A 138,837-nucleotide genomic window follows, 5' to 3' on the forward strand; every position below is an offset into this window, starting at 1 on the left:
GCCTGGGGGCGTGGTCAAGGTCTCTGGACCAGCCCCCGGGTCGGGTGATGGTGCGCCAGCAGCCTGCTGGCGCGCGCAGATTTACGCCTGCTTTTGGCAGGCGTAAATCTGCCAACAAAGGTAGGGGGGTGTTTAGATAGGGCCAGGGGGGTGGGTTAGGTAGGGGAAGGGAGGGGAAGGTGCGGGGGTGTGGAAAGAAAGTTCCCTCCGAGGCCGCTCCAATTTCGGAGCGGCCTTGGAGGGAACAGGCAGCGCGCGCCGAGCCCGGCACGCGCAAGTTGCACAAATGTGCACCCCCTTGCACGCACCGACCCCGGTTTTTATAAGATACGCGCAGCTACGCGCGTATCTTATAAAATCCAGCGTACTTTTGTTCGCGCCTGGTGCGCAAACAAAAGTACGTGCTTGCATAAATTTATAAAATCTACCTCATTGTGTTATCCCCCTCACAGACTGTTACAGCCATTATTTTGCATTTTCTAGTACCCTGTCATCTTTCAGATAGATCCACACCGAAAATGAGTGCTAAGATAAAGTTTGTACAGTCCCAAAAACTCAGAACAATTTAAATGTCCAAAAGTAATATTTATTCAAAACGGCAACTCCACTGTATAAATCATGCTTTAAGCAAGGAGGTCCCCCGACACGGACCCGTGTTTCGCCAGGGGCTGCATCGGGGGGGACGCACACAATATTTTAGAATAATCTGTAATTAAAAGAATAGAACAGGACTGTAACAACATGTAGCTACCAATGTCACAAAATTCCAACAATCTGTTCACTTACCAAGTTGCAGGTTATATACACGTAACAGGGAGCGCGTTTGATAGCCATTCAACATGGAGTTTTAAACATGCAAAAGGCGCCAAAATCATTCACAGACCAAACAGCTGTGGTGAACCACCCACCAATCGGAGCCAGGTATTACTGTCCAATGAGCTGTCAGATAAAGTGTACCCATTCGATCTCCTTATTGAGACCTGCGGGGGAAACAGTATTAAGTCGATAAATCCAACGTTGTTCACATCGAATCAAGTGGGCATCAAAATCTCCCCCTCTAGGAAGGGGAGATAGCACTTCTAAGACAAAAAAGAAAATATCAGAAATTGAATGAGACAGAGCTACCCAGTGATCGACCAAGGGAGCTAAGAGCCGCGAATGTTTAATATTAGAACGGTGTTCTATGATGCGAGTGCGGATTTGTCTGTTGGTCTTACCGATGTAAAGTTTATTACAGGGACAACGGATAACATAGATTACACCAGTGGAACTACAGTCAGTACAGTCAAACAGAGTAAACACTCTACCAGAGGTGGGATCAATGAAATCAGACATATTGGCAGTGTGTCTACAGACTGAGCAATTTCCACATGGAGCATGTACGCCCCGTGTGTGTGTCGGTCTGTTGTAAGAAAAATCAGAGTGAGTTAAAATATCTCTTAAATTTCTGCCCCTCCGGTACGTAAACCGCAATGAGCTCTGAAAGAGTTGTGAAAACGACAAGGCTAACCAATGTTTCCGAACAATTGAAGCAATATTGTAACTGGCTGGTGAGAAAGGTAAAATGCAATTTATAGATGTTTCTGAATCAGTATGTGAGGGTAAAAATAACAGATCCCTGTTGACAAATAATGCTCTCTTATATGCTCTTTTCAAAATCTTCAAAGGGTACCCCCCTCTGTTGAAACCGGAGCACCATCTCCTTAGCTTTATTCATGTATTCAACTTTTGAAGAGCACAGCCTACACAGCCGAAGGAACTGACCTGTCGGGATGTTAGTCTTAAGAAGTCTCGGGTGACAGCTGTCAAATTTCAAAATCGTATTGCGATCGGTTTCTTTTCTATATATTGAAGTCGTGAAAGTGCCATTGTGAATTTTGATGAGCATGTCTAAGAAAGGAATTTGGGAATGATGTAGATTAAAACTAAACTGAAGATGTGGGTTACAATTGTTCAACCAATCAAAAAACATGAAGAATTGAATCTCAGTTCCTAACCAGATCAACAGCACGTCGTCAATGTAGCGAAACCATGCATGTATACACTTCTGCCAAGTAGATGGATAGACATAGAAATCTTCAAATTGTGCCACGTATAGGCATGCCATGGGTACACTTTATCTGACAGCTCATTGGACAGTAATACCTGGCTCCGATTGGTGGGTGGTTCACCACAGCTGTTTGGTCTGTGAATGATTTTGGCGCCTTTTGCATGTTTAAAACTCCATGTTGAATGGCTATCAAACGCGCTCCCTGTTACGTGTATATAACCTGCAACTTGGTAAGTGAACAGATTGTTGGAATTTTGTGACATTGGTAGCTACATGTTGTTACAGTCCTGTTCTATTCTTTTAATTACAGATTATTCTAAAATATTGTGTGCGTCCCCCCCGATGCAGCCCCTGGCGAAACACGGGTCCGTGTCGGGGGACCTCCTTGCTTAAAGCATGATTTATACAGTGGAGTTGCCGTTTTGAATAAATATTACTTTTGGACATTTAAATTGTTCTGAGTTTTTGGGACTGTACAAACTTTATCTTAGCACTCATTTTCGGTGTGGAACTACATATAGAGTGCTTTGGTGTGCTTGGTGATTTATGATCTTTCAGATAGAAACATGATGCCTCAGGTCAGGTATCATATTCGCTGTACGTAGACGTCAGACTTCCCTGTGATCATCATTATCACTTCTTTTCTTTCACAGAATCTTGTTCTGGTTCTAATTCTTAATCAATAGGGGTCAGTATGGTGAAGTTCAGAAGTGTGACACATTGCTAATTTGAGAGGTCTTGTGTCAGGAATTCGTGGCGCTATGATCGATCCTTGTTTAAGAAGAAAAAGGAAGTGAACTTCTACTGGTGCCCTTGAATAACAGTAGACAAGAAGGATCTGAGAACCAGCCTCACCCACTGGCAGCTACCTTATGAGCTAAGGCCAAAGCTGTTCCCTATTCCTCTGTCAACTAGAGCTGAGGGAACTGCCTTGGAGCCTAGTTGTGCCCACGTTTGTCAGAGAAGGAAGACCCAGGCATGGTTCACGTGGGCACCTGTGTGCCGGCCTCTGATGCTCTGAGTCATTTTGCTAGGAAGTTGCTTCTGCTAAAATGTAACTGCCATGAACATGGCAGTAAGCAAAGCTGTAAGGCTCAAGAGCTGAAGGACTGGTTGGATGAAATGGAAAGACAGAAGAAGCCACAAGCTGAAGGGTACTTGGGGCAAGGTAAAGTCAAAGCTAAGTTCAGCTCCTACTATCTTGACTGCTATGCAGGGAGCTTATACCTGGACAGAGGTCCAGTCATAAAAGGTCAGATGTAGTAAGCATTTTCCCATAGAAACAAAATTAAAAAAAAAAAAAATCCTTTTAGCACCTCTGATCCAAAATGGGTTAAAGAAGAAAAAGCAGAAAATACACCACCTCAGTATAATGAAAAGGTTTTATCTCTGTTTTCTGTATATGTGTGTTGAGGGGAGGAGAAAAGTAGGAGGATATAAATGCTATAAACAATTTCCAGAATTACACCTTTGCTTCCAGAAAATCTAAAACCTGGCTTAGCACAAATAAATAAGAAATTGTTGTACTTAGGAAGCAATCACATGAATGCTATAGGTAAGTCCAGTTATACAAGGGACACAGTCAAGCGTTCAGTTTCGGTGCCTCTCTGCTCAGCGGAAGTGTCACTTGATAGGGGATTAGTAATGAAGAGGTTAAGATTCTCAAGCTGCTACAAAAGGAGAGCAAAGTCAGCGTTGGGTAGGTCTTAGCATCCACCGAAAGGAACCAGAAATAAAATTGTTAGGTTGGTGCTGTCGGTCTGTTTAGTTACTGGGGAAATGAGGAAAGGAACGAAAGAAAAACAGACTGATAGATCTAGAATTGTCTTCAGTTTTTCCATCCTCAGTTACCGGCACGATTGCTGAATATCACACCGGGTTGCCAAATGTCCAATTGCTAAAGTTTTTATAGGAGAAATGCATGGGATGGAAAGGTTAAGCTGATGAAATCAGGGTTCAGACATAATATTCTTTTTATAATGTTTTCTAGAACTGGCACAAAATTGCTTTGTTGTTCTCAAGAGAGTGAAGAGAGAATGAAATGTAAAATATAATAGGAAAGGCAACATGGAAAACTGAATGAGGTTCATATTGAATACAGTCAGCTATCTTAAAGTTAGCCAGCTAACTTTAGGACATCATTTTGGCTCAACTAGACTTAGCCGACTACATTAGCTGCTAACTCAGGTCCTCCCAGTTACGCCACTGGATCCCCCCTAATTTAGCAGGCTAAATTCTAACCTCCTTAGCTGGCTAAAATATAGCTGGCTAAGTGCTTAAATATTCATTTAGCCAGATAACTTCTGAATTATCCATCTAAATGCTTCTGAATATGGACCTCAAAGAGAAAAAAGCTTTGTGTGGGATACTGTTTTTTTAAATTTTGTTTGGGTTATAGCATTAGTTCTCATTACTCAGAGGAAGATCACCCTAGAGCACTGAAAGGGTTATCATGATTGTCTTCACAGATGCACACACTGAAGAACAGAAGAATTATTGAGCTTTCTCATTAAGTTTGAGACCAGGAATAATGGAATTCAGCACATGGTATATACAACTCCACATTCTAGGACAAAGTCTCATCAGGTGATTTCACACCATAGAAAATTCCAAAAGCCTCAAATTGGAGCAGAAGACCTGTTACCTGACTGATCATTCGTATTCAATGAGAATTTTACTATTCATATATTCCAGGACGATTTTCCTGCCAGGACTGAAAATTCATGAAATGCGGTGGCTTTCTTTTTTTTTTTTTTTTTTTTTTTTTAAGTACACAATAAAACACTGAAACCACATTAGGACCCTCTCTCAATGAAAAAAAGCTTCCTATACATTACAGAAGATGAAGGTCAGTGAAATCAACCTTCCAAGAAGAGAGGGTGAGGAAGCATTGTTCCATGTAGCGCAGGGATATTTTAGTCTCTAGGGTACACAACATGAAAGTGTGCTATGATTGTTAAACATTATTACCCAAATGGATTTTGAGGCTAAAAGGAAAAGAGTCATCCCTCCATCTCTACAGCTGTGAAAGACATCTCTGTCAGGGCCGGACTTCAGAAAAGCAAGCTAGGGCAGCCTAAATATAAATCCCGATGTGGAAGCAAAAGTAATGATGTAAACAGAGAGGATAAAAAGGACATTGACCCAGCATTCAAGAACAAATGAGAATCGGTTCATTTGACGGTGTGATAGCTTTCCTCACAGGTTGGCAGCTCATATGGTTACAGCAGAACAACAGATCCGGGCATCCACTCAGCTCATTCTATCCTCGATGGAAAACTTTGGCAAGGGCTCAGCAGATGCAAGTGTGTCTAGCGAACCCCTGAGTTCTTCTTCTAAGGCATTGCATCTCCTTCTTAATGCATACGGGGATGCGGACTCCATCACGGCCCATGCTCTTCCATGACATGCATAAAAGGAAGCTCTTGCCCCAGGGCCTTCAGCCGGAGGGTTCCGTCATCCAGATCGATACAGCACTAATGGAAGAAACAGAGAACAGGGTCATGTAGCAGAGGGTTAGGACAGGCATCAATCAGAAAAGATGCAGTTGAGGCTGACATCCTACGGCTCACACCCACAAGTGGCATTAGTGATGACATGTACTATCTACAAGCCTGCAATGCAAGAAGCAGAGTTCACTGATAAAAACCGTGCATGCGATCTCACAAAGCACTTGAGGTGGATTGCAATGTCATGGTGGTGAAAGAAAACCTATTGCTTCTTATTGGTTTCATAGAGATAACAAGTAAATCAGTATGCCACGGTGCATCCAAAATCTTTTCTGGTACCATCTCTGCATGCTCTATGTAAAACAGAGCTGAAAGCAAAGAGCTGATCACAGTGACGATAATAAGAGAGACACATTTTAACTTGAAAACATGTAAAATACAAAAAACACTGTAAATATGCGAACATCAAAGACGTTAGGAGTAAAGCTAGGGAACTGGGTAAAGCACAGAAACAGGCAAGCAATACATTGGGAAATGCAGGTATCTCTACTACTTTTCAATAAATATATTGTTTAAATACAAAAATGAGGTAAATACATTCTGTTTTGGCGTGTTTGGCTGTATAATGACAAATGACATAGCAGGCGCTCATGCTTGGGAGGGAGAGATCTGGAAGTTTCTTACTCTGAGAGACAGCAGAGTCTGAAGTCCAAAGCAAAAATCCAGCATTTCATCCTCTGTCAAAACAAAGAAGCCGGTCAGGGAGTCTGAGATTTGTGCCTCGGCATATTAACAAGTTTCTGCTGTGAGCGTCTGTCTGCCTTTCGGTACCTGTGATCCTGCAGTACGAGGAGGATAGGAAATCTTTCCCACAGAAATGTTTATACATAGCAAACACAGGGCAGGATTCTAACTGTGGCTTAACTAAACACAAGAGCCTATTCTACAGGTAGCAGCTGCTTTCCAGGAGAACAGAAGTCAGTTAATTGCAGAGGGTTTTCAAAGTCACTGGGGGCCGGATATAATAAAATGTGAATTAAAAAAATGCGAGCGTTAAGGCTGATGCAATAAGGCGCGTTCAGCAGACCACACAGTTTTACCTACAGTTGTGTGCACGTTTTTGGTGCACGCATATTCCTCCAGATGCAACAAGAGAGTTTTGCACACAAAAAAATGTGTATGTAAAACTGTGTGTCCTACTTAGCACCCTCGCATGGAAACCCTATGCAAATGAAGCCATTAATGATTAACACTAACACACACACACACACACACACACACACATTGTTTTCTAACTCAGGTTTTCCTAGCATTGGAAATGTTTCTCCTGGTCAGAGGTAAGTAAAATTTTCAGCACTTGTGTCAGTCTATGGGCAAAAGCTGAAGTTCTAGGACTTGTAATCGGGATTTATGTGCAGAATACATGCTTTGCACACAAAAGGCATGTTTTCTGTTTATAAAAATGACTTCTGTGCGCAGAAAAAAATGTTTTCTGCACCGAAAGCATTTTTGTGTGCATAGATCATATTCTGAGGGTAACTTTCAAACAGCTAAGCGTGGCCACATATATGGTTGCGCTGAGATCTACGATAGTATTTTACAACCCACGTGCATCAAATACATTCATATTATAAAAACCGTGTGTCTACCATGCCACGGTCACATGCATTACACTGGGAGTATTTCAATGCATTGAATGCATGTACTTTTCCTATCAGTTTGAAAAACAGATGTGTATATTGGGACGGATTTTAAAACCCCTGTGCGCGCCGGCGCACCTATTTTGCATAGGCCACCGGCGCGCGCAGAGCCCTGGGATGCGCGGAAGTCCCGGGGCTTGCTGAAAGAGGCGTGTCGGGGGCGTGTCGGGGGCGTGGCCGAATGACGCGGCGTTTGGGGGGCGTGATGCGGCGTTTGGGGGGCAGGCCAGGGGGCGTGGTGCCGGCCCGGGGGCGTTCCGGGGCGTGGCCGCGCCCTCCGGAACAGCCCCCGGGTCAGGTCTTGGCACGCCAGCAGCCTGCTGGCGCGCGCGGATTTACGTCTGCCTCCGGCAGGCGTAAATCCATGGATAAAGGTAGGGGGGAGTTTAGATAGGGCCGGGGGGGGGGGGGGGGTTAGGTAGGGGAAGGGAGGGGAAGGTGAGGGGATGGCGAAAGAAAGTTCCCTCTGAGAGCGCTCCGATTTCGGAGCGCCCTCAGAGGGAATGGAGGCAGGCTGCGTGGCTCGGCGCGCGCAGGATGCCCAAAATCGGCATCCTTGTCCTGGATTTTATAAGATACGCATGGCTACGCGCGTATCTTATAAAATCCAGCGTACTTTTGTTTGCACCTGGTGCGCCAACAAAAGTACGCGATCGCGTTATTTTTTAAAATCTACCCGATTACGCGCAACAATAAAGTAGGACTTGCTCTTGTAACCCCTGATTTCCATGCGTAAGTTGGCTTATTTTAAAACATGCACACAGAATTGAAATGACCAGTTTTCCTATTCCTCCACCAGTTTGCCCAGTCCTTCTTCAGGTCAGGGGCACCTTCCTGGTTCTTCAGCCTGAATTTCCCCCAATAGGTTCAGACCTCCCACCCAGGGTATCTGTACACAAACAAATCTGATACTAATTATGCAAGCAGGTGTAAAATTCCACAAGTAAACAGACAAATGTATGCACGCAAGTCTCTTCTAAAATAGCAACTTACACACAGAACTGTTGGCCCACCCTGGAATGCCCCTAAACTGCCACGTTTTTCAAGCATATATGTGCACATGAAATCTAACACATTCAGGGGCGGATTTTCAGAGCCCTGCTCACGTAAATCCGCCCAAAACCGGGCAGATTTACGCGAGCAGGGCCCTGCGCGCCGGGAAGCCTATTTTACATAGGCCTTCCGGCGCGCGCAGAGCCCCGGGACTCGCGTAAGTCCCGGGGTTCTCCGAGGGGGGCGTGTCGGGGGCGGGCCCGGTCGTCGTGGCGTTTCGGGGCGTGTCGGCAGCGTTTTAGGGGTGGGTACGGGGGCGTGGCTACGGCCCGGGGCGGTCTGGGGGCGTGGCCGTGCCCTCCGTACCCGCCCCCAGGTCGCAGCCCGGCGCGCAGGAGGCCCGCTGGCGCGCGGGGATAGGGAGGCGTAAATCCCCCGACAAAGGTAAGGGGGGGGTTTAGACAGGGCCGGGCGGGTGGGTTAGGTAGGGGAAGGGAGGGGAAGGTGAGGGGAGGGCAAAGGAAAGTTCCCTCCGAGGCCGCTCCGATTTCGGAGCGGCCTTGGAGGGAACGGGGGTAGGCTGCGCAGCTCGGCGCGCGCCGGCTAAACAAAATCCATAGCCTTGCGCGCGCCGATCCAGGTTTTTAGCAGATACGCGCGGCTCCGCGCAAATCTGCTAAAATCCAGCGTACTTTTGTTTGCGCCTGGAGCGCAAACAAAAGTAGGCTATTCGCGCGCCTTTTAAAATCCGCCCCTCAGTGTTTATAAAATAGTGATTATGTAAGTTCAGGCTACTTACGTGTGTATATGTACATTTTTACACCTGTGACTCTTTGACAATTTACCTCTTTATGCGCACAAATCATGTCTGAGAGTCCCTTGCTCCCCCCGAGCTTAAAATGTGCATTCCGGCTGTGCTGAGCACACATTTTTAACTCGGGTTTGGGCTCACATTTTCCAGTCAGTGTTTTTGGGTTTTTTTTAAATTTCTGATGCATTTGCATAATATTAGCTTACTACATTAGGAGTTTAAAAAAAATGTTCACCTGTGCATTAAGAAACTGAATTTCAGCACACAGTTTTATCCCGCATGTTATTGCATCGGCCCCATTTTTTTTTTTTAACTCATGCGGTAAATATTGAGTTAATTTCTAATGCAGTAAGCTAATGGTATGTAAATGCATTTGGAGTTTAACAAAGTGTGAGCACAAAAGTGTGTGTAGCCCAAAATGATTTATGCACAGAAAACATGTTTTCTAAGAATAAAATATGACCAGAGTGCATGTGAGTCTTTTCATTCCATGCTGGAATAATTTAACAGCAACATAGGCCTGAAGGGTAAGAGAGTCCAATCCTCTGGGTCCATACATAGTCTAAGAGTTTGTGCTGTTCAGATTCTCAACCTAGAGAAGCTGAGCCGGATTTGATCTCCCTATCACCTAAGCCAATGCAATAATCTGTGTGTTAAAACTGCATGCTGAAATCCAGTACACAGTTTCTCAATTTTTTTAAATCTCCCAATGCAGTAAGATAATTATATGCTAATACATCAGGAGTTAAAATGTGCGTTGATGAGTTACAACAGGTTGAATGCACAGGCTGAATGCACATTTTAACTGGGGGGGGTGAAGGAGCCACCACCGGAAGAGTCGGGCCAATGATGGCCGCCGCTACTTAGCTGGATAAGAATGGATTTACCCAGGTAAATGGCAGCAGCTAATCTCTGCCTCTTACCTAGACAAATCCGTACTTATCTGCCTATCTGGCAGGCCTCAGGAAAATCTTTTTTTTTATTGCCTATCTATCACCAGATAACAATGCTGGACACTTTTCTCCACCAGGCATAAAGTTTCCAATGTTAAAAAAAATGTGTGTTCAGCTAGTGCACCTCTGTGTATTGGGAGGGCATACTTAATGTCCTCATTAGCATGGGATTTCCCTGTGAGGGTGCTAAGCTGACCCTACATTTTTGAATGCTGAGCGTAAAACTCATTGCTGCATTGGAAGTAAGGTTTTTGCTCACAAATGATCATTCAAAAGCAGGTAAATCTGTGCGTTTGGCTGAATGCACCTCTCTATATTGGCCTGACAGAATCTTCCACCAGCTTCTTCTAACAAGTATAATACTAGAATATGGATTGACCTGCTTCTCTGTTAAGCAGTCATGAAGGAGCCCTGAGCAACAGCGCATAATACTTTTTTGGAAGGCCTACAAAATCCAATTCATTCTATTTACCCTCCATGCACTCTACTTTAAAACAGAGGTTTGCATTATATATGGCCCTCAGAATTTTACCTTTAGCCTAATTCCTCTCCTCTCCAGAATGCCTACCTCCCACCCCAGGAACGCCCCCCACTTACCTGACTAAATTCTAGCCAGATAATTCGTTATTCAGCTAGAATTTAGCTGGATAAGCCTTTTAAATATGTGGCTAAGCCATTTAGATGGATAACTTTCCTGTTATCCATTTAAATGGCTTTTGAATATGTACCCCTTAGCTTCTACAATAGAAGTGAATCCATTATTTCTTACAAACACTGAATTCCCACCCTTCATCTTGACAGGTCTTCTTAACCCCTCCTCCTCCTCCTCCAAAACCTGACATTCACAGGAGAGGGTTCATAAAAGGGACTGCATTCCTTGAAAGTTTGCACATGAGTGTCAGGCTGAAGATACACAGCCAGCCATTGTTGTACTGGACAAGCAGAGGACCAATAAATCAGAATTGTCCTATCCCAGAATTTCTCCATTTCCTTTTAGATTAGATTAGATTTTGATTTCTTAATTTTTTTTTGTAAATTTTATTTTTTGATTTTTCATTCTTACAACAGAACTGCAAAAACACATTATAAAATATTACAATTTAACCCCTCCCCATCCCTGCCCCTCCCCCAGCGCTCCCTCCCTGTAATTTAATTAAGCAACCTAAGTAGCAGACACTGGTCCTATAGAGCAACCTACCACTCAAAACTCTCCCAGGGTATAGAAAGGACATTATAAGGCACAATTTGCTCAATCATCATAAGGCAAACAGTACACTACGCGCTTTTGCACTTAAAGACAGAATATACACTTGCCATATTTCAAAAAATGAGCCATATTTAGTTTGAGACGAACTGCGGGCCAAAAGGTGTTCAAAAACTACCATTTTATGAAGTCTGAATCTCCAAGTTGTTGCACTTTAACCCAAAAGTCCAAAATTGTTTTGTTTTTTTTGCCAACAAAATTGCTATCTGTAAAAACAATCCCTGAGCTTTGGTTGTGATATGATGTAACTGGTCCATACAATCAAATAAGAAAAGATGGGAAGACAATGGCAAAGAAAAACCTAATAATTTCCCCAAACAAACCAGCAACAATGTCCAAAAGGCCCATCCCACAGCACAATCCCAAAAGCAATGAAAAAGATTGCCAATGGCACTTGAACATTTTAAACATTTGTCTGTAGATACCAATTTGGCTTTAAAGGCCCAAACAGAAGAGATAAACAAGTGGTGTCGAAATTTGAAGTGTGTCTCCCGAAGTAAAATATTTTCCAAAACTTTACTGATATTCTCAAAACAAGATTTTAATGCTTTATAGGAAATAGGGGCATCTAACTCCCGATTCCAATGAGTAGCTACTTCTTGCATAGGATCTGGCTATTTTATGGCTTTAAGGGCTTTTATCAAGGAGGCACAAGACATCTTTTGCCATGGGGAGACATAAAAAAAACTAGCTGGCGAGCAAACTCTGGTGAATACCGTTTGAATAAGTCATGTTCAATAAAATGTCTAACTTGCAAATAAACATAAAATTCCCTATGAGACAGATCATAATCCAAACACAACTCCGTGAATGCACGAACAGTGGCAGAGTCCACATATATGGATTGTCTCAAGGTAGTTAATCCATTAGCTGTCCATTTAAAAAAAAAAAAAAAAAAGCATATTCTCCAAGCCCGGTAAAAATCCCAGATAGCCCACAATAGAGAGAAATGGTGACACTTCCCAAGGGATCTCTAGTCGGCTACACAACATCCTCCAAGCACAGTGACATGCATCTACAATGGGATTACTCTTAAAATAATCAGGTAACACTTGACCAGAGACATGCAGTAAATTTCCCAGAATCGGTGGTTTACACCATGCCTGTAAAAAGCCAGTGGGTGAAAAAACCTCTGAACCAGACAACCAATCTTTCACATGACGTAATAAACATGCTAAGTTGTAATTCTGTAGGTTTGGACACTCCACCCGGCTTCTCTCCATGTTAGCTGCATCTTGGAAAGCATTAACCTGGCCCTTTTATTTCCCTACAAGAATTTCCCTAAAACTCTGTCTAATTTTATTAAGTGTCTTCGTTTAAGCTACACCGGTAGCATTTGTAGTACATAGAGCCAACGGGGTAACGCCATCATCTTAAACAAATGGATCCAGCCACAAATAGAAAAGGGGTGCGATTGCCAGGCAGCCAATTTCCTTTTAGTCTTTGAAAGGAGAGGTAGAATATTACAGTCATAGATCTGGAGGATATTAACCAGAATTTTAACCCCCATGTACTTCATCTTACTCCCTACCCAGCGCAAAGGAAAAGGGCCCGGCCAGTCAGCCTTCAAGGATCCGGAAATATCCAAGGCTTCAGACCTGTCTAAATTAATTTTAAGGCCCGACAACACCCTAAACTGCCGCTGCAGATCCATCACTTGCTGCACCGAGTGGACAGGATCCGTTAGGAAAACTAAAACCTCGTCTGCAAATGCTGCTATTTTAAAGTGCTTCCCACCCATTGCGAAGCCCAATTGTTCTGTCCCCAGTAAAGGGTACATGTTTGTGTCTGTATACATTGCATCCCACCTGTGTTTACTACAGCCCCTCCCCCCTGAGAACTCGTGACACTTTCTGTAACCCAGGACAAAAGTCTGAGAGCCTTGCCTTTAAAGGGAGTTTGCCTTTAACAGAAGCCCCCTCCCCTCTGTTCCTCCCATTGGGAAAGGGTCTGCATGCCTTCTCAATCTAAATTGGGTCTTCTCAGGTGCCTTATTGGCTGAAGGGACTGCTCTTCATGTCCCCTCCTGTGTCACATGGAGACTAGGCTCGCCACCATTGGATTTCCCACCTAGCCCCAGCCTGTGGGGACTTTTCCTGTAATCACTCTCCAAGACTGTGAGTCAGTCTCAGCCACGCCATGTAGAAGACACACGTGCCTGTAACCTCTGTTACAGAACAGCTTTTTTACATTCCTCCTACCGCTTTAATCCTAAAAGACTAATCAGCTTCAAACCCTCGTCTTCTTACCCTGCATCTCAAGAAACTCCTGTTCCTCCCTCGCCTACCTATTTCCAGCCACAAAGATCTTCATCTGAGGCTACATTGAATCCAACAATTGTGAGTAATAGAAAAATTATCTATGCAATAAATGATTCATACTTAAAAGATCTTTGTTTTGGAGACTGATTTGGAGGAAAGTTAGCTGTCTGGATGAGGAAACTTGGGAAGTTTTTATTGAGCCAGAACAGTAAAAAAGCTGATCTCTCTACAGAAAGTTACAAGCAAAGGGCTAGTCTGCTTCAGTAAAGCACCTTACTGAGAGCTGCAAGAAAAGTCAGCCAGTGATCTGAAAGTAAAAGCTCAGATCACACAGAAGATAATAACAGCAAAAAGCTGCTTAGATAAGAGCAAGTGAGAAACCAGCAAGTAGAAACTCAGGAAAATTCGTTTGCACAGGCTGTGAAACTTGTTGAACTGAAAGCCTTTCAAGGAACTGTATGCAGTATATTGAAAGAGGGATTTCAGCCTGTTACAGAAGGTTTGCATTGAACAAGAATCGTTAAAGACTGTCTTGCATTTGAATAAGCCTCTCCTGCCCGCAGTGTGAGAAGAAACAAGCATAAAAATCCCAAGTGTAAAGATTTACAATTCAGGACTAACTTTGGATCTGAAGGGCATTTGAGAAGCAAATACAGATTTAAAAGTCAGCCCAAACTGTAAGCAAGGAATACTTGGAGCTCCAAAGATGCCTTGGCTTTGTGTAATCTGAGACGAGGCGGGAAAAAGAAGCCCAGCTCCAGACAAAAGGACTTAACGACGGTACTTAAGTCTATTCAAGTCTTCTAAACTGAGAAACTCACCCCTCCCCTCTACCACTGCTACAGGCAGAGAGCAATCAGTTGCTATAGAGACCAAGATACGAGGCCTCCGCCTATTCCAGGGACTAGAGGTAATAGAAGCTACGGCGGGGAGGGGAAGATAGAAGCTACTCCACCCTCCTCTAGGTGCTCCATCCCTCCGCACATCCCCTTGTTATACCTTGCTGCTAAAGCTCCCTCCCTCTCTTCGCTACGCTCTGGCAGGCTAAGAGCAGAGAGCCAAAAAGACAAACCTTTGAAGTGTTGATTACAAGAAACTCAGCCTGAGCAACCTAATCACAGAGAGAATCATGGCTGAAACTTCAGAACAGCCGGCAAAGGCCATCACATTAAAAGACAACACAGAAGGAGGAGGGGAGAACGGGGAAGAGAGAGATGAAAACAGGGGATCAAAGAGATTGTGCGCACTTACAGAAAGAGCCGCACAGAGATATGAGGAGAGGAAACTGAAGCATGAGGACAAGATAGAGAGAGAATGGCATGAGATTGCAAAGAAAAAAGAGAAGATTTTAGACAGCCCCACCAATCTTAAGTACCACACAGAGCAGCTGAGGCTTCATTTCCAAATCTATCAGCTCAACACAGAAGAGTATCTCGGGTTCTTAACACGGACTAACACTGCAGAAAGCCTCGAAGAAAAGGGCCGCCAACAGAATTTACACCAAAAATGGCAGAGAATGGTGATGGACACTATTGACAGTGCAGAAGCAGGTGACATAATAAGCGAGACCAACTCTCAGCACTCTCGCACCTCTAAGTGTACATCAAGGTCTGCAAGGTCACAAGGGTCAAGACACTCGAGCCACTCTCAACTCAGCTCTATCATCCTCCGAAAGAGAGCAGAGTCCCAAGCAGCTATGGCGCGCGTACAGTATGCTGAACAAGCAGCAGCCCTCAAGATAGAAGGGCTCAGAATAGAAGAACAACAGAAAGCTGCCGCCACAGCTGCCGCCACAGCTGCCGCTACAGCCGCCGCCAAGGAGCGCAGAAAGGCTGAGCTAGAGATCGCCTTAGACCTGTTGCAGCAAAAGGGAGAAGCAGCAGCCCTTGAAGCCCAAATTAAAGTACTCGATGCGCCCCCGGACCGGGACAATGGGGAAGACCTACTCAGCTACATGGCCCAACAAGAACCAGTCTGGCAGACACTAGAGTACGTCATGGCTCACCCTCTAATTCACGCCAGCGCCAGAACATCACCTCCCCCAGAGCAACCTCCGCACCGGGAAGGAACACACCTCCCTCCACAAATAGAGACCTCAAATAGAGAAATCAAACCTGAAACACAAATTGCCATGAGTACCAGACCTCATGGCAGCAATCCACTGACTCTAAATCATACGAATGTAAGAGAGCCACACACAGGAAGCGTCCCAGCCGAACACCCCGAGCCAACGCACAACAGGAGAGATGTGCATAGTCAACCACAGGACATCAATCCAGCGAGGCCCGCCACCTTTCAGGATGAGCCTTCAGAAAGAGAAGACTTAACAAGGTATATGTCTCGCCGAGAACTTATAACCGCAGGACTCTACGCGTTCAACGACCAACCCAAGGATTACAGGACATGGAAAGCTGGCTTCCAAAATGCTGTGAAGGATATGAAGTTGAACTTGTCAGAAGAGATGAACTTGATGATGAAATGGTTAGGATGTGAATCGGCCAAACATGTGAGCAGATTGAGAACCGTCCACCTAAGGGATCCCTCTGCAGCATTAAAGGAAGTGTGGGAGAGACTCAAGCAATACTATGGAAACCCAGTCACCATAGAGAATGCATGGTTCGAGAAACTGGAAAACTTTCCAGAAATATCCAGAAAAGACAACCGAAAGCTATTAGAATTGGGAGATCTCCTCCGAGAGGTGGAGACTGCGAAAGCCGAACTAATTTACCCGAGTCTCAACATCCTAGAAACACCACGAGGCATGAACGCCATCATAAATAAGCTGCCAAGCGATATACAAGACAAATGGGCATCTCACGGTGCACAGTACAAAGAGGACAACGACAGGCACCCATCTTTCCATGTCCTCACAAAGTTCATACATGACTTGGCAAAGCACAGGAACGACCCTAGCTTCCAGTTCAGCGCACATGAGACACACAGAATCAGCTTCCGAGTGGGCGAAAGGCCAGCCAAAGAGTATGGCAACAACAGGAAACCCATTTCCGTGCACAAAATGGAAGTGTCACCCAAGACACCCACATCAGATGAACTTCCCGATATGAGTAGGGTGGCGGATCCAGACCGGCAGTGCCCCATACACAAAAAACCTCACCCACTCAGAAAGTGCCGAGGATTCAAGGGGAAACCCTTGAAAGAACGCAAAGAACTGTTGAAAAAGTACAGAATTTGCTACCGGTGCTGTTCTTCATCTAGCCACATGGCTAAAGACTGTAACACAACCATCAAGTGTTCAGAGTGTGGGAGCAACCGACATAATAGCGCTCTGCACCCTGATAAAGCAAACCTCATCCTTCAAGAACTTCACACCCCAGTTCAAACCACGGCGGGGAGGAGAAGGATGAACAAACACCAGAACCTGAAGTGGTCCCAAAATGTACACAGGTGTGCGGGAGAAATAGCAAAGGGAAATCCTGCACAAAAATATGCCTGACTAGAGTGTACCCCAAGGGGCGGCCTGAACAGGCAATCAAAATGTACGCCATCATAGATGAACAGAGCAACAGATCCCTGGCAAAGCCGGAATTCTTTGACTTGTTCGATATCCATGAACACTACTCACCGTACAGCCTCAAAACTTGTTCAGGAGTCGTCCAAATGACGGGGAGGAGAGCAAGTGGATATGTAATAGAAGCAATAGATGGCAACAACAAGTCGAACTTACCCATGCTCATTGAGTGCGACCAGATAACCTGACAACAGAGACGAAATTCCTACGCCAGAAGCTGCCCAACACCACCCCCATCTGAGATCTATAATGCATCGGCTTCCACCACTAGATCCGGAAGCAGAAATCCTACTGTTACTGGGCAGGGACGTACCGGAGTTGGTCAAGTCCCTGGAGATGCGCGATGATCCACCAGCCACACCCTAGCCTACTGACTCGCCTTAGGATGGGTAATAGTCGGCGATGTCTGCTTGGATCGGACAAGGAAACCAAGTGTTCAGACATATGCCACGAATATCTCAGAGAATAGAAATCCTACCCTATTTGAACCATGTCCTAACCATCTAAGCACCAAGGAGATCCTAAGCTGCAAAGGACCACATCTCAATTCAGCTACCAGCCGGATCACCCCCCCATCAGATGCAGAGGAACATCTAGGGGACCCAGTGCTTCAAGTCGCCATGGATGACGACAAACCTACCCTTTCGGTAGAGAATAGCCCGCTGCCTGCAGTGGCCACGCCCGGGCTCAGAAGGACAGCCCACGAAGGAGATAAAGAGTACGACGCAGATGCCAAACGCCTCATGGAAAAGGACTTCCATGTAGATGACGAGCCGAAGTCCTTACCCATTGCAGAGGAGGCAATACTGGCAAGCACCAGTCTATGGCTCCACGAAATAGCCTCTGACAAACCTGAAGTAATGAGAGCATCTCCTCCAGATGATCATGCCAGAGACTCAGAAAACTCGGTCCTGAGAGTGGACACACCTCCTCTCCAATGAAACCTTGGGTTAAATTGGGATCCAAAGAGTGACGTCTTCATGTCCCAAATCTCGACCCAAGGTGAACCACACACTCACCGAGGTGTCCCGTCCACAGTCAACAGCCTGCATGATCCACTGGAGTTTGTGACTCCAGCCACGATACAAGGAAGAGCCTTGTTAAGAGAGCCTTCATCAAGCGCCACAGAGTGGGACACCCCACTACCTCCAGCAAGGAAGCCAGAATGGGAAAAGTGGAAGAGCCCCCGAAGAGCGCTTCAACAGTTCCACACACTACGCACCCACGTTCCAACACCACTCAATACAAACAGCCACAAGGAGAACTGCAACTTCTCGGACACAGCGGTGAAGGCCATAGCTGCGGTAGGCCTTTTGAGAGCGACAGGTGCAGAAGGAACAGTGCGTGGAGACTTCATCTTCGGCAAAGTCAAGCCAGCACCACAACCTAACCACAGCATACCACGCCTAGAATCATGTGGAGCGGCGCTGGCTGAGGAAACAATGGAATTAACAACGGCCGAAATAGACATTCGAATTGATACCGTCCGTCCTCACATGGACAGCCAAGTAGTGCGGAGCTACATCTACAACCAGACAAGAAGGATCCATGTATATGCTCAGCTCTGGGGTTCAGCCACCCGGATCCGTTCCGACTGTGGAACCGACTTCGCAGGAACCTGTAAACAGTTGGGCATTGTATCCATCACGCCTTTGAGGCAAAAGACTATAAACATTCCGGTACCTCGCGGAAACTTGATGGCGGGGAGCTCCACAAGCATCAATGGAAACAAGTCCAACAGCTTGCCAACTCCCTTGGGACCCGTCGGAAGAAATAGTACTCGCCGGCTCTCCAGCACCGGAGCAAGTGGCGATCCAAGATCTTCTACAGGCCTGTCAGTGAAGTGGTACTCCTCTTGCCACGTGAAGAAACTTGAACTTCGTGGACTGTTGTCCACACCAAAGACTCTCTCTTTGTGTTGTCTGTCTTTCGTTTCAGCTTAGCGAAACTCCTTGAGGAAGACACCATCCACCGCCTAGATGACTGGATGACCGAGATGACCGCGAACTTCCCTGAGCGTCGAAAGATCCAGTTATAATGAACTTTACACTGTTGCATGACATGAGAACTGATATTGTGGTATCTTGTGATACCAGACAGGGAGTGTTCTGTCCCCAGTAAAGGGTACATGTTTGTGTCTGTATACATTGCATCCCACCTGTGTTTACTACAGCCCCTCCCCCCTGAGAACTCGTGACACTTTCTGTAACCCAGGACAAAAGTCTGGGAGCCTTGCCTTTAAAGGGAGTTTGCCTTTAACAAAAGCCCCCTCCCCTCTGTTCCTCCCATTGGGAAAGGGCCTGCATGCCTTCTCAATCTAACTTGGGTCTTCTCAGGTGCCTTATTGGCTGAAGGGACTGCTCTTCATGTCCCCTCCTGTGTCACATGGATCCTAGGCTCGCCACCATTGGATCTCGCCCCTAGCCCCAGCCTGTGGGGACTTTTCCTGTAATCACTCTCCAAGACTGTGAGTCAGTCTCAGCCACGCCATGTAGAAGACACACGTGCCTGTAACCTCTGTTACACGAACAGCTTTTTTACATTCCTCCTACCGCTTTAATCCTAAAAGACTAATCAGCTTCAAACCCTCGTCTTCTTACCCTGCATCTCAAGAAACTCCTGTTCCTCCCTCGCCTACCTATTTCCAGCCACAAAGATCTTCGTCTGAGGCTACATTGAATCCAACAATTGTGAGTAATAGAAAAATTATCTATGCAATAAATGATTCATACTTAAAAGATCTTTGTTTTGGAGACTGATTTGGAGGAAAGTTAGCTGTCTGGATGAGGAAACCTGGGAAGTTTTTATTGAGCCAGAACACCAATATATTTGAACATTCATCAATTTTCCTCAATAGGGGATCCAAGGAAAGAATATATAGCAGCGGGGAGAGAGGGCAGCCTTGCCTTCTACCCCTTTGTAATTCAAACTCTTGCGACATACAACCATTTGCCAAGATGATGGAGCAAGGTTCCTGATAAAGGGGAGAAATATTCTGCACTATATCTCCCTCAAACCCAAATTGATGCAGGACTAAAAACAAATACTGCTAAGCCACCCAGTCAAATGCTTTTTCAGCATCAAATCCTACTATCAATGCCTTTGTCAAAGAATGTTTGCTCTGTGTCATATCCATAACCTCAGGATATGCTTGCTCGCTGTTCTACCCTCCACAAAACCAGCTTGATTCTGTGAAAGCAAGGAGGGCAGCACCAAATTCAGCCTATTTGCAATGATTTTGGCAAAAAGTTTCAGATCAAAATTCAACAAAGATATGGGTCTGTACAAAGCTGGCTGACCCAGATCCTTAGGGAGAACCGTAATATAGGTTTGTTTACTATCTCTGGGAAAGGGACCTTTTGATAAGGCCTCAGTGAAAAATTCTTTAAGTGTATCCCCTGGATCCTCATTTAAAATCTTATAAAAATCCATGTTGAGCCAATCTGGACCCGGGGCTTTATGTAAAGGACTGGTCTGTATACTATCCGATATTTCCCGGCGGGTGAACGGTCTATTCAACCAGGACAACTGTTGGGCAGTTGCTCTTGGCAGAGTTAAATTATGAAAAACCGATCTTCCACCGCACTAGCCTCCTCTACTCTATCGCTCTTATAGAGCTATTCATAGAAGGACCGAAATATCCGACAGATCTCTGCAGTGGTGGTCTGTCAAACTCCATTGGAATTCCGCTGCGCCTTAATATAATTATGCCCCTTTTAAATTTTTACTAAATTAGCCAGCAGTTTTCCAGCCCTATTCCCAAAACGGTACAACTTATGTGTACAACATAACCCTCGTTGCTTTCTGATGTAAATGACAATTCAAGGAGTACAAAGCCTCCCTGTAGCGTTGCTTATTAGCCACAAATGGATATTCCGTTAATCTCACTTTAGCCTTCTGAAACTCTCTTTGTAAATTCCCTTCTGCTTATTAAGCAGTTTAGTTTTCCAAATCAGATATGCAGTAACCTCCCCCTGCATTACCGCCTTCCCCGTTTCCCAAAACAGAAGAGGATGGGATTGATGTTGAGAGTTATGAGCCACATATTCTTTCCATTTAACTCTAAGGTATTCCTGAAAAGCAATATCCTCTGTAAGATGAGCAGGGAAACACCACCGGCGGTGTTCCATCCTAGGGCCCCCAACCTGATATCTATCTATATCATGGAATGATCAGAAAATTCAGTGGGCCTTTGATTTCTTAATTTGATATACCGTATTTTCCGGCGTATAAGACAAGTTTTTAACTTCTGAAAATCTTCTCAAAAGTCGGGGGTCATCTTATACGCCGGATGTCGTCTTATAGGGCGAATAATTACCGTTTTTTTCGCTCCATAAGACGCACTTTTTTTCCCTCAAAAGTGGGGGGGAAATGTCTGTGCGTCTTATGGAGCGAATATAAAAAAAAAATAAAAATTTAACAAACCCCCCCCACCCTCCTGACCCCCCCTCAGACCTGCCAAATTAACTTACTACAACCCTCCACCCTCCTGACCCCCCCAAGACCTGCCAAAAGTCCCTGGTGGTCCAGCGGGGGTCCAGGAACGGTTCGGGAGCGATCTTCTGGACTTGGGCCATCGGCTGCCAGCAATCAAAATGGCACCGACGGCCCTTTGCCCTTACTATGTCACTGGGATCGACCAATGGCAGCGGTAGCCCCTGTGACATAGTAAGGGCAAAGGGCCATCGGCACCATTTTGATTACTGGCAGCAGACGGCCCTTTGCCCTTACTATGTCACAGGGCTACCGCTGCCATTGGTCGAGCCCAGTGACATAGTAAGGGCAAAGGGCCATCGGCGCCATTTTGATTGCTGGCAGCCGACGGCCCTTTGCCCTTACTATGTCACAGGAGCTACCGCTGCCATTGGTCGAGCCCAGTGATATAGTAAGGGCAAAGGGCCGTAGGCGCCATTTTGATTGCTGGCAGCCGACAGCCCAAGTCCAGGAGATCGCTCCCGGACCGCTCCTGGACCCCGCTGGACCACCAGGGACTTTTGGCAGGTCTTGGAGGGGTCAGGAGGGTGGGGGGTTGTAGAAAACTAATTTGGCAGATCTTGTGGAGGGGTCAGGAGGGTGGGGGGTTGTATTTAATTTGGCAGGTTTTGGAGGGGTCAGGAGGGTGGGGGGTTGTATTTAATTAATTTGGCAGGTCTTGTGGGGGTCAGGAGGGTGGGGGAAGCTGAGGGATTAGTTTTAAAGGGTCGGGGTGGGTTTTTTTGTTTATCGGCTCGGGCGCAGCCGATAAAAAAAAAACCCGATCAGGCCGGATGAAAAAAAAAACACGATGTGAATCGGAACCGGATTCAGAACCGATTCCGGTTCCGATTCACTTCTCTATTACCGGTACCTCCTTCTCTGCCTCTCAGATCTCGCACATGCACGTCTGCGCCGTTTCACTGCAGTCCTCAGGAGCGAGATCTGAGAGGCAGAGAAGGAGGTACTGGTAATAGGATACAAGGGCGGGCCAGAGGGATGCGTTACCGCTCTGATAGTCTTGGAGACAGGGAGGGCTGGGCAGGCAGGGAGAGCTGACCAATCCAAGCAGGATTTGTATACAACAACCAGCCAATGGCCGGTAAGGTACATCGCTTGCCGTGATTGGCTGGTTGTTGTATACTGGGTACCACATACAGTATGGTTATGTAGTGACACAGAAGGGAAGTCTTATACGGCGAGTATATCCCAAACTCTATATTTTAACTGGAAAAGTTGGGGGTCGTCTTATACGCCGGAAAATACGGTACTTTCCTTCATCAAGGATATCAGGGTGAATTACAATACTACCATAGTAAAATAAAATAAATATATTAAAATTAAAGCATAAATTATAGTACATACAATTACACGTTTAATAAAAAAGCAGTACATATCATAAAATAACAGATCTTAACACCTAAAATATGCATCCTGAGCTAGTTTATAGATTGCAGGCAGTTGTCCAATAATGCTCATAGGTTTGTGCATTTCTTGGGTGGAGAAAAAAGGAAAATGTAATCTTGAGGCCAATGTTACACCGAAGAGGATACTAGCTTGCTTTCTCCAGCAGGGGCCATCGACCTAAAAAAAAGAAAATGTCTCTCTCTTAAGAAGGCTGAACTATTTACCTCGAATTAAGGGCCTGATTTACAATGGTTTTTTTCCCCAGACACACAGAATGGGAGAAAAGCTTTAGTGAATCAGACCTTTTATGTACTGTAATTACCAAAATGTTGGAAGGCATTCATATTAATTATTTGATTACATCTCTTTGTTTAGGAATGATTAGTACCCGGATGGACAGAACACTATATTTCATGCTGATACTGTTGCCTGTACCAAGCTGGAAAAATGGATGAATAATCTATTTAGAAAACCAAAAGGAGGTTTAATGGAAGGAAATAAAGCAGTGTATCGTGAATAATCTAGAGGACATACAAGATAGTTAGTATATAATCTGGAGATGCTTAGGATATGATAAGGATAGGAAGGTTGCCTCCCAGTCCGCACCTTAATTGATGCGGACTGGGAGGGAACTGGGGGAGGCCTGATTGCATCGCCGCACGTACTTTTCTAATATCCCCTTGTGGGCAGAGCAGGCCACCCACCCACACATGTGCACGTGGACATGAAAATCCGGCGCGCATGTGCGCACGGGACCCATGTTTTTATAACATGTGCGCGCTGACGTGTGTACTCCTTTTAAAATCAAACCCTAAGTAAATAAATAATCTGGAGTTCAGTGCACCCTTCTTTGTTATCTAACTTGTTGTCGTTGCATTATAACAGCAGGCACATAGAACAGGGTGATGATTCTCTTTAATTTAACCTTTAGCAACCTTAGTACTTCTTGATTCGAATCACCCCAAAGTTCTGTCAGCGCATCACAGTGCCAAACAGCCTCAGTCCCAAATGTTAGTACTGTGCACCCTATTCTAGTCCTAATCCTTTACAATAATGGTGACCTGCCTCCAACCAGAATTTATTGCATCACATTCATAAACATTGAAAGGCAAATCATTAAACAAGAGTTTGAAAAGCTTTGTCTGTGTCGTGCAGGCTTTTTACTGATATATTTCAGGTGATACAAAGGAACAGTGGAACAGCAACAGGAAGAAACTAATGGAATGATTCTGGTAGACTCCTCTACTCACCTACAACAAGCGCCGAGCATTGCACCCTTTCTTCACCAAGCTGGATATTCAATTGTTCCACTTGACCAACGATGCTATAACTGTATGGGAAGCAGAGACGTGAATCCTCACTTCCAACCTCTGGCATCTCCTCCAGCCTGCGAGGCATTAACAAGAATATTCTTTTCAGTTCTTCATTTGTAAGCAGAGGACAAGACAGACACAATTTTGGGAAGCAACTGATCAGCAGCTCGCTGGTAGGAAGTAGTTGATCAGCAATGTCCTATTTTAATCACGATTTTGCAGAAATTGTGGATCCCACAATATTAGACTTCTACTTCAATTTGAGAAGGGCCTTAATTATAGATTTTCCTAGCATGTAGACACGGACTCAGGACCAGTGGATTTATGTTCTCCCGCCAGCAAATGAAACGAAGCAAGCTGACATCACAGTATATATAACCCTGCAGTTACCCCAGCCTGCCAGTACTTTCCATCTCCAGCAGATGGTGGACATGCATCTCCCTATAGGGATTGCTTTGAGGTTTTTGAAAGGAGAAATTGAAATTCTAAATTCAGGAAAAGAAAGCTTGGCTCTTCTGTGGTAATACCTAAAGGTCCCTCCCCCAGTTGAGAATTCCTGAGGCGATTTCCGTGGTCCCTCAGAGGTGAGCCTTGGTCCTGTAGCTGGGTTTCCCAGCATGGATTTAGCTGCTAGTTCAGCTGAAAGGCAGCAGATGCAGGAGGCCAAGCGTGGTGGTGACGGCAGATGCCCTCTCCCCCCGCAACCGGAGACTGTCTCTGTACTCAGCCGGTAAGCGCTGAGCTCAGGTAAAGTTTTAAAAAAAGGAGAAAGTTTTACTTGAATCACAGACAGAGGAGTTTTCAGGACTTCCTCTGGTCTCTGTTCTCAGTGCGCCGTGCCGACGTTCATTCCCGCTCCTGTTGGAGTTGGGGAACTCGGTAGCCTGGCGGGTTTGAGCAGCACCAGGTGGAATAGGCCCCGCACTTGGGCTTTTTTCTTGCATTCTGCTTGGTAGGCCGTGGCGGCCATTTTCGCGTGCTCTTGGGTATGATCTACTGCCCTCTAAAGGCCGTCAGTGTGCACATTGTGTTGGCTATGTTGCACGCATTGTGCGCTCGGTTTTTGGGAGCGCTTTTTACGTGTACAAAGGTTTTTTACGTGCTTAACTTGGCACACAGGTTGTGCATGCGTCTTGCTGCACTTTCTTCTAGGTGCTTATTTTTTGCGCACATTTCATTTTAGAGCGCAAGCTGTTCCAACGCACGTTTACTGCAGCAATGGTGTCAGTAAGCAAGAAAACTAAGTGTCTTCCTATTTGTGTTGCCTGTCATATTAGGGCTTCTAACCTGTGTCAGTGCTGCTCAGACGCTCAGGGAGAGTTGTCTTCCTTGGATTTTGCTAAGCCTGGCTCTTCCCATTCTAATGATGGGTTGGTCATGGCCTTGATTGGGGGTACGCCAGATCTTGGTTGTCCCTTGTCTGGCTCCTCCACTGGCAAGGGCAGTACTGTGGGACCAGCTCCAGTTCCTTCTGGGCTTGATCTGGACCCAGCTGCTTTTTCTTGGGTGGAATTTTTTCAAGGCTCACAAGCCTTTCCTCAGGCGCAGTCCTCCGCTTCCCCCATTTCTGTCCAGTCAGACCCTCATCCAGTGGCTCCTCCCTCATCCAGTCGCTCCCCCCCTCATCCAGTCGTGTGCTTAAGCGCCAGGGCTCGCCTTGGCTCCCTGCGGATGTTCTGACAGGAATCCGGATGGCACTGATGATGAGGTTGATCCTGATTTCCTGGAAGATGGGGAAATTCCTCTAGGGCTAGAACCATATCGAACCATGTTGTGATTCTTTCATAAAGATGAACTGCCGGCCCTGATTTCCCAGAACTTGAAACAGCCAGGTGTTCCTGGTTCAGATGCTATGTCAAAGACGAGGAAGAATCCCATTTTGGTTTCCTTACGTAAAGCCTCTTGTTTTTTCCCCGGTGAAGAATGCCATCCAGAAATTGATTGATCTGGAATGGGATGCCCCAGAGGCAAATTTTAAAGGGTGTCGGACATTGGAAGGCCTGTACCTCCTGGATCTGGCTGTGAGAGAGCATTTGCATTTTCCCAAAGTGGATGCTCTAGTATGTACCAGGTCTAAGCGGATGACTATCCCCATAGAGGGAGGAACAGCCTTGAAGGTAGTGGCGATGAATTTACAGATTGCCTCCTGTTGTGCCCTAGTGGTGAGATCTTGTCTGCTTCTCTCTCAGGAAGTTGATGAGACTGGAGGAAATACCAGAGCGGTTATGGAGCCTGCTGCTGCCTTTTTATCAGACACAGCCTGTGATTTGGTCCGGACCTTGGCCAGAGGAGTGGCTTCAGTGATAGCAGCCAGGCATCAACTCTGGTTGCGAAATTGGTCAGCTGACACAGCTTCCAAAGCCAATCTTACCAAGATGCCCTTTAAAAGCTCGCTCTTCTTTGGAAGTGAGTTGGAGAAACTGGCCAGTAAGTGGGGTGAGTCTCTGGTACCTCAGTTGCCAGAGGATAAGAAACAGTTACAGCCCCTTTGGCATGAGGGGTTGTTTCCAGGGTTCCAGGCATTTTCATCCCTAGAGAGGGACTACCTTTCAATGGACTCGACCTTTCAGTAGGTCTCAGCCCTTTCGTTCCCGGCAGCCCAAGAGAGGAGCGGGCTTGGGTGGTGGACCTTCCTGAGCTTCTCAATGAAGGTTTGCCACCCCACCTTCTGGAACAGGAAATAGGGGGACGTCTCTCTCTCTTTTATCAGAGGTGGGTCGAGATCACATTGGAGCAGTGAGTCCTGGAGGTGATACACGAAGGGTATGCACTGGAATTTCACAGTATTCCTTGGGACATGTTCATGGTGTCCCCTTGCCACTTCCCACAGAAGAATCAGGCAGTGGAGTTCACGCTTCAAAAGGCTCTCAGACTGAGGGCTGTGGTTCCAGTGCTCACATCTCAAGAAAGTACGGGGCAATATTCCATTTATTTTGTTGTGCCCAAGAAGGAGGGCTCCTTTTGTCCCATCTTGGATCTCAAGAGGGTCAACTGTCACTTGAAGGTGACTCATTTTCATATGGAAAGCTTATGCTCGGTAATAATGGTGGTGCGGTTGGTGGAATTTCTGACTTCCTTGGATCTGTCAGAGGCTTACCTTCATATTCCCATCCGATTGGAACACCAATGCTTTATATGCTTTATTGTGTTGGGGTGCCATTATCAGTTTCAGGCGCTGCATTTTGATCTAGCCATCGCTCCCAGAACATTTTCCAAGATTATAGTGGTGGTAGCAGCGGCCTCATGAAAAGAAGGAATCCTGATTTGAGCCAAGTATCACGAAGAGAACCACCTGGTGACATACAATGTGATCTCCTTATTGCAGGTGCTCGGTTGGGTGGTGAACCTGACCAAGAGCAATCTTCAACCATCCCAGTTGTTGGAGTGTCTGGGGGTCCGGTTCAACATGGGACAGAACAGTGTTTTGCTACTGGAAGTTTGGACCCAGAGACTGATCGCCCAAGTGCGTCAGTTGATGAACACCATACACCCAATAGTGTGATCCTACCTACAGGCACTTGATTTGATTGCAGCTACCCTGGAAGTGGTGCCATGGCAAGGGCGCATATGTGTCCTCTTCAGTGCTCTCTGCTATCTCGTTGGACCCCAAAGTCTCAGGATTATGCGGTTTTACTCCACTTGCTGATGGAAATCTGGTCCTGCCTCCAGTGGTGGTTGTAGGAGGATCATCTGAGAAAGGGAGTTCCCTTGTCCTCTCTGGCCTGGTTGGTACTCATGATAGATGCGAGTCTCCACGGTTGGGGGGGAGCTCACTGTATAGAGTTAATGGCCCAGAGGTGCTGGGATGCCGAAGAGTCCTGCTGGAACATCAATTGCCTGGAGGCACAGGTGGTATGGCTGGCATGTTTGAAGTTCAGCCACAGACTGCAGAATCAAGCGGTTCACATGATGTCCGACAATGCGACGATGGTGGCCTATATCAATCACTAGGGAGGAACCAAGAGCCAGCAGGTATCGCAGGAAATTGTCCAGCTTCTGGAATGGACAGAAGGTCATCTGCAGATGATCTCGGTCTCTCACATTGCAGGAAAAGACAAAGAGCAGACTTTCTCAGCAGGGAGAGTCTGAACCCAGGAGAGTGGGTGTGGTCAGCCGAAGCATTTCAGCTGATTGTGGATCACTGGGGCCTTCCATTCTAGACCTGCTGGTGACTTCTTGACATGCAAAGGTTCCTCGCTTCTACAGTCACAGGAGAGATCCGTGGTCCCTGGGAATAGAAACTCTCATACTTGTCTGGCCAGAAGACAGATTGATTTATGCCTTTCCTCTGTGGCCCTTGCTGAGCAGGATAATTCTCAAGATCGAAGGCCACAGGGGGATAGTGCTCTGGGTGGCACTGGACCGGCCCAGGCATCCGTACTATGCAGATTTGCACTGACTCAAGGTGGAGGCCCTTCTTCGTCTTCTGCCGCACATGGATCTGCTTCATCAGGGACCTGTTCTTCATGAGGATCTGACTTGATTCTGTCTTACGGTTTGGCCTGTGAGAGGATTTGCCTGTTAAAGCATGGTTATTCCTCTGCAGTGATTGCCACTTTACTCCATGCTCGCAAGTTCTCCATTTCCTTGGCTTATGTGCAGGTTTGGAGAGTTTTTGAGGCCTGGTGTGAGGAGCGGTGTGTTCTTTCTTGTTCAGTTAAGATCCCTCTCTTTCTGGATTTTTTGCAAGATGGATTGAATAAAGTCTTGACCCTTAATTCCTTGAAGTTGCAGGTTGCGGCTCTTGCCTGTTTCAGAACCCTACTGAATGGTGTTTCCTTGTCATCTCATCCTGATGTGGCCCATTTTTTGAAGGGAGTGAAGCATCTTAGACCTCCTTGAGGTTACCAGTTCCATTGTGGAGTCTTAATTTGGTGCTGGACTTTTTGGCGGGCCCTACTTTCCGACCACTGTATAGACTTTCCTCACAGTTGTTGACTTTGAAGACTGTGTTCCTGGTGGCTATATGTTCTGCGCATCAGATTTCTGAGCTGCAGGCCTTGACTCGCTGGAAGCCGTTCCTTTGGGTGAATCCAGGGGTGTTACAACTGCGTACTGTTTCATTGTTCTTGCCCAAAGTAGTTTCGGACTTTCATTTCAATCAGTCCATCTCCTTGCCATCCCTGGATAAGGTCAGGGATGCGGAGGAGTTTCGCCTTTTGCGCTCCTTGGATGCTCTTGTCGTGCAGTATCTGGAGGTCTCTGAGTCTTTTTGAAAGACAAATTGCCTGTTTGTTCACCATGGCAGGAGTAAGGGTGCTCCAACTTCGTGGGCTACCATAGCTCATTGGATTAAGGAGGTGGTCAGGCCACATATGTAGATGCTGGAAAGTCATTATCTACTCAAGTTAGGGCTCATTCCACTAGGGCTCAGCCAGTGTCATGGGTGGAGGTTAGTCTGTTGTCTCCTGTCGATATCTGCCGAGCTGCAACATAGTCCTCCTTACACACATTTTTCAGGTTTTATCATCTGGATGTGAAGGCCAGGGAGGATGCAGCCTTTGCACATGCAGTGTTGACTGGACCATGGGCAGCCTCTCACACTGGTCCTGAGTTCATCTGTCTACACGCTAGGAAATAGAGAAATTATGTACCTGATAATTTTGTTTTCCTTAGTGTACACAGATGGACTCAGCTTCCCACCCTTGGCTACTGCATGAATGTGTCAATAGTCCTCCTGTGGGGCTCTGGGTGCCAAGGGATTACTGGTAAGTGTTCTTCTAATCCCTAGCTTGGGGTACCTAGAATCTTATGTGAGTTCAGTGTTTATGGTTGGTTGAGTTCAGTTCATGTTATCTGTTTTTAATCATGTTTTAATCAAGTTTTTTGCTAGTCTGTCCACAGATGTTTTTGAAGAGAATACTGGCAGGTTGGGGTCACTGCAGGGTTATATATACTGTTACATCAGCTTGTTCCATCTTCATCTGCTGACAGGGGAGCATAAACTCACTGGTCCTGAGTCCATCGGTCTACACTAAGGAAAACGAAATTATCAGGTAAGTAATTTCTCCATTTACAACCATGCATTCACTTCGTAAAGGCATTAAGCATAACTCAGCTCATAATCCATATCTGGTATAGTTATTATTGTGCTGTGAGAAGTACAAACAAAAGTCTCTTTTGTGGATGGAAACAAATAACTTGTGTCTGCCTCATTTAATCAAAATCTGGAGCTGAATTTTAAAAATATTAATTTATCCCTTGTAAAATTAAAAATCTGTCATAAAGAGCTAGGCCAAATGGCCAGTGGCAGTATTCTGCACTGCTATGTAGGCTTGATTTGTGGACAAGGTTCTTGCTCCGTGAGCTGGTAGGGGCTGGAAGCATCGCACAAGTGATGATCTCAACTCTCTGGAGGGAGTATTAGACATCACAAAAGAATAACACCTACTGGCCAGGAACAAGCCACAGGCATACTGAGTTTCGAGGAGATTTGTAGTTGTTATTGGAAAAGATGTATCACTGCAATAGCAAAATTATGAGAAATTATATAAACCAGTAAAAGGCCTGGGATAATATTTAGTATGTGAAAAAAAATAGTAGAGAAGATAATGTCTGCTTTAGCTATCAGTCCTAATTTGTATTTCACTCTTAATTCCTCAGTGGATTGCCAACTGTGATCATGATTGTTAATGTATGATATGGGGACACTTCTATTAGGAACAGTATTGAGACTAAACTCATGTCACATGGGACACTGAGCACTACCAGTCATCAAAGGGAATGACTTTCACTTCCAGCTAACCTGCACGAACATGTGACCTGTAGGCAAGGATTTCTTTTATCTCTGTGGCAAATTGCATTCTTCCATTATTAGTTCACATCTTTCCTTTAGAACTCTGGTATGCAATCTATGTCTTTTTGCCACTGGTCTGATCTAGAACCATGTACCTACCTATGTGCTCAAGAGAATTCTAGATTCTGGATCTGAAAGAGGTAGTTAGTATTTACTGAACAGAACAAAAATGCATCCAAAGGCTTTTTTTTTTTTTTTTTTTTTAATCAGTAGCACTAATCAACAAATAAGAAAAGTCTTGGAATCAAATCCAGATATTCAATAGCAAAATTGTTAAACCTATTTTTTATGTTTTACAGTTCTGGAACACAATCAATACTTTCTGCAAAGCCAATACCAAGTCAGTATTAGACTTGTGGAATATCACTATAGCAGGTATAATGTTATTTCATTGTACTGTGCACACAGCACCAGTTTTTGGCTCTTTCAGTTTTCTCTCTTCACAAATGATGCACAGTGAAAAGAAAATGAAAGAGGAAATGAAAGCTGTTCTATCCTAATCTTGTCTTTTGTCCTTGTATGCAAAGTAGCAAATACATTTGAGTTTCTATGAATTCTTTTTGTTTCCTGGATTTTGCTGATCTCATGTGAGCATTTTCCTACACTGGCACACAAATGCATTTTTGATCCTCTAAAAATACTCAGTTTATTACTGGAAAGCTCAGAAATATTTAATTTGAAAACAAAATATTATTATAAAGAACATGCATAAGCTGGTAAAGTTCTGGAGATCAGCATGGAGGAACTGGAAACCCTGCAAATTTGTAATACTGTGGGGCTTGCACAGAGAAGGCAGCAGAACGAGCTTTAGTGCCAGTAATAGCGATTGGTGCCTCCCCAATAGCCATGCAGCAGCAGTGACAGCAGCAGCAGAGGAACGAGAGAGGCTCTGAGGTTGCAGGCAAAAGAAAAAGAGAGGGTTTGCCTTCAGTGTGTGCATGTGTGTGAATGGGAGCTCTGTGTGTGTGTTTGTGTGTGTGCGTGTGTGTGTGTGTGTGTGTGTGTGTGTGTGTGAGAGAGAATAGGTGCTGCTTGTGGATTTCAACCTGCCAGCAGCTAAAATGAAGATGAGGGCCTGATGCTGCTGGTAGATCCCAACCAAAAAAAAGGTGGAGATGCCTGCAGCTTTATCTGAGAGGGCGTGTATGTGTGTATGAACTTGTATGTGTATGTGTATGTGTATATAAGAAAGAGAGAAGAAAGTCTGTGTATCCCTCCTCCACTAATCCATGACAATCTTGGGGTGACTGGAAATCAATTTTCAGGTGTTATTTGCTGTGTCTGCTGTTTTGAAATATTTTATTAATGTTTGGGACATTTAAAAAAACTTGTATATAAGTTTTTAATTATGTGATCTTTTATTCATCAGCTTTTTAAAAATATTATTATTAGTATGTTTTTAGTATTATGATTATGTATTTATTTATTGATTGATTTTATTATTTGATATTTGAGGAATGGTGGTGGCTCTGTTTTTTCATTGTTGCACTGCATAGAATGTCTGGCTTCTTGCGGTTTCCAGTTCAGTTTTTACTTGTGTTTTAGCGTGGGTTTTTCGACATTAGCCTTGCCCAGGTATGTACTAAGGACTTTAGTGCTGAAAAGACCCATGCTAAAAAACCTGTGGCAAGGCTTAGCAGATCTGATGCAAATTGTAGGGTGATAGCCTTATTAGCTATTATCCTGTAATGCAACAAGGTGCGCTAATGCGATGGCTGTCTCTTTTTACTGCTGAAAATGTAATGCCTGGTCAGAGGCAGGCATTAAATGTCCCATGGACCGGCCTGGGAAGTTCCCCTTCCCTCCCCAGCATGCCAAACTGCTCTCTCTCTCTTATGAAGCGTGGCCAGGCAGACCAGGTCCAAGTCTGCAGGTCTGTCCTCACTCCCTCCCTCTCGCCTCTTAAATGAATAGCCCCATATGTCCGGGTCACTCTCCTCCTAAAAAATGAAATTGGCCATTCAAACTGCGGAGTCTTCCAAATCCCCCCCCTTCCCATCTGGGAGCCCCTGCTGGAGAAAAGCTTGTCTCTTCCCAGTATGGCTGTTCCCTCACTGACAACCGATTGGTCCTTTCACTGACACATCCCCTTTCAGAATTCTGAAAGAACCAATCGGCTGTCAGTGAGGGTGATTTATTAAACTCCTAAGAGCCTAGACGTTTATCTTCCCACCCCCCAGTTAACAACAGACCTGTACCTCCAGCAAGTTCCCCTTTACTGTGAGGACTCAGGAATTTATCCAGTAAAGAAAAATGCATAATATATCTTTTACTCTCTAAGTAAAAAGCAAAAACTTGCAATAAGATGATTAGTAATAATGCTAATAATGGGCCTAATTTACTAAGCATTTTTCCCTTAGACACACAATAGGTGAAAAGCCATACTAACTCAGGCCTAATATTACCGTAGTTACAATGAACATGTTCAGATTAGAGGTAATGAGGAAGCAGTGCACTTAATTCTTTAGGATCCTACTAGGGTAATAGCGTAACTACCCATACTCTGAAAGTTTGTAGGACTACAGTGTATTCACCAAAGCTGGCACAAATATCAGAAAACACTGTTTTCCTCAGCCCATGGTGTGAATCTGTGGCACGGTCTGCTGCATGAACTGCTAGAAACAGTTAAACAGAGAATGCAATTACTCAGACTGGAGTTATGCTGATTTAATGAGTCTATGATGAGCCACCAAATATCATGCTGGATGGAACAAGCTGCTCGGTTTAAATCTTTTTTATTAAATAAATTGCAATGACAAAACAGTAATATTTTCAATAATTATATTTTTCGGTGTTCACCCAGAATTCCCCCCTCTGCTTCCCAGTTTACAGGCTATAATCCTAACAGTCAAACAAACCTGATACACTTTGATTTAATATAACATCTTTATTATATTTGTATATTTGAAGTAAATTCTTCATAACACGAAAAGTGACAGAGCTGGGGCTCATTAACATTAAGCTTCTCATTGCATTGGGAAGTGATTAGATAGATATAACATTCCCAGACATTTAGAAAAAGAACATTGCTCCCTGGGTCTCTTGGCATCAGATTATGGAAACTACTTTTCTGTTGTGTTAACAAGGGACCCTCTTCTAGAAACTAATATGTTAATATGAGATCTTATTGGGTAATAAGAATGATTGTCATACAAATAATTAAATGGTTTCCTTCCTGGATCCAGCGATGGCAGATCTTGAACTAAACACTTCTCACAAGATGATATGTGTCTACTAGAATTTTTTTCCTAAATATAAAATAATACTTTGCCAAAATTTCTGTATGTTAGTACAAAACCAAAAGCTATGATTTGGTGTAGCTTTTTTCCTTCTGACATTTAATACTGTACTCTGATTATGCAATGTTTACTTTCAAAGCTTAACTCCCATGAATATACATGTCTTAATATTCTGAACTGAACTTCTCTTATTAAAATGTTTCCGTTTTGTTTAATGTCTAAAACGCTTAACCAACATGCCAAAGGTCAAATATGCCTCTGTTGGCTCACGCCCAGGGACACGGCCATTGTATGACATATGTGTGACACATGTTAAGTGGGCATGCGCATGTGAGCATAAATGCCATTTCTTCCATATAAATCAGGGGATTTTAAAGGGGGCATGTGGCGACGTCATTCCCAGTTTTACCAGTTCCTCCCCAGGTCACCCAGTTAAGAGATAGGCCCTCCAACCCCCCCTGGTTTGATAGCCTTCACTCCCCCCCAGTTAGCCCTGACCCTTAAAACCCTGCAGATCTGCCTAGTTGTCTTTACATTTTAACATACACGACATTCATAATAGAAGTAAAGTTATGCGGCAAGGGGCCTCAGCATGCACCAAGTCGCATTCAGTATTTACGCGCACATCTCAGGTTCACAAGGCAGTTTTCTTCTGCATGAATCTATTTATTTTATTTAATAATATTTATATATTGCTTCACTGATTAAAAATTGCTCGAAGCGGTGTACAACATAATACATATAACAATGCAATTAAAAACACAAGCATAAATAAAACTTAATAAAACAAAATAATTTTAAAATAACTTTCTTGACAAACCCAACTACCTCCATTAATATAATAAGTCAGGTAGTAAAGGAATGAGAGAAAAAGCCCAATACCTACAGATCTCAATATTCCATCCTGCTCAATAACTACCACATCAGAAGTTAAAAAGATTGAGACATGAACCAGGTTTTTAACTTTCTTCTAAATTTTGTAAAATTGGTTTCTTCCCTTAACTCAAGGTGGAGATCATTCCAGAGTGCTGGAGCACTGCCTTCGAATGATCTTTTCAACAATCTTGATTGTCGAAAGCATTTTACTGAAGGAATTTGTAACAAAGATTTCCCTTTTGATCGTAGACACCTCCTTGTCTCATGCCGTTTCAATCGTTTCTTCAGGCATACAGAACCATTTCCATCAAAAACCTTAGAGGTAAATTTTAAGACCTGTGCGCGGACGCACATGTGGATGTAGCGATTTTATAACATACGAGCGTATATGCACCTATATGCGAGCACGTTATAAAATCGGCTATTTGCGCATACATGTGTGCACGATTTTACAATCACACGCACAAATGCCGCCTCATTTTAGTAGCTACGTGCACCAATGCAATAGCCCCTTTTCCTAGTTCGCTCCAGTAAAGGAGAGGACTTCCTAATCCCACCTAGTGCTCGCCCCAACCCTTAAAACCCTGCTGACTAGCCTAGTTTTGTTTGCTACATAACTTACACGCTGTCCATAGCAGAAGTAAAATTACACAGTAGGGGACCCAGGTGCGCGCTTGTGCTCATAAACACTTACAATGCAGACTTCATGGTGCAGTCCCGGCCTGCTCTCACCCTTTTTTGTGAAAAAATTGTTTATGTGCGTACTCGCAGGGGTTTTAAAATCCGCGTGGTGTGCGCCGGGCAGAATCGCGCGTGTATCTCCCGGCTTTGGCACACATAAGGCTTTTAAAATTGACCAGACAGATGCTAATATCAAACATTTAAATTTGCAGTGAAAGGATACTGGTAGCCAATGAAGTTGGAGTAAAAGAGGACCAGTTGAGGTTCTTCTGGAACACCCTGTAACAATGCGTGCAGTAGTATTCTGGGTTGTTTGAAATTTATGTATTAACTTCCAGATAAGCCCAAATACAAATATTGCAGTAATCTATGCATGACCAAATCAATGCCTATAAAGTCACTGCTTTCAAAGCCTGGAGATCTAAATATGGGCGTAACTGTCAAACTACTTTCAGTTTCCCATGTGTCTGGCATAATACACTAGCTATCTGTTTTTCCATTGACAGATTTTCATCAATAATCACTCCCAATGATCGCACCTCTTTTTTAGGCTGTAATTCTGTTCCACCCAGCACTGGATTTTTCAATAGCTGATCAGCACCCCCCTCATTACTTCAGTTTTTGAACAATTTAAAACATTGATACATCCTTAACCATCCAGACACCACTTGCAAGCATTGATTTAATCTAACAACTGTTTGGTCTTGATTACTTCCCAAAGGAACCAGGATCTGTATAACATCAGCATAGATAAATATATCAAACCCATAGTCCTGAACCACTTTACCCAATGAGGCTAAAAATATATTAAATAGGACTGGGATTGGTGAGGAACACTGTGGTATACCAGATGAATGGTATATTTCAGTTCCAAAGGCTACAACCACTGTTGGTCAAATGATATAGAAGCAAATGATTCACTATTATATAGCAACTCTCCTACCTATTTCAAAACACTGGCTAAACTATATCTGGAAATTGCAACTCTCTCTCTTGATACATCTTCATTAGTATCTGTAAGGCAACTATTATGTCTTTTCTAGTAGCAGTTATGAATAAAGGTAATAGAATTGCAACAACACTACTTGGGGAACTCTATCATTTTAAATATTTCCAAATAAAGCAGCAGATTTTTTCAAATCAATTATATTTCTATATTCTGTATCAGAAGGTTAATATTGTGGGAATTTTAGCTGAGTGATACACTCAAATATCTAAGGCCTAGAGTCATCATTTTCCTATAAATTTTGTATGAATAGCACCCGTGATAAAAAAAACAAAAGGGGGGGGCATGGTTAGGGTCATTTTTGAGTTACTGCAATGCATGCTATTTACCACAATGCACGTTAAATTCATTGCACCCATGATATTTTCACTTTGCTGAGATTTCTACAATTTACTCTCTCCCTAGCTTGATGCACTCTCTTCCTAGGTGCTATCAAGCTAGGACGAGAGTACATTGTACAAATCTCATCTTTGTGTGCCTTTCCTTACTCCAAATCACATCAAATGTTCCCTGATGTCTACTGTGCTGTTCGTACCTCTGACTGTGCATGTAAACTGCCCCCAAACCCTAGACCACCACCAAAACCTCACCTCGAGTTACTAGTTGCCCCTTCTACAGTGGTATAAATAGATGACAAATATGTATACCTCCCTAGAGTCTCTCTCTCTCTCTCTCTCTCTCTCTCTCTCTCTCTCTCTCTCTCTCTCTCTCTCTCTCTCTCTCTCTCTCTCTCTCTCTCTCTCAGGTGCCTGATATGGGATTTGCACATAACTATCACAAATCCCAGTTCAGGCATATCACATAGCTTAATGCCAGGAAAACAGTGTAGTTATTTCTGGCATTAAAACATGTGTTATATTAAACACCCCTCATTTTCATAAAATCCCACCCAGACTCCTCCCCTTTGACTAAATTTTCAAAATTTGCAAACGCATCTTGTGATGCGAAAAATAACGCTGGCATTTTGGTGGGCATTAGGGCCCTAACGCATGTGATAATGCCCTAATGCATTTTGATGAATGACCCGGTCAATTTGCAAGAGGCCCATTTTAACAGAAAGTTCCCTTACCAGTTAACTATTAAACTTCCTGAAGGATTCATTGCTTCTAACTTATATATATTGATTTTTAGGCCCACAAACCTCTCAAAGCTTACTAATTCATGCATTGCAATAGCATGGGGGGGGGGGGGAGAGTCAATAGACACTGTCATAAATCATCTGCAAAAGCTCTTGTTTTAAACTCAAGTTTATTGATTTTGATGCCATTATAGGATTTTCCTTAATTTTCCTTATCAACAGATAGAGTCAAAATGTACCAAAGGAGAGGTAAGAAATATCTCACCTTATACCTTTTGATCTAGTGCAGTGGTCCCCAACCTTGTCCTGGGGGCCCACCCAGTCAGGTTTTCAGGATATCCAGAATGAATATGCATGAGAGAAAATTTGCATGAACTGCCTCTATAACATGCACATTTTCTCTCATGCATATTCATTCTGGATATCCTGAAAACCCGACTGGCTGGTGGGTCCCCAGGACAGGGTTGGGGATCACTGGTCTAGAGTATTCTTTCCTATAAAAATGGTTTGCTTCATGCGCCTGATTTACTCCTTTGAGGTACAGTATTTCAGTGTCTCTTTCAGATCCTTCTTGTCTCTTCTTTCTTCTAATATACATATTTAAATCCTTAAATCACATTTCATAGGACTTTTGGCATTGACCTTGCACCATTTTGATAGCCTTTCCCGGATTGCCTCAAAGGTATGGCCTCCATATTTGGACAGTGGACACAGGAGTCTAAATGACACAAAATTCAAACTGGACACACTATTCTAGCATATTTCGGCTCCCACAAAATGATAACAGATTGTGACTCATTTATAATTAAATAGTGCCATAGGCAGGTGTTATTCCCACATGTGTCATCCAAACTCATTTCAAGTACTAAGAGCATTTTGCACAGATGCCTTTGTTCTCTGCTACTCTTACCCTAGCCTGGTTACACAGCTTCTGGAGATAAGGTTTTTCTGGCAGCCTGTATTAACCACAGCTCTCAGGTCCTGGTCATGGCACTGGAAGAAAGTGAAAGAGATGCAAAATTGTGTCAGTCCTAGCACAGAATAAGCTTGGCAGAATTTTAGTTTCATATCCAATCATGTCTCCTTCTTTTCACTTCAGTTTCACTCAGTTGAATGGCCATATTGATCATATATTTGTAACTTACATGTATGTCATATGATGGGATTAATTGTATAATTACAGATGTTATTGAATGTCATGTGGGGAACTCTTATTGAGGCCATCTAGAAGATTAGAGATATGTGACTTGATTTTATGAGGTATGAGTGGTATGAGTGAAGGGTAATGTGTGTATGACATTGGTTTTAGATATAAGGTGTTGTGGTCACATAGTGGTGGGGATGTAATAGGTTGTTAAAAAGCAATTACAATTATATAAACAATAAAATGTGGGCATAATATGGTGCCGAGTCCCTCTGAGTTGTTTGTATAGTTCATATTGAGCAGAGACCATGTTCAGCAATTTGGAATTCAGTACTGGCAAATAGAATGCTAGGAATTATTAGGAAAGGGATGGAGAATAAAACAGAGGGTATCATAATGCCTCTGAATTGCTCCATAGTGCAAACTGATCTTGAGTATTGTATGCCGATCTGGTCACCACATCTCAAAAAAAATTATAGCAGAATTAGAAAATGTACAGAGAAGGGCAACCAGAATGATAAAGGGGATGGAAGGATTTCCCTTTAAGGAAAGAAGTTAGAGCTCTTCAGCTTGGAGAAGAGACGGCTGAGGTCTATAAAATAATGAGTGGACTAGAACAGGTAAACGTGAATTGATTGTTTATGCTTTCAAAAAGTTCAAAGACTAGGAGATATGCAAAGAAGTTACTAGATTATACATTTAAGACAAATAGGAGAAAATATTTTTTTACTCAACATATAATTAAACTCTGGAATTCATTGTCAGAGGATGTTTTAAAAGCTGTTAGTGTAACTGGTTTTAAAAAAGGTTTGAACAAGTTCCTGGACGAAAACCCCCAAAACTTCAATGCATGAAATCTATTGACCTTTTGAGATCCTGCCTAACTCAACACATAACTAAACTCTGGAATTTGTTGCCAGAGGATAAGGTAAAAGATATTAGTGTAGCTGGGTTTATAAAACGTTTGGACAAGTTCCTGGAGGAAAAGTCTAAGAAATCCACCGCATATACCTGGGATAAATAGCATGGAATCTATCGACCTTTTTGGATCCTGCGAGGTGCTTGTATTGGAAACAGGATATTGGGCTTGATGGACCTTTGGTCTGACTAAGTATGGCAAATGTTATATTCTTTTGACTTATTTATTTATTTCACCTTAATTCGGAATACCTGCATGCATTCTTTCATTTTTGGCTTCTTACTGGCCTATTGTCTTTACCCTGATATATATTATTTGTTTCTTACACTGCTTCCCAAGTTATACATGGTATGCTTTTGGGGAACAGAATTAGAATGTAAAGTTGAGCCTGTGGACTGCAAGGGAGAAAACTTCTTGGCAGGTTCTGTGTCAAAGCATTTACTACCCATTAGGGCTTGATGAATTAACCTTCAAAGCCCTTGGAAACCTGAAAGTTCTGCATCCTAAAACCATTTGCCATGTCCAAGTATTCATCAGAGAGTTCCTATTCTTATAGAGATAGGTATATGATTAAAAAAATGATTAGAAATTATATACTTTCTTTGGCAGAAATCAGTACAACATTCATAGGGGCCTCTGTATTAAAGTGCATTAAAACAGCCTATTAACACGTTTTTAACCTGGGTTAATGCAAGACATTTAGCATAGTATTTACTAAAGACCATTAAGACTTTTAGTAAATAATGCATTAACATGGTTTTACTGTGGCTGGTAAAATGAAACCCTCCCTCCTTCTATTCCTTCCCCTGTTTTTTGGATGTTTCTTGCACTGTCTCCATCTCCATATTTAGATATATCTACTTAGTTGGACCCAACACTGGTGTGTTACCATGTTCTTTGCTATGGTTGTTCCTGTGCATTATTTACCATATGTATTTGAGCCTGTCATCATGGTATTGTAGCCTTCCCTTCTGAGTGGTTGTGCCTGATCATGTGCCCATTTCCCTGATTGGCTCCCCCTACCCACTGGCGCGAAACTTGGACTATCTGTTTTAACATATTTATATGTATAAATCTGTTTATTAGGAACAAGAAAATGAACAAATGGTATGAAGCCATTGGCATTGTACACTTCACATCCAGGACACAATATTTACATATTCTTTAATTTGTCAACCTCTGCAAGAGCTTCCTTTTGGGAATTTTGATTCATTGTTTGTAAGATATGTATTGCCCATCTGTCTGCCTCCAGTATTTTCCCTTGTCTCCATTTCTCAATAATTTTCTATGTTTTGGTAACTTGTATATTTTGTTTGCCCTGCAGTTTGAGTTGTTTGCCTGCTTCGTCTCTCCTGTCGCAGCCTCCGGGCAAAACACGGCTCTGTGTCAGGGGACACATTGCTTGTTTACTGCTTTAAAATCTACACTATCTGAAGCTCTTGAATAAATCTGCAGTCACCACTTTCAGATCTGCAGCTGATACTAAATTATTCAGAGAAGTTAAATCACAAACGCATTGTAATAAATTGCAGGAGTGTTAGCGAGTGCTAGGAGAGCAGTCCTGTTTCCAAGGGGATTGTGTGCCCTTGGGCCATGGCACGACCCCAGAAAAGGCGGTACCGAGGCAGGTGAGACATGTCCGAGCCTGGGCTGAGACCAGAAAGCCAGGCCCCCGCCAACCTGCATAGCCTTAGTGAGGCCAACCACGCAAGGTTGGTCTCTGAGTGGTCCTCCAACTACTCCAAGCCCTTTCAGACCTGCCACTGGGAACGGCAAAGGCGGCAGACCGGACAGGAGGTAAGGGCGGACGAAGACTCTGGAACATGAAGACTCAGATGAGGAATTTGAAACGTGGAGACTCAGACGAGGAACTTGGAATGTGGAGACTTGGACGAGGAACTTGGAAGGACTTTGAGCACTAGGAAGACTCAGACGAGGTCTTGGAATGACTCGGAACAAGGATTCAGGATCAAGTACTAGGTTGAAGCTGCGACGCAGTGTGCCCTACACAGCCCACCCACGGGACTGGTCACGGACCATGCTTAATGTGAGACAGACTCCAGGAGTAGAAGTGGAAGTTGAGACTGGAACATGTCGAAGATTCAGTAGAGGTCTGAACCGGTGCGTGCCCTACACAGCCGCCCATGGCTGGTCACGGACCACGCTAGAGTGGAGCAGGTTCTGGCAGTCTTGGTCATGGACGGAGCAGCCACAAGGGAATCCGAGGGCCAGAACGAGATTCAGGACAGAGGACCAAGATGGAACTTGGCTTCGGGTAGGTTGACACTCCAGAGGCTTGTGCTGCAGACAAGGAGGCAGGCCTGTGCCATGAGGTGACGGAGCAGGATGGTGGCACGCCAAGAAAGGTGGACGAGGAACCAGGGGTTCAGGACATCAAGGCTGGATGACGGAACATCTGGAACATCAGGACTGGAACACAGAACATCAGGACTGGATCAGGGAACATGGAACATCAAGACATCAGCAGAGACCAGGAACGGAACAACGAGGGATCCCACGAAGAACAAGGAATGCCAGCAGGAGTGAAGACAAGAAGTCCTAGGGAGGATTAACCCCTTGTGAAGGCAAGGACGTAAAGACTGCAGGGCCCTTAAATAGGGCTGAAGATCAAAAGACGCCCAGGGAGGAGTCCAGGTGGGGCCAGGAGGGCTGGCCCTTTAAATCTGCAAAAGAGACGCGGCCCTGCCCCTTAGGGAAAGTGGACAAGACCATGGACAGCAGCCACGCTGTCGCTGCATCGCTGGATAGCAGGGCTGAAGCAGGAACTGGGCCGTGGAGGCGGCTCCCTGCTGCAGAGAAGACACTAAGGGTGGCTCTGGCCGCCGGGAAAGACCAGGGATTGCATCCTCCGGGCCACGAAGATAAGAGGGTGGTGGCGGTGGCTCCAGCCGCGTTGGAACAGCATCTGCGGCCTCCGGGCTGCATGGGAGCAAAAAAAGTCTGTGGCTCCTGCCGCGGTGAAGGCCCAGCATCGGCAGCTCCTGCCGCGTAGGTAGGAGGTCTACCGTGGCTCCAGCCATGGGAGGAATCATAACAAGGAGGACCTTGCGAGACTGAAAGACTGGGAATCCAAATGGCAGGTGAAATTTAATGTGGACAAGTGCAAGGTGATGCATATAGGGGAAAAATAACCCTTACTGCAGTTACATGATGTTAGGTTCCATGTTAGGAGCTACAACCCAAGAAAGAGATCTAGGGTTCATAGTGGATAATACATTGAAATTGTCTGCTCAGTGTGCTGCGGCAGTCAAAAAAGCAAACAGAATGTTAGGAATTATTATGAAGGGAATGGTGAATAAAACAGAAAATGTCATAATGCCAATGTCATAAAATGTCATAAAATGTCATAAAATGTCATAATGCCAATGTTCCTCTCGGTGGTAATCCACCTGAGAGCTACTCAGATCATCTATAGAACACACGTAAACTTTGGCAGTCAAGGATCATAACCTAGTCTTATAATTAGCACTGTTTATTTAACCTAAATTTAGGCACTGTATCTTTACTTATGCCTACATTAGGCAATGTATCTTTTACTGGTTAACCCCATATATACCTATCCAAGTTTTATCTACCTGTTCATTGTAAGACATTTACTTGTAAATGTGATTGTTCTGTTATAATGTAAACCGAGTTGATCAGTAATTCTGTTATTGGAAAGTCGGTATATAAAAATGCTAAATAAATAAATAATGCCTCTGTATCGCTCCATGTTGAGATCGCACCTTGAATACTGTATACAATTCTGATGCCGCATCTCAAAAAAGATACAGTTGCATTGGAGAAGGTACAGAGAAGGGCGACCAAAATGATAAAGGGAATGGAATGGCTCCCCTATGAGAAAAGGCTAAAGAGGTTAGGGCTTTTCAGCTTAGAGAAGAGACGGCTGAAGGGGGATATGATAGAGGTCTTTAAGATCATGAGAGGTCTAGAATGGGTAAATGTGAATCAGTAATTTACTCTTTCAGATAATAGAAGGGCTAGGGGGCACTCCATGAAGTTAGCAAGTAGCACATTTAAAACTGATCAGAGAAAATTTTTTTTCACTCAATGCACAATTAAACTCTGGAATTTGTTGCCAGGGGATGTGGTTAGTGCAGCTAGTTTAGATGGGTTTAAAAAAGGATTGGATAAGTTCTTAGAGGAGAAGACCCAGACCCAGACGCCAACAGGTACAGTGGGAAACAGGGGGCATCCAGGTAAAGATAGGCTGAAGCCTGAGAGGCCAGGTCCATAGGAAACAAGGAGAGTCCAAGGCAAGCTGGAGTCAGGGCAGGTGGCAGGAAAGCACAGTACCGGAAGCAGAGCTGAGGTCAAAGCCAGGAGATCAGATCAGGTGTAGTCTAGACGAAGCAAGGGTCAATTCCAGGGAATTAGTTCAAGCGTAGTCCAGGCAAAGCAAAGGTCAATACTGGAGAATCAGTCCAAGCAAAGTCCAGGCGATGCAGGGGTCAATACCGGAGAATCAGTCCAAGGAACGAGGAGCATACAAGGGAACACACAGGGACGATGACAGGGACCAAAGACAGGAACAGACGACAGGAACGAAGACGGGAACCAGAAACAAGCAACTAGTACACGAGCAATCGTGGAGACCTGTTGCCAAAGCAGGGAACAAGTGGCTGGACCCTGCCTTTTATACAGAGGCCCAGTGATGTCATCATCTGGGGCCGCAGGCTACTTTCCCACCGCGGCCCCTTTAAAAGAGTGCAAGTTGCACACACCCGCGTGCGCCTAAGCCGGAGCCCAGAGAAAGGAGGGCGGCGGCGTTACTCCGCAGCCCAAGCGGGGAGGCCTGCAGGGTGCCAGGAAGATGCGCGCAGAGTCAGAAGCGGAAGATTTGGTGTTGTGGTTCCGGGCTGTGCCCTGGTCCCTACACCTGCCTCGGGGACGGTCCGGGCCGCTACGGCGTCTCTTTGGCCTATACAGGCCTGCCTGGCTTCGATCCGTGACGCTCCCTCCTTGAGGGAGATGCCGCCGACGCTTCAGAGCTGGCCCCGCCCCCCTAGCAACGCGCACGGTCCCGATTCTTAAAGGGGCCAGCGCGGGAAAGCACAGCACCTCCCAGGAGTGACGTCAGACGCTCCCATGGTATTTAAACCCTGCACCAACTCCACTTCTGGCCTTGCAACGAGGTTCACTCGCTTTAGAATCTCAAGTTGCTTCAGACTTCAGCTTGTTCCTGGCTTCTGACTTCGGCTTGTTCCTGACTTCTGACTTCGGCTTGTTCCTGGCTTCAGACTTCGGCTCATCCTTCAGTGTCCTGCTTGCTCCTTCCAAGAGGCCTCTCCTACGTCCAAGTGGCTCGGGTCTTCATGGGCTCTTCCCGGGGGGACCACAGGCTTCCAGTAGTTAAGTTCCAGTCAGCCTCCTGGCTTCAACCTCCTTATCTTCACTCTAAGGAATGTCTCTTCAGACACTGACCACAGGAGACCTTTAGTAAGTCCATGCGCCTCGGATCCTCACGGGCTTCTCCTGGGGGGATCTCAGGCTTCCAGTGGTGAAGATCCTTCAGGTCTCCTGTCATGTGCCGCCTCCCGGCTTCGACATCCACTGTGGGCCTTCCCATGGTGCGCCATCATCTGTCTCAGCCAGCTCAAGGGTCCACGAACTTAACAGGTGGCTACACGCGCTCGGGGACGGAGGCGGCTGCCCACCGCCGTGAGCAAAGGTGAACCGGAGCTGGCAGCTGAGCTCCTGGGGTGAGTAGGTCCGGGCGTGGGTCTAGCACAGCCGGGACACGTAACACTCTGGTTGCTGAAAACAGTGGAGGTATTCTGAATCGCTTCCTCTGTTACTGAATCCTTGCCATATATTCATGTGGATAATCTACTACCACTATAGTTTATAGTTTATAGTTTATTTAGGTTTTTTTATACCGTTACATCAGTCATAGGACCATCACAATGGTGTACAAGTAAAAATGAAAATACAGTAGTGTCATAAATACAATTAATAACAAATTAATACCCTAAAATGTTGGTAACATTAAATTATTCTAAAGCAATAAAACATTATTACATCCTTAAAGTAAAATATAAAATCATAGAATAGTAAAATCAGTAAGCTAAAAAGGTTAAAAGGTTACAATATAGAACTTGCTGCAACCTTAACTGCTGACCCTCCTGATAATTTGGAAGAGTCTTGTCTTGATATCTGCATCCTTGGGATTTACTAATGTTGTTTATAGGGGGTGTGGGGTAGGCACCCTTCTGCTCCAATTCTCCCTCCAGAGTGATGACTAGGGCCACCCCAGTATTGGCCATGGTCTGGGCAAGGTTAATCATAATCCTTCCCTTTTCTGCCGTGCTCTCTCAGGGGATACCCTTGAGATGATGCCGTAGGATATCACACTGGTGTCAGCAGCTATATCATGTGGGAAATTTCAAAATAGATGTAGTACTATGAATGGTTTTATTTGAGCAATTCTACTGGCACATTAGTCCACTGCTCAGAATATGAGATGCATGCTCTCAACCTTCTTGAAAATGTATATTATATTATGAATCCTAATTTTTAAAAAATTAGAGCCATTGCAATTCCATGTACATAGTTATCTTTTCTAACGTACAGCTGTCATCATTGGTGAGGCTGTAGTTAAGCATAGTGGTTAGAGCCCAGAGTTGCTAACCTGAAAACTGGTATTCCTCATTAACCTCCATGTGCTCAGATTCCCTAAGAAGATGCTAGTCATCTTGTACAGATGACATTATATAAATAAAGTATGCTTTTATTATTGCTTGTGCTTGTACATGAGTTATTTATTTATTTATTTAAAATTTTATATAATGCTCAGATCAGCCAAAGCTACCATGGCAAAAATAACAAAGATACAAATAATTACCTTAAAACAAACATCACAAACATAATATTAACTTTATACTGCCTAACATTCATAGTGCATATCCATCATACATCAAACCTCTTATCTTAACCCTTAATATATCAGCCAACTTACCCTGCCATATCAAATACCTTACACAACTCTTATTTATTTATTTATTTATTTATTAACTTTTATTTACCGACATTCGTGGAGCACATCATGCCGGTTTACAAAGAACTCAGGCGGGAAATACAATGAAACAATATAACAATATAACAATATAACAATAACACATTAATAACAGAACCAAAAATCAGAATACAAAGAGAACCAAAGGATCAATGATAACGGGGGGAGGAAGGGGGAGGGAGCGATGGAGGAGGATAGGCAGGGGGCAGGGTATGGGGAGGGAGGGAGGGTATTCACTAGGATATAATTTATTTAAGGGGAAACTGGAGGTGCAAAAGAGAGAGAGGTGTACTCGGGGAGATGATAACGGCCAGGAGGCCCAAGGATCTAGGGATGGCTAGGGTGGGGGAGAGGGGGTGGGGATGGGTCGGGCGAAGGGGGGGTAGGGGTAAGTAACTCTTATGAAGAAGGAGGGAGAAAGATACACACTGACATATACAGAGACAGAGAAAAAGAGAGAGAAACAGAGAAATTCTGAATAAATGAGCTTTTTAAACCAAAAATGGTTTCCAAGCTTTTTTCAATGATCCTTTCTTCAACTAGGGAGACTCCATTGTAATGGTTGTGAGCCCTTGTGCTATGGCAAGGTTGATGCAGCCTAGTAGGCATACCCACTAGGCCCCTGCCAATAGCGGTTGAACACACCCTGGTCTGGGACAAGCTGAAGCTTCATCTAAACCAGCCCCGTTCCCTGCCAGTTGAGCCCTTGGGTTCCAGGGGTTGGCAGGACAGGTCGGTCCCGAGAGTGAACCAAGAGAGAGTCCAGGGATGAGCCAAGAGTCAGGGCAGGCAGCAGAGAGGGTGTAGTCAGGATACGGAGCAAGGTCAAGTCCAGGCAGAACAGGAACAGGGCAAGGTGAGACTGGATGAGGCAAGGCTGGACAGGCTGCAACATACTGAGGCAACACATACTGCTGGCTAGGCAGGGGACCCATTGCTGAGGCGAAGAGGAGAAGACGCCCACCGAGTGGATTCCCGCTGTGGGGCCTTTAAGAGGTGCTCTGCAGCATGAGCGTGCAACTAAGGAGGCAGCAGGCCAATGGCCCAGTAGCATCAGCTGTCAGGGTAAGTGCAGCCGGCCAAATGAAACATCCATAGTTTTTGCTCAGACAAGCTGTGACTGCCCTCTTGCCACAACAAGGTCTGTCATTAATCAGTTTGAGTAGTAATGGAATGGGGAAACTCCATTCATTCAGAGCAGAGTCGGGTCTATGTGAAGAGTTGGGGCAGATAACGACATGAGGCTATTGAGCATGACCTGGTGATAAATCCAGGCATTTCTGGACAACCCCAAAGTCATCTTATGACCTTGCTTTTGCAGGCTCATATAGTTCTGAAGTTTTGGAAATGGTGCAAATCAAACTTAAGGCCTCATTTATGAAGCCTTTTTTCCATAGACACAGAATGGGAGAAAAGCCTTAGGAAATCAGATCCTTAATGTCACCAGACACAGAGAACCTATAAAAAAAAAAGAGCACAAATATTTCTGTTCTAAAGTATTCATATGTAACAATCTTTGCCCCACCTGTTTCTTCCTGGATAATTTGGCAGCGTATTGGGATATCTGACAAGTTCTAGGTGTGTGCGACTGACGAAACTAATCTATTGCACAAAATATTGTTTTCTTTTTAAGCTGCTGAGCAAATGAAGACAGGAACTGCAGCAGAGGTCTTTGCTTCCATTCTCTTGTGAAGACGGAGGATCTCTTGGCCCTGGAAAAAGAGATCTTAAGAAGGAAGTGAGGATCAGAGGAGGTAGGAAAGGAAAGGGTGCCCTATATGTTCTAGAGCTGCAGAACACCCAGGAAAATCCTCAGGTGGTTACATTGTGAAATGGAAGAAAACCAAAATCAAAAGTAGGAATATATTAGAAAGAATTGGATGTATTGTGGTTGCATAATCATTGCAATCTTTCTGCGATATGTCTATTGAGGGGGGGAACAGTGTAAAACAGTCCTGCGGTCCTGCTAGGACTTTAGTGCGTGACATGAGCCAGGAAGAGAGAATACTTAAATTAATGCACGTACACAAGGCAGGGTACGTTGAGCTTTGAAAGTTTCATTGGCTTCTGCTTTGCAGTCTTTTTCAGTGGCAAAAGCTGGAGAATCTCTGCAGCAGTACTCAGTGAAGCCTGAAGAGAGGTGAGAAATCGCAAAGATCACATTGTGTTAACATGAAACCTAGACTAGTTCTTGTGCATTATAATTACCCAAATTCATCTTCTAAATGCATCAGACCATGAACTGAAAAGCTGTCCCTATTATTATCTTACATGTTTTTTGAGCTCTTATATGCCACTTTGCAATGAAATATGGAGGCAGGCAAAATCCTGTACAAGATCAATTGGGTGTATTCCATAGGAAGTACAACAGACTTCAAGTAGTCATTTGGAAACAAAATCAGTGCCAACAAGTCTTCTGCTAGCTCAATCCAAAATCAGAAGTGAACTGCTCATCTAACTGCATTTCCTCTCACTGACTGTAGTCATCAAACTCTATCCCAGGTTTTAATGACACGAATTCACTTCTGTTCTCATAATATTGTCTTAGTGTCTCTTCAGTTGAACATGTGCTCTACTTCTTAAGGGCAGTGTGTTCTGTAGAGCGTATAAGAAGGGGCTGCAGAAAGGAGAAAGAAAGGACGAACACCGAGGAGTTAAGAATAATTAAACTGTTTACAGGACGGCCTTCTTTTCTCTTACTTACTCTGACAGGGTTTATTTCCTACGCTTGAAACTCAGAGAGAAGGCACTGACTTCATCTCTGATATGACCACTGTTCCCTAGCTCCATTTAAATTTAAATATGAAAACAATTTGAGCACACATTTCCTTCAGGAAACCAGCCAGTTAATCTATTAGAACATAAGAACATAAAAAAATGCCATACTGGGTCAGACCAAGGGTCCATCAAGCCCAGCATCCTGTTTCCAACAGTGGCCAATCCAGGCCATAAGAACCTGGCAAGTACCCCAAAACTAAGTCTATTCCATGTAACCATTGCTAATGGCAGTGGCTATTCTCTAAGTGAACTTAATAGCAGGTAATGGACTTCTCCTCCAAGAACTTATCCAATCCTTTTTTAAACACAGCTATATTAACTGCACTAACCACATCCTCCAGCAACAAATTCCAGAGTCTAATTGTGCGTTGAGTAAAAAAGAACTTTCTCCGATTAGTTTTAAATGTGCCCCATGCTAACTTCATAGAGTGCCCCCTAGTCTTTCTACTATCCGAAAGAGTAAATAACCGATTCACATCTACCCGTTCTAGACCTCTCATGATTTTAAACACCTCTATCATATCCCCCCTCAGTCGTCTCTTCTCCAAGCTGAAAAGTCCTAACCTCTTTAGTCTTTCCTCATAGGAGAGTTGTTCCATTCCCCTTATCATTTTGGTAGCCCTTCTCTGTACCTTCTGCTTTCCATTCTGCTTTCCATCGGCACAGGGAGCCTCTTCACCTCATCCCAACAACTGCATGCAGTAATGACCAGTGAACCTTATGTGGTTTAGAAAGAACATCTGTTAGGATGAATCAAGAAGGCGAGAGTAAGCAGATCCTTCCAATACACGAATACACCAAGAGGTATTAAACAGAGAGACAGAGAGCGGCTCACGCTTGCCAGACACTAAATCAGTAATGTAAGAGATACTATACCCTGCAGGCCGGATATTGAAAGCCTAGTGCGTGTGAAAACCGGGAGATATGTGCGTGGCTGGGCCGCGCGTGCGCCACGGGGATTTTCATTTGCCCGCGGCCACGCGCATATCTCCTGGTATGCGAGAAGAAAGGATTTTTTTGCAAAGTGGTGGGCCATGGGCGGGGTATGGGCCGGGCGTGAGCGGGCCGGGATAGCACTATTAGGCACTGTCCTACTGAAGTGCTCGTGGGATCCCACCAGCCCGCGCAACCTGCTTCTGCACGGGAGAACGGGAAAGTTTTAAAACAAAAAAAAATAGATTAGTTAGCAGGGTTTAAGGGTCGTGCTGGATAGAGTAAAAGGGAGGGAGGCTTCTTTATTGGAGTGGACTGGGAGGGAACTGGGATTAGGGCCTTTCGCGTCGCCGCACGCATGTAGTAAAATTCCCCCCCTTACGTGTGCGAGTCGGCATTCTCATTCACGTGTGCGAGCCGATATAAAATCAGGCAGGCATGTGCACATGGATAGTGGATTTTATAGCATGCGGCTGTCAGCACACGCATGTTATAAAACCGACATGTCCGTGTGCACGCGCCGGGAATCGCTCGCACATGGACACCTGTGAGCGGGTCTTAACATCTCCGTTGATGTTGGCAAGGGCCCTAAAGGGACTGACTGGGTTAGAAACTGGTTGAGTGGAAGGCGGTAAAGGGAGCTTACTCTGAAGAGAGGGGCGTTACTAATGGTGTGTCACAGGGATTGGTCCTTGGACCGGTTCTTTTCAACATTTTTGGACGTGATATTGCAGAAGGGTTATCAGAAGTTTTCAAATTATACCAAAATCTGCAACAGGGTAAATACCCAGGAAGGTGTGGAAAAGATGAAGCTTGAGGAATGGTGCAGAGTCTGGCACCTAAGATTTATTGCTAAAAAATGCAGAGTCATGCATTTGGGCTGCAAAAACTCAAGGGAGCAGTACAGTCAAGGGAGAAAAATTCTTCTATGCACAAAATAAGAATAGGATCTGGGGGTAATCATATCTGATGGTCTCAAGATGGCCAAACAGGAGGATCAGGCATGGCAAAATCCAGAAAGATGCTGAGATGAATAGGAAGAGGTATGGTTAGCAGAAATAAAGAAATGATATTGCACCTGTATAAGTCCTTAGTGAGAGTTCATTTAGATACTATGTAAAGTTCTGGAGTTTCTTTCAATGGAATGAGGGGTCATGGGAGGAGGGTGAGAGGGGTTGCACTACAGAGTATTCTAAGAACATAAGATTTTGCCAAACTGGGTCAGACCAAAGGTCCATTACGCCCTGTATCCTGTTTTCAACAATGGCCAATCCAGGTCACAAGAACCTGGCAGGATTCCAAAAGGTTGATAGATTCTGTGCTGTTTATCCCAGGGATAAGAAAGTGGATTTTCTAAGTCCACCTTAATAATGGTTTATGAGCTTTTTTCCAGGAACTTGTTTAAACCTTTTTTAAACCAGCTACAAGAACAGCTTTCACCACATCCTTCGGCAACTAATTCACTGTTTAATTAAGTGTTGAGTAAAAAAAGTATGTTCTCCTATTTGTCTAAATGTATCACCTAGTAAGCATTAAATGTCTCTTAGTCTACACTCTTTAAAAGAATAAATAACCAATTTGCGTTTACCTGTTCCACTCCACTCATTGTTTTATAGACCTCTATCATATCTCCCCTCAACCTTCTCCTCCAAACTGAAGAGCCCTCACCTCTTTAGCCTTTCCTCATAGGAAAAATCATTCCATCCCCTTTATCATTTTGGGCACCCTTCTCTGTACCTTTTCTAATTCTGCTATATCTTTTTTGATATGCAGTAACCAGAACTACACACAATTCTGAAGGTGCTGTCATACCATGCAGCGATACAGAGGCATTATGATATTCTCTATTTTATTCTCCATTCCTTTCCTAATAATTCCTAGCATTCTATTTGTTTTCTTGGCCACCACTGCACACTGAGCAGAAGATGTCAACATATTATCCATGATGACATCTACATCCTTTTCCTGGGTGGTGACTCCCAATATGGAACCTTGCATTGTGTAGCTGTAGCTTGGGTTGTTCTTCCCTACATGCATCATTTTGCACTTGTACACAGTAAATGTCATCTGCGATTTGGATGCACAGTCTCCCAGTCCTGCAAGGTCTGCTTGCAATTTCTCACAATTCTCAATTGCTCACAATAATGCAAAATTATTCATAACTTTGAATAATTTTGTATCATCAGCAAATTTGATCACCTCACTCACTGTTCCTATCTCTAGCCCATTTATGAATATGTTAAAAGCAGCAGCCCTAATACTATCCTGGGGTACTCCACTATTCCCCTTTCTTCATTGAGAAAATTGACCATTTAACCCTACTCTGTTTTCTATCTTTCAACCAATTCTCAATCCACAGTAGAACATTGCCTTCTATCCCATGAGTTTTTTATTTCCTCAAGAGTCTCTCATGAGATACTTTGTCAAATGCTTTCTGAAAATCCAGATGCACGATATCAACTGGCTCACCTTTATCCACCTGTTTATTCATACCTTAAAAAAATGTGGCAAATTGGGGAGGCAAGATTTCCCTTCGCTAAATCCATGTTGACTTTGTTCTTTAGAATAGTTTCAAATAGGGATGTGAATCGTTTTTTGACGATTTAAAATATCGTCCGATATATTTTAAATCGTCAAAAAATCGTTAGGGCCACGATACAATACCAATTCCCCCGATTTATCGTTAAAAAATCGTAAATCGGGGGAAGGGGGAGGGTAGGAAAACCGGCACAACTAAAACCCCCTAAAACCCACCCCCGACCCTTTAAATTAAATCCCCCACCCTCCCGAACCCCCCCCCCCCAATGCTTTAAATTACCTGGGGATCCGGCGGTGGTCCAGAACGGCGGCGGTCCGGAACGGCCCCCTCAATAGAATCGTGTTGTCTTCAGCCGGCGCCATTTTTCAAAATGGCCGCCGCAAAATGGCGGCGGCCATAGACAAAAACGATTCGACAGAGGAGGTCGTTCCGGACCCCCGCTGGACTTTTGGCAAGTCTTGTGGGGGTCAGGAGGCCCCCCCCAAGCTGGCCAAAAGTTTCCTGAGAGTCCAGCGGGGTTCCGGGAGCGATTTCTCGCCGCGAATCGTTTTCCGTACGGAAAATGGCGCCGGCAGGAGATCGACTGCAGGAGGTCGTTCAGCGGGGGTTCCGGACCGCCGCTGAACGACCTCCTGCACTCGATCTCCTGCCGGCGCCATTTTTCGTACGAAAACGATTCGCGGCGAGAAATCGCTCCCCGGAACCCCGCTGGACTCCCAGGAAACTTTTGGCCGCTTGGGGGGGCCTCCTGACCCCCACAAGCAGGGCCGGCGGAAGCAGTAGGCGAACTAGGCGATCGCCTAGGGCGCTGAGCATTAGGGGGCGCCGAGCCGCTGATGGCCAATGACCGCCGGTGGACGTCATCCCAATGGCGGCTGAGCGGTGAACTACTGCCTATGCTGTGTGCCAAGATACACACAGCAAGAAGATCGGCAGGACCGTGGTACAGTCGCGTCTAAACATGCTGGTGCTCCCTCCTCCTCCTTCCTGCCCGCGCGGCCCCGGAAGAAAAATGTTGCCGGGGCCGCGCGGGCAGGAAAGAGGAGGAGCATCAGCCAATGCAGGAACTTCTCCTCCTTCCTGCCCGCGCGGCTCCGGAAGAAAAATGTTGCCGGAGCCACGCGGGCAGGAAAGAGGAGGAGCATCAGCCAATGCAGGAACTTCTCCTCCTTCCTGCCCGCGCGGCCCCGGAAGAAAAATGTTGCCGGGGCCGCGCGGGCAGGAAAGAGGAGGAGCATCAGCCAATGCAGGAACTTCTCCTCCTTCCTGCCCGCGCGGCCCCGGAAGAAAAATGTTGCCGGGGCCGCGCGGGCAGGAAAGAGGAGGAGCATCAGCCAATGCAGGAACTTCTCCTCCTTCCTGCCCGCGCGGCCCGGAAGAAAATGTTGCCGGAGCCGCGCAGGCAGGAAAGAGGAGGAGCATCAGCCAGTGCAGAAGAGGATCAGCGCGGCTCGAGAAGACCGGGGCCGCTGCAGAGCCCATCCTGCAGTGGCCCGTGAAGAGGAGGCCCAGAGGTGAGAGTAGAGACTGAGGGTTTGTACAGTGTGTATGTGTGCGTGTATGAGATGAGTTGAGAGACTGTGTGTGTGGGTGTGAGTGAAGACCTGAATGTTTGCAGAGACAGCATGGGAGAGCCTCTGTGTGTGTGAGAGACAGCATGTGATAGTGAGAGCCTGTGCTTGAGCAAGACAGCATGTGGGAGTGAGAGAGAGCCTGTGTGTGTGTGTGAGTCAGCATGTGACAGTGAGAGCCTGTGTGTAGGAATGATTGTATGAGAGAGAGCATGTGACAGTGAGAACCTGTGCTTGAGCAAGACAGCATGTGGGAGTGAGAGTTAGACAGGATGTGCAAGAGAGAGACTGTGTATAAATAATTGTATGAGGGACAGCATGTGAGAATGCCTGTGTATGTGAGAGAGAAAAAGCATGTGAGAATGAGAACCTGACTGTGTGTTTGAGGGAAGCAGACAGATGGAGAGAAAAGAAATATGTTATAAAAGGAATTGGCAAAAAAATAAGAAAGGGAAGGTGGAAAAAAAAAGCCTGTGACCAACCGATTAAGATCAGACAGCAAATGTAAAAAGAAATAAATTACTTTTTACTGATTGGAACATGTAATCTTTGGGAATGTGCAAGAGTAGCACTTTCTCTATGCGGATCTCACAATGTACGAAATCAGCATAGAGGAACTGGAAGCCCATGGGGCCTGCACAGAGGAGGCAGCAGAATGGGCTTCAGTGCCAATAGCAGCAATCAGCACCTCCGCAATAGCCATACAGCAGCAGTGACAGTGGCAGCAGAGGGATGAGAGAGGCTCTGAGGTTGCTGGCAAAAGAAAGAGAGGGGGTCTCTGCCTTTAGTGTGTGCATGTGTATGAATGGGAGTCTGCCTGGCGGTGTATGTGTGTGAATGCATGGGTGCCTGCCTGAGGGTGTGTCTGTGTATGAGAATGTATGGGTGTCTTCCTGGGGTTTGTATGTGTGAGAATATGTGCCTGCCTGTTTGTGGTGTATGTGTGTGTGTGAGAATAAATTGGTGCCTGCCTGGGGGTCTGTGTGTGTGAGAATGAATGTGTGCATGCCTGGGGGATGGAGAGGGAGTGGTGTGAAAATGAATGGGAGCCTGCCTGGGGTTCAGTGTGAGAATGACTAGGAGCTTGCCTGTGTGTGTGTGTCTGTGTGAGAACGAGTGGGAGCTTGCCTGGGAGTGTGTGTTTGTGTGTATGTGAGGGAGCCAGTGAGAGCATGAGTGTGTATGAGAAAATCCAGGGGAGTAAGAGTGTGTGTGAGTGGGGGGGGGGGGAAAGAGAGTGTCTTACACCCTGAGAGTGTGTCAGTGTCTGTGAGAGCGAGAGGTTATGGTTGGGTATAAGAGCATGAATGTGTATGTGTGTGACAGTGTATGTGTGAGAGAGAATGGACATGTGAGTATGTGTGAGAGAGAGAGGATAACCTCCTAATCCTCGACAATATCAGGGTGACTGGAAATCAAGAGCTCCCATGTATGGACAGCAGGGGCTTTTTAAAATCCTTATTAGTTTTAATTATTGTGTGTTATTTGATATATGTACTGTTTTGAAATATTTTATTGGTGTTTGGGAAATTGTAAAAAATGTATATGATTTTAATTAATAGAAATTCTATTTATCAGTAGTTTTAAAATATTTTATTAGTATGGTTTTACTATTATAACTGATGCTTTGTTTCTTGATTTTATTTGTTTTATGAGGAATGGTTGTTCTGTTTTTCCATTGTTAATACACAGAGTCTGGCTTCTTGGGGTTTCCATTTCAGTTTTTTCTAATTTGTGCTCCTTTATTTTGTATTCTGTATTTGGTGAAGGTCTGTCTCTGCTCTGTGTGTGTGACCATGATGAGAGATTCTGCTAGCATAGGGATCTATAGCAATTGGGTTTGTTTTGTTTCCTCGGTAGGTGGTGTATTGGTATTCTAGGACCCAGTGTAATATTTATCCTCGCTTATTCACAGGTAGGGTTATTGTTGTTTGAGTCCTTGGTGTTATTACTGTTATGTTATGATGGGATTGCAGTATAGATTTTGGGTGTCTCTTTTGCGGTGCTTTATGTTAGTTCACAATGTGTCTGGCAGTGGAAGGTGTTTGTGCTGCTGTTACTGTGAGGTGACACCAGAATTTGAAAATATCTTTTAGTATGATGAGCTGTAAGGGAAACATCCAAGCTCCATTGTTTGGGGGAATTTCAGTGGATGCACAGAGATACAGAACTGGAGGTGCAGGATTTGTATTGACATTCTGTCCCTTCCTATATATTCCAGACTTCACTCTCATAATCCATATAGAATTAGTTGAATGAGGCTATCAAATAATTTTATAGTAGTTTTACTAGAAGTGTGAAACTGGCCAGCTTTTTAAAATAATGCAGAGGACCCTTTGGACTTTTTTTAACAACACTTTTTTTATAACCAATTTTAAAGCAGGATCCATGCTATAGAGGTGGGTGTGATGAAGAAATGTCATTTTGGCTCCCCCCCCCCCCCCACCCAAAACAAATTCTTCTGTCTAGAGATGCCACTGATTTTCTGTGGCACACAAATGCATTGGCCCCTGGGCGCCGGAGACCCTTGGTGCGCCACTGGGTGCGAGCCATATGGGGCCGCAAGTGGTGGCAAAGAGGAGTGGAGATTTGGCGGGCCGCAAGCAGTGCCCAATCTGCTCGCGACCCAGAAAACCCCAGTCAGCGGGCGTGATTGAGAATGAGGTAGGAGTCGGGGCCGAGACCGGGGGGGGGCGCAAGGAAGAAGGCTCGCCTAGGGCGCCAAATCCCCTTGCACCGGCCCTGCCCACAAGACTTGCCAAAAGTCCAGCGGGGGTCCGGAACGACCTCCTCCGTCGAATCGTTTTTGTCTATGGCCGCCGCCATTTTGCGGCGGCCATTTTGAAAAATGGCGCCGGCTGAAGACAACACGATTCTATTGAGGGGGCCGTTCCGGACCACCGCCGTTCTGGACCACCGCCGGATCCCCAGGTAATTTAAAGCATTTGGGGGGGGGGTTCGGGAGGGTGGGGGATTTAATTTAAAGGGTCGGGGTGGGTTTTAGGGGGGTTTAGTGTGCCGGCTCACGATTTTAACGATTTTTCACGATAGTTTACACACCCAAACGGCAACAATACGATTCCCTCCCCCTCCCAGCCGAAATCGATCGTTAAGACGATCGAGGACACGATTCACATCTCTAGTTTCAAACATTTTTCCCAGCACTGATCGGTCTGTAGTTTTCCGGATCACTCTTGGAACCTTTTTTAAAAGGTACAGTAGCTGATTTTAATGATAGTTTACAGATTACTAAAAGTAGGTCTGCAATTTCATTTTCCATTTCTTTCAAGCACTCTGGGATGTATACCTTCTGGTCCAGATGATTTGTCACTCTTTAATTTGTCAATTTGCCCTAGTCCATCTTCCAGGTTCCCTTAGATTTGTTTCAATTCCTCTGATTTATCACATTTAAATATCACTTCTGGCATGGGTATCTGCCTATAAGAGAGGCGGAATAAAATAAACACACATATAGAGCAATGCAACGTAAGTAATGCGTGGCGGACATCAATCACTGGTCAATACATCTCAGTGGGAAGGAGTTTTATTGTAGAGACAGACATATCAGTGGCGTACATTGAAAAAATACCATGGTTTATAATGTAAACAGGAATCTCGACTCAGCTGTGTTTTGCTTCAGGGCTGCATCAGGGGTAACGGATACTGTGAAAGTTTTAAAATGGATACTCTTATTTAAATAATTATGATGGGTCAAGTCTGATCAGACCTTTTTCAAAGTACTTGCTGCATGTGTCGGCTGCGGCAGGCCCATGGCCAGGCCCTCTTACCCTCGTTTGCCTGCTCCAGCGCCTGGTTCTGCCTCTCTTGCGGCCGTGGGCAGCCACCTCCGTGTACGGGCCACTCCCCGTGCTCCCAGCTCCGCTCGGGTGTCTCAGCTCCATGGTGGGCTACCCCGCGTGGCCCGCAGGGAGACGCCGCCATCTTGCGCCACGCCCCTCCCTAGGCACGCGTGCGCATCAGGTCTACTTTTAAAGGGGTCGCGGCAGGAAACCAACCCGTGGCCCTGGATGATGATGTCACTGGGTCCTGGTATATAAGGCCGGGCCCAGCCAGTGCTTCCTTGCCTTGGCAACAGGTCTCCACGCTAGTCATGTGCTTAGTTGCTTGGTCCTGCATTTCCTCCTTGTTCCTGGTTCCTGACTCGTTCCTACTTCATCTGTATTCCTGTTCCTGCTCCTGGCATCCATTCCTGCTCCTGTGTCCATGTCTACACTGCTTGTCTTCTACTGATCGATTCCTGGATTTGACCTCTGCTTCACCTGACCACACTACTTACTGATTCCTGGATTTGACCTCTGCTTCATCTGATCACACTACTGTTTGATTCCTGGCTTTGACCTCTGCTACGTCTGACTACATTCCTGCCCATCTCCTGGTTTTGACCTTGGCCTTGCCTGACTATTCTCCAGCCGACTTCTGGTTTTGAACTGCGCTTGTCTTGCCACTCTTCCTTGTCTGCCATCTGCCCTGACTTCAGCCTGCTCTATGACGCTCCTCTTGAACTCACTCTGGATTTGGCCTCTCAGGCTTCGGCCTGTTCTTACTCGGGCGCTCCCTGTTTGCCTCCTGTTCTTGTTGGCGCCCAGGTCTCTGGGACTCTGCGTCGTCCAGATCAGACCACCTACTCCTATTGCTGCTGCTGGCCCCTGGCTGACTTCCTCGTCATCCCTGAGACGACCTCGGATGGAGGCCCACCTAAGTCCAACCGGCCCTGGTACCCAAGGGCTCAACCTGCGGGGAACGAGGGCTGGTATTGGTGAAGCTCCAGCCGGCCTCCATCAATCAGCCAGGTCTGCCTGCCAACGTTGGGGACCCTTAGGGCTTGCCCTGCGGGTAGCGTCAACCCCACCTAGGCCCAAGGGTCCACCTCCTGCGCAAAGGTACTAAAAACACATATTGCTCTGTCAATCGGGTCAGCATTTCTAAAAATCTTCCTTAAGCCTTCTTTGTTCTTCAAAAAAAATTGCCAATCAAAGCTTTCGCCAGGATTAGTCACTTACCCAACCCGCCATAATTATTTAAATAACATTCCTTTGAACACTTCGCTTCAAAAAGTATTTACACACCTGTTCCGTCCTTGACGCTGTTAGGAATCTCACAAGTACAGTGAAGACCTCTCCCTACCATTTACAGTCAATCTTAAGGTTTACCTACATCTGAAGAGTATCCATTTTAAGACTTTCACAGTATCCGGTCCCTCTGATGCAGCCCTGACGTGAAACACGGCTGTGTCAGAGGCCCTATTTCCATTATAAACCATGGTATTTTTTCAATGTGTGCCACTGATGTGTCTGTCTCTACAATAAAAGTCCTTTCCACTGAGATGTATTGACCAGTGATTGATATCTGCCACACATTAGTTACGTTGCATGGGTATCTGTCTTACATCTTCCTCAATAAAGTCCGAAACAAAGAATTAATTTAATCTCTCTACTTTGGCCTTATCCTCCCTTAGTGCCCCTTTTACCCCTCACAGGCTTTGCTTCAAATGTACCTAATAAAGCTTTTATTAAGAGTGTTTTCTTCCACAGCAAGTTTCTTTTCAAATTCTGTCTTTGCCTTCCTTATTAATGCTTTGCATCTAACTTGCCAGTGTTTCTGCTGTTTCCTGTTTTCTTTATTTGGATTCCTTTTCCATTTTTTGAAGGATGTTCTTTTGGCTCACCTCATCTTTTACCTATGCCAGCAGTCATTTCACCGTCCTTCCATCTTTTTTAATGCATGGAATACATCTGGTCTGGGCTTCCAAGATGGCAATTTTAAACAGCATTTATGCCTGATGTAAACTCCTGATCTTTGCAGGTGCTCCTTTCAGTTTTTTTATAACCATTTTTCTCATTTTATCATAATCTCCCTTTTGAAAGCTAAATGCTATTGCAGTAGTGTCCTCCATCCAGTTATCAAGTCAAATTTTATCATGTTATGATCACTATTGCCAAGTGACCCTCACACCTTTACTTCTTTCACCAAATCATATGTTCCACTAAGGATTAGATTTAAAGTAGCTCCTCCCCTTTTTTATTCTTGTACCACTTGTTCCATGAAGCAGTCATTTATTTCATCTAGAAACTTTACCTCCTTAGCATGTCCTGATGTGACATCTATCCAGTCAATAGTGGAGTAATTGAAATCACCCATTATTACAGTGTTGCTAATTTTGTTAAATTCCTAATTTCTGTTAGCATTTCATCATCTGTCTGTTCATTATGGCCATGTGGATGGTAATGCATCCCCACTATTATTCTATTCCCTTTTTCACATGGAATTTCTATCCATAAAGATTCTACAGTGCATTTTGTTTCCTGTAGTGCTTTTATCCTATTTGACTCTATGCCCTCTTTAACATAAAGTGCCAGCCCTTCACCAATTTGATCCATACTATCACTGAAATATAATTTGTACCCTGGCTAACCTCCTTCTGGTTAGCCAATGGGACAAATATAATTTGTCCCATTGGCTAACCTCCTTCTACTAGGTCTCTGAGATGCCAATTATATCTATCTCTTCATTCAGTGCTTTGCTTTCTAACCCTCCCATCTTATTTTTTAGACTTCTAGCATTTGTAAACAGACTTTTCAAAGTATATATTTTGTTTATATTAACAACCTGCTTATGAGTTAACAAGGATAATTTAAAATCTTTCTGCTCTTCTGCTCTTTACTTAAAGGCATAGCATTTATTGCAACCTCTCTATCAGGATGCCTTAACATCCCTGTTTTGTTAGTATCCTTCAAAGATACATCATTGTGAACCGTGCACTTCTTAGCAACGGCTGACTTTCTCCCATCATCTTGTTTAAAAGCTGCTCTATTTCCTTTTTAAAGGTTAGTGCCAGCATCCTAGTTCCACTCTGGTTAAGATGAAGCCCATCCCACCAGAATAGGCCCCGCCTTCCCCAAAATGTTCCCCAGTTCTTAACAAATCTAAAACCCTCTTCCTTGCACCATTGTCTCATCTATGCATTCAGACTGGAGCTCAGCCTGCCTTCGCAGTCCAGCACATGGAAAGGGTAGCATTTCTCAGAATGCAACTCCTGAAGTTCTGGATTTCAGTTTGCTACCTAAGAGCCTATCTTTTGCCTCCCTAACTTCCCTCCTGCACTTTCCTATGTCATTGGTATCCACATGTACCATCAACAGTTGGCTCCTCCCTTTCATGCTCTAAAATCTTATCTAGGTGGTACGTGAGGTCCATTACCTACATATCAGGCAGACAAGTTACCAAACAATCCTCACACCCATCAACCACCCAGCTATCTACATATCAGAAGATTGAATCACCCACTATAACAGTCATCCTAACCCTTCCCTCCTGGGCACACAGCCTCTTAGGAAGTATTTCTTTATAGAAGGGGTGGTGCATGCATGGAACAGCCTTCCAGTGCAAATGGTGAAGACCAGGACAGTATCCCAGTGGAAATGGTGAAGTCAAGGACAGCATCTGAATTCAAACATATGAGATGTTTGAGGGTATGGTAGGGATTGTAAGGTTGAACAGTTTTGTGGATGGGCAGACAAAATGGGCCATTTGGTCTTTTTCTTTAGCCATGTTTCTATGAACATAAAAAATGCTATACTGGGTCTGCCAAGAGTCCATCAAGCCCAGCTTGATGGACTCCTACAGTGGCCAATCTAGGTGACAAATATTCTGGCAAGATCCAATCTTTATTGTTCATATCCAGGATAAGCAGTAGCTTTCCCAAGTCTACATGTTTAATAATGTTTTATGGACTTTCCTTCCAGGAATTTGTCCAAATCCTTTGAACCCAGCTATGCTGACTGCTTTCATCACATCCTCTGGCAATAGGGAAAATAACTTTCAAACAAATGTGTGCGGTGGTCTATACTCACTTATATTGCTGCGAGCAGATCTATGCAAGTATTTTATAATAGGCTCGTATGATATTTGTGTGTATTATAAAATACAAGTATCTCTACCCCCCAACATATATGCATATGTAGGCTTACACGCGAATACATGAAATGCATTGAAATCACATATATCAATGCATTGAATGTGAGTACTTTTCCTACCTATTTTAAAAATATATATGCATATATTTTACGCATGAAAGTAAAGTAGGACTTACTCTCATAGATCCCGTTTTATAACATGTGCCAGTTTTATAACATGAGCATAAATGAAATTAACCAGTTTACCAACTTGTCTACCCGTTTGCCCAGTCTTCTGCAGATCATCAAGACCTTCCTGTGTCTTCCGTTTGAACTCCCTCAGTTCACTCAGATCTCCCACCCAGTCAGTATTACACATTAAACACATTTAATATCACTTATGCAGGATAATTAGCAAGTGTAAAAATATGCAAATTGTAAATGTATGTATATAAGTGTCTTTAAAAATAGTAACTTATGTGCGTATGTATTGACCCCCCACCTTGGAATGCCCCTAGACCACCCCTTTTTTATGCAAGTATATATGTGCACGAAACTGAAAATATGTGTGTATTTTTTACTTTTCTAAAATATAGAATATGCAAGTAGATGCTACTTACTCATGTATATGCTAATTTTTATGCATGTAACATTATGAAAATGAATCATAAATTCTATAGTTTCATTGATCGTTGAGTGAAAAAAAAAATACTTTCTCTGATTTGTTTTAAATCAGCTATCTATTAGTTTCATGAAATAACCCGTAGTTCTATTACTATTGAAAAAGATAAATAACTGTTCCCTGTTTACCCATTCCACTTCACTCATGATTTTATAAATCTTTGTCATATCTCCTCTCAGTGGTCTCTTCTCGAGGCTAAAGAGTCCTAACCTGTTTAGTATCACTTCATAGAGAAGGCCTTCCATCCCTTTTATCATATTGGTCGCTCTTCTCTGTACTTTTCCTAGCTTTGCTATATCTGTTTTGAGATGAGATGACCAGAACTACATCCCATACTCAAGGTGTGGTCATACCATAGATCAATACAGATACCTTTCTTAATAAAGCCTAACATTCTGTTTGCTTTTATGACCGCTGCTGCACCCTGGGCTGAGCATTTCAACGTATTGTCCACAATGATTCCAAGAGCTTTTTCTTGGGTGGAGACACCTATTATGGAACCCGGTAATGTGTACATATAGGGCCGGATTTTCAAAAGGTTAAGCACGTAAATCTGGCAGATTTAAGCGCATCACCGGCCTTATGCGCGCCGGGCCTATTTTAGAAAGGCCCGGCGGTGCGCATAAATCCCTGGGACGCATGTAAGTCCTGTGTCTTTACAAAAGGGGTGGGGAGGGGGTGGAGAGGGGGCAGGGCATGGCCAGAGGCCTTCACACGGATGCTGGGCCGGGAATCGCGCACCGGAAGTTGGCTGGTGCGCGCAACTTACTTCAGCCCCAGGGCTGAAGTAAGTTTTATAATAAAAAAAAGAAAACGTCAAAGGTAGGGGGAAAGGGTGGGGGAGGTAGGGGAAGGGAAGGGAAAGTGGGGTGTGGGGGTAGGGAACAGGCGGAGGCCGCCATTCTTCCAAGGATTGACGATGCAGCAAGAAAAGAGGTGAGCATGAGAGGTCGCAGCCATCTGAGACTGACAGGCGTAACAGTACCCCCCTTCTTAGGGACCTTCCTAGGAGGTTTTGATTTCCTAAGATGGGAAACATGCAAATGTCTGATCAAGTCCTTGTCGAGGATGTTGCTTGCAGGCTCCCAACTATTCTCCTCAGGACCAAATCCTTCGCAAGAATTGAGATACTCCCAGCGCCTTCCGTGGTTCCTTACATCTAGTATATCCTTGACCTGGTAGGTAATGTCCTCTTCAGCAGTAAGAGGTTGAGGTTCATGTGTCTTCTTTGAGAATTCTGACAAGATGAGCGGTTTTAGAAGGGAGACGTGAAAGGCGTTGTGGATTCTCAGTGAAGAGGGTAGTTGCAGGCTGTAAGTGACTGGGCCCAGATGGCGGAGCACAGTGAAGGGCCCTGTGTATCTGGGTGCAAATCGTGCAGAAGGCAGCTTTAGACTGATGAAGCGGGTACTGAGCCATACCTTATCTCCGGGTTGCAACTGCGGAGCTGTTCGGTGATGGGCATCATAGAACTTCTTGGCTTTTTGCCCAACCTTTTGGAGAAGTTGTTTAGTCTGCTCCCAGAGCTGGTGCAGTTCTTGCACTGAGGCCTGCACTGTGGGTGATGATGCCGTCAAAGGCACTGGTAAAGGAGGCAGAGGTTGATGTCCATAGACGATTTGAAACGGTGAAGAACCAGTTGAAGCCGACTGGTGAGAATTTAGCGCAAATTCAGCCCAGGGGAGCAACTCGGACCAGTCACTTTGTCTGGAGTTAACGTAAGCCCTGAGAAACTGTTTTAGTATACGGTTCATCCTCTCTGTCCATTGGCCTGTGGATGGTAGGCAGAGGTGAGATCTAGGGAAATGTCAAATTTCTTGCAGAGAGATCTCCAGAATTTCACTGTGAATTGGACCCCTCGGCCAGAGAGGATGTATCTTGGCAGACCATGAAGATGAAAGACATGATGGATGAATAGCTTCGCTAGTTCTGGGACTGAAGTTAACCCAGGTAGTGCCCTGAAATGAGCCATTTTTGAAAAGCGGTCAACAGTGACCCAGATGGTATTATTGCAGTTGGACACTGGTAGATGGACAATAAAATCCGTGGCTATATGAGTCCACAGTTCACTCGGAGCGGGCAGTGGTTGGAGAAGTCCCCAGGGACGGCCAACCAGTGGTTTCTGTCCAGCACATGTACGGCACAACTCTACATAGGCCTGGACATCTTTTTTCATGGTGAGCCACCAGTAAAATCTTTGCAGTGTGGCCAGGGTTCTGGATTGTCCAGGATGGCTTGCGAACAGAGAGTCATGGGCCCATCTGAGAATCTTTTTCCTGAGTGTCTGAGAAACCACCATCTTCCCGGCTGGAACCGTGTGGGTAGCAGAGAGAAGTACCCTAGTATGGTCAATGAAATGATGTGTAGTGTCAGGGACATCTTCCGTTGAGAAGGAATGGGAGAGTGCGTCAGCTCGAATGTTCTTGTCCGCTGGACGGTACTTCAAATAGAAGTCAAAGCAGTTGAAAAATAGGGACCAGCGAGCTTCCGGGACAGATAAAGCAGGAGGGCACAGCGTGACCAGGTTGTCCGCAGTACATGCAGAGGCCTAATCTTTTTCGATGATGCCTCTCTTTAGCTGATAGGTGACTGCGGCCTAGTTGCATGGGTTCTTCCTCCTCGATAGTAGGTGCAGGAGTAGTCTAGATAACAGGCGTTGGACGAGAGCGCAGAACCCCCGATGGCATTTTCTTAGGACCCTTGATCTCCTGAGATTGCTCTCGCAGGCAACGATCAACACGCCCAGCTAGGTCAATGAGCGAGTCCAGAGTTTCAGAGAGCTCACGTGCTGCTAGTTCATTTGATGCGTGAGTTAAGACCTTCCAGGAAAATAGCCCGCAGGCACCCCAGATCCCAATGTAACTCCAAAGACAAGGTTTTGAACTCAATAATATACTCAGACAAAGGTCTGGTACCTTGTTGTAGATGCAGGAGTGCGGATCCAGCGACAGTCTTGCGAGTGGGGTCGTCAAATACAGAATGAAATAGAGCAAGAAAGCCTGTCAAATCATTGAGAATTGGATCATTACGCTCCCAGAGAGGTGATGCCCAGGCACACTATTTACTAATAGCACCTGCTATTTCCCTTACCCGAAATTTTTCAGGGTTTTTGTAGGGCTGTGAACCCAAATGAAAATTTCCCATTTTGCTTTGGATTACCCATTCATGTAAAAAGAAAGCACAGCCCCAGTTCTTATGTAAGCTCTTTGAAGCAAATAATGCCCCTGACCAACTGTATCATTGTGAATTTCATTTACTGTAATCTGTGCATTCCAAATAAATTGTTAGCACTATAATATAATAAGAACAATATTAATAATAGCTTGATGTATATCATATAGAGATAGAAGAAACTTGCACAAGCACACCTGCTGGAAATAAGAGTTTAAACATTCCATGCCCCCATAGATACAAACACAGCCAGACTTTCTTTTTTTTTTCCACCCAGTCCAGGAATCACCACTTTCTCTGTTTAGAAAAAAGGCCACTAAGAAACTATTTTTCCACTGCCTTTCTCTCTCCCTCCCAAATCTCCATTTATTCTAGCAAATTTCAGGCAGGAATAGAAATAGGCCATCTGCCCCACAACACCCACTTCGCAAGGTCAAACCAAGAATGCAAAGGGCCTATATTCTCATCAAGAGGTTGCAAATGAGAAAGTGATCCCTCAGTGCAGACATAGAAAGGACTTAGCTTCCTAAGGGGTTTCTCCCATTTTGCATGTATTGGATTTCCTAGTGAATCTGGCCCATACCGTTATTAACAGAGAGAAAATGGGATTCAGCCACCGAGTACTTCCCTGATACATCCACTGAATGTCTACCTTGCAGGGTATAAGTAAGGACATAGTCTCTTTCCTCCTGTCCTCTTCCTCGTCTTCCTTGCCCCACACCAGCGGGGACTGGGTCCTGACAGGACGATCTGTTTTCTCAACAGGAAGCTTGCTCAGATTCCCCTCCAGGAGGCGCCGTTGAACGATGCTGTGTGGCTGCTGTCTCCACAAAACAACACAGAAACAGAAAGAGAAAGAAAAAAAAAAAAGAGTTCAAACACTGAGAGCAGATAAGGGAAACTAGTACTAACTGCCCTGGTCTCAGCTACAAAATCCCAGCTCTAGTATAGGCTACGGTCTGAAGATGGTAAGAGCCACATTGTAAAACTTCACATGTCTTGCATGTATTCCTTTGCAAGGGGGTATCCTCTTTCTCTCTGTCTCTTCTTGACATACACAGGGAAGGGGAGAAAGGACTTGTTGTTCGTAAGTCTGTAACTATGATTTTGTAAGAAATACTCGAGTTTTTATTTCCGTATGTTTATCTGTTTTACAAGTTTTTATTTCTTTGATCCGATTTTCTTTTATATATATATATATATATATATATTGTTTTGCTGCTCTGTTTTTGTTGCCTGGAGCATAATTGGAAAGGTGGATTCCAAACTGAATGAATGAATAAATAATACATAAATAATGTTTGTACATTTTCTATTTCATGTAATGTGTGATGAAGACATCAATAATAATAATAATAACTATACCCTTGATTATTAGCATGCATTTGCTGTATGCCTCCCTGGTAATACCTGCTGAGTTAGTTGACCGATGATCACTTTATCACACACTAAGAGCCTGATTAAAACTTTTTTTGTGTGCTTTTCTTGCAAAGTAGGATTTCTGTGCTGGCAAATCAATCAATCAATTTAGCCTTTTTGCTATATGTAAATCCTCTCTAGGAGAAGGGGATATGTCCCAGAAAGAAAAAAAAAAAAAGCCTTTGAAATCAGCCCTTTGCTTCTGCACAATGAAGCTTACACAAAACACAGGCTCTGTTATTGTAAAGTATGCTTACCATTAGAGATGGTTTGGCCCTGTACCCTCATGGTTTGTTCTGGGGGTTTTGTTTTGTTTGAGTATGCTCCAACTTTTTCTGAGATCATTCTGCATTGAGAGGAGTGGGGTTTTTTTTTTTCCCTAACATGTAGCTCTAGTAGATCCAGCTCCCTGTAGGGTATATGCAAGCTCCACGGAGGTTATGCCCTCTAATTCATCTGGATCTCTCCATGAGTGGGAGTTTGCACCAAACCATTTCTGCAGTGACCACCATGTTTTTTGCATTAGTCCAGTGATGATGAGCTTAGTTAGTGAGAATAATGCCAAAGCCGATGAGATAAATACATCAGCATTAATTTAGCCACCTCCTGGTGTACTTGCAATTCAGGATGAGATCAATTAAATCAACTATCTCTTGCTGGCAAGTTTTGTGTGTCGTGTTAAGTGTGTGAAATAAATAAACAAGATGGTTGGACTCAACAAGAGAGTGTGTAATACAAAGGGTTAAAAAAAATGCTCTCAGAACAAACATTATGCTGTCCTGTTACTTTTTAAGCTGGGGACTTGTTTTTTTAAGCAAAAAGCTGTTTATCAGTAGGGCTTACACAAGTGGTTGTGGGGGAGAGTAGCTTGTCTGTGCCTGGGACCTGATTCAACAGGAGGAGGAATGCCTGGCCAGCAGCCCTACAGAAAGGTTTCCAGACCCAGGTGCTGGTTCATCTACGCGCACACACTTGTTTACAAAGCCCTATAAAAGTTCTGGGTCCTCCGGTGGGAACTTGGAGCCTCACCTGTGCACTGACGAGTGGCAGAGGATCTTTCCTATTGAAGCTGTGTGCTCCTGTTTTTCGGTCGCACCGGGGTTCCCCGACCTGATGAGTGGCAGGATGCTGATTAGCTGTGAGCTCCTGTTTTTCGATCGCACTGGGAGTTCCCTGACCTGATGCTGTTTTTCGGTCGCACTGGGGTTCCCTGACCTGATGAGTGGCAGGATGCTGATTTGGTATGTATTATAGTCACGGGAAATGAAGTATGTGTGCTGTAAATAAAGCTATATTTTCATTACTGTATATCTCGTATCTTGTATCATAGTGTGTGTGTGTTAGTGTGTGTGTGTTTAGTATTGTGCAGGTCTGCCTACCTCCCATTCGGGCATCTTGTTACAGAGTGCCATGTCTCAATTGAAGTGCACAGGAAACTATTGAGAGGAGAATACTTGGAGCCAGTTGCCCCCATCAGCAATCAGAAGATAAGCAGTGTAGGTTACAGTATTTCTAGCACTGCCATTATCAAAAGGTTAGCTGGCAGCCTGATTCCTGATGGTGTCAGGCAAAGAAAGTACATATGTTAAGCTTTCACTTCCAGTTTTACTCTGCGATAGCTGAGCAAGTTAAAGAAAGAGAAAATAGCTAATAATGTCAGTAGATATTGCCTGGAATTCACAGAATATCTACATACATGGCTTGATACATCCGCATTCAGGACTTGGAAATATTACCAGCAGAAAGCCATTCAAGAGTTTTGGCACATAAAAATAATTTCATCCTAGAAACATAGAAACATAGAAATGATGGCAGAAAAGGACCAGATGATCCACCCAGTCTGCTCAGCAAGCTTATGCCAGTATCTACTGCATTGTACAGGTAACCCTCATGCTTATCACTTTCCCAGACCATAAAAGTCAGGGCCCTCGGATGCTGTTTGAATCCAATTTCCCTTAACTGTTGCCGTGGAAGCAGAGAGCAATGTTGGAGTTGCATCAAAAGTATCAGGCTCAGTGATTAAGAGTAGTAAGCACTGCAACAGCAAGTTACCCTCATGTTTATTTGTTCCCCAAACCGTTATGTTGGGGCCCTCGTTTGTTGCTGTCTGAATCCATTTCCGCTTTTCCGTCTGCCATTGAAGAAGAGAGCAATGATGGAGTTGTATTAACAGTATCAAGGCCTTTTTCTTAAGGGTAAGAACTGCTGCATCAGCAAGTTACCCCCAGTTACCCCCATGCACTTTTATTTTTTATTTTTAGCTTCTTGCTTTTAGGGATCCACAATGTTTATCCCATGCCCTTTTGAATTCCTTCATTGTTTTTATCTCCACCACCTCCTCCAGAAGGGGATTCCAGGCATTCACCACCATCTCCATGAAGAAATATTTCCTGACATTGGTTCTGAGTCGTCCGCACTGAAATATAATTTTGTGACCCCCAGTTCTATTGATTTCTTTCCAATGGAAAAGGTTTGACGATTGTGCATCATTAAAACCTTTCAGGTATCTGAAGGTCAGTATCATATCTCCCCTGCACCTCTTATCTTCCAGGGTATACGTATTCAGATCCTTCAGTCTCTCCTCATAAGTCTTCCAATGCTGACCCCCTCACCATTTTGGTCGCTCTTCTTTGAACCGCCTCCATCCTGTTTCTATCCTTTTTGAGATACAGACACCAGTACTAAATGCAGTACTCCAGGTGAGGCCTCACCAAGGACCTGCACAAGGGAATTATTGCCTCCTTTTTCTTACTGGTTATTCCTCTATACAGCCTAGCATTCTTCTGGCTTTAGCCTTGTCACACTGCTTCGCCGACTTCAGATCATCAGACACTATCACATCAAGGTCCCCCTCCCAGTCCGTGCACATTAGTCTTTCACCGCCCATCACATGAAGCTCTTTTGGATTGCTGCACCCCAGATGCATGACTCTGCACTTCTTGGTATTGAATCCCAGCTGCCAAATTTTCGACCACTCTTCAAACTTTCTTAAATCACTTCATTCTCTCTACTCCTTCAGGCGTGCCACTCTGTTGTTGCAGATCTTAGTATCATCCGCAAATAGACAAAATGTACCTTCTATCCCTTGCGCTAGGTCACTCACAATGATATTGAACAAATCGGTCCCAAAACTGATCCCTGTGGTACTCCACTTAACACCGTTCTTTCTTCAGAGTAGGTTCCATTTACCATTACTCGCTGTCTCCTGTCAGTCAACTAGTTTGCAATCCATGCTCCTACCTTGGCTCCCACTCCCAAGCTTCTCATTTTCTTCACGAGTCTCCTATGTGGGACCGTATCAAAAGCTTTACTGAAATCCAAGTAAATCACATTGAGCACTCTTCCTTGAACTAATTCTCTAGACACCCAATCAAAAAAATCAGATTTGTCTGACAGGACCTTCCCCTGGTGAATCCATGCTGCCTCAGGTCCTGCAACCCACCAGATTGTAGATAGTTCACTATCCTTTCCTTTAGCAGAGTCTCCATTAAGTTTTCCACCACTGAGGTGAGGCTAACTGGCCTGTAGTTTCTAGCCTCCTCTCTGCTCCCACTCTTGTGAAGAGGGACCACCACTGTGCTTATTCTATTTTGTGGCACCCCTCCCGTTTCTAAGGATCTATTGAACTGGTCCTGCAGTGGTCCCACCAGCACATCTCTGAGCTTCCTCAGTATCCTGGAATGTACCTCATCAGGCCCCATGGCCTTGTCCACTTTCAGTTTTCCTAGTTCTTCTCATACATTCTGCTCTATAAACGGAGTTTCATCTACTCCATCCCCATCCACAGTCTTGTCAATTAGCGACAGTCCTTCTCCAGGGTCTTCTTTAGTGAACACCGATCTGAAGTATTTGTTTAATATTTCATCCATTTCTTCATCTGTCTCTACACTATACCACTTCGTACCTTTCTCCTTTCTCTGATATAGCTGAAAAATGTTTTGTCGCCTCACTTTACCTCTTTGGCAATCCTTTCTTCAACCTAACTTTTTGCTTTCTTGATTTCTTCTTTGTCTCCCTCAGTTTCACCAGATATTCTTCCCTGTGTTCCTCTTTTTCGGATTCTTTATATTTCTTGAACGCTGTTCTTTTTCCTTTTATTTTATCAGCCACCTTCAGTTTCTTATTTCTCTTACTTTTGTTTACTTTTTTAACATATAGATTTGTTGCCTTTGTAACTGCTCCTTTTAGTTTGGCCCACTGTTGTTCCACCTCTCTCATTTTCTCCCAGTCTTCTAGTTCTACCTCCAAGTACGTCCCCATTTCGACAAAGTTCGTATTTTTTAAATTCAAAACTCGGGTCTTCGTGTGACCTCTCTGTATCCTATTTGCGATATCAAATCATACTGTTTGATGATCACTGGTGCTGAGGTGGGCATCTACCCGGACATTACAGACATTATCCACATTAGTGAGCACTAGGTCGAGTATAACTCCCTTACTTGTGGGTTCCAATACCATTTGTTTGCACAGAGCTCCTTGCACAGCATCCACTTCTCTCTACTTCTGGTAGATTCTGCACAAGAGATCCTCCAGTCTACGTCCAGCAGATTAAAATCTCCAACAATCAACACTTTTCCCTTCTTTCCCACCTTTTGGATGTCTTTAACATCCAACAGTTCTTCTGTTTGAGTCGGAGGCCTGTAAACCACTCCAGTAAAAATGGACACACCATCATCTTTTTTTTAGGCTGGTCCATAATGCTTCTCCTCTACCCTACATTCCTTGCAGTTAAGTTGCTTGGATATTGTTTTTTATATAAAGAACTATTCCTCCCCCTTTTCTGTCCTCTCTGTTCTTCCTTAACAAGTTATAGCCTAGTATGGCCATATCCCAATCATGAGAATCCGTGAACCATGTCTCCATAAATAGCAACAATGTCCAAGTCCGCCTCCACCATTAGGGCTTGCAGGTCTGGGATTTTATTGACCAAACTATGAACATTTGTAGCCATAACTTTCCAATTTTTCTTCCATGATTTGTTGCACCTCCTAGATACCTTTTCTGCTTTTATGAGCTAATTGATTTTGTTATATTCTCCTCCCACTTCCTGTATTGCTTGGGGGTGACATATCAATTTCATTGGCCATCTCCTGCCATCCCCATTCTTTAGTTTAAATGTCTGATAATATATGATCTGAATTTCTCACTTAGTTTCCTCCTTCCTACTACAGACAAATGTAGGCCTTCCTTACTATATAGCCTTTACTGCTCCATACACAACCCCAGCCTCCAATGTATCCAAAACCACTTTCTGTACACCAGGTTTTGTGCCAGGAACTAAAATGATCTATATGGCATAGCTTCTCATTTCTCTTTTCATGAACAGGTAATATTTTGAAAAGGCAGTAGTCTTTGCAGTTTGTCTTATCATCTTTCCTAGATTTTGGAAATCTTTTTGTTCTTCATAGTTACCATTTCTATTGAAGTCATTGGTCTCCAAATGGATGATAACACTGACATCAAATTTCCTACTTTCTTCTTCAATAACTTGGATTATCTGGTATGCATTTCTACTAGCTGATGATCCTGGAAGGCATTTAACTGTTGTGTCACCATCAAAATGTGCTTCCAAATTGGTTCCTCTGATGGCTGAGACTCCCAGCAGAAGCAGCTTTCTTTTATGATATTTGATTCTGTTGCAGGGCTTCTGGGTGCATTGGGTGACTTCTCGTTTAGAAATCACTTCAATATCTATTGCTGAGGTTTCTTCATTCTCCAATACAGAAAAAGCATTATGTAGGGGTAACACTGGGGAGAGTGGGTATCTTTTTGTTACACTCCGTGGCCACAGACGAATGCGACCTCTGTTGCTCACCTCCTTTTTCTCTGCCTTGGCTCTGTTGGGTGAACTTGCGGCCTCTGCCGGCTACCGCCGGCCTTCCTGCCTCCGTTCCCGGGCCCACCCGAGGTGCAAGGATGCTGCCCACCACCATCTTACCCTCGGGGTCCCCTAGGCGCGCGTGTGCGCTCCCGGGCCTGCTTTAACCACGTCAGACGGAAAGGACAAATCGGACCCTGAAGCAGTTTCTCCGGGCATACGTAAACTCACGACAAAATGACTGGTCCGAGTTACTATCTTGGGCTGAGTTTGCCCTTAATTCTCATCTCTCCACATCCACCGGGTCTTCACCCTTCCAAGTGGTATATGGACGTCAGCCCCTGCCTCTGCTTCCGCTACCTCTGTCAGTGGCCTCTCCTGTTGCGCAGGCCAAAGCCCAGGAGTTGCATCAACTTTGGGGCGACACTAAACGACTTCTACAACAAGCTGCCCAGAAGTCCAAGAAGTGCTATGATACCCATCATCGGGCAGCCCCTCAATTCAATCCTGGTGATAAAGTATGGCTTAGTACTCGATTTATTTGCCTGAAATTACCTTCAGCCTACTTCGCTCCCAGATACATCGGGATATTTCCTGTACTTCATCGCCTGGGCCCAGTTATGTACAGCCTTCGCCTGCCCACATCACTCAAGATTCATAACGCCTTCCACGTCTCATTACTTAAGCCTCTAATCCTGTCCAAATTTTCCAAAAGGGCGCCTGAACCTCAACCTCTGGCGTCGGAGGAGGACATCACATATCAAGTACAGGACGTCCTGGATGTACAGAAGCGAGGAAGACGATGGGAATATCTGATATCATGGGAGAGTTTTGGGTCCAAAGAGAATAGCTGGGAGCCTGCAGCCAATATTCTCGATAAAGAACTGATCAAGTAGTTTCATACTTCTCACCCAAGAAACCCCAAACCCCCGGGGGGGAGAAGGGGGGGTACTGTTATGCTCCACGGATGCAGACAACTGCGACTTCTGTTGCTCACCTCCTTTTTCTGTGCCTTGGCTCCGTTGGGCGAACTCGCACCTTCTACCTCTGTTCCCGGGCCCACCTGAGCAACTTGGACACTGCCGACCGCCATCTTACCCTCGGGATCCCCTAGGCGCGCACGCGCGCTTCTGGGCCTGCTTTAACCACGTCATGGCGGAAACCTCAGGGGTGTCCCCTTCAGATGACGTCACTCATCTTGGATACTTAAACCCGCCGGCCCAGACAGCTGACGACTTGGCAACGAGTTCATTTTGCTGAATCCACCTACTCGCGCTTCAGTACTTATTCCAGTTCCTGCTTCCATGGTGTGAGACTATGGGGTACCCGCTCCTCGGGGGCCCTTCCTTGTCTCTCGGCTATCCGCTCCTCAGAGGGTCTTTGCCCAGATTCCTGTCTGCCTCGCTTTTCGAGGTTTTCTACGAAACTACTACTTTGTCTTCAGTCACTGTGAGTAACCACGCTGTGGACCATTGCTGTGATATCTACGTTGGAATCCTCTCCGGTGTATCCCGCTCTGTGGACCATTGCTGTGATATCGCTAGAGGAGCGCTCTCCAGGACTACACCACTCTGCGGACCTTTGCTGTGATATCGCTAGAAGATCCTCACTGTTGTACCCTGCTCTGCGGATCAGTGCTGTGATATCTTAGAGGAACCCTCGCCGGGGTACCCCGCTCTGCAGACCACTACCGTGACTTCGCACCAAGGAACCCTCTTATGTACCATCTCTATGGACCCCGTGTAACTTCAGTGACTGTACGTTCGCTCGGCACCCCCACTCCTCTGGAAGTGCCACACCTATTGCCTGACTCCAGTTATCCCGAGCTGAGTCTGACGTCAGCACCTGTGCTGTCGCTCCATGGCCCGCCTCCTAGGGTCACCCTCTCTCTCTCCTTCTCCTTCTCTACTTCTGCTGTATACCATCCCGCAGCCAAGACCTTGCCTCCTGACGGTGAGGCTCAGTGGGGCTCCTCCCCTGGGCAGTACCATCTCTTACCTCAGCCAAAGGGCCCACATACCCACAAATCCTAACACTTTTCATCACAAGCCTTATTCTGCCAGAGCCCACTATTATCCAATTGTTCCTGGGTTTTTGAATCCTGGATGTCCAACATCTCTGTGGGATTGGGGGTAGATGCACATGATACCGCAAAGTTGCTGAAAGTGGGTATCTGTTTGTCATATGTCTTATTCTACCAGAGCCCACTGAAAACCATTTTTTCCTGGGTTTCTAAAACTTCTATGGGAGATGGGTGTGAGATACTGGATGGTTCAAGGAAGAGGAGTTTAATTGAAACCCAGACAATTCATCGCTTAGATGAATCAGCTCCATTTTAATTGTAGACAGCTGAAGGCAAAAGGGACAACCTTTGATTCTCCAAATGATAGGCCTTAGGACATAAGCACCACAATTGTTGCATTGAATGAAAGACATTTTGTTAAATTATCACTAATTCCTTAAAATCATATAGATAAGTTATGGTAAAATTTAGGCTCTAGCAAAGATTTTTAATAGGTATTTGAAATAAAAACTAAAAGTAATAGTGTTAGCCAGTAAAGATTGATAGATAGAATATGAAAATAAATTTTTACAAGCAATAAGACAGTTTAAGTTACTATTATCTGAGCTGTAAGGAGCTGTAAGGGTAAGGCATGAGGCATTTGACAAAGTTCCTCATGAGAGGCTTCTAGGAAAAGTAAAAAGTCATGGAATAGGTGGCAATGTCCTTTCATGGATTACAAACTGGCTAAAAGACAGAAAACAGAGAGTAGGATTAAATGGACAACTTTCTCAGTGGAAGGGAGTGGGCAGTGGAGTGCCTCAGGGATCTGTATTGGGACCCTTACTTTTCAATATATTTATAAATGATCTGGAAAGAAATACAATGAGTGAGATAAACAAATTTGCAGATCATACAAAATTGTTCAGAATAGTTAAATCACAAGCAGATTGTGATAAATTGCAGGAAGAGCTTGTGAGGCTGGAAAATTGGGCATCAAAATGGCAGATGAAATTTAATGTGGATTAAGTGCAAGGTGATGCATATAGGGAAAAATAACCCATGCTATAGTTACACAATGTTAGGTTCCATATTAGGTGCAACAACCCAAGAAAGAGATCTAGGCATCATAGTGGATAACACATTGAAATCGTTGGTTCAGTGTGCTGCGGCAGTCAAAAAAGCAAACAAAATGTTGGGTATTATTAGAAAGGGAATGGTGAATAAAACGGAAAATGTCATAATGCCTCTGTATCGCTCCATGGTGAGACCGCACCTTGAATACTGTGTACAATTCTGGTCGCCGAATCTCAAAAAAGATATAATTGCAATGGAGAAGGTACAGAGAAGGGCTACCAAAATGATAAGGGGAATGGAACAGCTCCCCTATGAGGAAAGACTAAAGAGGTTAGGACTTTTCAGCTTGGAGAAGAGACGGCTGAGGGGGGATAAGATAGAGGTGTTTAAAATCATGAGAGGTCTAGAACGGGTAGATGTGAATCGGTTATTTACTCTTTCGGATACTAGAAAGACTAGGGGGCACTCCATGAAGTTAGCATGTGGCACATTTAAAACTAATCGTAGAAAGTTCTTTTTCACTCAACGCACAATTAAACTCTGGAATTTGTTGCCAGAGGATGTGGTTAGTGCAGTTAATATAGCTGTGTTTAAAAAAGGATTGGATAAGTTCTTGGAGGGGGAAGTCCATTACCTGCTATTAATTGAGTTGACTTAGAAAATAGCCACTGCTATTACTAGCAACAGTAACATGAAATAGACTTAGTTTTTGGGTACTTGCCAGGTTCTTATGGCCTGGATTGGCCACTGTTGGAAACAGGATGCTGGGCTTGATGGACCCTTGGTCTGACCCAGTATGGCATGTTCTTATGTTCTTACTATGTAATAGGAGATGAAGTAATTGAATTTAATTGACTAGGAGTCCAGGGAAGGCTATATAAGAAAAGTAAACTCAGGGATGGGTAGGTAGAGGGGTAGGGCATGAGGGAATTAAACAGTTGAGATTACTTGTAGGAAAAAACCCAATTTCAGATACCTTGTAGCTGCCTCTCACAGGAAGAACTGCAAGCAATGGATAATGTCTGCTCCCAAATGCTGGTCTCTAGGCAAATGAAATCTCCAAAGAGCCCCTCCCCCTAGATACACTGGTAAAACTTTTGGAACTTTTTTTTGTTTGTTTTTCAGCCCCAATATATACTTTAGGACTTTTGTTCACAAGTAAAATAACTCCCCACCCCTCAAAGGCACAAAATATTTAAAAAATCAGACAAGGAATATACTTAGTCCAGATATAAATAAGCACATAATTTCAGATAGTTTGTAGCTGCCTCTCACAGGAAGAACTGCAAACAATCCTGATTTTAGAAAAAAAGCTCAGAGTCTCTGTGTATCTTAGGATACATTTTTTTATGTGGACACCCCCCACCCCCAGCTTGTAACTGCATAGTACATAACTCACTTCATTTCATTATGTGGGACCCTCAGTATGCTTGACCCAAAGAGCCACACTGGGAGATCTCTGCCTCATGGAAGCAAAGTCCCACCTCAAAACACCAGGTTTTCTTTTTTAAATCTATTGTTCTATTCCAGAGCTGCCAAGTGACACAATTCCAGGAGGGAGATTTCAATCCAGACCTGGATATCTGATACCCCCCATCCAGATGTAGTCTGGTACCTGTGGCACCAATTTCAATAGGTAGACTCAAGGACTACAAATACCACTGTGTACCAGGACACAAGTTCAAAACCAGGATCAGACAAAACTTCTTCATCCTGGAACTGGGTAACTTAGCTGCCCTGTTTTTCATGGCTGTCTCAGAGATCTGCTTCTGCAATGTGTGCTAGGCACCACCTGAGTCAGAGCAGACTGTCTGCCACAGGTTGCAAGCAAGCTGGGCTAGCAATATTGCCTTGTCTGTAGTGCAAACCCCGGGGATGATGAAACCGTGCTTCATCTGCATGTAGTCTTTTACAAAGCCTTGCCAGTATTTTTAGGATATATGTGGATGGTTTAGAGTTTTAAGATCATCACTTGATTGCTCTACTAAGTCACAACTTCAGCATGAATAAATCATGCGAGTGGAACGTGGAAAAGAGGGGGTTTTTTTGTTTTTTTTTTAATCATTGTTGTTTTCATCCTTTTGCCGCATCTCTTATTAATTATTTACCTCTTTCTTGTTTTCGGCTGAAAGAAAAACCACACCAATAGCCATGGAACAGCTACCTTAAGTGCAGTCAACAACAAACAGCTAACATCAAACCGGACCCCATGAAGAGGAGTGTGACATACTGGGTCAGACCCAGGGTCCATCAAGTCCAGCATCCTGTTTCCAACAGAGGCCAATCCAGGCTACCAGTACCTGGCAAGTACCCAAACATTAAATAGATCCCATGCTACTGATCCTAGTAATAGCAGTGTAAGGCAAATTACTCAGCAACGATTAAGGAGAAAAAAAAGCAAAGAAAGCAAGCATAGTCAAAATATTTAGCTTCATAAGTAACTATATATTAATTCTTGGCGTGACTATGTTTCAATACCATGTCTAGAACCTCCTTCAGGGTTCTGGGCACAAAACTGAAATGCTGGAAAGACAAGTTCTTTTTTATCAGTAACTTATGCACCTTCATAATTTTGAGTTCATCCATTTTTTCCCTACTGCAACATTAGTAAGGCCTTTCTTGGTGTACCATGCTCCCTTTTTGAGCCCCTACACTTCAAGATGGATTTGGAGAAACTGGAAAACGTCCAGCAGAGAGTACAGATAATAAGCCCTACAAGGAAAACTTGAAGGGGGTTGGGTTTCTTTATCCTAGAGATGAGAGAACTGGGGGGTTGACTTGAAAGAAAAATTGAAATACATAATTTTGGCCAGATATACAAAGCTTTTTGAGATACATTTTCAAAGCCACCTATTACAGGGTTAAAAATAGAGTTAACCCACATGTCAGCCTTAGATGGGCAAGTTTTCACCCATTCTACTTTGCCTAATTTACCTGAATAACAACAACCCGATTTTCAGACTCACTCTGTGCGGGTGGGTATCTTGTGTTTGAGCATCAGGTTGTTCCCTGTGGGCTTTCAAGCACCTCACTAAAAATGTACCCCTGTCACCATAGACACAAAATAAGAACCCTTTGGGATATCTGGCCCAACGCGTGGTTCTAAAGATGGTGACGTGCAGCTCAATGGCAAGCAATGTGTGTGTGCTGCCACACAAAAGACTCGGGTTTGTGTCCCAGACCCAGTTTTAGCCCTCCTGGGGAAAGTGGCCCCAGATAACAGTGACACCCAGTGGCTGAATTTAAGGTTCGTGATGACATCAGTCCAAAAAGAACCCAGGTGCGTGGCCCCCAAATGAGGAATGTCACTGCAATGACCAGGCTAAGTGAGCCTGGAGAGAGATTTAAAATAGAGGGGAAAATCCTGCATAGCTGTGAGGAAGGCTCATGGCGCTGTGTACACCATAGCACAAAGGAGGCCAGTTTTGGTAGAGATGGAAACCCACAGGAGCAGAAAGAAACTGCCATGCACAAACAAAAGGACTATGATCACTTGTTCTGTCTCCATTGGACAAAAGACAAAATGTCGTGGGTTTAAATTTCAGCTAAGGAGATTTAGATTAGACAGCAAAAAGAAATGCCTAACTGTAAGAGGAGTTAAACACTGAGACCATCTACCTAGATGGTGAACCTGTCTTCAGAATAGATTAGACAAACATTCAGCTGGGATGGTTTAAGATGGCGCATCCTGCCTGAAGGACGGTTGATAAACTAGGTGACCTTTTGAGGTCCCTTCCAGCCTTAACTTTACCATATCTTTCAATCCTGCTTATCTAACAGGCACGGATACTGTTTTCTGGATCCTGTACTTTGTTCTGATCACAGACCCCTTCGTACCTGTTTCAGATGAAGGAGTAGCCTGTTGTTACAAGCACTACTACTATTGTTTATAAAGTGCTTCTAGATATACACAGCACTGTACAGACACACAGAAGAGACAGTCTCTGCTCTGGGGATCTTACATTCTCCTCAAGATAAACATACATTACAAAAAAAGAGTCAATGGGAAGTATGTTTATTGTAGAGAAGTGATTAGGTGTTAAAAGAAGCAACAAAAGATGAATTGTTAGACACTAGTGACTAGAGCAGTGGGTTGAGAAATACAGAAGCCAGGGTTCAAATCCTACCTTTTCACTAGTCTTGTTGTGCCCTTGGTAAGTCTCTTTATCTTCTATTATTTCAGGAGCCCACTCAGATTTTTAGCCCCCTGGATATAACTTGCCTTGAGTCAGAGTTTGGAAAGGTGACTATATAAATATAAAACACATTAAGAAAACTAAACTAAGCACGTTTTGGAAACACCATTTTAACAGTGCATGGCAGAATAAGTTGGGATTCTCTGAGGCTAGAACTGCTTTTCTACTGCTTTCCTCCCCAGCTTCTCAGCTGGGAAATACAATTTTTAAAATGCACCAAAAATGTGCAGTTTTGTACCCAGACTCTTTCTGATGTATTTTAAAATGTATTTTGTATTTATGTTCACTGGCAACCTGGTTCGGGCATTAAGACAGGAAATTGAGAATAAATGGAGTAATTAGATAAGTACTAGTAATGCTACAAGGCTAGCCCATGGCAGAGCTGGAGAACCCCATGCTCCCACCCTCACAGGGTCTCTCTTTTGTCCTCACAGTTATTTTCTTTTATTACAAAATATCTGGGTATTATAGAAAGCATTCATTTGGCCTCAAAATGATTTTGCAAGATTATGTGCTGCAATGATAAAGTAGTAAATGAAAGCATGTACTTTTGCCTTAAGGCAACTTACATCCCTATGTTATACTTCCAGATGCAGTCTTAATATTTTTACGCTCAAATGATCCACGGCAGTGATCATTTGAGCACAAAACAAATACAACAACTGGAAAAAAAAATTAGAGGCTTCAGTGTTGAAAAGACAATTTACTCTGCTTTTACCAGGCAGGCAGGCAGCCAAGATGGATAAATACGAAAATTAAAGAGGCTTTTCATCCTTACCAGCTCATTGACCCTTACTGAAATGCCACCTGCAGGTGCATGGTGCTGCTCTATGCCCCTAAAAGGGACAAAAGTCATTTTTTTTCCATGATTTCAAGATTTGTCTCAGTGTTGCTGAATTCCCAGCTGCCCTCCTGCAGACCCTGTCAGGGAGCTGCTGTGGGAACTGGGAACAAGCTGAGTATTTGAATTTAATTACTCATCTTTCCAAATCCAAGCTCAGGGTCAGCTACAAATAGGTACAGTAGGTATTTCCCCTACCCCAGAGGGCTTACAGTCTAAAGGCCTTGTTTACTAAGGCATTTTCCCCATTTTGTGTCATTGGGAAAAAGCTATATAGTGTATTTTCAAAGGAGTTATATACATAAGAGTAGAATATATCAGCAATTTTCAAAAGTCAATTTATGCATGTAAATCACCTCCTTAGGCAACAAGCACCTGAGGCAACAGAAGTTGAAGAGACTTGCTCACTATCACAAGGAACAGCAGCAGGATTTGAACACTGGTTTCCTTGTTTCTCACGCTAACCACTTGACTATTCCTCGGAGTGATGGGCCGAGGAGGTTACATACCTTCTGCTGCCATGCTCCAGGCCCTGAATAACCAAAATAGTAAGCTCACATGATTTGTGTGCTTCCATGAGCCAGCACAAGCAGCTCACCAGTAGAGCCCAGCAGAGCTGTCCCCGTGGGAAGAACCCAGTGCAGCCTCAGAATCGCTCTTTTATAAGTGATACGTCGGGTATTTTTGTGCTCTGCTGTTTCCCTGTCTGCCAGAGGGTTGTGTTGGCGCCTTACAAAATGTAATAAATGCAATTTTTTTAATGAACTTTTTCCAGTTGTTTGCAGCTTGAATGTTCAGAGAGCAGATATCGTCTTAACAATGAGCACTATTTATTTATATTCTGCCTCATTCAAAAGATGTTTTTTGTTTTGTTCTGGGCAGATTATGTAAAAATCACATAAACAGTCAGTTTGTACATGAAAACAGAACAAAGTGAAACTGTATTAAAACAAACTCAATCACAATTAACATAAAACAATACCAATATTGTGGGCCTCACTAAAAAAAATTTCATCATGACCAGCCTGAGATAGCACCTAAATGATCACAGTGAAAGCCTGAAGAAATAAATTAGTTGTCAGCTTCTTTTTCAATAAGATAAAATCAGTAACATTTTTATTTCAGTGGGTAACTCAATCCATAGTATAGGGCCAATAACTGAAAAATCTCTGTTTCTGTTAACTTGGAGCTTAACTTCTTTAACAATATATTCTCAGCAGAGCAGGATTTGCAAACAGGATGGCCCGATGCCATAAAATGCTTTATAAATAAGTGAAAAAAGTTTAAACCTTGCTCTGTACATCAGAGGATGCCAATGCAACTCTGTTAAGTAAGGCATAATGTGCTCTATTCTAGCACATCTTGATATCAGTCTTAGGGTTGTGGTTTGTGCCAGTTGTAATGCATTGGTCAGATATTTAAGTAACCCTACAAACAATGCATTGTAGTAATCAAGTGTTAAGCATCATGGCTTGAACAACATTCTCAAAATTGTGTTTAACTAAAATATATATTTAACCATCTCAATGACCTTAAGCCTGGATTTATCAAAATGTACTAATTTGTAGTTTAAGCTGAGAGAGAGAGAGAGAGAGAGAGAGAGAGAGAGAGAGAGAGAGAGAGAAAGAGAGAGCACACTTGGCCGTAATACCCTCACTCTAGATAGGTATTTATATCTCTATGGGAGGCCCACCTAGTAACTCGAGGTGAGGGTTAGGTCTTAGTGTAGGGGTTAGGGGCCACTTTGACATTCAAAGTGAGACATACGAACAGAACAGTGCTCTCTTGTGAAGATTTGATGATCTTCGGAGTGAGGAAACTCACCCAAAGATGAGATTTGTGCAATTTTCTCTCAACCTAGCTTGATGGACTCTCTACCTGGGTAACATCAAGCTAGGTTGAGAGAACATTGCACAAATCCCATCCTCGGGCGAGTCTCCTTACTCCGAAGGTCATCAAATCTTCACAAGAGAGCACTGTTCTGTTTGTACGTCTCCAAATGCTAATAAAGTGCATAATTTTAGCAAATTTATCACATTATCTCCAATAATATTCTGACTATACACTTGTCAACTAGCTAATTATTTTTGCATGCATACCAATGACAGTATGTATCTGTATATGTACATGAATGTTTGGATGTATGTAGATGTGGAGAAGAATAAAAATGATCAATGAATAAAAGAATTTTAAGGAGCTTAAAACATATTTGTTGCTTATTTGATTGAAAGGAATCATTTACTTCACTGATTCAAAGGAGTTCATATTCATAGGGGCGGATTTTAAGAGCCCTGCTTGCCTAAATCCGCCCAAATCCGGGCGGATTTAGGCGAGCAGGGCCCTGCGCGCCGGTAAGCCTATTTTACATAGGCCTACCGGCGCGCGCAGAGCCCCGGGACTCGCGTAAGTCCCGGGGTTTTCGGAGGGGGCGTGTCGGGGGGCGAGCCCGAACCGCGCGGCGTTTTCGGGGCATTCCGGGGGCGGGCCCGGGGGCGTGGCTACGGCCCGGGGCGGCCCGGGGGCGTGGCCGCGCCCTCCGGACCCGCCCCCAGATCGCGTCCCGGCGCGCTAGCGGCCCGCTGGCGCGCAGGGATTTACTTCTCCCTCCGGGAGGCGTAAATCCCCCAACAAAGGTAAGGGGGGGGTTTAGACAGGGCCGGGTGGGTGGGTTAGGTAGGGGAAGGGAGGGGAAGGTGAGGGGAGGGCAAAAGAAAGTTCCCTCCGAGGCCGCTCCGATTTTGGAGCGGCCTCGGAGGGAACGGGGGTAGGCTGCGCGGCTCGGTGCGCGCCGGCTATACGAAATCGATAGCCTTGCGCGCGCCGATCCCGGATTTCAGCGGCTACGCGCGTATCTACTGAAATCCAGCATACTTTTGTTTGCGCCTGGAGCGCCAACAAAAGTACGCCTATTTGCGGTTTTTGAAAATCTACCCCATAGTGTTTATCTAGCTAAGTATGGGATTTAGCCAGACAAACAGTAGGAATGTGCAGGGTCTAAAAATTTGGTTCAGTTTGCTTATTCATTTCATAGGTCACAGTCATTCGTCAGGTTTGCCTGGAACGAAAAAAATGTTATTCTTCATTTCTTTTGTTTTTTATTTTATATTGAAATCAATAGGGGAAGGCCCAACTGGTTTCACTATAAAAGAAAAAATACGTGCCAGGGCCCAGGCCTAATGCTGCATCCTTTCGCCGAAAACGTGGGCAAAGGCCCAGGCCCAATACCAGGGTCCAGGCCTGCACCTAGGTCTAGGCCATATACTGGGGCCCAGACCTGAGGTTGATTCCCATCTCTGAGATGTGGGCCTAGGCCAAAGCTGGATTCTGATGCTGATCCCTTCACCAAGGTCCAGGTCTAGGACCTGATCTGATGCTGGAGCCTAGTTAAGGCCGAGTCCTACTACCGACACCTGGGCCTAAGCCCAGGTCAGACACCAGGGCCTAGCGAAGTCCAGGACCCGTTACTGAGACATAGCCCTGAGCCCAGACCAAGGCATCACTCTGGGATACGGCCTAAGGCTGGGTCCCATCACCAAGGCACAGGCCTAGGCCTGGGTCTGCCGCTGAGACTGGGTGCCAACATTGGGCCTAGGCTAGGCCCTGGCCTAAGGCGTAGGCAGAAACCCAGGCCCATGCTTTTCAGCATCTTCTTTCTTCTTTCATTGACTAAAAATGAAATCCTTCACCTGAAGAACATGTAGCAGTGACATCATTGCAGCATCTCCCTTCAGAGCCGATGGTGCCATTTTGTTGTACAGCTGTTCAACAAAATGGCACCCTGCCCTTTGGAGGAAGGCACTGCAGTGGCACCACCGTGGAATGTTCTTCGGATGGAGGACATCAATTTTAGTCAATGGAAGAAGAATGAAGATGCTGGAAGGCCTGGTCTTGGGCCTCTGAGCCTAGACCTAGGGCCAGGCCTAGCCTAACCCAGATCCCAGTGACTGGACCCAACCTCAGCTGCACTCCAGCATAGGGCTTAGGCCCTGATGATGATACCTGGTGTTGGGTCCGAGCTTGAGCTAGCGATGAGACAGCCAGGCCCAGCATCAGACCCGGGCCGAAACCTGTTCCTTTGTGACTGAAACCTGGCCTCAAACTGGGCCCCAGTATCAGATCTAGTCCTAGGTGCAGGCCTGAGTCTCAGCAACAGGACTCTGCTTTAGTGTCAGACCAAAGCCTTGTCTCATGCCTAGGCAGAGCTGTAGCAAGCCTATAGTGAATATTATCTTGGTCATAGGTGATACTGCTCAATTGCATCACTGGCCCACCATATGAGTGACTAATCTACCATGGGAGGCTAGTGGTGCAAAAGGAACATGTGCTGTTCCTTTCCTATCCCAACCTAGGCCTCCGGCCAGCTGGTGCCTCTTCCATCCCATGGTTGAAATCTCAGCCCCAATATTTGAATCCTGCAGGGCTTAGACATCAGTTTGACCATGCAGTTCAAATAGCTGTTGTTTGAACCACATGGGGCTCTGTAGAGATAGAGCTCCATGATTCAAACAGCAGGGCTGAGATTTCAACTGCGTGCCAGAAGGGGAAAGAGATGCTGCGCCTCCAGTAGAAGAAGTCTGTGAAACAGCAAGGGCATGTATTTATTTGACATTTATTTATTTGATTTTTATTCTGCTTTTCAGGCACGTCAAAGTCAATTACATTCAGGCACTGTAGGTATTTCCCTATTCTCAGTGGGCTCACAAGTTTCTACCTGAAGCAATGGACATGTGGTTTTGAGAGGAGGTAAGGTGAAGAAGAAAGACTGGGAGCTGGAAGAATGATGACTGTCACATGGGGACTGGGGAGAGAGCAGGTGAAAAATGGGGACTGGGAGTGGGACAGCAGGGAAAGACTGGGGGTGGGAGAACAGAGGAAGAATGGGGAATGGGATACTTGGGTTCAGATAGCAGGGGAAGAATGAGAACTTGGGAACTTGGGCACTGGGGGATGAAAGCAGGGGGAGAAAGCAGGTGGGGATTAGGGCATTGCAGGTAGGGAAACAAAGGAAGAATAGGGATTGGGAGAGATCAGGTGGGGCTAAGGCACTGAGACTGGGAGAGCAAGGGAAGAATGGGACTCTGGGAGGTGGAAAAGGAAGAACTGGGACTGGGAGGAGAACAGGTGAAGAATGAGGCTGTCACTTGGGGACTGGGGAAAGAGAGCAAGTGAAGAACAGGGACCAGGGAGAAAGCAAGTGAAAAATGGGGACACAGTTACAAGATGGTGGGAGAGCAGGGGTAAGAACAAGGAAATGGTAACTAGGGGGAAAGAGCAGGGACTCTGGGAGTGAGGATAGGTGGGAACTCAGGAGGGCAGGGAATCTGAAATAGAGTTGGGGAGAAGAGCAGGGACCTGGAGATGCAAGGATAAGAGTGATTTGGGGCAGACAGTAGGAACTCGGCAATTGACTAAGTATACGTGGGAGTGTATTAGATGAGCTAAGGAAGATATGAGTGAGGTTGCGAATGACCTGGAGTATGAAGATAATATGAGAGGAAGTGGAAAAAGAGTTGGGTATTGTGAAGGTGAGAGAGGATGGGAATGGGGCTTGGAAGGCAGTGAAACAGGAGCAAGAGACAGAAGAAAGGAGCCAGGGAGGGAAAGTGTGACAACAAATATCAATGTATTCTTTCATGAATCCTCTTTCTAGAAAGGCAGAGATCATCATAACTATAATAACCTCCAGTATCTGAATGTAATCTGCTTTGAAGTGCCTGAAAAGTGGGATATAAATCAAATAAATAAATAACATTAATCATTATATAGGGAGTAGGGAAGAGGAATAGCCTAGTGGTTAGAGCAGTGGGCTATAAACCAGGAAACCAATGCTCAAGTCCCACTGTCACTCCTTGTGACCTTGGGCAAGTCACTTTACCCTCCATTGCCTCAGGTACAAAACTTAGATTATAAGCCCTCTGGGGATAGAGAAATACCTACAGTACCTGAATGTAAACCAATGTGATATCTCAAATCAAATGTCAGTAAATAAAATTATAAGAATGTATTGAGGACAGTTTATGTTACAACCCAAAATGCAAAAAAAACAAATTAAAATTCTGCTGTAACCTCAGCAAAACAAAATCTTTCCACTGCTAAATACTTTCAGGCCAATACTGTTACTGCACATTTTTGACACACTAGCTCTACCCCTTATTCAGTAAGGGGTAATAGCGCGTCAAAACACATGTCCAACCCCCCCCCCCGAAGCTAATAGCGCCCACAACACGCAAACGCATATTGATGGCCCTATTAGTTATTCCTGCGTGATCCAGAAAGCAAAATGTGCAGCCAAGCTGCACATTTTACTTTCAGAAATTAGCACCTGCCTTTGGTAGGCGTTAATTTCTGCCGGTATTCTGGCGATATTAAGTCGGAGGTCCTAAAAGTTTAAAATAATTAAAAAAAAATTTTTAAATCATCCCACTACTCGCAGGTTGAAAACCGGACACTCAATTTTGCCGGTGTCCAGTTTCTGAACCTGTGGCACCTAATAGGGCCCTCAACATGCAAATGCATGTTGAGGGCCCTATTAGGTATGCCCGAGTGATACAGAAAGTAAAATGTGCAGCCAAGCCGCACATTTTACTTTAAGAAATTAGCACCTACCCAAAGGTAGGCGCTAGTTTCTGCCGGCACCGGGAAAGTGCACAGAAAAGCAGCAAAAACTGCTTTTCTGTGCACCCTCCGACTTAATATCATGGCGATATTAAGTCGGAGGTCCCAAAGTGTAAAAAAAGTTTTAAAAAAATGTTTTAAATGGGCCGGCGGCTGTCGGGCCGAAAACCGGACGCTCAATTTTCCGGTGTCTGGTTTCCGAGCCCGTGGCTGTCAGCGGGCTCGAGAACCGACGCCAGCAAAATTGAGCGTCGGCTGTCAAACCAGCTGACAGCCGCCGCTCCGGGCTAAAAGGAGGCACTATGGACGCACTAGTGTCCCTAGCGCCTCCTTTTGCCCGTTTCTACCGCACCGCCTAATTTGCATACTGAATCGCGCGCACCGGCGAGTGGCTGGTGCGCGCGCTGGGAGAGCGGGCATTCGTCCGCTCTCCCGTGGACTTTACTGACTCGACCTGTCAGTAAGAGAGAAGGAAAGAAAGGGGAGCTGAGTTAGTGAGGCAGATGGGAAGGGAAGGGATAAGGAGAGGAGGTGATAGAGCGTGATGTTCTCACTCCTCTTCCCTTCCCTTTCACTGCCTGTGTCCTTAACCTCCTGTGGCCTGTTGGGCATGTTCTTTGGCATTGCTGCAGTCTTCCTCAGCCCACAAGGGGTGGACCCTTCACAAGCAGATCTTCATCGCACCAATGCAGTTCTTCTCTTGTGCCCACTGGGGTGGGAACCTCGTGGGTATGTCATCACTGTGCTGCAGCTGTTTTGCTCTTGTGCTCATGGAGGATGAGATACCCATGGGCACATCATCACCATGCAGATGTGGTATCATGCAGATGTAGTGATACCACATCACCATGCAGATGTGGTATCAGGCAGCCATGATTGGGTGGGCCTAAGCCCAAAGTGTTCCAGCTAGGCCCAACCCATGACTGCACAACTGCTTATCATTATTGGCCTCCCCTCAGCTCCTTCTTTTCCCTGGGGCTTCCTCTTTCCTCCTGGACCTGGATAGTTATTCCCCTTTCTTGGGGAAATGCCCTAGGACCAGGATTCCCTGCTACTGTAGGGTTTAAGGTGGACTGGACCAGATCTCTGGAGCAGGTCCTTTAAGGTGTTTTGGGGTTTTATCCTATATACCCTTTCACAAGGTAGAAATGCATTTCTCTTTCTCTTTCTGCCATGTTGCACTGCTCATAGCTTCTTGGGGGTTTCCATTTCAGTTTTTGTCTGCATATTTCTATTTCTACTTTGTGGTCCCTTATTTTGTATTAGGTAAGGGTCGGCCTGTGTTCTACTTCTGTGACTGCAGTAAGGTTAAAAGACAGGAAACAGAGAGTAGGATTAAATGATCAATTTTCTCAGTGGAAAAGGGTAAACAGTGGAGTGCCTCAGGGATCTGTACTTGGACCGGTGCTTTTCAATATATATATATATATATATACATATATATATAAATGATCTGGAAAGGAATACGACAAGTGAGGTTATCAAATTTGCAGATGATACAAAATTATTCAGAGTAGTTAAATCACAAGCAGATTGTGATACATTACAGGAGGACCTTGCAAGACTGGAAGATTGGGCATCCAAATGGCAGATGAAATTTAATGTGGACAAGTGCAAGGTGTTGCATATAGGGAAAAATAACCCTTGGTGTTAGGTTCCATATTAGTAATATTTGTAGTGCTGCCCTCTTATTGGTAAAGTTGCTGCTCTGTGAGTCTTGAACGTTAATACTGTTATAGTATGGCAGTTTGCTACAAAGGTTTTGAGCGTGTTTTTGGCAGGGTTTTGTGGTGCATCACAATGTTCCTGATAGTGGAGAGAGTTTGTTTTGTTGTCAATGAACTATAGAACCTAATTAGTTTAATATAATCAGCAGTCCTATAATTTAATAGAAGAGAAAAAGGCATTACATTATGGTTTAAAGGCATAAGCTCCTTTTTCAATTCCTACTGCTTAAACAAGAAAGATATCATTTTAGTATTAGAATATGTTGGGGGTTGTGGACTTTATAATTATTGTGCATTGCTTAGAGTTTTTTTTTTAACAAACAGTATATCAAATTGAAAGAATGAATAAATAAATAATCAGTTGGGTAGAGGTTAAAGGTCAATCCATACATACCTATGGGGCACACTTTTGAGATCAGGGGCACACTTATGTCTACTGATAGATTATAAATAATTTACATTTGAAGTTAAAAAATTAACAGATCCTCGAAGCTAATGTTGTCTAAAGGGTGAGGGCACACTATTTTACTTGCCTGGAGGCGTCACATTGCCTAGCTATGGCTCTGCACCTAGACCTTAGCGATGGGACCCAGGCTTGGGCCTAAACCTAGGCCCAGATCCAAGCCTCAGAGATGGAACTAGACCAAGGCCTAGTCCTACCGGAGGCCCATTTTAGTAATAATGTGCCCAGTTTGTTAACAGGGCACACTATTTCCAAAAAATGAATAATTCTTGTGAATATTTGTATATTTCATTTTAAGGGGGAAAAAAAAGGTGGTTCATTTGAAACAAAACAAAAACGGGCTCATTTGTCCCATTTTTCTTTTTTTTTCAAATGAATGCAGATCCCTAACAAATAGCGGGTTTTAAAAATCCCACCAGTTTCACCACGCCTGACTTATCCCACTATGTAGATATCCATTTAAAAACTTAGCCAGATAACTTAGCACAGCAATGTTATCCAGCTAATATTGCCAATATTCAGCGTTAACCAGCTAAGGCCTAGAATCATCAAATTGCTATAACTAAAGTAGAAATATGAGCGGTAGCATCTGCGATAAAAAAAAGGGATGTGGTTAGGCTAATTTCATATCTACCGCGTCGCGTAGGTGATTTCTGCCAAGCACAATATGTTATCATGTCAAGCAATGTATCATCACATCATGCGTTAGTTAATGCAAAGTGTGTTGATTTATATTTGGCATGTTATTTTCTTTGTGTATATATTGCAGCTTCCTGCAGCTGCCTCTTTGAGGGTGTGTCAGGCATTAGAGAGAGAGGAGAGAAAGTTTGTTGGAGTTTAGGAGGAGTTACTTTGTGATTTCTGAGTGAGTTGTCCTGTTTTGGGTTTTCTTCTGTTTCCCTTTCCCTTTGTCTCCTGTCTATTTGAGTGTGAAAGTTTTTGTAAGTTTGTCAAGTTTGTCTGTCTTTGTGTGGTGGAGGAGGAATCGTGATGGTAATGGGGAGGAGCGGTGGTGGTGGCGTGGAGGAGTGAGGAGGAGTGGTGAGTTGGTGAAGAGTGGTGGTGATGGTGAGGAGGAATGAGGAGAAGTGGTAGTGGTGAGGAGGTGTATAGTGGGAGGAGGATGGTAGGGTAGGGATAGACAGAGAGAGCAGAAGGGAGGGGAGTTGGTAGGGCAGTTGCAGAAGGAGGGGGAGGAAGGGAGGGGAGCAGGGATTGGGAGCGAGAGTGAAGAAAGTGACACCTCTCTGGAAGCAGAAAATGGCAACCCATTCATCTGGCAGCAAGGCAGCAGGATGAATTCATCTTCAGGCCTTAAAGTTCAACATCGAGGAGAATGATATGATCACTGCTGGGGTCCTTGAAAACTATGCCATGCTGTTCGGCAACCGTGCTGCCAAGATGTCCAGGGCAACCAAGAGCCAGATTTGGAGCAGAGCAGGTGGCCTACCGCTGCGGGACATCAAAGTCCAACTAAAAATTAAGGTGGTGAGCAGGAATAAATATCTGCGGCAGACTGGAGGAGGAGCCCCTTGCCCCATTGTTACGACACCCATAGAGGATCGCCTCATTGAACGCCTGGGACCGAATGTCTTCGAGGGGATGATTGAGTGGCTGGACACCACTCGAGCCGGAACCAGTAAGTTCACCTCACCTGTAAAGGCCAAGGCTGCTACAGATGTCCACATATTTTAGCATAAGATGCTCTCGTTGATTGTTTGATTCAAAGTGTGCATCTTATGCCAAACAGTACAAGTGTACTTCTTAGCATTTGTACATATGTCTTCTTCTTTGTTTCCACCACTCTCGCTGATTTTGGTAGTTTGCAACCAGTGGGGTTAAACTGCAGCATAGATTGGGGACATTTTATCTGAACATTGTATCGAGTTAAGTTTACGCTCACTATGAAGAGTCTGAGAATTTTCACTTTTGAATATCATATCAATATTAAATCTGCATTAACGTTAGTTGGTTTAAAGGGCTGATGGTGGCTCATCCAGTAGAGGTGCTTGATCGGGGTTTTTTATCACTTTGAACTTCATGTGATCGATACCTGTCCAGCTTGTTTGCTGAGAGGTGGTACGAGGAGCCGTTTGAAGCCATGTGAGAATTGTTGAACATTCAACTTGAGCTGCTGGTACCCAGTTGGGTTAAGTTGCAGCACAGAGCGGGGATATTTCACCCTAGTATTGTACGGAGTTAAGTACAATGCCTGCCCATCATGAAGAGCTTGAGACATTTAACTTTTGAATATTAGAGCTGCATTAACTTCAATTAATTCAAAAGATTGCTGGTGGCTCTCCTAGCAGAGGTGCTTTACCAGGGTTTTTCAGAACCCAAACTTTAAGTGATGGATGCCTGTTGCTGGGGAGTGATTCAAAAAAGTGTTTTGAAGTCATATGAGAATCATCGAATACTTAAATTGAGCAGCTGGTACTCAGATGGGTTATTAAGCAACATAAGGTTGGGATATCTTTTTGAACTTTCCTGAGGGCAATGAAAATTATTTTGCATAATGTTTTGGATCAGAACAATCTGATTGGTCATTCTTTTTTCAAATAAGCCGGAAGTTAGGGGGGAAGCTGCAGCCATTTTTTTCAAGCATTGCAGCCAGCACAAGCAAGAAACGTAGTTTTAAGAAGTCTGCACAATTTGGTAAGTGGTATTCTTCTAGTGAAATGATGATGTCTAGAGATTCAAAGATACCAAGTGTCATTTTGAGAGTTTTTCCCTCAATAGGGCGAAACGCTGACAGCGTTGGTCGGGATGCCAGAAGTTGGAGCTGAATAGGCGCAAGGACATTTAATTTCAACACAAAATGTTTGGCAAATATTGGACTCATAATTAAGTTGTGACACTTGTCTCAAATGTTTGAAAGAATTATGCTGCTCACTAGGAAAAAAAAAAAAAATATATATAAAAATCACATATTCCACTTATATTAAGGAGGTTTTTTACTAATGATGGTGCCAAAAATTCCCTGATTACAGTCAGTCATTGCCGAGACTCCTATTTAAAGTGATTTACTGTGTGCTTTTGAATGTTACACTGAACACAATTTTCCATTTTTCTGTTTTTTTTGCACTCAAGTCTTTTTCCTTTATTTTCTGGAATTTCTTCTTTGTTTACACAGCTCCCGCCTGTGATTCCACCAGTCCCAGCCATGAAGCCCCAGGGGCCAGCAGCGCAGCCCCACTTTACACTGCACCCTTGCTAATGGGTGCAGAAACACAGTGCAGTGTCTGCTGCTTTTATAGTTCCCCAGGCTCTGCACTGCCTACCTACTCTATTACAGCAGGCCCTAAAACACCTATACACCCGATATTAGGATAACGGAACAAGCCAAGCTGTTATAGATCCCTACATAGAAACTATATGCTAGCAGAATACTTCACCTCAGTCACACAGGCAGAACACATACAGAATAAAAAGACAATAAAGTTGAATTAGAAACATGCAAATAAAATCTGCATTGGAAATTGTAACAAGACAGACTTTGTACGCAGTGCAATGATAGAAAAACAGAAACATCATCATTCCTCATTAAACATCAAACAATAAAATCAAGATATGATTGGTGGTTTACATAATAGTAAAGCCATACTCATAAAAAGAATAAATATTTCAAAGCAGTTGATGAATAGAACATTGAATGATTTATTCATCAACTGCTTTGAAATATTTATTCTTTTTATACCTTTTATTCTCTTCATACCTGGGAACTTTAAATTCCAGTCACCCTCAGATTGTCATGGATTAGTCAGGGATAGGAGGTATGCACAAACTTTCTCCTCTCTTTTATATATACACACTTTCTAACATATATGCTTATTCTCACACAAACTCCCTTATATTTTCTCTCACATACATGCTGACTGGCTCACAAACTCTGTCTCACACACATACTCACTGTTTTAAATAGTCCTTTTGTTCATGCAAATGCTCATTGGCGTGCTCGTTCTCTCTCACTCACAAACATGTTCATTGGCTCACTCACTCTTGCTCACACACATGCTCTGGAAAACACAGTAAGCCTGACTATTATGATTGCAACAATGGAAAAACAGAAATATCATTCCTCATAAAACATTAAGCAATAAATTCAAGAGATATAAAACATCTTTCATAATATTAAAACCATACTAAAAAAAAAAAGAATATGTCAAGCAGGCAACAGCCATCTAACATCCAATAATTAAAATAACAAGTTTTTTCTAATATTTCCCAAACATCAAATATTTCAAACAGCAGACACATGAAATAACACCCTAAAATTTAAAATAATAGGATTAAAAATTGCCAGCTCTCTGTTCCTGAGATTTTTTGATTTCCAGTCACCCACAGATTGTTGTGGATTGGGGGAGGGGGCCTTACAATCTTTACCTCTCTCCCCCTCCCCAACAAACACACATGCTGTCACACACATAAGGCTCTTTCCCACTCACATATATGTTGTTACATACACAGGTTCTTTCACTCTCTCTCTCTCACACACACACACACTCACAAATACACACAGTCACAGGCTCTCACAAACACATACAGGCACTCTCACTCTGTCAATCATACATTGTCACTCACGCATACACAAGTTCTGTTGCACTTTCATATACTCACACATGCAGTCTCTCTCTCATACACAAAAGCATACATACATATAGCTTTCAGGCTCTCCCTTTTTTCTGGCCTTCCCTTTGTCCGCTGTGAGATGGCAGTGCTGCTCCTCAATGCTGGAAAGGAGGTGCAAGAAGACCTCTGCTACACACGGCTCCTACAAGAAGGGGAGGGGAGGGCCTCAGCTGCGGCCACGCAGGCTTCTTTTCGGGCTGGGGCTGTGCCGGGCCTCTTTTCGAGCTGCAACCATGCGGGCCCTCTCTTTGGGCTGCGGCCGTGCAGGGCCTCTCATTGAGCCGCAGCAGGATGGGCTCTGCCACAGCATGCATGCCTCTCGTCGGGCCATGGCCATGCAAGGTCTCTCTTGTCAGATCGTGGCCATGAAGGACCTCTCGTCGGGCCGCAGCCATGCAGGACTTCTCTTCTGGCCGTGGCAGGATGGGCTCTGCTGTGGCTGTGCAGGCCTCTCTTTGGGCCATGGCCATGCAAGGCTTCTCTTTGGGTCCCAGCTGTGCAGGGCCTCTCATCGGGCCATGACAGGATAGATTCTGCCACAGCGCACAGGTTTCTCTTTGGGGCAGGAAGCTGGAAAAATCATGTGATTGGAGTGACTGGCCACTGGGGGATACCCGGTCCGTCGATAGGCCAATCCGCCCTGCTCTGACCTATATTTTTCAGACATGAAGGCATGACACCATCCTATTCCCAATGCTGCCTTCAGATATTCAGACCAACATCCTTGTCTAGCGTCACCAAGCAGCTAACATAACCAATATGACACCCCAGGGGCCAAGGCCCTCACCATCTGTACAAGAGAGTTGACAGTTTGCTTAACTACGCGTAGCAGGGCCCAGCTGTGTATGGTCGTGTTCAACCCCAGTGAGATATGCTAGCTTGCAATGACCTCTGAGAAGTTTGGGATTGCTGTGATCTTTGACATGCGCTTTCCTAAAGTCTGTAAGGAAGGCCTGCTTCGATGTCAGCATTGGCACAGAAACTGCTGAGGAAGTGCTATCACCTGTCTTTGCAGGCCCATGTGACACCATGCATCCAATGTACATGTGTATATCGTCAGATGCCCTTGGATGTCAGCAAGGGAATCTGCCTGTAACATGATAATTCTGTGACTGATGGTTTTAATTGTCAGCTTGTAGCTTCAGGCTGTGCCTTTAAACAGCTAAGGAACTAGTGATTTATATGATGTCTAGAGTAGTTAGGGACATCCGATCTACAACATTCACTGACACTGATGATAAGAAAACATCAATTTCTTGATTAAGAGTTGGTGACCATCATAATAGGCTTCATCGATATAGCTTGACACTTTAGGACTCTGCCTTATATTTAATCATAGGTCACTATTGCTGATTATTCTGTGCAACAATATTTTTTTCAAAACTTTTTTTTATATATGCAACAATTAAAAAGTCCACTCATGAACTACTTAGCTTTTCTCAAAATGAACCAATCCTTCCATTGGAGCTTTTTCAGACGGTCAAATATTTCCACATTATTACTTCCAATATTGTCTTCTGAATCCGTTTAATACTGGCTATTCTCACCGCTGTACTCTGGTCTCCCGACACGGACCGTGTTTCGGACATGCTTGTCCTTTATCAAGGGTAATACTCTGCGTCAAAACACCATGAAAATTAAACTTGGCAATTCAAATAAATTTTAATTCATTTCACTCTGCGTTCTCAAACAGAGAACAGAGAACAGAGTAGTTTGTCAGAGTAGTTCGTTCGAGAATGCACAGTGAAATGATTTAAAATTTATTTGAGTGTTTTGAAAAAAGCCTATAAAAGAGCCCGGTGGGCAAATAGATATCTGTTGTTGATTCCATCCAATAGAGCTATACAGAACATGGAAGAAGATAGAACAGTTTGTGTATTGCCTTATTCACCCAATATTTATTGTGTACAGAAAAGCATAAAGAGGCACTGGCACGTGTTGAGTCTACATCAAATATTTAATGATAATCCTCGGTTTGCATTAAAAAGAGGTAGAAATATCAGAGACAGTGTAGTACACTCTAACTTTGGAGATGAAGCAACCACAGACATGATACGTAGAAACGTTAGAAGTGGGCATTATCCAGATATATATTTTTCAATACAGTGGCCCCGGGTGGTTTGAATAAGGAGATTGACTGGTCTGTATTTTGAGCTTTGAGCTTTTGTTTCTCTAACATTGACAGGTGTACCTTAAACTGTGATTGACAAGCCACACTTCCGGGGTGGGAAGTGGGTGTATAAGTTTGGAGGAAGTGAAGGTGTTAGTTTGAATGCCGCGGCGCCATTTACACCGTGGGATGGAGTGAGAAATAAAAAGGAAAGAAAAAGATTATTTCTTGAAAAGTATCGGTGCTATAGTAAGTAAAGAATCGATATTGTTTGGTATTTATAGAAGCCGGTATATGGTGGGTTAATGAGTGATAGAGTGAGGATGTGGTTTTAATGGTTTGTTTATTTTAGGATTAAAGCAAAAGTAAATGAGGCGTCTTGATGATCTGCTTATACGAGGTGTCCCCTGACGAAGGCTGGTGACAGCCGAAACATGGTCCATGTTGGGGCAGTGTTTGGAACGCTACAGTGGGAGCTAAGTATTTTTCTTTAAAAAAAATTTACAGTTGGTATGTAGTAAAAATTGGTTTGATTAAAAAGGTTAATGGGTGGTTATAAAATGAGGTACAACGTCAAGTGATTACATTAGAGTGCTATAAAACGGCTGATGCTGTTTGAGGCCCATTGCGTGGCGAGAGACAGTGGATTAAAACTTTAATGCACTAAGGTCTGATGACGTTGTTCTCAGTTTTAAATAATTGAAAAGATGGTTGATAGCAAATGAATTGTTTCCTCTCTTTGTTTGAATATTATCATTAGTGAGGGGACTTTGGCTTCTGTATTGTGATGAAGCGATTAATGCAATCACATACAGCAGTTATTTCCTGGCCCAGGCAGCGGGAAAAAGAGGTTTAGGACATTTCCTCGACAGCCCCAAACGTCGTTTGGAAGGCGCCAGATGCCAAGAAATGCAGGGTGCACAATAGTTTGGTGAGGCCCGATATTGCGTTGGGACCTTTCCGTGACCGGATCCAGATCCCCTCTGAGTTCTTCATATAATTCCATGATAGCCTGAGAGCTGAGGCGATACCTGGTGACCACATGTACCTTAGGCATGCCCAGCAATGTGGTTCGTGGATGAAAGATGCGCTCCCTGTATTGCCGCCATGCTCTCCTGTGTGGCAAGCCCTGCTGTGGGCCATAACACTCTACTGGTGGGACTAGCGGCTCTGGCTCTGGGGCAGGAACTTCCCTAGGAGGGGTTTGAACTTCCCTTGCCTGTTGTTGTGGTTCTTGTTGTCGCCGCCAAGCAGCTTGAAGTAGCCAGTATCCCACTACAAGTAAACTCCCCCCATACATAGTAGCTTTAGAAAGACAGGGCAGGTAAGAAAAGGTGTTTTTATTGTGCCCCGAGGGACTTCTTTAAGTGAGTGAATCTAAGTGGAATTATAAATTAAATTAGATTTTACCATCAAGACTAGAGCTGCAGAACATGCACATCTTGCTATAAAGAATTACATCATGTCACTGGAATATGCTTTTAAGATTTACAAAAACTCCTAGCAAACAAGCAGGTTAAGAAAGGGTACTTTTTCTCCTTACTGCTCCTCAGAGAAAGATGCTGGAGTGGAGTCAAAGCACTGGGACTCTACCAGATGCACATTAAGGATGAAACCTGCAAGCAATAGATGGCTATGTGCCTTTTGTTTATGCACCTCCATGTATTATATTGTGCTTACAAAGATATTAAATTAACCACTAATGTGAATATTCCGGCCTATTTCAGTTTGAGTATAATTGCCAAAGTGCCTTTAGGATGTCAAGTACTTATTAGGTTATTATCTTATTAACCTCCATTATGGCTAATTTATGAGAGCTAGGCCACATTCAAACTCCAGAGCAAGGAATTAAGAAGGTCATTTCCAAAGGGACTTCTGTAGGTAAAGTAGGGCTTTACCCACAGAGATGGCCCTTTAGAAAACTGCACAACTGGTACCACATAAAATTACGTACATATGCACTATATGCACCTACTTTTACGTACACAGAGGAAAGGCAGTCCAGGGGAAGGAGTCAGGGCAGGGTTGGGACTTAAGTGCATACTTCTCTCAGCAAAACTACATGCACTGAACAGCAGGTGTATTGTTCACTCATAATTTTGCCAGGGGTAATTTTCAAAGTGGACTTATGGGGGTAAATCCTTTTTTGAAACTGGCGTAACTTGTGCGCATACTTGTCGGTCAATTTATGCATGATGGTACAAAATTACCTCCCGAAAGTCTAAACCAAATAAAAAGCATTATGGAAATACATTTAATACATTTGCTGCATATTTATTCAAATAGTTGCCAGTTAAATTTATAGGGAAGCTGTCTTTATGATGGTAGAAATAGTGTGACTGTACCAGGCAGGCTCCAGGCCTAGAAGAGGCCCATACCTTTTCATCCTCCACTGCAGATACCTCCAATCTGACATACATTTGGGCCTCATCCATGCACATTCGCACATCTAGCAATCTGAAACACGGAGAAGGCCAAGCCAGCAAAAGGGCAGGAGGTTACAGGGTTGCCAGCTAGCTCCAGATTTTCAGGACAGGATGATCCAGTCCTGGTTTTACCCCACTGCATGCAGGGACTTGTAGTTCTGACTTCCCTATTGCAGTTCCTTAGAAAAGCAAAACTACATACAGTGGGACAAAATCAGGACTGGATCAACCTGTCCTGAAAATCAGGAGCCAGCTACCAACCCTAGAGAAGGAAGAGTTGGGAAGGCTGGAGGGGTTATAGAATCTCTTAAGTCCTGTATTTCCTTACCCCAGAGGGTCCTGCTCCAGTCTCAACACAGCTCTGATTTTATATGGCAGTTACATTATGGTTAGATAGATATGCATCAGTGGAATAGATACATCCCAAAGTCTGTTGTAATAATACAAATCTTCTCAAGAACAAAACAAAAATGGAGTGAAGGACAAAATCAATCAACAATTATGCAACGACTACATCACATCATTAAATGAATTGTTTGGTTTTGGTTATTATTATTTATTTATTTATTTAACATTTCTTATATACCGATATCCGTTCGCACATCGTATCGGTTCACAGTGAACATAAAACTTTGGGCATTGCCCTTACATATAACAAATAAAGATGGTGAACTCAGTAACATATAGATAATCTTCGGGAGGAGCCCTTAGATATAACAAGCATCAATGGGGAGATGCTGATTATAATAATTATAACTAGAACTATATACATGAAAGTGCACAGTACAGAATCAGCAGACATAAAGGCGTTCATACCAGGATATCAATCTAACAATTCACATGGGGGTTTATGTAATAGGGGGTGAAATGGAGTAGGCTTGCCGAAAGAGCCAGGTTTTAAGTTTCTTTTTGAAAATGGGGGTATAAGTCTCTATTCGAATATCATGGGGCAGTGAGTTCCATAAGGTGGGTGCGGCAAGAGAGAAGGCTCTGTTAATAGTAGAGGAGAGTTTAAAAGATTTGATAGAATGGGCATGGAGTGTTCCTTGGAGTGCTGGGCGGGTGGGTCTATTGGAGGAACGGGGTGAGATGGGGGGGTTAATCCAGTTCAGGTTAGAATTTACTAGACTCTTATGAATGATCGAGAGTGTTTTGTAAAGAATTCGTGACTGTATAGGGAGCCAGTGTAGTTGAATAAGTGTGGGGGTGATGTGGTCTCTTTTTTTTGTGTTTGACAATATCCGAGCGGAGGCATTTTGTAGGAGTTGAAGGGGCTTGGTGTGTGATGCAGGAATGCCGAGTAAGAGTGCATTACAGTAGTCGAGCTTCGATAAAATAATAGCCTGGAGGACTGTGCGGAAATCGTTGAAGTGTAGTAGGGATCTGAGTTTCTTTATTGTTTGAAGTTTAAAATAGCAATCCTTTATTATGGATTTGATGAATGGTTTGAATGAGAGGTGATTATCAATAATAGCTCCTAAGTTGCGAGTGTGCGAAGGGAAGTTGGTAGCTGAGTAAGCAAGAGGGATGTCAGGGAGTGGTTGTCTATTCGATATGATTAAAAGCTCAGTCTTGTTAGAGTTGAGAGCAAGGTGCATGTCCTTTAGGAGTTGGTTGATTGAGGAAAGACAGGATTCCCAGCTATGTAAAGCAGTTTGGATGGAGTCAGTGAATGGGAAAATGAGCTGAACGTCGTCAGCATAAATAAAATGTTTGATATGCAGGTTAGTGAGAAGCGTGGTCAGGGGAAGCATGTATATATTAAAAAGCGTAGATGAGAGTGATGTTTCTGTTCTTGATGATAAAGATGTTAGACCACTTAATTACTAATAATTGTAGTTTTTGTATATTTAAAATGCAGGCTCCTTTCTTGCTTACTTAAATTCATAAATCCTCACTGTCTCTTATAATACATGCAGTCGGTGTTTTGTTTTGGTATTTTGGCCCTGCTGTTTCCCCCTGCTCCTTTCAGCTTTCAGCTCAGTGGGAGCCAGCCTTCATGGGGACTCTGGCACCATGAGCCTTCATTCACACTGACTACCCAGGGTTTTCCCCATCTTTAACTATTTCCCCACCTCCCATTTAACTCAGCCATCACAGCTAAGGTCCTTGGCCAGGACCACAAACAATGGCTCCATCGTAAACAGGGTATGTGTGCACCCTGACTCTGGCCACTAGGTGCTGCTGGTGTGTAATAACTGGGCCTTTATAACTCCTATCCCCCCACATCCCCTTGGGGGGTTTGGCTTGAGTGAAAGCTGAGCTCAGGAATCAAATACAGATATCCCAGTGTCCAGCAGTAACACTGAGCCACCAGGCCAGCCTCATTGCTTTGTGCTCTGTAAAAGCTTCCCATACCATTACTTCCTACGTTTCTTGAAATAGTCCCTGTCTTGTTTATATGGGAGTTCCAGGAGTCCCTGTTCTGTATACATAGGATTTAGGTGTTCTGTTGCCACCTAATGGTTGCATTGAACAACTGCATTTTTATCTATCTGTCAAAACAGTTTTGTAACTTTTGTTTTGCTTGGTCAAGTCTAGGTCAGAAAGCAGTTAGGGCTGCCAGCTGGCTCCAGATTTTCAGGACAGGTTGCTCCAGTCCTGGTTTTACCCCATTGCATGCAAAGACTTGTTCTCATTTCCCTAGTGCATTCCCTAAGAAAAAGCAAGATTACAAGTGTCTGCATGCAGGGGAGTAAAACCAGGACTGGATCAACCTGCCCTGAAAATCTGGATCCAGTTGGCAATCCTACAAGCAGTGCATTCTGGGAGATTTGGCTTCATTGTTAGACGGCAGCTCATAGCTAAGCCTGTGGCTCCTGTTACCTACTTCTCTGAGCCCTACAGCCATTACCTTTTTACCTGATTCAACCAAGAATTCATAGTTCAGAGACTTTGGGGCTGTATAATATAGTGTGCTAGGTTTAGCACACTGCTTTAATTTCCTGTTTAGTAACTATTTTTTAGTGTATTCAATTTACTTTCCATGTATTAAGGGTTTTAGTGCAAAAAAAAAAAATGTGCATTAAAATGAAAGTGACAAAGGGCCAATTTTAGCACACTTCATACAAATATATGATATTACTATGAATGCAGCAAAATGCATTAAAAATTAGCACACTTTTTCCTTCCATATTAGGACCAATATATTTTATTTCAACCACTATGATGAAGTACAGTTTTAACTTCCATTTATTTCTATGGAAGTAAATGGAAGTTAAAAGAAAGCAGCAATCCACAGATCTGAGATCCCCAAGTTCAAGTCCCCTAGATACAGAATGCCAAGTCAAGGACTTATAGACCCCTGGATCTGGAACCCCTTAGTTAGGGACCCCCAGATTCAAGAGCTCGAAAGCTAGGCTCCCTAGGGTCCAAGATCCCTGAATCAGGGACCCTGGATCTGAGAGCCATGAATCAGGGACTCAAGATCTGCCCTGGCATTTCTGAGCCAGAGAGACTCTGTTCTAGAATCTCCAAGTCAAAGAGCCTCCAACCCCTAAAGCACCCCCTATCTATCTCCCCTGCCACATAATAAACCTCATAGTCAACCTCCACATCCTCTGAATCCCCAACCACAAACATAACCCCATTGAGCCCCCCAATCCACAAATGCACCTCACTGACCCCCTCAACCTACTAATGCACCCTACTGAGCTCCCACTTACTAATATACTCCACTGAGTGCTCTAATCCACAAATTTACACCACCGAACCCCCAATCTATAAATTCCCTTCCATTCTACCTCCACATCCATTAACACATTCCTCTGAGGTCGCCATCCACTATCACATCCTTCTGAGCATCCTAAACCACAAATGCAACCTAATGAGCCCCAACCCACTAATACAACCCCTAGACAAACTCCACATTCACTAACACACCCCACTAAAGCATCTCACCCACTAATGCTCCCCACTAAGGCCCCCACCCAGTAATGTATCCTACTGAGCCCTCAACCCACAAGCATACCCCACTGTGCTCTTCAACTCACAAATGCACCCCATTGAACCCCACATCAACTAGCACATTCCCTACCCAACCCCCACATCAATTAAGCCCTCACCTATTAATTCATCCCTAATTCTAGCCATTGAACCAACTCTTCATTCTTGAGGGCCATTTACAAAAGTTTCCTCAACAGCATCTGTGTTTAGTCTAGCCTGAAGCTAGAATAAACACAGCTGCTGCTGAGTTAATAGATCAGAGTGAATAGTAACTGTGTTTATTTAAGCATGATGTGATTAAGGAAATACCACTTTAGCTCAATTAACTAAACCTAGCTGCAGCTCATACAATTTGCTGAGGTCACTGAACTCCCCAGACAGCTGAGTTCAGTGACCTCAGCTGAACCAGGACAATTTATTTAAATGGTCATCTGAAAAGGAAGAGTGAGAGGTAAAAAAAGTGTAGGGGGTAGGAGGTACTGTGGAGGGGTTATTGTGTGAGGGGTATTGACTGGAGGAGTGTTAGTGGGTTGAGGGGGGTCAGTGGGATGACCTAATGGGGATTAGTGGGGTGACTTAGTGGGTTTGGGAGCTGAATGTGGTACATCAGTGAGTTGAGGGGGTCAGTGGAATGTGTTAGTGGGTTTGGAGATTCAGTGGGATGAAGTTTGGGAGGGTCAGTGGAGTGTGTTATTAGGCTGGGGATCAGTTTAGGAGTGATCAGTAGTTTGTATTAGTGAGTTGAGGTATTCAGCGGGTGCATTTGTAGGTTGAGGGGTCAGTGGGTTGTGTTAGTGGGTTGGAGCATTAGGTGTTGCATTAGTGGAAGGGGCATTAGTGGGGTGTGCTAATGGATTAGGATGTCAGTGATGGGCGTTAGTGGATGAGGCATTAGTAGGGTTCATTAGTTTGTAGGGGATCCCAACTTGGTCTCTTGGGCCTGGGGGGTCCCAGTTCTGTGTCTCTCAGGCACAGGAGGCACAGACTTGGAGGATTTCAGGTCTGGATGTCACAAGTCTGAAGCTCTTAAGCCCAGGGTGACATGGATTTGGAGATTTTGGGCCCTGTGGTTTCTGATTCTGGGGTCCTGAGACTAAAAGCTCAACTAGAGAACCTCTTAAGTTTTTTTTCAAGTTTGGTGTGCTGAAGTAAAAAACAGTAGTGAAGTTAACCATTTTTATTTTAGTATTGTAATGAAGCAGGGGCTTCACACATGCTAAAGCAGCTTGGAAAGAGGTCAAATAGAGATTCCAGAAGGCAGAGGGAGCTCTGAAGGGAGGCCCAGATGGAAAAATGCTTCAAGGTGGAAAGAAAAAGTAAAGCAGAGTTGGTGAGGGGATTGTAAAACCAGAAAGTACAAAAAGCACAGGGCTGCTGGGAAATATATTTTGGAGAGCTTTGGCAAAGAACCAATTAGGGTGAAGGAGCAGCTAGAGAGAACTATGCTAATAATTGGAAGGCACAGCTGAGACTAATTTAAAAACCTGCCGCATGGAGTCAGAGTGCTTGTAAAGAAAAGAGTAATGCCTTCCAGTAGAGCCAGGTAGGGAATCGGGGGAAAGAACTCACCCAGATCCAGATGCACACAGCTTGTAGTTAAGGATTTTGAATCTGCAAAATGGTACAGTTTGGGGGGTAAGTTCTATATGGTCCTAGGAAATTAGACTGGCCTACAGCTCTAATCCTGGTGTCTCAGAAAAGGAATTGAAAGTTACAAGTGTGAAGTGAACACTAATGTTTGGAATAAAGTTGTTTTTATTGCAAGTGGTTGGCTCTGAGCATTGATTTCCAGCAACTGTCAGCAGTTCATGCAAGGCCTAGGCAGTGATCTGTAAAAGTATTTAACTTTACTATCTTTTTAATTCAGAAATAAAGTTAATTATCATTTTAGCTCACCTTTATACTTTACTATCAATTTTAGTGCACATTAACTATTGTGCACAGTGCATTTCAAAATGTAATGCTTTAATTAAATCTGTGCTAAAACAGCACAGCTATTTACTGCAGTCTTATTACATTGGCTCCTTTGTTCCATTAGTCTTGCCTCCATTTCATCTACTAGTAATGTACTGTTCTCACAATTCTATGTCTCTGTTTGAGTTGCTAAACAGTTTGCTAAACTTTTTTCCTTTCCCAACTTCCAAATATTGAATGATAAACACTTTAACACTCACTGTAAATGGCATGGCATCAAGTGTAGCCATACAGATTAGCAGATCTGGTACAACTGTGATGAGAATCTCTGAAAGCTCAGTCATAAGCAGATAACTACAGCTATAGAAGAAGCTGTAACTACAAGTGTATAGCAGCGACTAACAGTGGATAGGAAATAGATATAGGTGAAAAGAGAGATGCTTCTAGGAGCCCATAGAGGACATAGGAGAGCTTTTAGTTTGCCAAGAGCCTTTTCCCAACTGAAATCTTTACAGGAAGTAAACTCTCCCAGGCATTCCTAGGAGCAAGGGACCAATAAGAAGCAAGAGAACACAGAAATGTGTATTTGAATTGTTGGATGTTGGGGTGGGGGCCCCCAAAGGCAGCCCAGAGAACACAGAGAGAGAAAGCAAACAGGAATAGATTCAATAGGGAGCTCAGAATCATTCAAAAAATAACCAATCAGGAAAAGGAGCTCTACATATGCAGAGACTCTAAACTAAGAAATATCATGAGTTGAAGTGGGTGGCAATGTATCAAAGAAACATACACATACAATGCGAAGGCAGAACAAGTAAGATCTATGGTGTTCAGTTTGTTTTCCTCAAATATTTTGGAGTTCAAGAATTGTCCTGTCTTCATGTATGAAGCTGAATAAGACTTTAGATATCTGTTTGGTTGTGTAGCATAATGTACAGTGAGTGTCATGGATGTGAGCCCTTGGGCTGTGGAATGGTTGACGCAGCTTAGCAGGAAAACCTACTAGGCCCATGCCGACAGCTGGTGGACACACCCTTACTGGGACTGGAGCTGGAGCTTCACCTATACCAGCCCCGTTCCCCTCAGGTTGAGCCCTTGGGTTTCAGGGGCCAGCAGGGCTTAGGCAAGTGTCCCTTAAGAAGCAATCAAAGAGATTATAGGTATGGCCGGTGGTCAGGACTGGAAGTGAGAAAACAGGATCCAGGTACAAGCTGAGGTTGGGGCAGGCAGCTTGTAAGGAGGAGTCAGTGTCCGTAATAGACATCAATACCAGGCAGCAGGCAAGAGAATTGTCAGGGTTCATAGCAGAAGTCAGAATCCAAGAGTCTGGTAAGACATACAGAACAAGGATGGATGGACACAAAGGACCAAGTCAAGATGGAACGGGTAGGGAAAAGCAACAGAGAGGTGGAAAGGGCAGGAGCAAGGCAAGAAAGCAAAACTGGAAACAAGAAGCAAGGGAACACAGCAGGACAACAAGACAAGTAGGACAATGAGGCACGAAGGACAGCAACACACATTGTAGACTAGGCAAGAGGACTTGTTGCTGAGGCACTGGTAATGGGATGCTGAGTTTAAATAGGTAGCCTCCTTTGATGTCATTCAGCAGTACCGATCAGGGTTTCCAGTCATGGGGCCAATATCTAAGGTGAGTGCATGCATGTCTGTGCCTATGGGCGCACACAGCAGCGGTGGTGTCCATGCTGTGAAGAGGAAGGCATGGCATTCGGATTGGCCACTGGCATCTTGTGGCGAGTGTGGCTGGTCGCGGGGCCATCCTGTGAGCAGCCAAACGTTACAGTGAGGATGGAATAGTGATTTGATGTATTACATTTAGAAAACACCTTTCCAGTAAAATACTGCTCAAGGTAGCTAATAAATAATTTAACATTACATATACTAGTTCTATTTTGCTTCCATAGGAGTGGAAGTACTTACTGTGCCAGAGCTTTGTTTAGTAGATTCATGTAGGGACCTTTGTTCAAATGCTTGAGCAATATAACCTTGGAAAAGGGTAAAATTGTTCTCTTATAGTGAGAATGTTCTAAGTAGAGAGGAAGGTGTGGTCACTGGATTCTGCCAGTAGGTGGCAGAGCAGAGTCTCAGTTAGGAAAGCGTCAAGCCTTGAGCTTTCTCTTGGTGGGGACAGAGCTAATTGGTGGCAGCTCCTGATCTTTTTCCCCTGAAGGGTAGGATCTCTGAAGTCCTTAATCTGAGAGAGGATACAGACTGTGGGAGTGATTTGTGAGAAGAAAGCTGAGCTAGGCTCATGTGGAGAGAACTTGGTTTACCAGAAAGGAGCTTGGGATTCTGATCCAAAGACAACGACAAACCTTTTCCGTCGGAAAAAAATCAGCAGAACCAGAGGTCACGAGCTGAGGCTCCAGGGAGGAAGACTAAGAACCAATGTCAGGAAGTATTTCTTCACGGAAAGGGTGGTAGATGCCTGGAATGCCCTACCAGAGGCAGTGGTGAAGTCTAAAACTGTGAACGACTTCAAAGGGGCGTGGGATAAACACTGTGGAGCCATCAAGTCTAGAGGGCGTGAATAAAGTGGAGGCAGCAAAACACTGCACGGAGCGGCAGTAGCCACAGAGGCATTCAAATACTGCACGGAGCGGCAGTAGCCACAGAGGCATTCACGGAGCGGGATGCCAGTGGCCAGTAGTTAGTGTTCCACCTTCACGGAGCGGAAGGATGGAGGGCTGCTATCTCCAAAAAAAACCCAAAAAAAACCAGACAAAAAAATAAAAACAGGGGTGGGTAAGAGTATGGGGCAAGGGTGTAGCCTGCTTGTTACAGCGGTTGCTACCCCTAATTGAGCTGGACGATCACTCGGATGCAGATACGGCGCTGCTCTCTAAATTGGTGGTGGGGTGGAGGGGAATTAGGGCTGGAGGGTACTGGAAGCCAATAGTAACAAGTGGGAGAGAAAAAAAAATGGATAAAGTGCGTGGCTTGCTGGGCAGACTGGATGGGCCGTTTGGTCTTCTTCTGCCGTCATTTCTATGTTTCTATGTAAAGGAGAACTGGGTCTTAATGAGAAGGGGGTTAGTCTTAAGCATACCTGGGAACCTTTGAGTGTGATCACTCTGAGATGGCTGTTGATTAGAAGGGGAAAGGAGAATAATGTGTATCAAATTTCTCTCTTCCACCCTCGACCCCCCAATTGACACTCTCACTCTTCCTTCACTACCACCACTTTTCCCTGTCCAGGCATGACCCCAGCATTCTTCCCCTTCCTCCCTTCCTAACTGCAGCGCTCTCTTTGCTCCCAGCCACCTATAGGTCACAGCTCTCTGACTGACGCACCCTCACACTACCCTCATCTTGAGTACCTCGTCCTGGAATCACAGCTGCAGACTGAGTTGCGTCTACGGCAGCTCCTCTCCAGTTTCTCCCCATGTTGCCTGTAGGGTGTGCTCCAGGATTACTCCTCTTCTCCTGGTCCCTGCAGGCTTGCAGAAGGGGAGTGGCTGAAGCAGTAAACAGAAGCTTGAGGCTTTCTACAGTTTCCCCTGAGTCCCAGCAATTGATACAATTTCCTTGGGTGAAATCTGAAGAATCCCCAACTATAAGTCTGGATGGTTCCAACAAATCTAAGTCAAAGTTTGAATGTTGAGAAAGAAAGTGATTTTTAAGCATCTATTAAGCAAGAAGAAAGGGTTCTGTAGTTTTGCAGCAAGCAATATACTTCTAACATCCTAAGGCCCCTGCAGTAGAGAAAAGACATCCTTTTCTGTGAACAGTCATAATTTTTTTCAGTTTGAGTGCTACAAGAGACAATGCAGTATATTTTTGCCTATGTATCATCATCTGTAATACCACTCTGTCTTATGTTTATAAAAGCAGTGAAGTATAATTAAACTGGAATATATATTTCTTGTGAAAATGTCTTCAGTAATGAAACTGTTTTATTTTGGGAACCACAACCTCCCCCATTTCATCTCCATCCCATCCCTCCCCTCCCCCGCCCCCTCCACCCAAGTACTGTGTATTATTAAAAGAAAGAGAGATACTACTGAGGTGCAGTATGTATGCGGTTCCATTTCACCATAAGCCTTATGTAAACAATCCCCCATGAACCAACACATGTATAAATAGGTTTTGGTTGTGTAATTGAAATGAGTCCGGTGGATATATTCATGATATATAAATCTTGTTAAGAGTTCTCTTAGTGCTGTGCATTTTGATAATCTTGAAATTTGGTATTTTGTAATATTATTTAGTGAATGTTCCTTTAAGAATACTCATAACTAAAAGAATTCTGCTAAATGTACCTATAATCATATATACACCTAGAGATTCTACAGCCTCTTTGTCTGGCCAATGCAAAGCCTCCTAATGTTCCATCGAGAAACCCCCACCCCCCTCCTAGGGTTCCCAACTGGCTCCAGATTTTCAGGACAAGGGTGATCCAGTCCTGGTTTTACTCCTCTGCATGCAGGTACTTATAATCTTGCTTTTCTTAGGGAATGCAATAGGGAAATCAGAATAAGTCTCGGCATGCAATGGGGTAAAACCAGGACTGGGTCAACATGTCCTGACAATCTGGAGCCAGTTGGCAACTCTACCCCCTCCCCAACTGTCTCCAAACCAACTCTAACTTCCCTAGACTGATCTAAAGGAACAGCTTTGCATCAAATCCCCAATCTCCTGCTTCATTTCTTTACTTATTCTAATTCTAATTTGAAAAGTAGCATCAATTGTTTCTTGTCACTTCTTGCCTCTGACCTACTACTTCCAGATCATACCTGCTTATGCTACTCATTAAAAGATAATAAAATAATTTTTAAATTAATCTCAACTGCATATCCCCTATGAAAATGTAAACTTGTATTTCTAGTCTAAGGAAGTTCCATGGCATGGCATATTAGATTAATTGCAAGGATGAATATACTAGTAAATATTTTTTTTTTATCCTCGGGTGTCCAGCAAATATATAAGAATTGAACTGGTATGTATTTGTAATTTGACATTTCTTCCAAGTCTTACTTCCTTCATCCTGACTCACTAGGTCTCCAGTTCTGGTCTTCCATGTCTCTGATTTGGTCAGCCTTATCATGGTTTATCTCTACGGATGATTGGCTAAAGGGGAAGTACCATCAACTGAAGCATAAAAGTAAACATTCATATCTTCTGTTTGAGGTCTCAAGCATTTTGATAATTTTCTGATGCACCAAATGAAAAAAACGAGATGTAAAGAGCACTAAAATGATTAGGTTAGGTTCCATTAGTCCCTAGCTCCCATAATATTTTGCAGATGATAATGATGTCACAGTGCTAACTGCTGAACATCTGGGACAGGATGACATTAATTGTTTGGTGAAGTAATTGATCTAGAAAATGTTGAAAATATAGTAATGGATGACAGGAGCTTCCTGCTGTGTATGGGAATAATCTACAAATACTATAAGATTATGTACTACTCTGTCAGTGTTGCCAACTAAATTCAAAATCATCTTGAATTGTTGGTCCAGTCACGGCTTTTTTATCCTCATGCAGTCTAATGCTCTTTGTCCTGTCTCAGGGATGGATGTTAGAAAGACAGCATTGTGACATAGTAACACAGTAATGTAGTACATGAATCTCTACTGGACAGCAAAATGGTCCATCCAGTCTGTCCAGCAGAAATTCATCCAATTTAGGCATATTCACATACAAAATCCTTTATGCAACCCAATACCAATTTCCTATCACTGTCCCATGCATGCCCAAAATCTGCGAAAGTGATGGCTTCCACCTCTTCTGCTACTGGGCCATTTCAGGCCCAGCCTTCTTTAACTTTGTTTCTCACAAAACCAATACCCAATCCAACACCCCAATGCAATCATACTACTGCTGTGTAAGGTCATAGCCATCATTCTGTACAGGTTACCCCAATATATTTCTGTAAGCACAAAATAGTCATATCACTGCTCTATGGGATGAACTGCCACCCCATGCAGATTACCAAGTGCTTGATTACTATTCTTTGTCTCCAGGGATCCTCTATGTTTATCTCACTGTTTTTTTAAATTCTGTAATCATTTTTGTCTTCACCATCTCCTCCAGAAGAGTATTCTAGGCATCTACCACCCTGTCTGTGAAAAAATACTTTGTGTCATTGTTTCTGAGCCTAACCACTTGGTGCTTCATATTGTGACTCCTAGTTTTACAGTACCCTTTCCACTGAAAAAGATTTGCTTCTTGTGCGAAAATACCTTTCAGATATTTAAATGTCTGTATCATATCCTCCCCGTTTCTCCTCACTTCCAGCCTCATTTCATACAACTTTTTGGTGCAGACCCTGCACCATTTTGGTCACCTTTCTCTGGACAGTCTGTGGCCTCTCTATGTCCATTCTAATATACAGCCTCCAGAACTGAACACGGTATTCTAGGTGTGACCATACCAATGACCTGCAGTGAGGTATTACCACCTCCTTTTTTTTTCTTGATTTTGCCTCTCCCTACGCATCCCCTCTGGCTCTGGTCACAACCATATCACACGATTTTTGCTACCTTGAGATTATCAGATACTCACCCCAAGCTCTTTCTCCTGGCATGCACATCAGCTCTTTACCCCATATCACAGATTTCTATAAATGCATGGCTATGCACTTTTTGCCAAGGAATCTTAACTTCCAAACAGTGACCATTCCTCAAGCTTTCTTAGATCTTTTCTCATTCTGTCTGCTTTCTCAGGTGCATCCACTCTGTTACTAATCTTTGTGTCATCTGCAAAAAGGCAATCTTTTCTTTTTACCTCCTCCACCTTTTTGTTCACAGAAGCATTGAACAGAACTGACCCCAGGATTGATCCCTGAGGCACTTCACTAATCACCTTTTTCTCCTCTGAGTTAATTCCATTTACTGTTACCCTCTGTCGTTTATCACTCAACCAGTGTTTTATCTGGTCCCCCAGGCTGCTCAGTTGCAGGACAGTATCAGAAGCTTTGCTGAAATCCAAATAATCCACATCCAACAAATGTCCTTGATCTAATTCTCTAGTCATCCAATTTAAGAAATCAGTCAGATTCATTTGTCATGATCTGCTTCTAGTAAAACTATTATTGAATCATAAAAACCTCATGCTAATACACAAAATGGTTCGTTGATAACACTATGAGCCCCTCCAGTACTATGTCCTCATCAGAATTAGTTCATGTATCCTCAATGGCTGGGGAGGATAAGAAGAGCTGTCCTGATATGGAATCATATGTGATTTCAGGAGATAATGGAATCAGATCAAAATAAAACAGCTACATGAGGAAAAAATCCAGGACAATAACAGCTGCTATACAAGAACAAAAGAAAGATGTTTTTATGGTTCTCACCTTTTAAAAATCATGGAATTTATAACTAAACTCCAGTGGATTTTTTGCAAAGTCTTGGATGGAGCCCTATCAGCAGAATTATGTGGAGCTAGGTTTTAATTTCCCATTTGCACGTCCCTTCAGAAACTTGAGGTTGTAGCACATTTCCAGGTGCAAGAAAGTAAGAGGAAGCCTCATCTGAAGTCATATTAAATTGCCTATCCTAAAATACAGGGAATGTAAATACTTGATGTACCTGAATGTAACTCATCTTGAGCAACCATTGAAAAGACCTGAGATAAATAACACAAATAAAAGAAATAAATGATCCCTCTGCTCTGCATTTAGTTACTAAGGAGAAAGTGTCTGGGTTTAGCAGTGCCTAAGCCCCTTCCTTGTAAGTCGACTAAGTGATTTCACTTCCACCAGCACATTTTTCTTTTTTACCAGAGCTGGTTTCCTAATTCTTGTTTCAAGCCATTATGTGAACTATGGTTTTATTTTCAGCACATCCTGAGTTGATGGTTAGAAAAGCTCTCGACCTGTCATTGATACAGTGGTGAATACAAAGCTACCCGGGCGTTCAGTTTAAGCATGCAAGTAAGGTAGCAGTGTTTTACGTCAGAAGGAAGCAATCAAGCAAAATGTCAGCAAAAGCAGGAATGCAGGGATGATATGTGTAACAGATCAGGCAGGAAAATAATACAGAGGGCTAAAAAGGAAATTAATTGCACTGTCCCAGATTGCATGCAATAATAAAATGGTGGTGGTGGTGGTGGGGGGGGTGGCAATGAAATTTTTGTGCCTGCTATTGTAGAAAGGTGGATAGAGGCTGAAAGGATGAACTGCCTTCTTTCTGTACATCTTACTAGAAGGAGTGGAAAAGGGAAAAGTTAAATGTTAATGGGTTTATTTCTACAAAGGGTTAGAACATAAGAAGTTGCCATATTGGGTCAGACCAAGGGTCCAACAAGCCCAGCATCCTGTTTCCAACAGTGGCCAATCCAGGTTGCAGAAGAAAAGCACAAATGGATAGTTCCAATTGACAAACCTCCTACAGCAACTTGCCCAAGCACGAGAAGGTAAAAAAGAAGAGATCCAGAATCTTGGTCCTTCACAATCTAGTCCGTTCATCAGGCATTTTCTAACACATAAAGGGCTACATTTAAAAAAAAAATATGTGCGCGCGCTACCTGGCATGCGCACATGGATGCGCGATATTATAACATGTGCGCGCTGGCATGTGCATGTTATAAAATCCCGGGCGGCACGCGCAAGGGGGGGGTGGAATAACGCACAATCGCACAGCGACGAGATCGGGGCCTTCCCCAGTTTCCTCTCAGTCCGCTCCAATTGGTTGCACGATTTTTTGTTATTCCACCCTCCCCTTGCGCGCACACCCCGGGATTTTATAACATGTGCGTGCCAGCGCGCGCATGTTATAAAATCGCACAACCATGTGCGTGCGCCGGGTAGCGCGTGCACATGGACTCGTGCGCATATTTTTTTTTTTTTAAATGTAGCCCTTTATGTGTTAGAAAATGCCTGATGAACAGACTAGATTGTGAAGGACCAAGATTCTGGATCTCTTCTTTTTTACCTTTTTGTGCTTGGGCAAGTGCCTGTAGGAGGTTTGTCAATTGGAACTATCCATTTGTGCTTTTCTTCTGCAACCTGGATTGGCCACTGTTGGACACAGGATGCTGGGCTTGTTGGACCCTTGGTCTGACCCAGACAGAGCAATTAATTTCCTTTTTAGCCCTCTGTATTATTTTCCTGCCTGATCTGTTACACATATCATCCCTGCATTCCTGCTTTTGCTGTCATTTTGTTTGATTGCTTCCTTCTGACGTAAAACACTGCTACCTTACTTGCATGCTTAAACTGAACGCCCAGGTAGCTTTGTATTCACCACTGTATCAATGACAGGTCGAGAGCTTTTCTAACCATCAACTCAGGATGTGGAGAGCACAGCCATGGAGAGCAGAGAAAGAAGATGTCCTGTCACATGGTGTAGAATAAAAGAGATTCAGTCATTCCACATGAAGACCTAGAAGTTTGCGAATGCATTAAAAAAAAAAAAAAGCCTGGGAACAAACAAATGCATATAGAGGATCCCTGTTAATAGAGCTGCTAATTATTTCTCATTAAGAATCACAGTGCCTTTGCTGGCACCCGCGGTTCAGTGGCCGTGCTGCATGCTGCCAATCTGGAGACCTAGATTTAATTCTCTGAGCCAGATTTTGCTCCTTGGGCTGGCAAGGATTAGGGCTGCTGCAGAGGCAGCTTTCACAATTCCTCCCTGTCTCCTCGGGTATAGGGAATCCCAGTCATTGTACAACAGTGACATCTAGTGGCCAGATACATAATACATGTGTGTATAGTGTTTTGGGAAGAGCAGAATCTATGGCCCTGGCTAAGGAAAATCATTGTGACAGCTGGTCTAGACAGAAAGGGGAGACAGTTAACAAGTGGGGAGCCCCAGGTAGTTGTGAATGAAAGCTCTTGATGCTGTAGCGCCAGTAAAGGCCATTTCCAATTGAGCTGGAAATCCAAAGAGGAGGGGGAACTGCTGGATCAAAATAAATAACAAATACATAAATAAGGAAGATCAGTGCTTTTTTTAAAGTTTGGATTGACAGCTGAGAATGTTTTGCCCTATCCCTTTAAAAAAGAAAAAATGGCTACTACATCACTGGCTTTCATAGAGCTATTGAGATTTCTGTTCATCGACATTTTCAAAGTCTTTCATCACCAGGCAACCCTACATTTATCCTTGTTCATTGAAGGACACATTGGTTGCATCTCTGCTACGGGTTGCATGATGCTGAGGTGTTCCCCCCCTTGCTTCAGACAGAGAGAGGCAAATATTATAAAACCCAGGGGTTAGACTAGTACCCAACCAAATGAACATGAAGTTTAAAACTGGTAAAAAAAAAAAAATACGGCTTGTAGTTTCCCTTGCACAAGAAGTTGTTTTTCCAAGATATCTGGGTCTATTTTCCCAATCTCTGCCAGCCAGTGTGCAGAGGCTCTGTCCCCTGGAAATCTAAATATGGGACTCGATGACTGCACTTCTCTGACAATTATCCATCCGCCTGCATGTTCTAAGGTCCTGGGGGGGGGGGGGTTATATGGGGGTAAAAAATGTGTATAGGAATGCTGCCTTCTTGTTGGCATATGTGTGTCTTTTTTCCTATTGTATGAAATTTATTGCAGTACTCCTAATAAAGATACCTGGGGGAATAAAACTGGAAAAAAATAGTAACTTGTGCTGGGAATGGGTGGATGTAGAGGAATTTCTGTTTAGTTTGCCATAATACATAATAGGACGTTTTGTGTCTATATATCTGTATCTCTCTCTCCCCCCTCCCCCCATATACATATATCTATATGAATGTCAGTGGCAGGAAAGGATACCGTCCACACTTCTACTGTAATATCTTGTGATATGGGGATTGTGTCTCGTCCATTAGTTTGGCAGTGCACGTAGTGTGTTTGTGGAAGGATTTGATAAAGGCAAAACAGCCTTTGAAAGCAAGTCACAGATGGGTTGAGTTAGTTCAATAAAAAGATGTCACCTACAACTTGCTTGAGCTGGGAGAGGATGGGAATTTGATGTCCAATCTTTGCTACTGAAGGTGATCATTAAAAAAAAAAAAAAAAGCATTAAGTTTTCATGTTTTGAAATTAAAAAAAAAAAAAAATAGCAGGAATATTCATTCTGAAGCACTATCGTGTTCTGCAAGTAAATAAAAATAGCATTTTTTTTTCTTGACTCCTGCCCCTTTGGTCTCTATTGGATCTACTATTATTCCATCAGCCTTACTCCTAGACAAAAAAGGGGGCAGGGGGCCTTACCCCTAGAAAAAAAAAGGGGCAGGGGGGCGATAGTGGGCAACCGGCTGCATCGTGGCAGTGCAGTTTTGCCTGCCGCAGCTTTCGCCCCCATAGCACCACAGGAAAAAGTGTAGTTATTTCCTGCGGTGCTGCTGGTGATAATGTAAAAAAAACATTATTGCCCGCAGTGCTGCTGGGAGATAACTCTTGCCCGAACCCCGCCCACACTCCTCCCCTTCCCCTAATTAAAATAATACCCCCGCGATGAGATTAAATAAAGAACGACCCTTTTAGGCCTGGATTCATCATTCCTCGCTGAATGATGAAGCCAGCGAAAACGGGGGGGGGGGGGGAGCAGGCCTGCGAAAGCCCGCAGCCTTCGCAACATGGCGGTGCGCCAGCTGCCGGCTTTTGCACCGAATAGTGCCACCGTGAAAGATGGTGCTATTCGGAGTGCTACGGCTGATGATAATGTTAGTAACATTATTGCCGGCAGCGAAGACACCGACGACTCTGCCCCGACTCCTCCCCTTCCCCTAATTTGCATTCTAACACATGCGAAAAGGCCCTTTTCGCATGCGATAGAGGCTTATCGCACACAATACGGCCGCATCACGTGCGATAAGCCTTTGATAAATGACCCCCTTAGTTTGCAACTACTCTTTCTCTCACTCTCTCTCTCTCTCCCCTCTCTCACATAGTTCACTCAATAAAGTATACTCAGAGGCTTCCACCAGCAACTGCTACATGTGCGCTCAACTAGCCATCACCTTTGTGCCATAGCGTCTGTTGTTGAGAAGAGACACTGCCATTGCATTTCCAAAATACCTATCCTTGAAGGGTGACTAGCTCTTCGAAGAGCAGTCAGAGATCTTCCTGTCTCTCTCTTATTGGTGTGAAATTGATCAGGACTCCCTGAGGCACTTTTTGCAAGGTTGGCAGGGGTGGAGAGAAGGGGACTGTCCATGAGAACAGAGGTCCTTCGGCCAGTAGCAACTCCAATGTAACCAGACCCTTGGGTGCCACTCGCTCAGTTGCTCTGTGCTCTCGGACAAAGGCAAAGCTAAGCTTCTGTGCAGGAAGCAGGGAGCCTGGCTAATGGAGCAGGAGGAGACTGAAAAAATGCAGCTGCCAGAGACTTTCTCATACTGCTGCTGTTGGAAAGAGGAGGCAGGACAGAGGCTTTACTGCCACAGAGCCAGAGGGGTGCCATTTAGCAGAGAGCTGCCACTGCAAGATGGCTAAAGGCAGAGAGGAGAAGAGAGAGGCAGGACAGAGGGCAGTGGGAGGAGGGGGAGATCACACTCTGTGGCACCAGTTGCTTTGTGGTTCACCAGCTGTCACTGCCCTTATGTGATAGCCGGGACTCCCTTTGCTCCCAGCGCCTGTGAATGCTGGGTCGGCAGCAGCATTCCCAGACCCAGTTAGCCCAGGGAGCAGGAGCTGGGCTCTACATTCAGACCCTTATCTCCTGCCTGGCAGCGCACTTCTACTGATCCATTGGGCCGAGCAAAAGATCTTTTTTTTTTTTTTTTGTGAAAGAAAAAGAAAACACATTTTTGGAAAGCTTTGGAGGTTAAAGGAAACCCTTCTTACCAAGGTTAAGGGAGTGTGGTGTGTGGATGCAGTCACTGTCCAGGCTAGCTGTTGGCAGCAGTTAAGTTTGGGTTCTCTGCCAAAGCTACCGGTAGTCTCTGGTCAAAGGGCTGAGATAACCTTAAAAATCAAACGCGCAGAAACCAAAGAGGGTACATTTACAGTCCCACTATCCGCGCCGATGCTAGCGATTAAAATGGCACAATGTCACTAACTTCTCAGTCAAAGCTATCTAATCCCTGCGCCTATGTCAGGAAGTTTTAATATATCTCTGAACTTTGGCAAAAGGCAGGGGGGGGGGGGGGGGGGTAAGTAGGACTTTTTTTTTTTCAAGTAACTGTGGAGCCAGCTGATCAGAATCGGATCAGTTCCAAATGGACTCACCAGGTCCTTCGAGGTTCCGAGTCTCTTTAGCTGGTCCAGCGGCAGCAAGTCTGCAGAGTCCTTGTGCACAAACTGGGTCGCCTGTTTTAAGCGCCTCTGCTGGTGCAGGATGGCTTTGTCCCGCATTTCTACTTCCCGTCGTTTTGGATCCAGAGCCCCCGTCTCTGTGTCCCCTTGCCTCGGATCCTGCTTGACTTTGTTCACCTCACCCGTTCTGCAGTTATTTTTGCTGCTCATGGCGAAGAGTCTGCGTGGGTCTGGGAGCACTGTAGCAGTTGTTGCACTACTCTGAAATCTTGCTGGATAAACCACTAAATAATCTTCTTTTTATTATTATTATTATTATTATTATTATTATTATTATTATTATTCTCGCTGTCCTACTCTACTCGTTTCTGGAAATCCCTTCGTTTTTCTGTTCTCCTTCTCCTTTATTTCTTCTCAGACCAATGTGGTTTAAAAAAAAAAAAAGTAAGTATTATCTAAGTGCTGTTTGTCTTCCTTTTTTGCTTTTGGTTTTTCTTTATTCTTATTCTTCCTCTAGGCTGGACTGATGTATTGCTCGCCCTCCTGCTCCCTTTAGCCCTTCTTCACCCTCCCCGGTCCTCCTTCCACCAGCCCTGGCCGCGGCTCCGCCTCCTCCTGGAGGAAGGTCCTGAAGTGAGATCCTACGTCATCAGCCAATTTCCATAAATTGCAGCCGAGGGCGCGCGCAGGCGAGCGGGGGGTCCTGGTCGTGCTGGCCCGGCTGCTCCGGTACAGGAGCGAGCGCCACACTTCCGTCCTGCCTTCAGTCATTTTGCAGGCAGTTCTCTTGCTGGAAACTATCACCTGCGACGCACTGATCTGTGATGCTGGCCTGGGATGAAGGGAGGCGCTTGATAGAAAGAGAATTTAGGTACTCGGTGGCTGGGAAGGAGCTGCTGCCTTCTCCGCCAGTGTCACTGATGCTCCCCGGCACCAGCTGTTCCCTTCTCGCTGTGCGTCAGTGCCCCCCTCTTCCCCTCCCCCTCCGAAATGAGGCAAGTCACATTTCTACATAGCTGATGATGAACGGTAAAGTGTGATAACAGATAGCAAGTAAAGTAGATATATGCGGTAAGCAAAAAAAAAAAAAAACAACAACACACTACTCTAGGGTTTAAGAAATATGTGTACATTTCATATATCAGCCCCAGTGCACGTAGGTACTGCGGTAGTGGGAGGGCTTTTGCCTTATCTCACATTAGTACACCTGAAGCCTCCAGCTCCCTTGCTGTGCTGCTGAAGCTTCAGGCTCCCTTATCTCACATTAGTACACCTGAAGCCTCCAGCTCCCTTGCTGTGCTGCTGAAGCTTCAGGCTCCCTTATCTCACATTAGTACACCTGAAGCCTCCAGCTCCCTTGCAGTGCTGCTGAAGCTTCAGGCTCCCTTATCTCACATTAGTATACCTGAAGCCTCCAGCTCCCTTGCAGTGCTGCTGAAGCTTCAGGCTCCCTTATCTCACATTAGTATACCTGGAGCCTCCAGCTCCCTTGCTGTGCTGCTGAAGCTTCAGGCTCCCTTATCTCACATTAGTATACCTGGAGCCTCCAGCTCCCTTGCTGTGCTGCTGAAGCTTCAGGCTCCCTTATCTCACATTAGTATACCTGAAGCCTCCAGCTCCCTTGCTGTGCTGCTAAAGCTTCAGGCTCCCTTATCTCACATTAGTATACCTGAAGCCTCCAGCTCCCTTGCTGTGCTGCTGAAGCTTCAGGCTCCCTTATCTCACATTAGTATACCTGAAGCCTCCAGCTCCCTTGCTGTGCTGCTGAAGCTTCATAAGAACATAAGAACATAAGAAAATGCCATACTGGGTCAGACCAAGGGTCCATCAAGCCCAGCATCCTGTTTCCAACAGTGGCCAATCCAGGCCATAAGAACCTGGCAAGTACCCAAAAACTAAGTCTATTCCATGTAACCATTGCTAATGGCAGTGGCTATTCTCTAAGTGAACTTAATAGCAGGTAATGGACTTCTCCTCCAAGAACTTATCCAATCCTTTTTTAAACACAGCTATACTAACTGCACGAACCACATTCTCTGGCAACAAATTCCAGAGTTTAATTGTGCGTTGAGTAAAAAAGAACTTTCTCAGATTAGTTTTAAATGTGCCCCATGCTAACTTCATGGAGTGTCCCCTAGTCCTTCTACTATCCGAAAGAGTAAATAACCGATTCACATCTACCCGTTCTAGACCTCTCATGATTTTAAACACCTCTATCATATCCCCCCTCAGTCGTCTCTTCTCCAAGCTGAAAAGTCCTAACCTCTTTAGTCTTTCCTCATAGGGGAGTTGTTCCATTCCCCTTATCATTTTGGTAGCCCTTCTCTGTACCTTCTCCATCGCAATTATATCTTTTTTGAGATGCGGCGACCAGAATTGTACACAGTATTCCAGGTGCGGTCTCACCATGGAGCGATACAGAGGCATTATGACATTTTCCGTTTTATTCATCATTCCTTTTCTAATAATTTCCAACATTCTGTTTGCTTTTTTGACTGCCGCAGCACACTGAACCGACGATTTCAATGTGTTATCCACTATGACACCTAGATCTCTTTCTTGGGTTGTAGCACCTAATATGGAACCCAACATCGTGTAATTATAGCATGGGTTATTTTTCCCTATATGCATCACCTTGCACTTATCCACATTAAATTTCATCTGCCATTTGGATGCCCAATTTTCCAGTCTCACAAGGTCTTCCTGCAATTTATCACAATCTGCTTGTGATTTAACTACTCTGCACAATTTTGTGTCATCTGCAAATTTGATTATCTCACTCGTCGTATTTCTTTCCAGATCATTTATAAATATATTGAACAGTAAGGGTCCCAATACAGATCCCTGAGGCACTCCACTGTCCACTCCCTTCCACTGAGAAAATTGCCCATTTAATCCTACTCTCTGTTTCCTGTCTTTTAGCCAGTTTGCAATCCACGAAAGGACATCGCCACCTATCCCATGACTTTTTACTTTTCCTAGAAGCCTCTCATGAGGAACTTTGTCAAACGCCTTCTGAAAATCCAAGTATACTATATCTATCGGTTCACCTTTATCCACATGTTTATTAACTCCTTCAAAAAAGTGAAGCAGATTTGTGAGGCAAGACTTGCCCTGGGTAAAGCCATGCTGACTTTGTTCCATTAAACCATGTCTTTCTATATGTTCTGTGATTTTGATGTTTAGAACACTTTCCACTATTTTTCCTGGCACTGAAGTCAGGCTAAACGGTCTGTAGTTTCCCGGATCGCCCCTGGAGCCCTTTTTAAATATTGGGGTTACATTTGCTATCCTCCAGTCTTCAGGTACAATGGATGATTTTAATGATAAGTTACAAATTTTTACTAATAGGTCTGAAATTTCATTTTTTAGTTCCTTCAGAACTCTGGGGTGTATACCATCCGGTCCTGGTGATTTACTACTCTTCAGTTTGTCAATCAGGCCTACCACATCTTCTAGGTTCACCGTGATTTGATTCAGTCCATCTGAATCATTACCCATGAAAACCTTCTCCATTACGGGTACCTCCCCAACATCCTCTTCAGTAAACACCGAAGCAAAGAAATCATTTAATCTTTCCGCGATGGCCTTATCTTCTCTAAGTGCCCCTTTAACCCCTCGATCATCTAACGGTCCAACTGACTCCCTCACAGGCTTTCTGCTTCGGATATATTTAAAAAAGTTTTTACTGTGAGTTTTTGCCTCTACAGCCAACTTCTTTTCAAATTCTCTCTTAGCCTGTCTTATCAATGTCTTACATTTAACTTGCCAATGTTTATGCTTTATCCTATTTTCTTCTGTTGGATCCTTCTTCCAATTTTTGAATGAAGATCTTTTGGCTAAAATAGTTTCTTTCACCTCCCCTTTTAACCATGCCGGTATTCGTTTTGCCTTCTTTCCACCTTTCTTAATGTGTGGAATATATCTGGACTGTGCTTCTAGAATGGTATTTTTTAACAATGACCACGCCTCTTGGACATTTTTTACTTTTGTAGCTGCTCCTTTCAGTTTTTTTCTAACAATTTTTCTCATTTTATCAAAGTTTCCCTTTTGAAAGTTTAGCACGAGAGCCTTGAATTTGCACACTGTTCCTTTTCCAGTCATTAAATCAAATTTGATCATATTATGATCACTATTGCCAAGTGGCCCCACCACCGTTACCTCTCTCACCAAGTTCTGTGCTCCACTGAGAATTAGATCTAAAATTGCTCCCTCTCTCGTCGGTTCCTGAACCAATTGCTCCATAAAGCTATCATTTATTCCATCCAGGAACGTTATCTCTCTAGCGTGACCCGATGATACATTTACCCAGTCTATATTGGGGTAATTGAAGTCTCCCATTATTACTGCACTACCAATTTGGTTAGCTTCCCTAATTTCTCTTAGCATTTCACTGTCCATCTCACCATCTTGACCAGGTGGACGGTAGTATACCCCTATCACTGTAGTCTTCCCTGATACACAAGGGATTTCTACCCATAAAGATTCAATTTTGTATTTAGTCTCATGCAGGATGTTTATCCTGTTGGACTCTATGCCATCCCGGACATAAAGTGCCACACCTCCTCCCGACTGCTCCTCTCTGTCATTGCGATATAATTTGTACCCCGGTATAGCACTGTCCCATTGGTTATCCTCTTTCCACCATGTCTCTGAGATGCCAATTAAGTCTATGTCATCATTTACTGCTATACATTCTAATTCTCCCAACTTACTTCTTAGACTTCTGGCATTAGCATACAAACATTTCAAAGTTTGTTTTTTGATTGTATTTTTATTCTGCTTTTTAATTGATAGGGATAAGTTAGAATTTTTTAGCTCAGGTGAGTTTTTAGTTACAGGCACTTGGACTACTTTTCTAATTATTGGAACCTCACTGTCGGGATGCCCTAATTCTAATGCATCATTAGTATCCTTTAAAGATACATCTCTCCGAACCATGCGCTGCTGAGCGACTGTCGGCTCCCTTATCTCACATTAGTATACCTGAAGCCTCCAGCTCCCTTGCTGTGCTGCTGAAGCTTCAGGCTCCCTTATCTCACATTAGTATACCTGAAGCCTCCAGCTCCCTTGCTGTGCTGCTGAAGCTTCAGGCTCCCTTATCTCACATTAGTATACCTGAAGCCTCCAGCTCCCTTGCTGTGCTGCTGAAGCTTCAGGCTCCCTTATCTCACATTAGTACACCTGAAGCCTCCAGCTCCCTTGCTGTGCTGCTGAAGCTTCAGGCTCCCTTATCTCACATTAGTACACCTGAAGCCTCCAGCTCACTTGCTGTGCTGCTGAAGCTTCAGGCTCCCTTATCTCACATTAGTACACCTGAAACCTCCAGCTCACTTGCTGTCTGCTGAAGCTTCAGGCTCCCTTATCTCACATTAGTACACCTGAAGCCTCCAGCTCCCTTTCTGTGCTGCTGAAGCTTCAGGCTCCCTTATCTCACATTAGTATACCTGAAGCCTCCAGCTCCCTTGCGGTGCTGCTGAAGCTTCAGGCTCCCTTATCTCACATTAGTATACCTGAAGCCTCCAGCTCCCTTGCTGTGCTGCTGAAGCTTCAGGCTCCCTTATCTCACATTAGTATACCTGAAGCCTCCAGCTCCCTTGCTGTGCTGCTGAAGCTTCAGGCTCCCTTATCTCACATTAGTATACCTGAAGCCTCCAGCTCCCTTGCTGTGCTGCTGAAGCTTCAGGCTCCCTTATCTCACATTAGTATACCTGAAGCCTCCAGCTCCCTTGCTGTCTGCTGAAGCTTCAGGCTCCCTTATCTCACATTAGTACACCTGAAGCCTCCAGCTCCCTTGCTGTGCTGCTGAAGCTTCAGGCTCCCTTATCTCACATTAGTACACCTGAAGCCTCCAGCTCCCTTGCTGTGCTGCTGAAGCTTCAGGCTCCCTTATCTCACATTAGTACACCTGAAGCCTCCAGCTCCCTTGCTGTGCTGCTGAAGCTTCAGGCTCCCTTTTCTCAGATTAGTATACCTGAAGCCTCCAGCTCCCTTGCTGTGCTGCTGAAGCTTCAGGCTCCCTTATCTCACATTAGTACACCTGAAGCCTCCAGCTCCCTTGCTGTGCTGCTGAAGCTTCAGTCTCCCTTATCTCACATTAGTATACCTGAAGCCTCCAGCTCCCTTGCTGTGCTGCTGAAGCTTCAGGCTCCCTTATCTCACATTAGTATACCTGAAGCCTCCAGCTCCCTTGCTGTGCTGCTGAAACTTCAGGCTCCCTTTTCTCACATTAGTATACCTGAAGCTTCCAGCTCCCTTGCTGTGCTGCTGAAGCTTCAGGCTCCCTTTTCTCACATTAGTATACCTGAAGCCTCCAGCTCCCTTGCTCTGCTTTGCTGGTGCATTCTTTTGTAATTGAGTGCATGCCTCTGCTTCCTTAGCAACACCGCTTCCAGACCCAGACTAGGAAGCCCTTTCCTGCCTGTATTTTGAATACTTCATGTGCTTTGTAACGGAGGTTAATTAAAGTTGAGGTAGATTATTGGGAACCACATGCCTCAGTGGTTTGCTTTCAGAAAGCCTGTTTATTTAACAGATTTTACTCCAGTGTCACTCTTCCAGTAGCAGCAATCATTAAAGCTTCATTCCTAGCTGCTATTTATTTGTGCATCTTGCATATGCCGTAGCTACGATAGGGTTGAAGCCTTGATGATTCGTGCTACTACTCACAAGTTTGAAACTTGTGTTAATTCAGCTCCATTTCTGTGCCTGTTGCCATGTGACTCACAGTCATTGAGGTCATTATCTTTATTATTTCTTTATTTTGAAACCTGTAACAGCCTTCCCGGCCCCTTGTGTACAACTGCAAACAGCAACATAAAACATGAAATAAACTACTTAATAAAACTATAAAATATGTCCTAAACAGGCAATCATAATAAAAACAAAATCACATTTAAACTAAACAACAGACAGACAAAACCAAAGAGCATACATAAGGTGAACGCAACCCTTTTTCCATTCGAGCTTCATGACAAGACCCTAGCCTTGACCTTCTTACAGAAGACCAGGTAATTTGGCTTTAACCTAACCTTGGTTGGCAGGTTAAACTTATCAATGGATTCGTCTTCATTATCACAACTCAGAAGGATTTCTGTGCCTCTCTCTTAACATAGGCTATCGGTATGCACTCACCTCTCACCACTTTAAGGCTTTCCAGTAATATACATGTCATACAATTACGACAATCATTTAGTGTTATAAAAGGCAGGGCCATAGATTGATTACAGTGTTTACAGTAAAAGCTCATCAAGTTTACGCATATTATAATGCACCTTCTCCTTCTGGCCCACTATGGGATTGGCTAAGCCATATCTCTATCCTGCCTGCAATGGAAACAACTAGGCCAGAGGTTCCCAACCATTTTGGAAGCATGGACTGCTTTTCAACTTCCAAAAATTTGGGGACCCCTACATGCATCTCTAATTATTACATTCAGTTAAATACCATAAAGAAAACTGATTAATGTAACATAAGCCAGAAGCATAAGATATTGGACTTGAACTGACTAGCAAAGGTGGATTAAATTGGAGGAGGCCCCTGTTCAATCTCTGTTTGAAGTAAAAAAAATGCCAGGGAAGAACAGTAGAGGCAAACTGTGACATATGAATTACTTGGCAGTACCTTTGTTGGTCAAGACAGAGAGGGGCCCTTGCAAATTCTTTCCTTTGAAGCCTACAGAAGTCCTTCTCGTCTATGCAAATGTTAAAATACCTTTTGGCTTCACTACAAGGGGGGGGGGGGGCTGCCATGGCTGGAAGTCAGTGGTATTAGCCCCTGAACTGCAGTGACACCAAGTGGACCTTGGATACAATTACTAGGATTAAATGGATATTTCCAGGAGGAAAATTTTGAGTTGAATGGACTTATGGAGTTCTTGGAATCAAAACTGGGGGTGTAATCCCAGACCAGAGCCAATGAGGAGCAGGGGATCGATTGCTAATGAACTTTTTAAATTAGGTATAAAAGAAAGGTTGTTTTCAGTCAGACAGGCAGAGTGAGGAAAAGACACAAGGACATAGCAATGAGGTAAGGTTCCTACCCCAGCCCCATGGCTGCTACCACAAGGAAATAGCAGTTGCAGATAGTTGGGAGCATTCCTCATGGCCATAGTTTATAAAATAGTAATGCTACATGCTACACACTAGCAGAATGTCTCACTTCAGTCACTCCACAGCACACAAACTAACCTTTATCTAATACAGAAAAAGAGTCCATAAAGTATAAATAGAAACATGCAGACAGTGTACTAGAAACCACAAGAAATCAGACTTGATATACAGTGCAGCAATGGAAGAACAAATATCACCATTTCTCATAAAATATCATACAATGAAATCAATAAATATAAAACATTAATCATAATAGTAAAACCATACTAAGGAAAAGAATAAATATTTCAAAACAGCTGATGAATAGAACATGCAATAATTAAAAACAGCACACATATCAAATAACACCCAATAATTAAAATGAATATAGATTTTAAAAATATACCACTCTTAATACCTAGGAATCTTTGATTTCCAGTCATCCTGAGATTGTAATGGATTAGTGCATGGGAATGGGGGAAAGGAAGAGTACATACAAACTTTCTTTTCTCTCATATACATACACTCTCTTACTCATATATGCTCTCTTTCAAATGCGCATGCACACTCTCATATATGCCTCTTTCAAACACTCTCTCAATCAGATATCCTCTCAGACATGCATGCACACTCTCTCTCTCACTCATATATGTTCTCTCTCAAACATGCAAGCACACTCTCTCACTCATCATATAGGTTTTCTCTCAAACACACACACACTCTCTCACACACACTCATATATGCTCTCTCTCATGCAGACATGCACACTCTCACTCTCATATATGCCCTCTCTCAAACACACATCCACACACTCACTCTCTCATATATTCTGTCAAGCATACACACACATTCTCTGTCTCTCTCATTTTCACTCATGCTGAGCCTCTTCCACTCTTCAATCACTTGCAGGGCTGACCTTAGAGGTGGCAGACCGAGGGTGAATCAGCCAGAGCAAGTTTCCCCACATGATTGAAAGGCAGGTAGGCTTCCTCCTCAAGATTGAGATTGCACTCTTCTATCCTCATAAAAAAAGACTCCATCAAGCCCCTCAAGACACAGTCATGTCTTTTCCTCTTCCCTCTGTAAGACCCTCACAATCAGCCTCATTCCCTCCCCAAGACTCCCTCAGGAAATCTCTCCCTTCCCAAAGACACCATGAAATCCTTTCCTTTTTCCTGACCTTCCCACCAAGATCCCATCAAACACTCTTCTTTCCTCCCAGGCTCCAAGATCCCAGCAAGCAACCCCTCCTCTCGCCTTAACCCTCCCAATTATCTTATTAGTAGTAACAAACCACACTTCCCCTTCTTCTGCACCATGCAGAAAAACATCCTCTGATACGACTCCTTCCTCTGTTCTGACAGATGGACTCTACAGCACCTCCTGTTGATGTGTGGCTGATGCTGCTGCTTCATTCTATGTTTTGCCCATTAAATAAGGAAGAAATCACTCCAATTCCTCTTCCCCTCACCTCTTTTACTCTTTCACTACAGTAGGATAGATTACGCTGGAGGACCAGTGCCAGACCTTTTCTTTTCTTCTCCGCAGTCACTGTTTCCTTCTCACTCCCTCCCAGATGTACCACCCTATACAATTGCACACTTTGCAAACCTTGTAGTGCGAGCCCTGGCCTAAAGTTATATCAGTTATAAGGAAGGACTAAGTTAAGGCATATAAGATCTAGATTTATCAAATTGCTATAAATATTGCAGAAATAGCGCCCACGATAAAAAAAAAAAAAAAAAAAGGGAGCATGGTTAGGCTAATTTTCCTGCTACCGTATCACATAGGTATTTTCTACAATGCGTGGTGAGGTTTGTGGGTGGGGTAGATGTTGGGGGAAAATTTTACATGCACAGTCATAGGTACAAACAGCACAGTAGCCATCAGTGAAGATTTTATGTGATTTGGAGTGATGAAAGGTAAAAGAAGAGTAGATTTGTACAATGTTCTCTCTACCTAGCTTGATGTACTCTGCAATATACTGTTATACTGTTTAGATACTGCTCATTGGCTAGAGCAACAGTGAAGTTGTAAGAGCAATAAATAAATGGGAAAATAAATAAATAGGTGTGTAAGATTACTAAGGAATGGGCTCCTTGCTGCCTATCTTCTTCTGACTTAGCATATGACGCCAAACTACTGGCATTTGATGAGGACCCTCTGGAGGAAGAATTTGCTGAGTTTGAGGACTCACTGCGTGATGCCTAAAAATCTGGATATGTCAGCTCTTATTCTTCATCCTTCTTCCTTACCTTTCTTCCCTTGATAATTCTTTCCTGCCTTCTTCCCATCAACCTGATCCCTCAATGCCTACCATGGATAATCTTAATCCCCCAGCCGCACTCTCACCTCTGGTTTCTGGGTGTTGGTCTGATGCCTGGTCCTCCAACCTTCAGTCTGATGCAGTATCTCCTCCTAGGGAAGAGGCTTGTTTACCTCCTGCACTTAAATCTCCCTACCTAAGCCCTTGTAACAAATGCTCTTTCACTTGGGTAACTACCTCTCCTTCCCACTATTTGTGGGGCAGCTGTGTATCAGTGCCTTCTCCACTTGTCCCCCTCCATAGTGCTGTCAGGCATTGTCCCCAAGAATGGTGTATGGGAGAAAGCACCTCTGCTCTCCCCCTCATACCATTCAGGTGGCTTATTGCCAGGCATATAGCCATAGAGATGGTGACCATTTAAACTATCTAGGAATCCTGATTTCTCCATGCCAGTCTTGTAACACTATCAAAATAGGGCCCCATCCTGGATGCTGACCACGTGGGGAACTGTGTTGAGACCCTTAATCTTCAGTCAGGTCTCTGTCTGTTGCCATATTGGAACTGCCACACCCTGCATCGCCACCTGACATTATTCAACCAATGAGGCCTTCATATTTGTCTCTTTCCCACTGACATGCCCTGCTGGACCTCTCTGATGCAGTGGGTGGATCCAGGCCTTCCCATCAGGTCATCAGCTCTTGACCATCCACTTCCCGCCATACACCTACATCATCTACACCTCTGTTTACTTCCTCCCTGAAATCCAGGCCACCATAAAGCTGGCCCTCAACTAAGTCTGCCCTAGTTCCTGCACCACCAATATCTGTTGCTCATTCTTGTTCTCTTCCATGCCTGGGCCATAGTCTGACAATCCCTCCTCCCCACACACACAAACATTTTGCATATCCTTAGCCCTGAGTGCTACCTTCAGTTATGTTTGGCAGCTTCCTTCTGCTTCCCTGACCCAGGCATGGAAGTGTTGGTACCACTTGCAAGGGCTGCCAGTATACCTTTGCACTTATGTATTCATCTTTCTAAAGGGTGCTGAGTATGTTCCCTGAATGCTTGATTTGGCCCTCTCTCTGCTAGTAGAAATGACCCACCCTGGACCCAAGATGCCACACTTAGGGTTAGCTGCTTTCAGTGTCTGGACCCCAGTACCACCTGTAAACTCGCCTCCCCCACTTCTGCCATCTACAGGTCATGGTTGCATTATTTAAAGGTCTGAGATGAAAACCAATGAATTGACTAGCTTCTTGTAAAACCAATAATCTGTAGAAGCCTAAGTTCTATGGGAAGCCAGTTCCATTGCCCTACCTTTTCACAAAGGTGCCCATAGGTCTGGCATTAGCACTGGAATGTAAAATAAGTAATTGGCAGTTATATGGATTATTTATCTAGCTTGGATTGTCTAACTGTATAACTGAGATCTGATTTTCATTCTGGGTTTTCAGATCTGTGTAAATGGATAAAAACATTATGCATAGAAAGCTTCAGTAAGGAATTGCTTTTCTTCCAAGTGAGCAGATAAGTGTTCTAGAGTTGTCACTGGTAACAATGGCACAAACAGAGACATTACTTTACTGCAAGGGCTGAAATAGGCACAGGAACCTTAAGGCATGAATGCTCAAAGGAAAGTGGCTTCTCTCGGAGCTTAGTGTTTCTAAAAGGGCTTGTTTTTATTGCACATCAGGACAGGAATAAGCCTTATTCTTAAAGAAGGGTATGAGCTCAAACCAGGCCTTTGTTAAAGCATTGATGGCCTCACCACCTCCACCACCACCACCAGCCTTTACCCTTTCTTTTAAGAAAATACCATACAATTTGATAGAAACACAGAAACATAGTAATAATGGCAGAAAAGGACCATGGTCCATCCAGTCTGCCCAGCAAGCTTCCCATGTAGTATCTGCTGCATCGTGCAGGTCACCCCCCTGTATCAGTCAGGGCTGCTTGACGTGTTTTGCTTATGGACTTGGCCGTAGAAGCAGTCCTGTGGTTTTTTCCCCCAATGTCTGTGCATCATACCCCAAACTGTAAAAAGGTCATGGCTCATGTTGGTTGTCTCTGAATCCAAATTTCTCTTTCCCACTGCCCCCCCCCCCCCCCCCACCCTCTTCTGTCGAAGCAGAGAGCGAAGTTGCAGTTCCATCAAAAGCATCAAGGCTTATTGGTTAAGGGTAGTAATCCCATGCCTTCTGTTAAGGGAAGTAACTGCTGCTCTGTGCAAGTTGACCTCCATGCAAATCAGTTCCCCAGACCATAAATGTCGGGGTCCTCTTTGGTTGCCATCTGAATCCAATTCCTCTTTTACCCCTGTCGTTGAAGCAGAGAGTAATATTGGAGTTGCATCAAAAGTATCAAGGCTTATTGGTTAAGGTAACTGCCGCTCCAGCATACTTTCTCCTTTTCCTTTAGGACTTGGCTGTAGAAGCAGTCCTGTGCTTTTTCCCTTATGTCTGCGTATCAGTATCCCAGACCATGGAAGTCGGGACCCTCGCTTGTCATTTGAATCCAATTCCTGTTTTTCCCCTGCCATCTAAGTGGGGAGCATCTCTAAGGTTAGTAACTGCTGCACCAGCAAGTTACCCCCTTCATGCTATTCTTCATTTACGTCCTCTAGCCATCTAAGTGGGGAGCAATGTTGCGGTTCCTTTAAAAGCAAGAAAAATAAGGAAATAAATAAAACCTATTTTCATGCTGTGATGCATGTTTACAATGAATGGCAAGGCAGATTTTGATTCAGCAAGTGAGCCCTGGGCAACTGCCCTTTTTTGCCCATTGGATAAAATGGCTCTACCTCAAATATTTTCTTCTTATTTTCAAGAGTCTTCATGACTACATCTAGCCTTCTTAATTTTTCCCATTAAATAATGTGCTTTGTTTCCTGTTGCAGGGTATCCATGAAAGGGCTCACCATGGTTGACTTCTGTAGGCGGGGGGGAATAAGAGCGAGGGGAATTCCTTTGTCTGAGGATTCTGTGCTATTGATACTACCAGCACCACAGCCCTAGTGTAGTATATTATCCTGGACAACGTGTGACAAGTAACAGAGTGTCCTAGTGGTTACAACAGCAGGCTGAGACCCAGGGCATCTAGGATTCAACAGGGGTGGATTGGCATATCGGGGCTTCAGGCATGCCTCGGTGGGCCGGTCAGTCCAGTAACGTGATATTAGTGTTGCTTGCAGTGGCACCATGGGGTCGATGCAATAAATTTGCATAGAAAGCGGGCGCTAGTCCCCTTATTGCATTAGGGGATTCATTAGCGCCTATTCAACCCGCGTCTGAATGCGAGTTATACAGTGCGCTCGGCTGAGCGTACTATATTGCATTGGCCCCCATGTCTATGGAACCGCTGTGATTAACACCCAGCCCCACAACAGGCTGTTTTGTAGAGTGGGAGCCGCCAGCAAAGCTCTCCACTCATTTCTGTTTTTTGGGGGTTTTTTTGTTTTTCCCACAGCTGCAGTTCCAGCGGCCTATTCATCTCCCTTATGGTTTTTTTTGTCCCTGCAGCTGCTTTATGGGCCTGCATTTTTCTGTGGTCCTTTCCTCTCAGCGTCGCTAATCTCTGTGTGTCTGCTCACTCCCCCCTCACTACTATGGCGGTAGAAACGCTCCCGTTTACCTTTCCTCACATGACCCCGCTTTGTTTGCTGTGGGAGGCAGCCAGCAGACCTCGCTGATTTTTGCCATGGCAAAAAATAATCCCACCCCCCTGCATCAGCCTTTCTACCTACCTCTTCCCATAGCAGGGCCATCAGGCTCATAGCCCTGCCTGGATCCCTCTTGACCACCAACATAAGTTAAAAAAATGTTTTTTTTAACATAATCAGAGGGCAGGGGAGGAGAGAGAGAATGGGAATCTGCCAAGGAGCATACATGCATGTGTATATGTATAAGCATGTTCAAGGGAGTGCATGTGTGTGTTTCAGCACATGCAAGGGAGCATGTGTGTGTAGGTGTCAGTGGGTGCGAGGTTGCATGTGTGTATAGGTGTCAAGCACAAGTGATCATGTGTGTGTGTATGTGTGTGTAGATGTCAGTGGGCGCAAGGGAGCATGTGTGTGTGTATAGTTGTCAGTGGGTACGAGCGAGTGTGTGTGTGTGTGTGTATAAGTGTCAGTGGGTGCAAGGGAACATGTGTGTTTATAGGTATCAGTGGGTGTGAAGGAGCACATATGTGTATGTATGTGTGTGTGTGTGTGTGTCAGCATATATGTGAGGGAAGAGGAAGTTTGTGCACTGCCTTACCCCCACTAATCCAGAACAATCTCAGGGTGACTGGAAAGTATAGAAAGCATGGAATTTTTTAATTCTTACTGTTTTTAATTAATGGGTGTTATCTGATGTGTCTGTTGTTATAAAATATTTTGTTTTTTGGGAAAATTTAAAAAGTTTTATGCGAGTTTAATTGGATGATCAGCTGTTTTGTAATATATATATTTTTTATTTGTATGGCTTTACTATTGCTGATTTATATTTCTTGATTTAATTATTTGATGTTTTATGAGGAATGGTAATACTTCTCTTTTTCCATTGTTGCACTGTATGCAGGATCTAGCTTGTTGCGGTTTCCAGTTCAATTTTTGTCTGCACATTTCTATTTATACTTTATTCTGTATTTGGTGAGGGTCAGTCTGTGTTCTGCATGTGTGAGGTATTCTGCTAGCATCTAGTTTCTGTGTAGGGATCTATAGCATTTTAGCTTGTTCTGCATTCCAAATATTTGTTTTAGTGCCTGGTTTAATATTTATAATGTTGCTTTTTCATAGATAGAGTTGTCAGTGTTTGAATGCTGGCTGTTATTGCTGATTGGTATTGGAGTTTTACAATATTTTAATTGTAATTCAGTTTACCCAAGGCTTTTTGAGAGCTGAACTCACACCCAACATGTAGTACAATAAGTTTAATTCAATATGAGATCCAAGTGTCTCTTTATTTTTTATTTTGCAGGGTTTTCTGGTTGACACTACAGCAGTGCATGTAAAAATAATGCACATGCTGTTGGTGATACTTTTATTTCATAAGACTGTACTTTAAGTGACTTTCCATCATGCTCTTAAGAGGAATGGTATGCACTACCCTGACTGCCGCTGAGATCCATTAAATTCGCCTGCTTATTTAGCTCATCCTGCCTCTGAAAGACATTATGCCTCTTGTTAAAGAAAAGGGGAAATGTGCTCTCCCATCCTTGTGAGCCAGCAAAGAGGATAAAAGTAAAAATAATGAGGTGGAGAAAAAGGCCTGTTCAGCTGACATTATTCAGGCCACGGATGTCGAGGTAAATATTGAAACCTAGGAGCTGGATGTTGAATACATGAAACTACATGATCTATTGGAAAGCTTTGCAAAACGTATCTCAACTAAATTGGATACCTATTTGGGTGTAGTTATGGAGAAAGTGGCAAGTCTTGTACAAAGTGTGTGAGAGAAGTCTGAAGTTTAGAAGAACAAAATGGCTGCATCGCAGAGATTGAATGGCCACCGTGGTGAATTCAGCTGCAGTGGACAAACTGGATAAGAATTATAAGGCTATTCTTGAAAAATTAGATGATCTAGAGCAGTGGCTCTCAACCAGTGTGTCGCAACTCACCAGTGTGTCGCCAGGCACATGCAGGGGTGTCACCACACTTCCCAGTCTTCCGCTGGCCCAGCTGCTCCTCCTGCACCAGCAAAATGGAATTCTTCCTCCGCCTGGACTATAAGCCTGGGCGGAACACGGCAGGAGAGCTGGAGTCAGTGGCACTAGCATGCTCTCTTCTTCCCGCCCCCACAGCCCTGAAGAGGAAGTGGATTGCAGCAAGTGCGGGAAGAAGAGATCCTGTTAGGTAAAGTCTCTGCAGAACTGGCCCGAAGAAGAGCAGCATTGACCCAAAGAATAGCAGCAGCACTGGCCTAGAGCAAAACGAGGAGCAATGTCAGCCCCCGCGGCCAATGGGACTCCTTTCTCGAGGCCGCAAGAGCTGCAAGAAGAAGAGGCTGTTGCTGCCATTAGTTCGGTGGGGAGTGAGCGAGTGAGTGTGTGTGTGTGTGTGTGTGTGTGTGTGTGTGTGTGACAGCATGTATGTAAGTGTGTGATTAAGAACCTGTTTGTGTGATTGAGAGCCTGTTTGTGTGATTGAGGGTATGCATGTGTGACTGAGAACCTGTATGTGTAAGTATGATAAGATGTATGAGAGAGCAAGCGTGTGTAATTGTGTGATAGAGAGCCTATGTTAGTGAAAGAGAGAGCATGTGTATAATTGTGTGATTGAGAGCCAATGTAAGTGAGAGAGAGAGCATGTGTGTAATTGTGTGATTGAAAGCCTATGTAAGTGAGAGAGAGCATGTGTGTATTTGTGTGATTGAGAGCCTATGTAAGTGAGAGAGCAAGCATGTGTGTAATTGTGTGATTGAAAGCCTATGTAAGTGAGAGAGCAAGCATGTGTGTAATTGTGTGACTGAGAGCCTATATAAGTGAGAGAGAGCAAGCATGTGTGTAATTGTGTGATAGAGAGCCTATGTTAGTGAAAGAGAGAGCATGTGTATAATTGTGTGATTGAGAGCTTATGTAAGTGAGAGAGAGAGAGAGAGCATGTGTGTGATTGTGTGATTGAGAGCCTATATGAGAGAGCAAGCATGTGTGTAATTGTGTGATTGAGAGCCTATGTAAATGAGAGAGAGAGAGCATGTGTGTAATTGTGTGATTGAGAGCCTATGTTAGTGAGAGAGAGAGCATGTGTGTGACTGAAAGGAGAAATTTGCAAACAACCCCCTTCCTCCTCCTCCTAATTCACAGCCATCTCAGGGCACCTGGAAATCGACCATTTCCAGGTATGGAGTACAGAACATTTTTTAATCCTTATTATTTTTAATTATTGGGTCTTTGTGTCTGCTGTTTTGAAATATTTTAATGGTGTCTAGAAATTTTTTATATAAGTTTTTAATTATTGGCTATTCATTTCACCAGCTGGTTTAAAATAATCTGTCCTTTTTATTATTGTGGTTTTATTGCTAATGATTTTATATTTCTTGCTTTATTTTATGAGGACTAGTCATTTCTCTTTTTCTTTTGTTGCACTGCATACAGAGACTCTGGCTTGTTGAGTTTTCCAGTTCAGTTTCTGGGCGCCTATTTTTGAGCTCCTATTGTTTGCAAGCACCTATTGTGAGCACAGTTGGGCACACCCTTCTCACATGCCTGTTTAGAGTGTGCTGTTAAATGACTATGGCACCAAAAGCAAAGAGCCTAAGCACTTTACGCTTTGTGCTGCTTACCATATTCGTGCATCTCAGCCTGGCGTTCCCTCTAGCTTGTGCCAGCACTGTTTGGAGGTTCAGGGAGACCTGTCTCTGACTGATTTTGCTAAGTCCGGTCCTTCCCAGCATGATGCAGGAATGGAAAAAGAGTTGCCAGAGGTTTTGCCTGGAATTAGGACTCCCCTAACTGGTTCGTCAGCAGGGGAAGGTAGTTCAATGAGCGCAGGACCTTGCTGCCTGGTTTTCGCATGGACCCATCTGCCTTTTCTTGGGTAGAATTTTTTCAAGGGCTGCAGTCCTTTCTTCAGGCACATTCATTGGCCCCAGCCAATCTTAACAATTCAGGATCGCAGGCTGCGGATTCCCGCACACCTGGTGCTGCAGGTAAGAATCTGAGTACATCTAGACCTACTGCGGGTCATGCTGATAGGGACCCAGATGGCATGGATGATGAAGCGGATCTTAAGTCCCTGGAGGATGGGGAAATTCCTCCGGGGCTGGAACCATATAGAATTATGTTGCATTGCTTTCATAGAAATGAAATCCTGGCTCTGATTTCCATGACACTGAAGATGCTGGAGGTCCTGGGGGCTGATTCCATGTCTGAGCCAAAGAAAGATCTCATTTAATTTCTTTGATTAAAGCCTCATGTTTCTTCCCTTTTATGGAGGCTATTCAAGAATTGATTGATGTTGACTGGGCTTCCCCAGAACCTAATTTTAAAGGGGAATGAACCTTGGAAGGACTGTACCCCTCGGATCCTGCTGTGAGAGAGCAATTGCGCTTTCCAAAAGTGGATGTGCTTGTGTGTGCTGTCACCAAGTGGACGACTATCTCCGTAAAAGGGGGAGCGTGCATTGAAAGATGCGCAAAATAGAAGACTTGAGGCTATCCTTAAGCAGGCCTTTGAAGCAATGGCAATTAATTTGCAGATAGCTTCTTGTTGCTCCCTGGTATCTTGCTCTTGTTTACTTTTCTCTCAGGAAGTCGATGAATCTGGTGTGAATTCCAAGGCAGTGATGGAACCAGCAGTCGCCTTTTTTGGCGGATACGGGCTGCGACCCTGTCCGCACTTCGGCCAGAGGGGTGGCTTCGGTAATAGCAGCCAGATGTCAGCTATGGCTCACAAATTGGTGGGCCAATACATTTTCAAATTCTAATCTTATGATATTATCTTTTAAAGGATCATTCTTGTTTGGGAGTGAGCTGGAAAAAAAATGGCCAGTAAGTGAGGTGAGGCCCAGGTTCCTTGGTTACCAGAGGATAAGAAGCAGAGACCACTCTCCTTCAGCACTAGAGGTCATGCAAGGGGTTTCAGATGCTTTTGGCCTTACAGAGAAGCAGCTTTCCAGAGGACTTGGCCTATGGGTAGGTCTCAGTCCTTTCGTCCCAGGCAGCCCAGAAGGGGCACATGCTCAGGTAGTGGTACCCCCCCCCCCCCCGAGCCTCTCAATGAAGATATACCGACCCACCCCCGGGAACAGGGGATAGGGGGTAGCCTCTCTTTTTTATTGGAGGTGGGTCAAGATCACGTAATACCAGTGGGTTCTGGAGGTGATAAGAGATGGTTATGCTTTGGAGTTTCTCAGTGTTCCTCGGGACATCTTCATGGTATCTCCCTGCAACTCTCCACAGAAGAGACAAGCAGTGGAGTGTACATTGTCAAGGTTCCTCAGCCTGAGGGCTGTAGTTCCAGTGTCCAGGTCTCAAGAAAATATGGGCCAATATTCCATTTATTTTGTTGTGCCCAAGAAGGAGGACTCCTTTCACCCCGTCCTAGATCTCAAGGGAGTCAACCATCATTGCGGGTGACTCATTTTTGCATGGAAACCTTACACTCGGTGATAATAACAGTACAGTCAGGGGAGTTTCTGATGACCCTGGATTTGTCAGAGGAATACCTTCATATTCCCATCTGCCTGGAGTATCAATGGTTTCTGCGTTTCGCTGTTTTGGTGTGACACAATCAATTTTGAGCGCTGACTCTTGGGTTGGCCATCGCATGCAGAACCTTTTTCAGTTATGGTGGTGGTTACGGCAGTGTTGAGAAAGGATGGCATTCTGGGTCACCCATACTTAGACGATTGGCTGATTTGGGGCAAGAGTCTGGAAGTGAGCCTTCGGGTTTCATGCAAAGTGATCTTCTTGCTACAAGAACTAGGTTGGGTGGTGAACTTGGCCAAGAGCAATCTACAGCCATCCCAGACACTGGAGTATCTTGGTGTTTGATTCGACATGAAGCAAGGCAGGGTGTTCCTGCTGGAGTGCCGCATTCAGAACCTGATGGCCCAGCTTCAACTATTGACAGAAAAAATACGCCCGACAGTGTAGTCTTATCTACAGGTG

At 44.2% G+C, this 138,837-nt stretch overlaps 1 protein-coding gene across 1 annotated transcript; it reads right to left on the reverse strand.

Moving 5' to 3' along the window:
- Positions 1-4,889: 4,889 nt before the first annotated feature.
- NRIP2 (nuclear receptor interacting protein 2) lies at positions 4,890-119,424 on the reverse strand. Its single transcript, XM_029597572.1, has 6 exons — positions 118,865-119,424; positions 67,218-67,385; positions 38,790-38,872; positions 24,141-24,277; positions 6,184-6,236; positions 4,890-5,526 (listed from the first exon to the last, which is right to left on the reverse strand). Exons 1-6 carry the CDS (start codon positions 119,099-119,101, stop codon positions 5,434-5,436), a joined length of 771 nt encoding a protein of 256 aa, XP_029453432.1. The 5' UTR covers positions 119,102-119,424; the 3' UTR covers positions 4,890-5,433.
- Between the last annotated feature and the right edge of the window lie 19,413 nt (positions 119,425-138,837).

The sequence above is a fragment of the Rhinatrema bivittatum genome, chromosome 4 (genome assembly GCF_901001135.1).
Source record: "Rhinatrema bivittatum chromosome 4, aRhiBiv1.1, whole genome shotgun sequence".
In the NCBI taxonomy this organism is placed as follows: domain Eukaryota; kingdom Metazoa; phylum Chordata; class Amphibia; order Gymnophiona; family Rhinatrematidae; genus Rhinatrema; species Rhinatrema bivittatum.

What these genes read in the sequence shown, in the direction of transcription:
- NRIP2 (XM_029597572.1), bottom strand. Translation starts at nt 119,101, where the DNA reads ATGAGCAGCAAAAATAACTGCAGAACGGGTGAGGTGAACAAAGTCAAG. An exon ending in AGCTGTGTAACCAGGCTAGG is followed by an intron (nt 24,278 to 38,789) that starts GTAAGAGTAGCA and finishes AATGCCTCGCAG; the next exon opens with GCTGGAGGAGATGCCAGAGG. An exon ending in AGACTCTGCTGTCTCTCAGA is followed by an intron (nt 5,527 to 6,183) that starts GTAAGAAACTTC and finishes TTCTTCCATTAG; the next exon opens with TGCTGTATCGATCTGGATGA.